This window comes from Anabas testudineus, chromosome 23 (assembly GCF_900324465.2).
Source record: "Anabas testudineus chromosome 23, fAnaTes1.2, whole genome shotgun sequence".
Lineage (NCBI taxonomy): Eukaryota > Metazoa > Chordata > Actinopteri > Anabantiformes > Anabantidae > Anabas > Anabas testudineus.
In genome coordinates, this window is record NC_046631.1 from 9,216,655 (window position 1) to 9,338,439 (window position 121,785).

At 40.3% G+C, this 121,785-nt stretch overlaps 2 protein-coding genes across 7 annotated transcripts; both read left to right on the forward strand.

The window, feature by feature from the left end:
- The first annotated feature begins 968 nt into the window (after window positions 1-968).
- Window positions 969-46,996, forward strand: pcloa (piccolo presynaptic cytomatrix protein a). 4 transcript variants are annotated; one of them, XM_026363472.1, is made up of 26 exons: window positions 969-1,351; window positions 2,664-3,633; window positions 4,717-5,709; window positions 16,748-16,942; window positions 19,786-23,872; window positions 24,200-25,740; window positions 25,945-28,015; window positions 29,135-29,182; window positions 29,773-29,855; window positions 29,953-30,028; window positions 31,167-31,292; window positions 33,285-33,393; window positions 33,793-33,857; window positions 34,354-34,538; window positions 34,692-34,736; window positions 34,900-35,030; window positions 36,448-36,474; window positions 37,607-37,700; window positions 38,127-38,198; window positions 38,286-38,532; window positions 40,495-40,683; window positions 41,771-41,912; window positions 42,049-42,110; window positions 42,720-42,854; window positions 43,510-43,655; window positions 43,923-46,996. In XM_026363472.1, exons 1-26 carry the CDS (start codon window positions 1,140-1,142, stop codon window positions 44,064-44,066), a joined length of 12,195 nt encoding a protein of 4,064 aa, XP_026219257.1. In that variant the 5' UTR covers window positions 969-1,139; the 3' UTR covers window positions 44,067-46,996. The 4 variants fall into 4 exon arrangements, with proteins under 4 accessions (XP_026219257.1, XP_026219259.1, XP_026219258.1 ...); XM_026363474.1 differs by lacking the exon at window positions 40,495-40,683; XM_026363473.1 differs by lacking the exon at window positions 36,448-36,474.
- Window positions 46,997-54,601: 7,605 nt separating this feature from the next.
- Window positions 54,602-121,404, forward strand: cacna2d1a (calcium channel, voltage-dependent, alpha 2/delta subunit 1a). Of its 3 annotated transcripts, XM_026362651.1 has the most exons (40): window positions 54,602-54,946; window positions 68,947-69,028; window positions 70,726-70,842; window positions 81,824-81,892; window positions 84,125-84,160; window positions 84,848-84,971; window positions 92,904-93,035; window positions 93,235-93,304; window positions 94,000-94,050; window positions 95,588-95,687; window positions 99,358-99,519; window positions 99,900-100,001; window positions 100,085-100,163; window positions 100,466-100,515; window positions 100,679-100,768; window positions 101,467-101,529; window positions 102,254-102,337; window positions 102,440-102,514; window positions 102,999-103,070; window positions 103,196-103,267; window positions 103,363-103,424; window positions 103,699-103,775; window positions 105,009-105,017; window positions 106,379-106,387; window positions 106,908-106,968; window positions 107,122-107,228; window positions 109,524-109,608; window positions 109,840-109,902; window positions 110,717-110,832; window positions 110,925-110,996; window positions 111,351-111,418; window positions 111,513-111,551; window positions 111,639-111,710; window positions 113,695-113,844; window positions 114,850-114,902; window positions 115,197-115,252; window positions 116,377-116,503; window positions 117,242-117,354; window positions 118,092-118,174; window positions 120,043-121,404. In XM_026362651.1, the coding sequence occupies exons 1-40, from the start codon at window positions 54,867-54,869 to the stop codon at window positions 120,166-120,168; spliced, it is 3,258 nt and encodes a 1,085-aa protein (XP_026218436.1). In that variant the 5' UTR covers window positions 54,602-54,866; the 3' UTR covers window positions 120,169-121,404. The 3 variants fall into 3 exon arrangements, with proteins under 3 accessions (XP_026218436.1, XP_026218437.1, XP_026218438.1); XM_026362652.1 differs by lacking the exon at window positions 105,009-105,017; XM_026362653.1 differs by lacking the exons at window positions 105,009-105,017; window positions 106,379-106,387.
- The last annotated feature ends 381 nt before the right edge of the window (window positions 121,405-121,785 follow it).

A 121,785-nucleotide genomic window follows, 5' to 3' on the forward strand; every position in this document is an offset into this window, starting at 1 on the left:
TCATGTTGGAGTGTGGTGGCATGTTTTAAAGATGCAGCACAGTGCAAGCTTCTGTGCCCTCTTTGTACTGTATTACACTAAGTTAATCACATGCAGTGTTCTCCATGATAACACCAGTATTCCTTATTCACAAGAGCAGAGAAAAACAAAGAATCCATTGTGATTCATCTGGCTCCAGTCAACCTGATTTCCCACACTGACACATCTGAGGATGTGTAGAGTTTCATATGATATGAGACATCCCCCTACTGCCTTCAGACAACATGCATATGAGCTATTATTCATGTTATGAGGCAGCTGAAGCCCTCAGACACTTATTTGTGCACAGTAGATTTTATATGTAGAGAGGATGGAGTGTGTTTTCATCCAGTATACATGGACCTTTAGTTGAGTGTGTCCCCTTTAAAAACATATTTTCCTCCATGGATGTCTCTGATCACCTGTCAGAGGCGGCGCATGCGCGGTAGTCAAGTGAGCACTGAAGCTGTGGGAGAATCAGTGTAAAGACAACTGGGGTGGACCAGAAAACAGCGGAAGTGATCCGATCTGGGCTCCAGTGTAAAAGGCTGAAGACCTTATACTGGAGCTAAATGAATGGACCCCCAGTGTGACAAAGCAAAGCCAGCAATCATCCAGATACATTAAGTGAAGCCTCTTTTTTACTTATGTGTCACGACCTAGACTATTTAGTTTACTCTGTGTTGAGTTTGATCCACATAAAAAGATTAAGATTCTTAATTCTGCTTTTAATTTCAGTCTTATATATAATATAGGTTGAATGCAGGTATGCAAAAGCAAATACCTGCACTAACATCAGCTAATTAGGATTTTATTTTGTAAGCTCCACCGGAAACCACCTTCTGAGGCTGTGAGCCTGTAGTAAACCAGAGGACCCCCCCCCCACACACACACACACCTCACGGAAAACTGTGGTAACTGTGGTGGACAGCTGCAGAAATGCTCGACACGGAGAAAACGAGGGAAATGTATGGAAAGGAAAACGGCGAGAGAGAGTGAAACATCTGGGATGCTGCAAGACACCGAGGGACTCCGTGTTCACGGCGCAGCTTGGAGATAAAGACGCGAGCAGAGCTCGGATCGCGCATTGATCCGAAGACAGGGAACGGGAGGGGTCCATCATGGGGAACGAAGCGAGTCTGGAAGGAGGCGAAGGGCCGCCGTCTGGGTTACCGGAGGGGCTGGCACCCGACGGGAAGGGCGGCTTTGTCCGGGTCTCCGACGGGACTCCGGTCAACCTGAGTGAACTGAGTGTGGAGCAGAGGAGGCAGCTCGCCGCGGCGGTGTCAAGGGCGCAAGGCAGGCAGCCTGGAGGCGCAGCGGGGGCTCGAAGGCAGGGTTTCATCTTATTTATCAGCATTTCTGTTGCACTTCAAATTACCACAGTAACCAGGGGATGATAGGTGAGAGAGCAACGAGGGGAAGTGTTGTGATGGGGAGCAGCATCAGTGGGAAGGAGGCAGGGAGCCCGTTCACGCCCATTTTAAATCCTCCCAACCGAACCAAGAGATGATTCAGTTGTGAGAGATCAGTCTGCTAAACGACCATGAACCTGAATAAAGAGTCACCCACGGTCCACAGCAGCTGGAGGATCAGCTTGATGAGCTGCTTTAAATGTTGTTTATCAGCCATTTTCACCGCGACACAGCCTCTTTTTAGCTGCTCTGCGCGCGATGAAATGTCTAAAATACGAGGTTTAATTTAGCAGATTGAAGGTGTCGGTGTGTCTGTGGGATCACAGAGTGACAGAGACACACCTCCAGTATCTGTGCGAAAATGTCGAAATGCCTGCTGGGTAAACGAAATCTGTCGTGTCCTGTGTTTGCTTCTGTAAAACACCCAGAAAAAACACAGAATCGCCACCAAATCCACTGTGTATCCGCTCTCTAGCATTTCAGCTGAGTGTTAAATGTGTGTGTGTGTGTGTGTGTGTGTGTGTGTGTACAGTGGCTTCAGATGCAATAGTATAATGTGCGCTGCCTCTAATTGGGGGGGAATTGTTATTTATATGTGAGCTAGAGATGGGGGAGGGGTCCATCGATATTAAGATGACTATAAATAGATGGACAGTGGTGCTGTCATCACTCGGAGACGTCGCTCCTTCTTGGATTTCATGTCGTGGTGTTGATGCATCCATCAGTGTGGAGGAGCGTGTGGTCGCTGTCCGTGGTGCTGAAACAAACGCTGCACCGGACCCGACATTACAGCGCCGCTGTCCATCCTGTTTACCAGGCTCTCACTCCTTAGAGTCATGGTTTACTCGTTGCTTTTTATAAAATGAAATATTTATTTATCACAGCATCAAACTGCATAGACTGGGAAGGTAATGTATCTCTGACAAAGCAGCAGAAGCAGCAGGGCCTTTCAAACAGCAGCCTGAGAAACTAGTGCCTCTACATGCATCCACACGTCATAATGAAAACAATATACAATCAGTCCATTAGTCCACAGCACTTCTTTAAGGATCCTGTTGACGCTTGTGGTCGTGCCTGGCAGCGTGTGCAGGATGTAGTGACATTAGCACAGCTGTTTTCAGAATGCATCAGCAAAAAGAGCAACAGCCTAATTAATAAGAGTGTATAAGTGTGGAGTCTATAGCAGTAACAGTGGAGCTAAGATCAATGTCTCATTCTAATCTTTTGCAGACCTTCAGAATCTGATGCTCAGCAGCGATCCCAGCAGGTAGGGGCCTCCAGGGGCCCACCAGGTCTCAGTAAGAGTCGAACTGTAGACGCCTTCAACCAGGGTCCCCCTGGCAAGCCCACACCGGGACGCAGCCCGTCATCTCTGAGCCTCTTTGAATCCAGATTCCGGCAGGAGCCTAAAGACCCAGAGACCAAATCGTCCATGTTTGGCTCCAGCTTCCTCAGTGGGGCCAACCCCCTCAGTGCCATGTCATCCATGACGTCGTCTGTGTCCTCATCCATATCCTCCATGGGGGATTCTGTCAACATCCCCAAGTTTGGACTGTTTGGAGATGAGGAGGAAGGAGATGCATCCGCAGGACCCGAGTCCAAGCCGGGAGGAAAGCCACCAGGCAAGGGCCCTCAACAAGGGCCTGGTCCGAAGGGACCACAGCAGGGAGGACCCCAGAAACAGGGTCAGGGACCCCCAGGCCAGGGTCCAAAGCCAGGACAAGGACCTCCTGGTCAGGGGCCCAGGCAAGGCCAGGGACCACCAGGCCAGGGGCCCAGATCAGGCCAGGGTCCTCCTGGACAGGGACCTCCTGGTCAGGTTCCTAGACAGGGTCAGGGACCACCTGGCCATGGACCCCAAGGGCAGCAGGCCCCCAAACCAGGTCAAGGACCACCAGGTCCAGGTGCCAAACAGGGTGGCCCTCCCCAGCAAAAAGGTGGCCCCCCACAACAAGGACCTGGAAAGCCTGGACCCAAACAGCAAGGGCCACCAGGCCCAGGAGCTCATCCAGGAGCTCCAGCTAAAAGTGGAGGGCCACCTGGTCAGCAGGGGCCTGGAAAACCTGTAGGTGGACTCTGTCCACTGTGCAAGACCACCCAGCTAAACACTGGGTCTAAGGATCCACCGAATTACAACAACTGCACCGAGTGTAAGAACCAGGTCTGCAGCCTCTGTGGGTTCAGTCCTCCAGACTCAGTGGTAAGAGAGAGACGACTTCCTGTTTACTTTAGTTTAAATGTAAAACATCGTATTGAACTCTGATGTCAAGTGTTTGTGCTTCTGTCAGTTCTCAGTGATAAACACGTGGTCCAGTCCTTTTTCTAATCATACACAAGTCAGTCCATGTAACTGATGGCAGAGGGTGGGAAAGGTCAAATTATTAAATTGTTAGTTTGCTCAATCACTGTAACACATTGAATCCATTTATGACAAATGTCATTTTAATGTAACTACATCAGTAAATTACTGTTATACAGGAGAAGAAGAGAAGATGTCCAATGTGGTCAAACTGATTTGAAAACAAGGGAAATTATTGAATATCAACATGGGTTCATTTTAAATAAAACACAAACCTGCATAAAATTAGACCAAATCATTTGTTAGGGACATGTTTAGATTCTATCTGTAGCCTGTTCGTAGCATATTGCTACTCACTGAGGCTGGCAAAGGAAGATCATATCATAAGAGTGGCACACGATTTGAGGAACAGAGGGACCATATGGACCCAGGGAATGTTGATCAAGGTGACTCATGTCATGGCCACAGGAAGATACTGTGCCAGCCAGTGAGGACATTTATACACACACACGTGGGCCATGAATCCAGCACGGCAGCATCACTGGTTCATTCTGCTTTTTTTGTTACTCTGCTGATCACATTTGGGATCAGTTCAACTGCAGATTAATTCAGTGTGGACATTATACATTATACATTATATTCACCAAAAATACACGTTGTTCTGGTTTTGATTGACTTTAAAAAGTGTCGAAACAAAGAGCAGTTTGGTGCAGCCACACATTTTTGGTGAACAGGTGTTGAGATGTAATGTTTGGTCAGAGCAAAGAGAAGGAAATCAGCTGCAGATCATGATGTAAACATTTACAGTCCCTTGGATAAAAAAATTAATAATGATGCATGAACAATAATGGCTTTTCTACTTACAATCTGAAATTATTTATTAGATATTCATTTTTATTATTATTATTATTTATTAGAAACATTGAACATGATTATGTGATGTTTCTCCCAGTCAGAGCTAATCTATATTGTGTTGATGCACAGGATAAAGAGTGGCTGTGTCTAAACTGCCAGATGCAGCGAGCGATGGGAGGTATGGATCCCCCTGGTATGACCAAACCCAAACAAGGCTCAGCCCCACCCTCACCGCAGAGACAGGCACCTGGAAAACCTGGAAAGCTGCTGATAAAGCAGCAGAGTACCACTGATCAAGGGTTAACACCGCCCACCACCCCTAGGCAGAAATCCCCTGGTCCTACCTCTCCAGGACCAGTTTCACCAGGCTCCTCAGTGGGAGGATCACCCAAAATTGACCCTAAGACAGGTCGTCCCATTCAGCAGAAGTCCAGTCCTCAGCCATCCCCAGCTAAGGCCAAGCAGGAATCCAGCTTCTTTGGGGGGTTAGGGAGCATCAGTTTGGGAGGTCTGACAGATGCAGCTAAACCTTCAGCAGCTACTTCCCAAGCTGCAGAGTCTGTTACAGGAAAACTGTTTGGTGGTTTGATGGACTCATCCAAACCTCAAGCGCAGGCTGCGCCAAAGCAGGAGGAGTCCGTGGCTGGAAAGTTGTTTGGAGGTTTTGGTGGGTTAAAAGAATCAGCAAAGCCTCCTGCCTCTGCTTCTCAGATGTTTAGCTTCGGGTCATCCATCTTGAGTTCAGCCACCAGTCTTGTCACTGGCGAGGACGCGAAGGAAGCGAGTTCTCCACCTGGATCCCCGCCAGACTCCCCTGCTGATTCAGGCCCTGGCTCACCACCTGACTCCCCATTCTCTGCACCTGGTTCACCCCCTGATTCAGACTCTGCTCCTGAAACTCCACCTGCTAAAGCCAAGAAACCACCCAGAACTGTTTCTGTGGATGAGAACGTCTCAGCAGCCAAAGCAGCACCTGCTTCAACAACCAAGGAAAACTGCCCTCTTTGCAACGTGGGACTAAATGTTGGATCAGCAGACACGCCCAACTACAGCCTCTGCACTGAGTGCAAGAAGACAGTGTGCAACCTGTGTGGGTTCAATCCTACTCCCCACTTAGGAGAGGTAAGAAACCTGATTATATTTACAGTTCTTAAGCACCACAGCTTCATGGGCCTGCAACAAACAGCACATAGCATCAATTTTACTATTGTAGCATCTAGGAAAGAACTCTAAAAGGAGGATGGCATGTTATAAGTTGTACTAAATACATTAGTTTACCCCAAATTGACACTGTAATAACATCTGCACATGTTTGACCACTGAATGAATGGATGTGGTCAATTATGCTGCATTTTAAGTGGCAGTCTCATTGCTATCAAGCCTTCTTTAGCAGGGAGGGCAGCTAGAAATGTGAAGATAAATGAGGTTGTTTAAATGGATGTCTCGTCATCAAAGAGCACTTGGAACAATTGACACTTGACTCTGAAACTGAATATCGTGCGTGTAAAGTGTGTGTAAAGTGTGTGCATGCGTATTTGTCCAGCTTTAAAAACACAGTGCACATCTTTCATCCTATGGATGGTATTTTGTATTCTGAAATCACCTGCATGTTATTAGGAAAATATGCAAATGTGCATGCAACTGTTTGCTTGTGTGCATTTGTTCACGTGTTTCCATCCGTCGGCTTTTCTTGCCTAATGATGACATGGACACCAAACACTTTCTGCCTGCTTATCTCTCTCGGTGTGGAGACTGGTTTATTTGTATTATTTGGATGTGTTGTCTCACGTGGAAGTAACATCCCAAGGTTGTGTGAAGACTTCCACAGAACAGATGGTTCTCTACCATCAGTATAAAAAAGGTGCTTACAGTTGAGTGGTGTCTCAGCATGTAGGCAACACATATGCACATATGCTACACCCACCTTTTATTTCATGTAAAGTATCCTAGCTATTATCTTTAGAGTCTATCCCTCAGTAACAGTTTGACACATTCAATTCCAGGAGGATGGTTAATTCCATCCTCTTGACGTGCTCATGTGAATCGTGTGTTGGCCAAGCAGCAGCTCAATCCTGGTTTCACGTGTTAACTACTTTGTTAGCTGGTTATTCTAAATGTGTCTCCAGTGATCTGCTGTGTATTTATAAGAGTCCTCTCTGCAACAACAGGTGGCACTAAGCTGGGATTTAACCTCTGAACTCTTTGTTCCTAAAGACAGTTCTACATTTTCACAGGATATTTACTTTTATTTTGTGAAACAGAGACCCAGTTTCTATGAGTAATATTAGAAAATACTTCCTTTTATTTGCCTTTGGTGTTACTTACATGTGAAGGTGAGAGCATACACATTTTCTATGAGTCAGTATGAAGCTGAACTTTTAAGAGAATAGTTTGACATTTTGGGAAATTAGCTTCTCAGATGAGACAACCTACTATTGTGGCATTGCTAATTTTACTAAAGTAAAGGATTTAAATACTTTCTCCAACATGGATTTTAGGCCTTTCTGTGATAAGACTGACAAAGGACTCGTTTCCCTTCTTGACAAATAGTGAAACAAAAAAAAAAACAAGATGGCTGTCATTTGTTTACAGTAGTGGCATCACCATTAGAGACTCGAGTTCTATGAAGTCTTGGGATTGTTGTGCCTTTCTGCAGCTAATTGCACATGCTTGCTGGGATAATGAGGAGCTGAACTACTGTACACAATCACTTAATTGAGGCCAAGCTTGGGGAAAATGTAATAATGCTGGAGAGATGGGCCTTCAAGCTACTGATGATCTAATTGGATATAGATTAGTGCTTTCAGCACCATCGTGTTTTTTTTTTTTTCTGTTAAACCAGAGTACTCACATCTTTCTTTATTTGAATAATGGATCTAGTAATGCAAGAAGCAATGTTGTGAGAATAATACAGTTAAAAAGTTGAATCTTAAAACAGCAGCACCCTGTGAAATATTCTTTGGTTGAGTCATCTGCCCCCATACATACTGCGCCTCACTTCAGTGTCATTCACTGTCATAATGTCCACTGTCAGCAAGGGATCATCTGCTGACACATGTGAGTGGGTCACAGTGTGTGTACGTGAGTGTGTGTGGTGAAGACTGAACGGTGTGTTGTGTTTGCATGAAGGTTAAATTATGATGATGTAGACTGAGCAGTCTGGGTTACAAAACATCTGTATACACATGAGATTCTGTTTGGTGTTGCTAACGTTCTTTTGTGCATACTGTCAACACGTGTGTATGTGAAATCTTTGTTTCCTAAAAGGATTTAAAGGGCAACAGGAAGCCTGTCATTTCGATCGAGGCTTGATCCTAGACTCAGGTGTCTGCACTAAATCCCCATCAATATCACTTGTGGAAAAAAAGGCACCCCAGAAGGAAAAGCACTCACCTTAATGGTTTAACTCTTTTGCTTCCTTCCTTTCCACCTTTAAATCTACTTTTGTTGAGTTTTACCACCTTTTCTCTTGTTTAAATAAGACATAAGGGAGTCTTGCTTGATGCCTGGTGTTTGGCTGTGCTTCTCCCTGTTTTAAACCTGGTATCTTCTCCATGTCAGACTCTCCTTTAGTGCTACCCCTGTGCTTTTCTCACTGTCACTGCCTTTTTGATGTAGGGGAAGTCTATAAATGTGTGCCTCCATGAATGTGTGTCCACTGAAGCTCAGGCTCCATGTCGTGTTGGCCTTATCAGGAAGGAGTGTGCTCGTCAGAGAAGTGTTACGTAAAATGGGAGAGGCCCCACTTAGCTAACAAGCAGAAATCAAAGAATGCAAGCTAAGGGAGGAGCTGCGAGATACATCATGCATCACCTAGATTAAGAAAAAATAAGTAGATCACGTGTTTTTCTTACCACACTGTGTATGAAACCATATTAAACCACAGATTTTCTTGCCATTTGAAGCTTAATAATAGCCTGGAGCATGAAATTGGTGCAATTGAGGTCACCTTTGAATGTTTACTGTATTAAATACTGTGTTTTTACATGAGTATTTTTATTTAAAATGATTGATTTGACACCTTTTTATTTGTTACATTACTGCATCTATGCAGCAGGTATTTTAGTCACCAGAAGATTGTGTAATATATCAAATGGTCTCTCAGGCCTTAATTATTAAACACTGTAAGGCTGTGGGTAAGAGAGAATCCACTGTAATGCTTTGCTCCAAAACGCCTTCATTATTTTAATTGTTAAAAATTGACTGGACAAACCCAAGATCCTAGATCTTAGGATTTTACCAGCTTTAAAGTAACAGTCTAAGTATTTGGAATATAGGTCATTCTCTGTTTAATGTTAGAAGACCGGCATCGCATCAATCTCAAGCATTTGTCTTTGACTGGGAACAGAAACATGCTAACCAGGCTCAGTTGGAGGTGAACTGTATTTTCTGTATTCCTAAAACAGAGGCAGTCATTGTTGATGATGGGATTTATGTGATGCTGCATGGTCGCGCTGACTGCTGAAAGCAAGTGTAGTGTGACAAATTCAGACTCCTCCATAAACCTTTCATGTGTGTCTGTGTACAATGATCGAGGATCATCGCAGGGGATGGAACTGTTAAAGCAGTCACACTGTGGCCATTTCCAGCCAAACTAGAAAATAAAAATACTTCATATTTAATATGAAGTAGTTTTTTGTTGGTAGACTAACGTCCTGCTCATCCTCACATCTCTAGGCCTGGTGTGTTTAAACACACTCGCCCTGTGTCGGCCTTGCTCATTTTCATTCTGTGGTTGTGCCCACGCCACCTCCCAGATTCTGAATCCTCATGAGTCTGCACAGGAAGATAAATACTTGCTGAATGGTTATACATACAGATACGTATGTACACAAACAGCACGCTTGCAGCCTTCAGCACAGTGAAGGCCCACTTTCAGCCCCAGCATGGGATAATTAGATATTTCTTCTTTATTTCACATGTTTGTGTATACAAGCTAATTCCCGTGTGAATCTGTTGTTTACTGTAGTTTGATCACAGTTTATATTTAACTCTCATAAGTCTATATCTGCTCCATACAGCCCAGTTCCCTCACAGCTCTCCTGAGGCTGAAGTGTACAAAAATAGTCACAGCCACAAGAGAGAGCTACGAAGGAAGAACCCAAGCACTTTCTCTCTCTCTCCCTCTCTCTCTTTCTTTCTTTCTTTTCCTCCTCAGTCTCTTTTTATAGGTCTTTTGTGTTCTCTCTTTCACATTCCCTCCTTTAAAAGGGTCTTTCTGCTGCACCAGGCATCACACAGAGTCCCCCACACAGCTACCTTGGAAGCCTTGAAATAAACAGTATTTATTTTTGCTTTACGGTGTTTTTTATGTGTGTAAGTGTGTGTGCGGTGCTCTGGAAAAGGAAATGCCTCTCTGTTTGAGAGGCAGTTAAGCAAATTTGGCAGTGTAAATACTGGTGCTGTGCATATGTTGTCTCCACGACCTGCTGGTCAAACAGCGGATCAGCTTCAGGACAGGGATGGTACAGGAAGTGATTCCTGCCAACAGCCATTGTCCTGTACAATGACTCTCAGTATACCTGTCTTGACAGAACAGCACAGACTTCCATCTATCTCATCTATATTATATTATTATTTAGGTCAAATTCTTTTGGCCTTGTCTGTCATATATATACATATTTATATGTATAGGTGCAGATGTGGTTTACTAATGTTTCAGAAGTTGATATGATTGAAATGAACTGTCCTCAGGCACTGCAAACTGCCTTTTGTTTTGTTTTTTTATACAGCTGCCTCTCAGTCTCCACTCCAGAAACATTTCCAATTATCCCCTTTCTAATGTAGTGGTGCTTGCATGCTTAGCAAGGGCTCCATTTTTGTCACTGAGCCTGTAGTGCCAAGTAAAGAGGGAAGGAATCCAAGGCATTTTGTGTGCCAGCACTGAGTCCTGGTGAGACAAAAGAGGCACAAAGAGGCAGGCAGGGCCACACAGACTCTTGAAAACACACTTTCTGGCACTGGTCTCATCTAGTTAGCACAGACTTTTATATTTACATCCTGACTGCTGCTGCTCACTCACCCCTGCAACACACACTTCACTACAGTTACAGGAGAGTCTCCGATTTGACTTGAAAAAGCAAGTTGGCTTTGTGGATGGACTCCAGCTTCCTGCTTAAAATGTATATTCAGTAGGTGAGGCCTGCAGCAAAGTGTGGATTAGGGAAGGGTTTCACCTCTAAAAATCATTTTCGTGCATTAAAAAGCCTGAGAGGCAAGTGGATTAGTTTTTTTTCCTCACATTGAAAGTAGTGCCTTTCATCTTTATGGGAAGATGTAGAAAATTGTAACAGTAATGCAGCTGGAAGCCATTGGTTGGACTGACAGACTGTGTGAAACATACACGAGCTCCTAGTCACAAACTGTCCCTTTGTATTCATCTCCAGTGAAATGGGAAGCTGTGAAATGAGCAACTGCACACAGAACAACAGCCAGTGTGATGTATTTATTGTATAATGCTGTAAGAAGAAAAGAAAAACAACAACAAGAGAGATGACTGTGACAGAAAACAGTAGTGGAGTTCATCAGAGGGCGGAAGTGTCACAAAGGATATGGCTGCAACCCCATGCTGCCCTGAGCTGTGCAGACCATGACAACCTGACTTTTGTGGTTTGTTTCAGCTCTTGTGAATCACGCCTGTGAGTCACATTAGAAACACCTATAGGCAGAATGCACTGTCAAGCAGAAACATCTGAAGAAGCAAGAATCCTAACATCACGTAATAGTTTGTGGAAATAGGAAGTAGCCTTGAACTCAACACATTAGCAGCGTATTAGCAATGTTAAGTGTTTGCCTGAAACTGCTGTGGAAATTGTAAAGTAGGCATTACTGTTAGATGTGGATTAAATAAATGCTTGGGTCCATTTTGTTTTACATGATATAGGTAAACTTTATACTGACTGCATTTCAAGATCCTGCTTATATATTATAGTTTGTGTATAATATAACCTGCACTCTTTGTTTTTACACATTATGCATGAATCGTACATTATGATGCATGTGACTATGAAGTAAATGTCAAACATGCACAGTCACACATAACATACATAAAATACTGCATATACAGTGCAGAGTTTTCTCTCATTGTTCCCTCCTTTTTGCCATATGTCCTTTAAGCAAAGTTGTCACTTTATACTCATTGACATAAATAGGGTTAACATGCATTTGAAGCATACTGTACATTTGCACTCAGCCATATACAACAGATAAAACAAGGAGGCATAAAGCTGCAGACTTCACCCTGGCCTCAGGTTACATATAGCTATGTGATTTATTGTTACTATAAAGACAACATTGATTGATGAAACCTTAGACAGAAATTGAAGATTTAGTTTCTATTTTGGCCACCGAGCATGAATATGTACATACTTATATTGCTCTATGGGTCTTCAGATGACTGCACTGGAAGTGACCAGAAGCCTTAGCCATGAGTTTTTGAGTCTTTGAATCCAAATAAATATCACTGCCTCTGAGAGTAGGAAGGAAACTATTTTAAAAATCCTTGAGTGTTCGTCTATTTCAGACGAAGTTGACATATGCAGACAGATTATGAAGTTTGTTGTGGATAAACAAATACAGATGCAGACAGAAAATGGCCTGAAACAAATGTCTCTCTCGTTAATTCCTAAGAGTGTATAAAGGCCCTGTCTCACACCACACATTCACATCATGAAACTTATACTCATGAACACACGACACAGGGGAACTCGCATTAGGAATGTGCATAACTATGTGGTCACCAAGCAGCTCAGGGTTAAAGGTACTTTTCTCTGAGGCTTTTTGACAGCAGCGTTTGATTTATTCAACTTCACTGCCCAGACTTAGCTTCTTATGTTGGGTTTAAAGCCAACAATTGCCTGGTTGAAAGCCCAGATCTCCAACCTTAAGGCTATCACCCCTCACATAACATTCAGTGTCATGTTTTAAACGAGAATCACATCAACACATGCGCGTAGAGTCACAAGTTTGCATACAGCATTGACCCCGTGATGGGAACATCTATAATTGTGTGACATTTATTAGGACAAAGATCTTTTTTGGCTTGCTAAGGAGCTGATTCTGTGATGTTCTGCGTGCAGTCTAGTGCATTATAATTAAGTTGGCCACTCAGCAACACTCATCAATGAGAAAAGGGCAGCAACTTCCCAGCTTTAATTTTAGCAAGAGCTTTAGCAAAGGTGAGTTGAGCAGGGCTGCAGAAAGGACACTAGCCTTTCAGTCTACAGCTTTATTATTAATATAATAAGGATTATACTTTATTTTCCTTGACTCAATTGTCTTCACTTCATTTGGAGCTTAGTGTTGCTAAGTCATGGTGTTCATCTCTGGTTAGATTAAATGAACAAAATGTCAGAATTGAAACACTCTGATTTCAAAGAATATTTTACTGTGGTAAAGTGATTTGGCTCAATTTGTTTTCATGATTTAAATACCCGTATCATACGATCACGTAATTTAGTACCAACGTTATACTCCATGGGAGCTGTAGATGTTCATGCTAACAAAATAATCTGCTTTCTATCTTGGTTAAAATAGCAGAATATTAGAATATTATAATAATATGGCAGTGGCATGTGTCAGCTCATCAAACCCTTGGCTAAAAAGCGAATTAGTGGTTATTTCAGACAGAATGATGTAATAATCCAGCATTAAAAAATAACGCTGGGCATTAAAAATGACTGCAACAAAAGATAACCTAGGAGGGGAACAGGACTTTGTGCCTCTACACGTGATGTCTAACAAATTCTCCGTCTCCTCCGATCATTCCCAACAGTCACCATGAACTGCAGCTTGTCCTGACTTCCCAGCAATTGATTTGCAGATTTACAGGGCGATAATGTTAAGCTTGTTGGCAGGAGCTGGTGTTGAGTCACCTCCAATAACTATTAAGCTCCTTCGCATCCACTGCTTCACCTTATTCCTGACTACATCATGCTCTTTTTCTCCTCCTGTCTTGCTCGCTTATCCTTTTTTCTCCCACATTGTTCTGCCTTTCTCTCGCCTCTACAGACCATTATCACACTTTTTCCTCACATTTCCTCCACCTCTCTCTCAATCCCTCCATCCTTTCATCTGTCTTTATCCATCTGTCACATCCTCCTCTAGATCCTGTACTTGTCCCGCTCTCTTCGCCAGGCTGTGTCTAAATTTAGATGGTTAAAACCCTTGTAGGATACCTTGTCTTAATCAAAGAGCTGCATCGACCTTCAGAACAGTTCAACTCCCAGCTGGCAAAAACCAAACATGGTTAAAATCCATCTCGTCTCAATATCCAGTTACTGTCTGCGGTTTTTAATTTGTCTTCTTTCTATGTCCTTGGAGGAAGTTTGGCGAAGATGGAAAGTTTTTACCACTGTCACTGCGTCTGCCCTTATTCCTTCACTTATGTGCACGCATTTGTTTGAGTTGGCATGTCGAGTAAGTTGTCATTTCCTTCCAAGGTATATCATGCCCTAGAAAAGAAATATATGTCTTCAGCACTGTCACACACTCATCTCTGTGGGTGTCAGCTTTTTGATATCTGAGAGCAAGTGATGCTACAAAACCTCCTTCTAAAATGGTGATGTGAGCGTGTGACTCCCCTGCTTTTATGAATCATCCATGCTGCTGTTTGCAGAACTCATCACAGCAGACAAACACACAGAGGCTTGTATTTACAAGATGCAGTATACAATTGTTGAATCTATAGATGGCAATATATGTCTGGTTAGATGATCCATCTCTTAGAAGTTAGAGGAGAAAGGATAAACCTATGGCAGAGAGTATAGTAGCACTGTAGTAGCACTATCATCTATGTGCAACCGTCCAACAACAGTTCCCCCACGGGGATTGCACAGGAAACAATAATTCACATTTAAAGTTCTTAGTCACAAATGTTTAGAATTTTCTTTGTAATAAAACAATAAATTCATTGACCACTGACAATTATTATTTTGTTGTTTGGTGAACACTTGTTAAAGTGAACCAAGTTGCCTGGGAAGGTAAAGATAGACTCACTGAACACAGACATCTGATATTTATAAGATTCAGAATCTCTATAGTTGTTTATATAGCTTCAAATAGCCAGGATCACGTTAAATGACTCAGTGGCATCTTAAGGTGATTGCCCTACGGCGTTTCAATAGAAATTACATTGGCCACTTAGCCGACTGAATTAAATGGTTACTTAAAGTGAGTTAATAGGGTGTTGATTTAGTAATGCACAGTAGCTATAAGAAACACATTGACCAGAATTTTTGAGAGGGCAGTAAAAGCTTGAAGAGGACCTCTTTTGATGTGCTGATACGTTGGTGATTACTGGCTCTGAAGTGGCACAGGCTTGCTGACTGAGTGGGTTTTCAGCATTTCCTATCAGCAGCCATCTCTCCACCTCTCGGTGCCTACTCTCCCTGGTTTAGCTGATAGAGCTGTCAAGCTGGAGAAACTCCTATCTCAAGTACTGCCGGGAGTAAGGGATCATGTTTAGAGCATAAAGTACACAATCATACACACACACACACACAATTGCACTCGCATCTGTGCTTTATCCATCATCAGGTCTGGTGAATAACTGGATTTCTGTTGAGTTGGGAATGTAACTCACTAATGTCAGTAAACCTCAGCGATGGAAGGAGCACTGGTGACTTGCCTCCTTATCTTCTTCCAGATATTAAAATAATTTATTTCCATTAATATTTAATTCCTTTCAAGGTCATGTTTTCATAATTTACACTATACTTTATAATATGTGCCTTGTCAAATCATGTTTGCTGTCTTTTCATGATGTTTTCATGTGCCACTGAGCTGTGTATTCAGGTATACTATTCTCATCTGAAGACCCATAGAGCAATATAAGTATGTACAAGTGTGAGCTTCCTACTATTTAGGCATGGACTGAAACACAGTGACTCATGCATTATTTACCCTGATTTGCTACTGTGACATTCGCTCGGTCTTCTTCTTCACCCTCCTCCTGTCTCCCTGTTTCGTTCTCTCTTTCTTAGAGAGAGGTAGCTTGTCTGCCGCATGGATTATCAAATTTAGCATAAACCCTGCTGTTAAGCCAGGCAAAGGCTTTCAGAAGAAGGGAGTAACAGAGAAATGTGAGAACACTTGACAAAATGTGGAATGAGGTGTTTACGTCACAGTGGAGGATTGTTGAATACATGCTGACTATTAACTCTTCAGAGAGCCACTGTGTGTGTATGTGTGTGTGAATGAGTATGTCTTTTTCTGTAACACACGTTTGTGTTGGTCTGGTGGTAATATACAGAACAACAAGAATAAGACAGATAACAGGACAAATTTAGCAGAGCTGAGATGACAGATTGGAACAGCTGTGTCCTCAAAGTGTTGCAACAGCAACACTATGGATTTGGATAAGACCTACATCCCAGGTGATTTTAAGGGGTAAATGTGGTCAATTATTATACTTAATGAAGAGCATTCTAAAATTATGTTTTAAGCATGCATGCCTGCACATATAACACCAAGTTATGCAATGCACATTCAAACACAGTCTCTCTGTTAAATCCACTACATGATATTTCTGCACAGGCCACCAAAGCTTTGCTGACATGCTTTAGTAAACCCCTGTCCCATTATAATGCATTATGCAGTGGCCTATCTCTCAAGTTTATGCAAAAGCTTCTCTTGAAATAGAAGAAGTTACACTGGTGCCTTGTCACTGTGACGTTTTAACTATGTAGACACATTAGTGTGTTAGCAATAAATGGTAAATGGCCTGCACTTATATAGCACTCTTTAACATTATCAGTACCAAGCGTACTTTACAATATTCCTTCTCATTCACTGATTCACAGCAGAGCTGCCATGCAAGGCGCTGCTCTGACCCATTGTGAGAAATTTCAGGTTCAGTGTTGTACCCAAGCACACGCCAACACAGGGACAGAAGGAGCTGGGGCTCAAACCACCAATCTAGTAATTGGTACACAGTCTCCCTTCTTTGCCACAGAGAAGACTGCTCAGGTCTACTCTACTCTAACTCTAATAATTAGTGGGAATTTATAGCAGTGCTGCCAAGTTATTTTGCTTCTATCAGCTTCAAATATACTAAAAACATCATCTCTGCCAGTTATTTATGGTAGAACCCATATTGCATTAAAATGTTTTATCTATTCACATGAATCACTAACAATTTCTTCCTTTCTTTGTCTTACAGAAAGAATGGCTTTGCCTAAACTGTCAGACACAAAGGGCCAGGTCAGGCCAACTGGGAGACATGCCACCTCCAGCCATGGCTTCTCCAAAGAAGCAACCTGCTCCTGCACCCTTCTCCACCCCTGCCCCTTCTGCCGTAGATAGAAAGCCTGTAGTTGAAGCAGCAGACCTAACCCCACCAGCTCCTGAACCCAAGGTAGCACATGCAACCTTTCCTAAACCTGACAGTGTAGTAATTCCACCTGATTGTACTGCATCTCATTTTAATAGCATCCCTCCTTCTAGCCCCCCTCAGGAAATTCCACAGTCAACAGAAAACAACCAAACTCTGGCAGCTGAACTAGTATGTCAGCCTGTAATACATGCTCAAGAAAAAGTTCCAATTTTAGAGAGTGCACCTGAAAGTATCCCAGCAGTAGAGCAACAGCAGGACAACACTCAGAAAATAGCAGAGGACTTTCCTCACACTGAGACTGAGTTGACTGATGATGATCAACAAACATGTGTCAGTAAAATTCCAGTTCAGCTACAGGGTAGCTCTGAGAGTACAACAGAGCGACAGGACCTTTCTACCTTTGTAGAAAATGAGATGCAAAATCTCTTGACTACAGATTTAGATAAGACAACAGCCCCTGCTGAGGTAGAAATGGAGCCAAATCCCAAGATTACTCAAAGTGAGGCTGCAGCTCTCCTGACAGATAATGAGAAAGCAGAGCTCACTCCAGACAAGCTTCTCGAAGTGACAACAAATTTGGTTGAACCAAAGTCTGCTTTGATCTCAGAAGTGATAGCACAGGGAACTCCTGTTCAGTCTGATCCAAATACAGATCCATCATCTGCAAATGTGAAAGACGAGAAAACAGTAGAGTTTGGTAAGCAGCCAGAAGAAACCCAGGTAGATGAAACACAATCTACCGAAGCAGGTGAAACTCCATCAGATAGAGTAGACACAGGTTTTAACGTGGAGCAAAAAGACATAATGCCAAAACTGTTGGCTGACAGCGTAGTACCTGATGTCAAGAATGATGCTGCTGGGTTAATAAAGGCAGAACCAGAAGCAATAATAGAGAAGCCAGCATTGGTAGAAGAGGCTTCCCCTAATCCTCAAGTTGAGATTGTGGATAACAGATCTACTGTAGCTGATGGACACACAGAGCTTGCTCCATTTCACACAGGAAATAAGTCACCCCCTGATGCTCCAGCTGAAGTAGAAACCAAAAATCAAGAAAAAGTAAACAAGGAAAACACAATTGAGCATAATGTTTTTGAGAAAGTCCTTATTGAAGGGGAAACAGCTAAGCAGAATGTACCAGAGACGGTTGGTGGAGAAACAATAAAAGGTACTACAGAGAAAACAAATGAGAAGGAGAGAGTTGTCGAAAAAGAGATCATTGAGGAGAAAGCAGGATTTGAGCAAAAATCATCAAATGGCACAGCCTTTGAAGAGGAGGGAGCTCAGAACAGTGCAGCTGCAGATAGTATGATTGAGGTAAAAGCTAGTGATGAGAAAGCTTTTGAAGAAGAGGAGACTGCACAGCAAACAGTTGAGAAAGCAAATGATCGGAAACCTCTGGAGGAGGAGGGTAATAAAGCAGAATCCAGTCCAGCACCATCCTCTACTGAAACAGGCAATGTTTGTCCCGTAATAGAGATGAGGAAATCACAAACAGCAGGAGAGCAAGCTTTGACTGCCACTGAAGAAATCCCAAAGGAAGAGACACAGATATGTAAAGAAACAGGAATGAATGAGTCATCACGTTCAGAAGAAAGCTTTGTCGAGACAGTACAATTACTAGAGAAGTTAGAGGAGAAAGGAAAACCTATGGTAGAGAGTGTAGCACAGAAAAAGGAAGAGCAGACACCTATGGATACAGTGTTAAAAGCAGGGGATAACTCGGAAATAGCAGTAGTTATGTCTGCTCTGCAACCTCCTGATTGTGAAGAGCAAGAAAAGGTTGACGTCAAGGAGCCAGTTCGGAGTGTAGAAAGTGTGCCATCCTCTGTTGTTAGAGAAAGTCTGACTGCAGTCTGTGGGGAGCAAATCTTTCAGGATGAGACACGAGGCGGCTCACGAAATACATACAGTATTGCTGAAGATCAACATAAGGTAGAGAAGGGGATGTTAGATCTGACAGACGGTGATGAGAAACAGCTTGAGAAAAGTGCTGAGCTGCCAGTCAAAGAGAATGAAAAACTTGACAAAAAGGAAGATGAGTCACAACCTGTTGCTGGAAATAGTCAGGAAACTATTTCTGGATCAGAAACAAGCACAACCTGTGACAAAGATGGCACAGCACATTTTGATGTAGGAGAGAATGAAGTATCAAAGACAGACGAAGTATCAAAAACTAGAGGTGTATCTGTGTTAGTTTCAGTCCCTGTAGCAGAGCCTGAAATCCCGGTCTTTGTAGTTGGTGAACAGGCCAAAAGCCCAAGAGAGAAGAACACTAACATGGGGGAAGAAAAGGAGGCTAAAACTTATCCTCTAGGAATGTCCAGTGAGGGTGCAGCAGCTGAGGTGACCATAGTATTGAGCCCAAGTAGTGTTAGATTACATGGTTATTTGCCACACTGAAAATTAATATATGAACACTGCAATATACATTAGGATGTTTTAATTACAGACCATTAGCACTGTGTCACTTTCCTGACACAGGAAGTGTCTCAAATGTATTTATGTAATTATGTAGATTGTTACCTTCTCTAGTTATATAAAAAGCAACTGAAAATGCTTCACATTTTATCTACAGTGCTACTATAAATTCTGTGTACCTACCTATAGAATTTGTGCTTGCATAGTACAAACTGAATTCTATAAATGAAGTAATGAAGTACTTAAGTGCCTGAGTTTTTTATTTTAGCAGAAAACCTCTTATTATAACAATAATAATAATAGAGTTTATTGTTCTTCAGTAATATACTGTATGCACCTACACGTGGTGCCCATGCAACAAACTTAAAACTTTCAGCTTTTATATTTTCATTTTTATTGCAGTATATAGGGGAAATAATCAATTGTGATTTATTCCAATCTAACAGGTGACAACTGTTGAGACACTGAGAAAGCATGGCGAGAAAGAAATGGCCACAAAGGAGGGCAGTCCCACCAGCCCATCAGACCTAGCAAAGTTGGAAAGCACAGTCCTTCCCATTCTTGAAGCCCAGGCAAGCACACAAGCAAAGGATGAAGAGGAGAAACTAAAAGACACCCTAAAGACCAGACGCAAATTAGAGGTGCTTCCTCTCTCACCTTCGTCACCTAGCTCAGAAGATGATAGAGAACTTTCTGAGAAAAATGCCAATGGTACCACAAAGAAAAAGCTCCTTGTGCCCATGGATGTTAGGGCAGATTCCCTAGATGACAGCAGTGAAAGCTTTGGAAAAGAGAGCCCAATGTCAGGGGATGATGAGGACTTTATTCGAAAACAGATAATAGAAATGAGTGAGAATGAGGATGCTTCTCCATCTGATGAGGAAAACCTAGTCAGGCGAAAGATCAGAGACAATGAGAAGAAACAAACAGAACACAAGAAAACAGATGCTATAGAGAAGAGCACCTCAGGAAAATCCAGGCAACTTACAAGGAAAACCACGATAAGTCCAGATGATGAAGAAGATAAGCAACTCCGTGGCTCACTGGATAAACCTGATATAGGCAAAGAGGAGGGAGCAGATCTAAAAGAAGAGCAGCATCAGAGTGGTACCGCAGTTCGCAAATTCCAAACTATGGAGCTAAATGCAACCACCACTCCTATGCATATATTTAGTGATGATGGAGAACCTGAAATAGAAAGCCTTACAGACTCTCCAGATGATCGGTCTAGAGGTGAGGGGTCATCCAGTCTACATGCATCCAGCTTCACTCCTGGGACATCACCAACGTCCCTCTCATCACTGGATGAAGACAGTGACAGTAGTAGTCCGAGCCAGATCCATTCTGGTGAGGGTAAACAACACAGGAAAGCCAAACACAGACAACCTGGTCAAACACTGCCAACTATTGAGGACTCATCTGAGGAAGATGAGTTAAGGGAAGAGGAGGAGCTGCTCAGGGAGCAAGAAAAACAAAGGGGCTCAGGCAAAAAATCTAAGAAAGACAAAGATGAGATTCGAGCCCAGAGGAGGCGAGAGCATCCAAAGACACCACCAAGCAACCTTTCCCCCATTGAAGATGCCTCACCAACTGAAGAACTGAGGCAGGAAGCTGAAATGGAGGAGATCAGACGATCATCCTGCTCTGATTTCTCTCCTACTATTGAATCAGATCCTGAAGGGTTAGAAATCCATGCCTTAAATATTGCAGCAGTCCAGAAAACATATAAACTGCCTACATCAGTGTCTCTTCATTCACCAACAGATGATCAAAATATAGATAAATCACAGAAAAAAGCTCTTAAGTCTGCTGATGAGGCCTACGAGGAAATAATGCTGAGGGCTAAGTCTCCAACAGCTGACAAAGTTGAGACTCAGCCAGGAAAAGAGTCCCTTTATGGAGGCATGCTCATTGAAGACTACGCGTATGCATCCCTTATTGACAATTCAACAGCTGATCTGGGTGAGCCAGAGAAAATTGTTGTTCCTGCGCTGCCCAAGAAATTGAGATCACCAGATGAAGTATACGAAGACATGATAAAGAAGAGGAAGGAATTTATGAAGCTAGAACAGGAATATCAAAATATGCAGCCAAAAAAGGAAAGCACCAACCCAGAAATTGTGTTACAACCTGTTGAGAATGCCTTCTCCAAAAGCAGCACAGTAACATTAGGCAAAGATGGGAAGCCCTTGTTGGATGCTGAAACTGCCTATGAAGAGCTAATGAAGAAAGTGCTGACTCCTGGAACAAGTCCCACTCAGCATGAGCCAGACGTTGAAGCCACTGCTTCTAAAAGGGCACTGCACCCCATCCCAGACTTAAAGGTTACACAGTGCTCTTCTGGAGAGTTGTCCTCTGATGATGAGAGTATAGTTAAAAAGGAAGAAACAGTACCTACAGAGTCAACAGCACCAACTGTGGAAACTGAGCCTGTGTCTTCAGGGTCACCACCATCCATATCAGATCAACCTCATATCATAATTACAGCATCCCAGGCTGATATTGTGGATTTGTCTAATGCACTACCAAGAACATCAGCACCTGTGATTGACAGTGTATCACCCTTGGCCACAGTCCCCCAGTACACACCCACTATTCCCAGTGTAGTATCAACTGCACCACCTGTGCCCCCTAAGCCAAGTGTCCTGCGTAGGGCTAATTCTCAGGAAAAAGCAGATGTACCGGTTGCACCTCCACTGCCTCCTCCCACCCCACCAAAACCTATAGTTTTTCCAAGGAAACCTCCAGTTCCACTTCCACCTCAGGCGACAGCAACTCCAATCAGACCGGAGACAGCGGCTATGACTACAGCCCAAGGACCACCAACAAAACCAACAGTTACACCAACCTACAAACCTCATGTTCCACCTCCTGTTCCCCCAAAGCCATCAATCCCTGCTGGGATTGGTGACGGTCACAGACTAGGACATAGTGTCAAACCACCAATTGCACCAAAGCCCGCTTCACAGCCTTCTTCACCTGCCCATGTTCCACATCCACCAAGACCCACTGTACTTCCCACTGGTCCCACTGACATAGCCCTGAATCTGAGCCCCTCTTCTGAGAGCAAGCCATTCCAACCTTCACCAAAGTCTCCCTCTTCTCCAAGATATGCCAGCAATCTTCGAGACACTTATGTAGTGATCACATTGCCATCTCAGCCCAGCTCCCCAGTAGACACTGTGTCAACTCAAGCTCCATCTAGTCCTGGCCCAGCATCACCTTCACACCAAGCTCAGCCCCAAAGTTATCACCAATCACAGCCTCCACCTCAGTCATATCCACAGCGGCATCCACAATCAGCCCCTCCTCAAACAACCAGGGTGCCTCTGGCCTACACAAGAGTGACAGAATCAATTGAAAGTCAAGAGATTTGTGGCCCAGAAAAACACGTATCTAGTTCTTGTCACATAATTGAAGCTATATCTGCCTCAACTCAACCATCTGTGGTAATGCCTAACATGATCTCTCAACTGGTTACAACAGAGGTCCAAAGGACCACTGTCTCCGTTGTTCATGAAAGGCCAACACCACCAGTGCCAGCACCTAGGGCAAATGGTGTCCCAATCTCAATGGAGAAACCTAAACCCCAACTGCCAGCGCAGAACGGACAAGTCTTTCAACTGTCTGAGGTGGTAGATCTTAGGACTATGAAAGTGGACCCAGAATCAGAAATGAATGGTGTGGATCTGTCTTCTAGCCCAAACTCAAGACGTCAGTCCCTTGCAACTGATGTTAGTCGTCAGAATAGTGCAGTTCAATCAGCTGTGGTTAACCTCAGTGCTGAATCATCCACTGTTTCTATAGTGACTGATAGCATCACCATTGTGACCTGTTCTGCCACAATCCAGCGATGTGACAATGTAGATGGTTCTCATGTATCTTCAGTCCCCATTCAGCTAACAAAAAACAAAGCATTTGAACCTGTTTCTCAAATTATATATAGGCCAATTGATTCCCAGCCCTCCACTCATGCTAGTACAGAGATCCCTATTAACCTCTCAGTTGGATCAAGCACAGGAGGGTCAACGTTCCAAACCACCCCTGTCACTGTTGCACCCGCTGTTGCAAGTTGTGTTGCTAATGGGTTAACTACATGTACAACCACAGTGGTAGGAGCTGTGGACCTTAGCACTACAAAACCATTCAGCACTGTGGTGTCAGTGGATGCGTCTTCTGCAGAGGTGGTCACAGCTGTAATCACTGATGATGATGGCAAACCAGTGGATCTGACTGCAGGAAAAAGAGCTGTCTGCTGTGATGTTGTGTACAAGCTTCCATTTGCAGGAAGCTGCACCACTCAGCAACCTACTACACCCCTTCCTGAAGACCGTTTTGGATATCGTGATGACCACTACCAGTATGACAGATCACCTTATGGCATGAGAGGGTTTGGTGGGATTAAACCATCGATGTCAGACACAAATCTAGCAGAAGCTGGTCTGTTCTTTTACAAAAGTAAGAACAGCTATAATTTCAGTGGCACCACAGAGGGTGCAGTAGACCTTACCTCAGCAAAGATTTCTGATGCAGGTCAGTGCAGTGACATTGCAGACCTGTCACTTAAATGTCACTTTGAGCTGCTTCCACTCATTCATGGCTAATGCAACACTTTTGTTTTGCTTTATTTTGCATGGGGAATTTTTATTTTTCACTTTTAATTTTTGGTCATCGTTGCACGTGCCTGCATGCTGTTACTGGACATCTTGTTTATGCTTGTTGCATTTCTTGCCATTGGATGTTTTTTTTTTCCCTTTTCCACCATTATTTTTTTTCATAATTGGATAGTGCATGGCTTGCTTCAACATTGGAAAAAGTCTGCATTACTTGGACTCATGTGATATTTTTGACTTTTGACAGGTGAAGCTGTTGACTACTCCAAGAAAGGGACTTACACAGGAATGACAATTCCACCATATTCCCAAGCCAGATCCACAAGTGCTGTTAGTACACTTTTTGGTACAAGCAGCGTCTTGCGGTCATCAAATGGAGTGGTATATTCCTCTGTTGCAGCACCAATCCCATCTACATATGCAATTACCACACAACCTGGATCCATCTTCAGTACAACATACAACACCCTGTCAGGTATGCATACCAGTGACACCATGCCGTCACTGTCCAACCTTCAGAACTTGCCACTTACACGGTCCCACAGTTTCCTGTCCACCATCTCCACTACTGCTACAGAAGAACAAGGAGATGCCCCGCTGAATCTGGAGATCTCAAGAGGGGGTGCTACTACAGCTGATGCTGTCACCACAGCAACAACCTCTTTATCTCTTGACTATACCGATGCATCTCTGGAGGCCATAGCTGCTTCACTGGAGGCTTTGTCTTCACCAATGGTTCCTGGGGATGGCCAGTATCAGGCAGAGCGTGAGAGACTAGAAATGGAGAAACTCAAGCAACAGCGTCTGGCTGAGGAATTGGAGTGGGAGCGTCAGGAAATTCAGCGGTTCCGTGAGCAAGAACAACTCCTGGTACAGAAGGAACTGGAGGAGCTACAGGTCATGAAGCAGCAAATCCTGGCACAACAAGAAGAAGAAAGACAGGCTCACCTTATGATGCAGAAAGAAACCTATGCCCAGCAACAGCAACAGCTTGAACAGATTCAGAGACTCCAAGAGCAACTGCGTGTACAGCTGGAAGAACAAAAACTACGTCAAATGTACCCAGGTGGGGACATTCCAGGGCGTGGTTTCCAGGAGGCACTTGTCTTAGGACCTGATGGCACAGTGCTGTCACGGAAGATTACTGATAGTGGGTGCCAGACAGATGAAGAGGATGAAGCCGTCAGCAAGGCTTATACAGCAGGGAGAAAAAAGAGAAGTGCAAAGAAAAGTGTTGACAGTTGTGTACAGACTGATGATGAGGATCAAGAAGAATGGGAAGCTCAGACCAGAAGCCGACAAAGCCGGCCACGCACTTCCAGGGGGGAGAGGAGTGGACAGTCAGAGATGTCTCTTCAAGCTCATACTGAAATTTCTATACAAACAGATACAGAGGGGAACATCAGAATGGACACCAGGATGGAGTTGTCTGACTCTGAAAGGACCTCACCAAAGAAACGACCTACCCCCTTAGAAATAGACCAATCTACTAACCTTAAAGTGGATTCCTCTACACTTCAAGCTCCACCTAAATCTCCCAAAGTGCTCTATTCCCCCATATCCCCTTGTATATCGCCTAGCAAATCCCTTGAATTCGTGTCTTATGAGAAATCACTGGGTGATACAAGTCCACAAAAACTAAGAGGAAGTATGGATCTGTCAAAAACCTCTCCAGCAAGTCCTAGGGGTCCAAAAGCCATGCAGAGATCCATGTCTGACCCTAAGCCCATGAGTCCCACAGGCGAAGAGAGGTCAACATCGGGCACCCAGTGTGGTGATAGTTATACAGTGAGTAGAATAATTATATTACTATTGTTGTATACTCATTATACTGTTCTTAATGTAAATAAATACAAATTTTACACTGTTTAATTAGAAAACACTTTTGAAATCATGCTCAATTTAATGGTTTCTCAAACTCTGTGGACTACATAATAAGCTGACTTGTTAATATAAGGGATTTATTTACTTTAATCCTTATTTTTTCTGCAGGGTAAAGGATCAGGTGGCACACCAACAGGCACTCAAAAAAAGGTTAAGAGAACACTCCCCAATCCACCGTCCGAGGATGAGTCAACAACCAGTGCCCAGACAGCATACAGCACTGGTTCTGCCCGCAGAAGAATGTGCCGCAACTCCAACATGGCACGTGCCAAGATTCTACAAGACATCGATCGTGAGCTAGATCTGGTGGAGCGTGAATCTTCGAAGTTGCGCAAAAGGCAAGCAGAGCTAGATGAAGAGGAGAAAGAGATTGATGCCAAGCTTAGGTATTTGGAAATGGGCATTAATCGTCGTAAGGATGCACTACTGAAAGAGAGAGAGAAGAGAGAAAGGGCCTATTTGCAGAGTGTCGCTGAGGACAGAGACTACATGTCAGACAGTGAGGTCAGTAACATACGGGAAACTAGAGGTGTTCATGGAGATGGTGAAGATGAGGAGATTGAAGATCATGGTCTTGAACGTCCCAGGACAGCTCCTCAGTCAGAACTGGATGATTTTGTCCCACCTCAAACCAAGAATGAGTATGGAAAATACATGCAGTATCAATTTCCTCAAAGCCAATACCAGCAGACTCTCTACCAGGCCCCCCAGTCCTTCCAGTCTCATTCAGTCTACTCCTCTGTCCCGTCCCTCACTAACTCACAGCAGCAGAGTTATCACCAGATGCTCTTGTTGCAGCAGAAAGCTGCCCGACAAGCAGCCCTCCTCTCAGAGCTGGATGCAACTAAATATGATGTCATTAGCCGCCAGCCTGATCCCACATCATCAGCCTACTTGGGAGTCAAATATGACAAATATGGCAACCACCTAGACCTCAGAGCTTTGGAGGTGGGAAGCATACCAGGTAGCCCCATGTCAGCTGTCTCTGATTCTTATTACACAGATGTAGATCACCATACACCTCGGAGTTACATGCTGCTGGAAGATGCTGCAGAACTGGCCAAAAGCTCCACAGGTCTGTCTTCGTCTTACAGTCTGGCTGAGAGGGAGCTGGCCAAGGCGGAGAAGCTGCTAAGAAGGAGTGCTGCAGATCTAGGGTCTACTGACTATCTTGGATCCACCTCCAGACTTCATACTTTTGGAAAGACTCCTGATGAAGAGGACACAATGGTGGAACCCTATGAACTGAAACTCCTGACGCAACAGCTCAAACAAGAGTTTAGGAGAAGTACAGGTGGGACTGAAAACTTAGAACAACTGACAGGTCTCTCCCAGCACTACTATACCCCAAGCACTAGCATCTCTAGCTACTCCCAAAGACACTATCCAAAGTCAGAAAAGTACAGCATCAGTCGACTTACCCTAGAGAAGCAGGCAGCTAAACAACTCCCAGCATCTATGTTGTACCAAAAACACAAGACTCCCCTATTAGATCCTAAAATCTCCTCCAAGTATTCCTCTATTACAGACAGCAGAGGTTTAGAGACGGACTACACCAGCTATTTAGGGTCTACCAGTGCATCCCCAAGATCGAGTCGGCTCATGCAGGATGAGATTACCTTTGGCCTTCGTAAGAATATTGCAGAGCAGCAAAAGTACCTTGGGTCCACCCTGGGTGCCAATTTGGCTGGGTCCCTGAATTTAGGCCACAGCTTAGGTCTGGATTCTGCCTATCCTAGTGGTAGCCGTTCAAGACCCTCATCCAGGCCCACATCTTGCTATGGTCTAGACTTGTCTATCAAAAGGGACCCTTCCAGCTCCTCACTGCGGCTTAAAGGGGATGGTGAAGCATCTGGAGAAGGCCCAACCTATCAAACCCCCTCTGGTCGCACCAAACCTACCAGCCTCCCTATTGTGCAAAGTGGGCGTGGCAGGATACCTATAGTGGCTCAGAACTCAGAGGAAGAGAGTCCACTGAGCCCTGTTGGGCAGCCTATGGGCATGGCCCGTGCATCAGCAGGACCTTTGCCACCCATCTCAGCCGATTCAAGGGACCAGTTTGGTTCCTGCTTATCCTTACAGGACTCCCAGCAGCAGCAACATATCAGGGAAGAACCAACCAGGGGTAGGGGTTATGTGCTGCTGGATGACCTTCAGGGCACCATGTCTGATAGTGAAGGTAATAAACAGGCTAATCACACACACTGGCAGTCACACTTCATTTTACGATTTGATACTTCACCCTTGAGATTGTCTGCTTATGGTTTATCTTGCATGTGTTTATTATTGTTGTGGATAACATTCAGCTGTTGTATATTTATTAAAAGTCTGCATGTGTCTGTTGACATTTTTGTCTTTTCGTCCTCAACTTTAACTTTGAATGTATCTCCATTTTATTTTCTGGTGTTAGTATGTTTGGTTAATTTGTTGAGATCTGGTATGAATGCATGTCTTTGTACATTGTGCTCTATATTTTATAGGTTGGGCTTAAATGTCTCTCTTGCACGTGCTGTATTTCTGCCTGCATTTCAGTTATTATATAACATTTTCAGATATTCAGTCATTGCATGATATATAATGCATGAGATAACTTTCTGTTAGAGGTACAGTAAAAGCTCAAAGATCAAAACATTTCCACAATATAATGACATTATGTTTAAAATAACAATAATAAACTGAACACTTTAACTTGCATGAATACTTGCTTGTATTTATTGTCATTGCATGAGTGACTTTATGTTTCATGAATTACATTTGTGTCTCTTAACCTTTTTAGTTTCTTTATAGAGCATTTCCTAAATATTGCAACCTCACTATATTCATATTGAATACACTCTGTTCTGACTGAAAGCATACTTAACGTGATACTGATCTATCAGTTACGGTAAATTGTGTTTATCATCATTATTATCATCACATATAAAGAGAATTAAATGACTCTGTTTACTAGAATATCTTCTTTTAAAAACATTTGGATAACTTTTGCTCAGCAGTGCCAAAAAAAACCTAACTTATAAATAAACACCACAACATATTTTCAGTGTCTGCTCTTGCAGTTATGACTACAGCATTTTAGTATTTTATGGAACTGGTTAATTGCCAACCTGAGGTCAGTGTTTTCATAAAACGAGATGCAAAATGTGCCAGTTGAACATTTAATAAACCATTGTTTACCTTTCTGATTTAGATGTTTTAAGATCCCAGCTCTGAATTGTCTTCAATGCAGCATATACACATGAGAATAGTTTCAAATGATTCCCATCATTTTGCAATGTAAACCCATTTGCCTTGATTCCAGCCGTAAGTGATTCCCTGATGGCTTTGAACAGAGACGATGCAACCAATGGTAGAGTATTAGTTCAGTTCCTTAGTCATCCATTTGCTAACACATTAACATGCACCACAAGTCAAATGCACAACTCCACAAAATGATGACTAATTGTTGGGGAGGGCTAACACGCTCATATAATGACTAATAAACACTGCTTAGATTTTACATCTCAATAAATGTTACCTAAGATTTCACAAATGTCATGTGATCAGGCACAAAGTAGCATTGGAAGAAATGCATTGCCCTTCCCTACAAGTGGATATTTTACATACCCAACATATAGTCACATAATTCCCACATTACTTACATATAGCCTTCAGTTATGCTAATAGTTGTACTAATACTCATTTAATCACTCTCAAACTGCATTTATTTGCAATACTTGTGAAAATGTGTTGCTTGGCATCTTTTTCTCTTCAGACAATAAAATTAAATAATAAATCAAATACTTTTAGACTTTGTACTCTCATATTTTTATCCCAATTTGTAATTAGTATTGACTTTTTGCAAATACAGTTGTGTTTAAAGGCATGTCATCACTTTAAAATTAAGTGGAACCTATTCTCACATTGGTTCTGAGGTAGTGCTTGTTTTTATCCCTGAAGCGTACCACCTTAGACGAGAAGAGACCGACTGGTTTGACAAGCCTAGAGATGGAAGATCAGAGAGCAGCCAAGAGAAGAGACAGGTTAAACAGGCAAAAACACACACCCACACATTCATGTGCATGCATATATATTCTGTACAGTTTATACATGACATCTCACCATTGTGTATGGACACAGGGAAAAGGCCCATACTACCCCTTCCCTCACCTCAGGGTCAAACTGCAGAGGGATCCCAAAGACCGTAGTGTCTCAGGTAAGGTACCATAGTTCATTAAAAAACAACATCAGCACACATGCTGTGATCGGAAATGCTTTGTATTCAAAGAGGCATGTATTACAAGCTAATGTGTTATTGACTGTGATGCACACATTAGGTTTTATTGATCACATTGTTTACTGACTGCATCAAATATGCACTGTTTACAGCATACCATGGACCATTGTCCTTTTTATTAAATATGAATGACCATAAAACATTTTAAATGATTTTAAAGGAATAAAGACAATAAAATATATACATTAATTTGCATGATAGCATCTCATCAGGCCTACAGAGCATGGCTAGTGTGCTTTGCATGCTTTTATGTGCATGATGTTCATGCCAAGTCTCCACAAACTGGCGAGTCACTTCCCCTGCCATTACGTTCCATCACACCATTCCTCCAGGCTCAAAGCAGGCAGACATTTCATTTCCTGGCTTCCCTTTTGATTTGGCTTTTCTCCACGCTCATCAGTCATCGCCATGCTTAAAATGGCGTATCCCTCACACTCAGGATTATCTTATGCAATTAAACAGCTCACAAAGGAAGCATATTTTGTTTGTGAAGGCCGGGTGCTGAACTGAGTCATTTTGCCTCAGTCGTTTTTGTTCTTGTTACCATAACAATGTTAAAGTGTTTTGTATTATGAAAGCCTTCTCATATACGACCTGTGGACGACTATAATAGATCCATATATGATTTAGTTAGTCACTAGATGGGTTAGCATTTAGCATTTAGACTGTAGAAGTTACAATGACAATTGTAGTTTTCAAGCTGGGAAGGAAATGCTGCAATGGAAGAGTTGTGATGGCTTCATTTTTGCATGTTTCTGCTGATTAAATGTGTACATAGCTGCCACACAACTCGTTTAATACCTGAATAAGTTGGGTAATATAAAGTGCACAAACTAAATGAGTTCTTTCTTCACATTTCTTTAGTAGTTTTTTAAAGAACATTAATTATATGTTAATAATTTGCAGTCCATCCATAGAAATCACATAGGCCACCATTCTATATCATGTCATGTTTATTGCATGTGTGTTGATATACCTAGTAGATGTTTAATGCAAGTGTTGGTGATTTCAGACTAAAATAATAAACTGACTTAACTTTGTCATTGGTCCTGAATAGGAAATGGTTTGGGTATCCGTGTGGTTGGAGGGAAAGAGGTCCCTGGCAGTAATGGAGACATTGGGGCTTATGTTGCGAAAGTCCTACCTGGTGGAGCTGCAGAACAAACAGGAAAGATTCTTGAAGGTAAGCTTTTGCCAAATTAAACTTATACTGTGAAAAACACTTTACAGTATACTTAAATTATAGATACAAAGACAATTAAATAAGCATTTCATGCCTATTGTAATGTAAGTAAGTGACTTACTGATGTTATAAATATGTATATTTGCATTATTGCTGAGAGTTAGAGAAGTCGGTCAGTGCCACCTCCTTATCCATCCACTAGTTAATACCACCAGCAGCTCACTAACTTATCTCAGAATGAACAGTAGAAAGGAGGAAAAATCTGTCTCTGTCCAAGGTCCACAGAATCCAGCTGTCAGCATCATACTGTGGTTTTACTGGGGTACATGGTTGATTATTTCTTGGCTGGGCAGAAATAGCCTGTTCCAGTAATCAGTGAGGTCTGGAGACAGATTTTGTTACCTTCAGACAGAGCCAAGCTAGATGTTTCCTACATCTATCAGCCTTTGTGTTAAGCTACAGTACGTTAAATTGTTGCTGGTGGTACTGTAGCTTCATATTTAATGTTTCCTAATAATTATGACATTATAAAAATATGTCTATGCTTTTACTTACTGTATTATTTGGTGATGTTTTTATTTACATTTTAAAAAAACAAGCAGCAACACTGTTCCATATATGGCAACATCTACAGTAGCTATTTCACTAACTCAGATAAATACTCATAGTCCACTTTAATCTGTGAGTTGAGCCACACCGAGGGTGTCGGACAACTGGTGTTGTCAGCTGTGGCCCGAGCCTTTTTGAAGCTGCCACACTTGTTATCGATGAATGGTGAGACAGGGAGAGAGAAAGCTCTGTTTGGACCTGTATGGTGTGTGCAATCCATCTGTCTGTCCTGTGGATGTGTAGATGTGTTTGAGCGTGGGCAGCTCTTTCCGCACTTTCTGTTCTCGTTTGTGTCTCCTTCCATTTCCTTTTTATTTCTATTGCAGTTTCTTTTCTCTGTTTCTCTCTCTGCTTCTCTACGTACTTAGATACTGCCGTCCCTAGAGCCATACCAAGACTGTGACTAAAAGTACAAATTAGCTTACTCACACTCACTAAATTCTTATCAATATACTCTGTACATCATATCTACCTCTATTCCTTTACTCCCTACTAACTATCCTACTGTCTCATCCAACTCCAACTCTTAAGAGTTTTATTCTAAGCAGAAAATAGTTGGTTAAAGCTGTGTAAAGCTGTTGTTTGCTTCAGTTCAAGAGTTGTATCTGTGGTGTTGTTAGGCGACAACTCAACCATGATAACACCCATAACCCTGTCATCAACACTGAGCAGAACGGCTGCAAAGAACTTTGGTTCTGCCAGCGGGAACACAGCATCTCACTTTCTGTGGTGTGAATGTGCAGAATTTGAACTGAGAATCAACAGGCATGGATGCTTAGTGTCACGGAGGGAAACAAATGCCGTGTGTTAGAATGCATGCTCGTGTGTCTGCTGAAATTCAGCTACAGTTCAGCTTCCCTGTCGCTCACACATGCAGCACGAGATTGTCGTCGCAAACAGAAGACCCTCCTGATGAGCTGTTTCAAGCTGTGTAAGTCCTGCCACTGTGCAGGGTGTGCTTTTGAGGATGCAGTGGATTTGCGGTGCTGTGTGGATTCATATGAGCTTTAAAGTATATAGAAGTGATCACTTGCTTCTCTGACATGTAGGATTTGTCATTACTAGAGTAGCTTGGGAGGAAAACTGGTGTGATTGAATGCTGTTTTCTTTTCAGGTCATGAAAAGTTGCAAATTTTATAGTCAAAACAATATGAGGCCATTTTCAAATGACCTTTTCCCTGTTTGTGCCCGACTGTTCCATGAGCAGCTTTATCACACAGCTGCTACGGTACTTCCATCTCTGGCTTGCGGTCTGATGTGCATGTTTCAGCGCAAGAATCAAAACTCGTTTTCTCTTAAAATACTTCTCTCTGTGAATCGAAGAATGGATTTTAGACTGTGAACTTTATTTTTGTTAAAATAATGTGTGCAAATTCTGTACAGGAATGCAAGTCCTGGAGTGGAATGGAGTTCTTCTGACGGGGAAAACCTACGAAGAGGTACAAGGGCTCGTTGGACAGTCGTGCAATGAGGCAGACGTGTGTGTCAGACTGTGAGTATAACCTCCATCACTTTGTTGCTCTTCTGTGTTGTATTTTTAGCCACAATCATTCTCCTGTTCCATTTTTAATGCACTAACCATTGCAATCAAATTTCTCGTTAAGCCATCTTCCTGTAAATCGGTCATCACTCTTTTCCTGCCTCGTCGTGTCCCCAATGTCTCCCTCTCAATTTCCCCCCTAATCACACATTCAATTCAATCAAACACCCTCCTTAAAAACTGAACCTCATTTCCAGTTTTAATTCCATTTAAACCTCATGAATGTTGCCTTTGCTGTTGTTGATTGACTTTGTGAGTAATCGCTTCTACTTCCTTCAGCTTCACCTGAATTGTTCTTTTGTATAAATCTTGCTTTTTTGTCTTCATATGACACATGATCCTGTCGTTTAGTGATCTCAACATGTTGGATGAGTCCGAAGGTTCCCAGCAACTGGACTTAAAGGAGCACAGCAAAGGTGAGTTACTGTATTTCTGTAACTTCAACCCCCAACCGAGTTTTACTGCTTCTCACCACCCCGCCACCATCCCTGCATCCTCTGTATAATTAACTTTTGCCTCTTGCAATATTCAGACTCTCTTCTCATATTGCTTTCATCTATGATTCTTTCTTTCTCAGGTGCATTACCTGTGGCCTGTTTCCTCCATCTGTCTGTGTTACACTGACATTCTGGGAACATTAGATTATTTTCAAAGGACTGCTATAATGTATTGTCTTAATAATGTTTAAGTGTGTGATGTTTTTTGTTCACGGTTCATGTCGGCCTCATTTTAATTGTAATATTAGAGCAGCAAGTTGATGTTGATGTGTGTGTTCCTGGAACATGTCAAACATGCATAATCATCCTTCCCTTTCATATATATAAGCTAAATATAGTCTTCAGTTTCATGTGTGTGTCTGACTGTCTGCGTACATCAGTACCTATGACTCTATATTATGTATGAACCTTCTAGGTGACAGACCTCCCAGGTCTCCAGGTGTTGACCCTAAGCAGCTGGCAGCCGAGCTGCAGAAAGTTTCACAGCAGCAAGCGCCCACCTCCACCTCTTCTTCTGGCATGCCCACCACCACTTCAGCGACCTCCAGCCCCGGTCAGCCGGGATCGCCCTCCATCAGCAAGAAACGCCACAGCAGCAAGGTAAGTGCACTGGGGATTAGCTGTTGAGCTGAAATTTCAGATGGTCAAAAGTAGACAGCTCACAGAGTGTCGAACCCATCGATCACATGCACAAATATCCACCTGAGTATTTACGCTAGCATGATCTAATTGTGATGCTTTCATCTCTTCCAGACTGCAGAGGGAACCAAGTCCCACCCCGTCTCTGGAGAGATACAGGTCTGTGAAAAGGAAGAATGTGTCTGTTGAATGTGATCACTTTTAGTTTTACTGTGAAATAAATACAACAATGATGTTTGATCTCACTATCAACTTTAATAATTTCCATTTCTCAAATGAAATGCGATCTAATATAATTCAGCGTGTTTCTTTCCTTCTGCAGCTTCAAATCCACTATGACAAGCAGCTTGGCAACTTGATCGTCCATGTCCTGCAGGCCAGAAACCTCGCCCCGCGGGACAACAATGGCTACTCTGACCCATTTGTTAAAGTGTATCTCCTGCCGGGGAGAGGGTGAGTGAAGGGTGTGGAACCTGCGAGCATAACCTTAGCAGTGCAGGACAGGAGCAAGGTCAGCTTATGAGGAATGATAAGAAAAGAGAAAAATGCTGGTGACTAAAATCTGTTGATTTAAAGAGAAGCGTGTAACATGTGGGGGTTTGATCATTTACTATATTGTAGCTGCTTCTACAGAAGGAACATCAGGGATACACATGCTTAGACTGTCTCTTTGTCATCCAAGCTGCACACATAGCTACTTTGCTAAGCTTGAACCAGATTTTCATTCATTTTAGTATCAATTTAAAATTGATTTTGGCTTACCATGACATCTTTCAATGTGTCGCACATGACCTTTCTTTGTCAGTTTCATAGCACCAATGCACCACATGTTAGGTTCATCAAGTGTTATGTTGTATAATGATCCAATGACTTGCTGTTACTGGACTTATCAGTGCCTTATCGCTGCTGAATGACAGATACATAATATAAATAACACAAGGTAGATCATGTTCTGATGTTTCCTCCCTATTGATGGGTGTTCTACTGCAGGTGTGAGTACAGTCAAAATCAATAGCTCTTATATTTATTTGCAATATGATCCACACCCCCTCGTATGTCCAGAGCTCTCTTCTCACTGTGATTGCGCTTTAATGTAATTGATTCTTCCACCTTCTCTGCTGAGATCTCTCGAGAGAGTTTTTTTCCTGGGATTGTTTCAGATAAGAGCAATAATATATTGCTGGGAGCTTTGCAGCCACTCACAGAGACCTTCAATTGGACACATGCACAAATTGCAGCACCACTGTCAATTTTAGACAGGGTTGAGCTTATGCTGTAGTGACTGAACAAGTGTCACCTTGCACAGAGTGGTTAAGGAAACATGTACACCGTAGCCCATGCATGCACATACTTGTGTATATGCCATGTGTATATACAATCGCACAGCTATCAGAACAGCAGCTGCAGTCATACAGAGGCTTTTCAGGTGCATCACAGATGTCCTGGCAAACACATGACTGGCTAACAAACTGTGTGTATTTTCCTATTACAAACAAAATGATCCGAGTCCTAGAGCCAGCAACTTTGAATTCCACTCAGGGAACGTGAAACAGATTCATTAATGCCATCAGAAGATCTCCACTACAGTCGCCAAAGGACATGTTACATCACCTGAAAGGTCTCTTAAACACACACACACACACACACACACACACACACACTGAAACACGCATAATCATAACAGCCCAGTTCTAAACTCTCAACGTCTCTTAAACATCTACTCAGTAAATCACACGCTAAACCTAGAATAATCTGCCCCTTCCCACGTACGCACTTACAGTCCACAGGCACTCTATAACCCCACTCCCTCCCTCTGACTATTGTTTCTATATGTTGTTCTCTACATTTAATGCATGCTGGACCCCCTCAGTCAGGTCATGGTTGTCCAGAATGCCAGGTATGTGACTTGCCCACTTTGGTTCTGTTTTCTCTGAGACTTGGTTGTCAGTTTGGTGAAGGTCACAAAATAAATTACCCAGGTTGCTTCTTAACTAATTGGAAACATGTCGATACAAGTCAATTAGGTCAGTTCCACTTTTTCCCTTCACCCTGAGACAACTGTGCATTTTCTCTTAGTCCTTCTATTGTTATGCTGATCCCTTCATCTCTAGGCTGAGTGTCTTTGCATTGCATTTTGGAGGCGATAAATCCCTCAATATTAACATCCCACCATCTCTTTAACTTAACACATATAAATGTAGAGTCCCCTGTGCTCACAAGTAACCCAAATAACTATTGTTTTCCTCAGTGATGGTCAGATTTTTGTCCTAATCATTGTAATTTGAAACCCTGACACTGAACCTGACACCCTTTAGTTTGTCCCTGTTTTGTGATTAAACTCCCTCAGAAGTGTCCTACATCATGTCCTGACATTGTACTGTACCCCGTGATGCCCTGCCGCATTCAATACACTCACATTATTTTGCTCTCCAGTCCTTACTCATTCCATTGTTTTTCCAATATAAAGTAGATTGTCCTTGTCTCCAAACTAACTTTTGCAGACTTATTCATATCCTACAATCTTAGACTAAACCCTACACACTGCAAAAAACATCCATCTTACCAAGTCATTCATCTGCTTAAGTGACTCTGCTGTCACTATCTAAAATAAATGTTACTTATGCTAATTGACTTCTTTAAGGACTTCTCAAGGATTCGTGATTAATTTTTCCTTCTTTTCAAATCTAGTTATCAGCAGTATTGTTTACCTAATTGATATTGGTACTTTACAAAACAAGAAGTCAACCAGATGCCAAGACTTCATAGTTTTCCATAATTACATGACTTGATGGAGATGAAAGTGGACTTTTTTGCAGCCGATCCTGACATTGTAACCTGCCGTCTATGCACGTAGGCCCATACATTGTTACCGTCACAACAATGTGCATCACATTCATTCTCTCCCCTCTTCTGTCTTATTGTGGCCTATTCCAGTATTTTGTGGTCATTGCATTGTGGTGGTCCACTAACCTGCAGAGCTTCTGTATGTTTAGTGACCAGGTTTATCTTGTTGTGATGTGTTCCCCTAGTGCTGAAAACAAGAGGAGGTCCAAACATGCAGGCAAGAGTCTCAACCCCGAATGGAACCAGACTGTCATCTATAAGAACATCCACCTGGAGCAGGTACTGGATTCAGTCAGAGACACACTGCAGGTACACTCAGACATGCTGGCTCATGTGGGACGTGATGTACTTTCAGAGAAGCAGCACTGAGAGCCAACTCCAGGACCTTAATATGTAATATGAGACATATTAGCTGTAAAGAATCTCACAGCATGCTTATTTTAATCTGTCTGTTTCCATGTTAAACTGATACAGAACACAGCACTAAATATTATCTTTTCTCTGCTGGCACACTGACTGTGGTCACTCGTTCCAGATGCCACTAGGATTTAATTATATCATCTTTAATCCCATTTAAATTTATTGGACCCACATCGGTCACAGCAAATTTGTGGATTTCTGCTGTCTATTTTTTTTTTAACTGCCTTTATTTTTTCTGCTTAAGATTTATTTTGCAATTTTTACCCTTCTCTGTGTGACTTCCAGCTGAGGAAGAAGACCCTGGAGGTCAGCGTGTGGGATTATGATAAGGGTTCATCTAACGATTTCTTAGGAGAGGTAAACCCCGTTTCTATTATTGGTTTTAGCATCTACAGTAAGAACCAGTTTTACACACATTATCCTATTTGCTGTGTTTGTTTCCAGGTACTCATTGACCTGTCCAACACTGCCCAGTTGGACAACATCCCGAGGTGGCTCCCTCTGAAGGAGCAGAGTGAGGGGGACCACCACAGGCGATCTCACTCAGGCCAGAGCCGGCACAGTTCCTCTAAACCCACCTCACAGCACTCCTCCCCTAAAACCACCAGCTCCTCTCACGATAACCAAGATTCACCCAAATCATCTGTCATCAAGAGCCGAAGCCACGGGATCTTTCCAGATCCGGCCAAGGGTAGGACACGATGAATCCCCATCACCTGCTTGACTTTATTACCATCATCCCTTAACAACCTCTGCTGCTTCCCTGCTGTTTCTGTTTTCCCACTTCCTGTGGTTGCTCTTTCTTCTATATTCAGACTTCTCCTACAGTACGTTGTGCTCTCTTCCTGTCACTGCTTCTCTCTTCTGTTGTTTCCACTCGTTTTTCCCTCTGTCTCAGTGTCTTCCTCTGTGCACCAGTTTCTATTTCTGCAGTCCTTTCTTTCTGTGGTATCTGCACCTTCCTCTGCACCATTTTTTCACACCCATTGTAGCTTCAGTTTCATGCTTAATGCTTTTTCATGGTCTGTTTTCTTGGTTGCCATGATGTCACCCTGCTCAGAGGCCTAGCCTTAGCTTCCCTCTATCTTTCTTCTAACACAGAGGGTAACATGGCCGTGGAAGGCTTTGAATGCTCCCCTAATTTAGAAAAAATAACCATAAAATTTAAAGAGGATGATGCTAAAACATTATAGACATAATAATGTAGTTTCCACAAAGGCTACTTTGAGTGTATCTCTAGCCAGTAAATCATTCACCACAGAAGCTTCCCAAAAAGTAACAGCCTCTAGGTTCACTAAAGTAAAGAATAGCCTTTCTGTTAATTCGGTTAATCTGGTTGTTTTAGACATGCAGGTGCCCACTATCGAGAAATCTCACAGTAGCCCTGGCACATCGAAGCCTTCCCCGTCTGAGGGCCAGAGCCAAAGTCACAGCCATGGACACAGCCAACACTCTCGCTCGCACGGTGCTTCACGCTCCAGCAAAAGTGCCGCACGGCAACACCATCAGGACAGCGGCACTGGAAGTGGCGGAGGCACTGCCATAGCAACGGGCGATGCCCCACAGCAGTCACAGCAGCAGCTGCCGCCGCAACGCCTCCAACCAAGTAAACCAAGACGCAAATAAAGCCTACGCAGCATGGCCTCCTTGCACCCATCTGTACTGCCTTCTGTTGAGTTATCGTTCTGTTCTTTTAGTTTCCTTTCTATTCTTGGTTTCCTTCTCCCTTTAACACCTCAGGTCCTCTTCCCCTTTGTATTCACAGTGTTTCAATTTCTCACCGCTTCTCTTCTGTATGTACTCACAGACGTGTAGAGCCAGCACCTCACCTGTAGCGCACTGTCTTTGACCTTCCTGAGTTTGACCTCGTTTTACTGAACCCAAAGAGGCTGCTTGAAAAACTGTTAATCACTAAAACAGAACAAAGACCTTCTAATACTGCTTTAGCATAAAATTAAACTATGTTTGCCTGTGTTCAAAGTAAGTTTCCCTTTTTGAATAGTAATTTAAATACTTGAATAGAGTGAGTAGAAGAAATCTAATTTGAAAAGAAAAAAAAAAGTTGATTTTCTTAAGGGCCACAAACTGACTAACAGACCCCAGTTACAGCTCCAGCTCCCTCAAATGACAAGACCAGCAAATTATAATAATAAGAGAAATAGTTACTGCTCCAGAGAGAGGTTACTGTCACCAGCTAGGATTATTTGATCCAACCTTTAAAACAGAAGAAAGTTGCAACCCCACCTCCCCAAGATATCATTAACCTCATTTTGTATTTTTAGTTTCTTATTTATTTGTTTCCTTTTTGTTAACAATAACCAGCTTTTCTGAAGCTCCTCCACTAAGATGGCTGTGCATGATGTCCACTGCCCCCTGTTTTGTTTTTGTTAACAACTACTGGACCCACAATGCACCTCAGTACATGCTGCACACCCCGTCCCTGAGTGACATGCAGGAGGGATGAATGTGCACCACACACTGTGGCTGCATGTGATTGACAGTCAAGCTGGTTTCCATGATGAAGATATACCACTTTCTGAATCTCCATCTTGCTCCTCCCTCCTTCCATCTTGAATTTCGACCCCATGACCTTTGTTTCCTGACGCTGACCCCTTGACTTCTGACCTGTGACTGGGAAAACAAAAACATCCAGGCCAAAGAGGCCACCTCTCACTGAGGCACCAGAGACACAGCGTTGTGGGCGTGCTCACCATTCAGAGAGCCCAGTCTGATTGGCTGCCTGCCCTGCCATCGCTTGTGTCGACCAAAGGGAGCAGAGCAGGCGCCAGACACCTTACCCTCAGGAAGGCTGTGTCAGAAGAGAGGCCACAGAGCACCGGAGGTGAGAGTTTGCCCAGGAGTCTCCTCTCTGTCATGTGACTGAAGCAGAGATGGAGCAAGGAGAGAATGAGAGAGAGGATGCGATACTACTAACGCACACCTGCAGAAGTAGAGAGGGGAGATTACAAGCTAATGAAAGAGACAGGAAGAAAGTTGCACACAGTCACATCGCCAGAGATTCATGCAGTGAGACACACTTCCTTAACGGCCACCAACACAGCTCACTAATACCAGGAAATTAGTGCCTCAGACTGTGATATGATTCATTGCAAGTTAACACTTTGGCACAGCCACATCTGCTGCATCACGATTCCCCCATTGCTTCATTGAACTGGTTTTAGTGAGCTTTTGCAATGTGTCAGTGGCAAAGTGTTGTGTGGCCTGAAAGAAAACGTGTCGGCATGGATCCTGTTCTGCACCACATCCACGCATCTCATTCATACTCTATCACACTGCCTGATCGGCCGTTTGAGAGCTAAATGTTGGTATGTAACACGTGCATTTCTTGAAATATGTATCTGTCTAATCTAAAATATTTTGCATAAAATCGGTTTATAAAAATTAGGTTCCACAATAAATTTAAAACTGAAACAGAAGGAAAAACATATAAATGCGATTAAAAGATTTTAAACTGAGGTTAAGATGTTAGATTACTGTTAATAGTTCATATAGATGACTAACAATGTCAGTAGGGTCTACGTGCCTCTTGTTTGGTCTGCATAAACATATACAGTATATGTCATATTTTTCTGAATTTGTTTGTTTCTTGTAAAAGCTTTAAATGTGAATTTTTACTGTCTCGTCTTCGTCTGAGTGAAAGATTTTAAGTGAACTGTTTGTCCATATGCTTCTTGCTAGTCCTCAGTGTTTGTGTGCTATTCATTACGATCCGGTCTTGCGTGCTTTAAATGAGCCTCCTCCTTTCACTGACATTAATTAAGTATTAAAATTGATTATGATGGATTTGAGTTGCTGCATTTATTAGTTAATGCTTCTTGGCCCTAGTTTTTACACTCATGGACGTGGCAGAGGTGCAATTTTTCTCCCTGTCTCTTTGTCATGATGGGTGTGGCGGTATCTCTGCACAGCTCGATCGAGCTACAGATCCAGTGATGCCCCGGTCACAGCAGCCTCATTGGACAGCGGCCTGAGTGGCAGCGCCTACAGCCTACTGGACGAAGAAGCAGAGGCAAACGAGGTTGACAGTGCCATCTTCCAGGTGCCTCGATTGTGAGTCAGCTCATCCATCTTAAGTCATCTTGAAAATGTTGCTGCAAACTACACCCAGACACACCTGTTTCATTTCAAAGCAATGAATATAGAGCAATCAATAGATAGTTTATCAGATTTTCTGTCCTTGTTTTAGTGGAAAGATCCCAAATGGCACAGATGTGATGAAATCAACAATGGGACAAACTGACACTGAAGGTAGGATATATTCAGACCTGTGCTGACTCATGGGGTTTCAGTAAGACAGACATTTGTGGCCCTTCAAGGCTGAAAAACTGAGACTGGTTTTAAAAGCCTATCTTTTCTTTCTTTTCTGATTTTCTTTCTTCCTGTAAAGTTGTGAGTCATGCAGTTATAATGAATGCAAAGGTACAAAAGTGACCTGAGGTCTGTGAGAGACTGACGCTCAGCACACACACATAAAGACATTGGCACGTTTAAACGTATCCGCAGTTGCTTTTCATCTCGTTATCTAGTGCTCTCACTCTCTCGGGTGTCTCTCTAATACACACACACACATTTACTTTTGCCACAGTCGTATTGACCCAGCTTTCAATCCACAACTGTCACTTTAATGAAGTTGTCAAGGCAACCAGAGTGCAGGCAGAGCTCCTTATAACTTCTCGTCATCCTTGAAATCAATGGTTTGTGGTCCTTTGCAGGCCATGTTTGAGATTACTCTTCATGTGATTACACTTAGTGTCCAGTAGATGGCAGTCACTGACAACACACAAGAGCACATGGAAGGTAGGAAGGTGTCATTTGACACAGTGGATATTTAATTATTTTGTGCATGTGTGTGTTTAGGTAAATCCCAGGTAATGGGGGAGATCAAAATTGCTCTAAAGAAGGAGGTGAAGACAGAGGGTGAGCACCTGGTCCTTGAGATTCTTCAGTGTCGAAACATCACCTACAAGTTCAAGACTCCAGACCATCTGCCTGGTAACAAATTTAAAGTTCTGGTTATTTTTACATGTATGTAGTATCTGGAGATCATGTTGCATGATATATTTAATTTCCAATAACGGACAGCTGGGAAGCCCACACACGAGCACTCGTTTCAGAAGGACTGGCATCTGACATATCACTATACCTTTGCCAGTTAATAGATGAAGAGCCACATTTGCATTATTGTAATTCATTCCAGCACAAATTAGGCAAGTTTGAAAAGCAGTATTGGAACGTTAACAAGCGTTTATGATTCACACTAAATCTGCAAAGTTACACCAGAAATAACTAATAGTGTTTTTTTATGTTGCTCACATGAACACATGCACATCATCAAAAATAAGCACACTGTGGACCTGTGATGTGCCACTGTGTGGACACTTGAACATAAAGTGCATCTTATTAGACAGATATCAAGAAAATGCCCTGTATGTATGAATATATAATAACAACTATAAATAATAATAAGTGAAATACAGTGACTCATAACGTTACTTTATTGTTGATGGTTTGTAATTTGTAGTTACAGCTCTCTTATAGCCCTAACAACATAACATAAAGTTATGTGTGTGTGTGTGTGTGTGTGTGTGTGTGTGTGTGTGTGTGTGTGTGTGTGTGTGTGTGTGTGTGTGTGTGTGTGTGTGCACAGATCTTTATGTAAAGCTCTACGTGGTGAACATCGCCACCCAGAAAAGGATCATCAAGAAGAAGACCAGAGTGTGTCGTCACGACCGTGAACCATCTTTCAACGAAACCTTCCGCTTCTGTATGAACCCCACCGGACACTCCCTACAGGTAACCCCACGGTCATTTCATTACACGTGGTCAATTCAGCTGAGCGTGAAGACAGGAAATAGGGGAAACCATTAGACTGGATCTGTGCAAAGGTAAAGAAAATGCTAGGCTAAGTCAACTGCCTACTTCAGATTCAGTGTACAAACATGAGATTAGCTTTGATCTTCATCTCTGCAAGACAGAAAAAAACATATTTTTAAGTAACCTGGTGGATTTCTTTAAATTACAGTAATAGAAAACAATATGTTGTTCTCTGGTTTTCTACAGCTTTTCCTGGTGTCCAATGGTGGCAAGTTTGTGAAGAAGACCCTGATCGGGGAGGCCTACGTGTGGTTGGACAAAGTCGACCTTCGCAAGCGAGTGGTCAGCTGGCACAAGCTGCTTGCCAGCACCACCCAGATCCACTCATAGAGGAAGAAGAAGAGGTTTCTGACATCTGGAGACACTTAAGTCTAACATAACACAGATCCACTCTTGTTGGGGAAAGGGTGGTTTGGGTGTGGGACGGGGTAGATTATCTCTTTCTTCGATCTTTGTTTCAGGGCTCGGATTGTTAGAGTTTTCTGTTCCGAAGTGAAGAGTTTCTGTCGTGCAGGTGTAGAGGAAGTAGTGATGCGTTTACAGGAAATGAACACATGTTTACAGGACGTTCGGTGTACAGTAGGGTAGTCCGGGCTGATGGGAACACAGGTGCTGAGATCAGAGTTTAAGCGCGGAATCAACCAGGTATTACATACTTTAATCACACACACATACATGAACACAGTTATTAATTACATTCACATTCATTCACACAGAAGAGACACTTTCATTCTAATAGATACAGGGAATGGACGCTTGATTCTTATTTATTTAGATGTTTCATTCATAAAAGATTTTCCTCCTTGCGTTGATATGATCCACAGAGTTTTATTCATTTACAAAGCATTCTGGAAATAAAAAGTTGAAGACTCCTCTATGGAGAACTCATATTTATTTTTGTATTAAGATATTAGCATAGAGTTCTATCATTTGTCTTCTCCTCAATTATTTACATATTTAAAAATCTATCCCAGGAAGCAAGCATAGTATATTTTCTAACACACTGCTTATCATTCCAGTTCAGGAGAGAAGCATGTTTTTGAATTTATTATCAAAAAACTACTAATTATTCTCCATCTTTTGTCACTTTAATTGTAAACAGTCATATCAAATAATTATAATCAAATGATTATTGTTTGATAAATGATTAATAGTAGTCTATATCAAATTGGACATTATATATTGTGCGCATGAGTCTATCTCTTTGGTATGCAGTACCACATGTTCTGCACAAAAAAAATCTCTTTTAAGGTTCACTCTGTATATAGTGAAGTGTCATAACTGGAAATTAATTATAACATATATAGATAAATATATAGATATCTTTATCACAGACAATCAAGTCTCAATGATTGTGACATAGAGGTTTTATTTATCCATGACGCCCCTTAGAATGTGACACATTTACCAGTTTCTTGTTTTTCTTTGTAAGGTATAGCAGTCCGGCTCTGTTCTCGACTCAACGACGCACGCTTTTGTGGTATTTTGCACTTTTCCCGCTTAGAATGTAAAACTGACAGCATCATCCTGCTACAAGAGCGACATAGGCGAGGGCGTGGACAGGTAAAGAAAAGGGATTACAACATCAGGAGATATTGTAGCGAACAAAAAAACAAAAACAACAAAAAAAAAAAAACACACACATGTGCTGGACACTATACACGGAACAGGATGTATCACCATTCTAAGACGCGACGATGCTATTGCAGTAGCATGCTGATGTGTTGTCCCGGTCTTTTTATGTCATATCTGTGTTGTCTTGGTATCACCACCTACACTCCAAATCATTATTGTTGTGTCTTTAAAAGTCGACCATGACCGTTTTGTACCGAGAAAGGTTTAGGTCAAGAAGCAGGACAGCTGGTTCATTCAACATGTTCAGTCAAACTTAGCAGTGAAGCTACACTTAATATCCAATTATAGTGATTTCTATGCAACATCTACTGTGTAAAGGTAGTCTCTGCATCTTGACTTGCCGGACACTTTGTGGGAGAGGAAACGTTTGTATCGATGTTGATTTTGCGCTGCTGTGTTTTCATGTCCTCCACGAAATGGTTACCGCTTTAACGTGATCCTATTATTTTTAATGCTATATGGCTTTTTGTTTAATGCCTGTGAGACTCTTTCATATGTTGTATTATATTTGTTTACAGTACATATCAGGTGTACAGAAAAGAAATTTTGTTTTTATACACAATGTAGTGCTTGTTTACAGAGGTTAGAGGAAACTCAGAGAACCAACTTTTTTGCCCTCGTGCACGAAGACACACTCACACGTTAGAACAAACATGCACCGATTCCAAATCCCATGTAGATATGATTCAAGTTAAAAGGTCATCCCTAGTCAAACGAGTCCCATCTTTTTATGCACCCCCCCTGTTCCAACCGTTTCATTTGCCAGTATGTTTATGAGAATTGACCAAAAAAAGACAACACCGCTATCAGTGGATGTTATTCCTGTGTTTTTATTTCGTTTTACATTTATTTACATATTTTTATACCCTGTACTTGTGTGTATAGCATCTTCATAACAAGTCCATGCATGCCACTGGCCCAAATGCATATCTCTTCTTTTAAATGTTGTCTGTCTAAAAATAAAGTCTCTCATAAACACGCCAACAACGACACACGTTCACACACAGATACATGCAGACGCCACCTCTCTATTTCCAGCCTTGTATATACACAGCTTTTTTATACTTAGGGTTTGGGGAGCAATAGGTATTTAAGCAGGCAAATAAAAAAGGAGTATGATCATAGAAGTAACAGTTGTTTTGCTCTCGATCAATGTACAGTGGATAGACTGAGAAATGGCCTGTCGTGTGTGTCTATAGGGACCCAGATTTACCCGACCCTACACTAAAGGTTTACCAGAGTCCAACTACACAGACGTCTATCTTAACAACTCAAGTAGTTGCAGGAGAATCTAAATGTGCTCACACTGGATGTTGCATGTTTCGTTGGTGGTTCATACTATTTTTTGTGTCCAGATATTAATAAAGAAAAAAAAAGAGAGAGATAGAGAAAGATATAAGAACAAAACGTCATAGAGGGGAATATTTATGAGGAAAACGTAGAAGTTATTGATGATGTATGCTGATTGTACAAAGATATGCTTGTAAAACCTGTCTGGTTTTTCACTTGTAAGTAAATAGAAAAACATTCTACTGTCATGGTTTTGTGATTGTATACAGGAGGTATTGATAAATTATGCAAATTGTGCTGTAAAAATGGCTGTTGCCCGATGTCTAAATATTAAATATCAGTACAAATGAAGCGTTTTGTGTGCCTGTGAAATTTACTGCCTAATGCATTCTTTAATATTTATTGTCAATTTATTTTTACCTCTCCTACCTGGTTTGCAGCTGATGATGCAAAGTAGCTTAATATAACCACAGGATGGCGCCACATGCTTAAAGTTTGTAAGGATGATGCGCACAGTAATGAGCTTATGGGACACAGCTGTGATGGGCTGATAAAAGTGTTTTCACCACTGGTTGATTTAGACCTCTTGTCTCAACTGTGTGGTGTTAGGAAGGGGACTCTGTCTTTTTTAAGTTGAACTTTACTTTTTAAGCTAACTTCTGCACAGAGACCCTGTCGCTTTCCTGGCCTCTACAGCATCGCCTGCTCCAGCAAGCATCACCGACGTGTTCCCACTTTGATTTATAGTTAAGGAAATTTTAAATAAATGACGATGACATGAAGTCCAGCTCAGCTCTTTCTGTCTTCACCTGTCTCTTTATCATTCCCTGGTTTTCCCCCCATTTCTAATCCTGTTTTATCCTCATCGTCATCCCTCACAATTAGTACTTCTTCTACCTGTTTTCCTCATTTCCTCATCTGATCCCCTGTGGTTTTGTCCTTCTCTGTCTCCCTTGTCTCCTCTCCTTTTTACAGTACTTGTCCAGTCTTCTCCTTTTTCCTGCTGAGGAAACTAGAAATATTTCTGAAATTATGCACAAAAACACTCGATTGATACTGTATTGGCGCCAAGCTAAAACTAAAACCCTACTACCACAGTTCTACAATAAATTCTGCTTAATGAAGGTGATCAGGTTCAGTCTTTGTTTGTTGATCACAACTTGTGTGGTCTGTCTCTTCCTTGTCTTCATTTCTGTTGCACTAGGTTATCACAATAGCTGCACAGTTCTTCAAACCTCTAGAAATCAAGCTGCTGTCTGTGAAGCTTTGGACTCAGCGAGAGTATAAATTTACATCTCTTAATGTTACTGGATGTAAAAGACATTTCAGTAGTCCAGTGGTGTTTTTTTGTTTTAAAAACGTTTGATTTAGGTTAAGTTATCTTTAGGGTTTTTAGTTAGTAATGATACTGAGTTTTGGCACCAGCTTAACAGAGTGAAACTGAGACAAGACAAGCTCACAGAAGAGCCGAGTAGTTTACAGAAACGAGCAGCTGTGTAAAGTCCTTTCCCCTGTTCACATCCTACGTTTGTTTTTGTATGTTATAATTAACCAGCTTCCATAGGCTAGAAGAGGACATGAAAGACAAACAAAGGAGCTGTAGATGCCGACTCGCAGTCTGATCAGGGATTTATCAGAGATTCAATCACAGCCATTTTACAATTTCCAAGTTCTGATGACTTGAAGATTGTGTTTATAGCCAGAATACGTGCTGGAATACAATGATGATGATTAAAAGGAATTAATTGTCCCTTGAGTTGCAGCCAATGGCTTTGAACACTGGACATGTGTTGTTTATTTCCTGCGTGTGTCATCTGTTTAAAGGAAGCGTTTTCAGGCTGTTTTCGTGTCTGCTGATGATCTACAGGCATAAAATGATGTCATTCTGTGACTGGCACAAATGTTACACACAGAAAAAAGACACACACGTTGCACATAGATTATAGGGATGCACTTTTTCGAGGGTGGCTCTTCGATTTGTCTGCCAGCATTTGTCTAACTCTGTCTGCAGGGGGAGTAAGACGCCTGTTTTGGCTTCCAAAAGGTCTCTTTCTACTGTGTGTGTGTGTGTGTGTGTGTGTGTGTGTGTGTGTGTGTGTGTGTGTGTGTGTGTGTGAATGTGTGTGTGTGTGTGTGTGTGTGTGTGTGTGTGTGGATTACATGTGTCATCACCTGCAGCTGCAGATACAAACCACCTGCTTGAAAATTGAAAATGTGTTTTTTCTTTAAACTTGCAACATATTTTTCCTCGCAGACACATTCAGTTCGATCATATTAAGATGCCTCAGTAAAAGAAGAAAGAGCTAGAAGAGAAGAGAATTGATCACAGTAACAAAAACAGCAGTACGGAGAGACAGAAATAAAATGTTTTATAGGTCACAAACTGACCTTAGAAAGGTGATAAATCAGATTAGATTAGATTAGATTAGATTAGATTAGATTAGATTAGATTAGATTAGATTAGATTAGATTTCACACTTTAAAACCGTATTGATTCCAGAGGGGGTCACTCACGTGCTACAACAGCAGAATAAAAATGAAATTCAAAAGGTAAAAATACACCGTTTGGAAACCTTTTTTTTTTCTCCATCTCCACTGATGTATGAACAATTAGTTTCAATTAGTAGAAATCAAACTCAAAAGTTAGTTAGCAGCATTTCACTTCCCCCACTGATCCACAGTCTTCCTCTTAAATGGTGATCAGCAAACCATTCTCTGTCATGATGATCACTAATGTAGAGACCCTTCACTGTAGCTGGTGTTGTGGTGTAATTATAATCTTTGCATGATGACACAATAGGGAGCAAATTTTCCATTATTTTATTTAATTTAGAACTAGTAGTATACTATAGTCTAAATAAAATACTATATTAGATTTTAACGTTTTTGCATCATGTTTATTTCCAGAACTGTTAGACAAGCATGTAAATGGTTGACTTCTCGTGTGTTTCTTGCTGAAAACGCTCACCATCTGATCAAAGGATCCCAGGCTGGTTGCCAGATTCCACTCTGTTGTCTACATTGTACCCTTTCTGTGTCCCCCTCTCGTTTTATGTTTCCCGTCTTTCATTTTCAACCTCTCTATCCATCTTCTCAAAAACTCCCCCTCTGTTCTCTCTCTCTCTCTCTCTCTCTGTGCTGTCCCTGATGGATCCCTCAGATCCTTCGCTTCTAAAGACGCGTTTGTTCCCTTCTCTTGCCTTCAAAGACGTGGCTCGCGTCAGACAGGGGCCTGGAAATACGTTGCTGTCGCCCCGCGTCTGTGATTCACTGAGCGGTGAGGCTGATCAAAATGACAGAGATCTGGTGAGGCCACATCAGACGAAGTTACCGGATGCATCAGCTTATCGAAGGTCAGGCGGGGATCACATATCCATCAAACATGACTTGTCACAAATCATGTCCCAGGCCTGTTTATTTTGGCCACTTCCCTCTGTCTCTTGCCATAATCTATCCAGATGCACTCCAACTTTCTCCAGTCACCTGGGCCTCCCTTCCCATGTATACACATTTAGTCATTTGGCAGAATGAAGGCAGGACACAGATGGGATTCAAACCCTGGTGTCCTGCATGGAGGGCAGCGATGTTATCTGCTATCTGTTCCCAGTTTCCAGGTATGTTTTCTTTTTTAGTTGACACCTGTTCACCAGACATGCTGTGATCTTTTGTTCTTTCCACCTTGTCCACTACCTGTGTTTTACTTCCTGTTTCCTATCTTCCCACCTGTAAGCATAAAATCCTCTCAGCCTGGGCTCCGTACACCAGCCGTGACAGCTTGATCTCTAAAGAGGAGCTGTCATTGTTGAATTGATGAGTCAACTCTAACATCGTGGTTCTATCAATCAGTCCACTACTACGGTCCAGAATCAGATATCTCAACAAATATTTGATGCATTGCCAGTAAAATCTGTACAGACATTCAAGTGCTTATAACATTCATCAAGTTCGTGGTTACATATGAGGCAGAAGGAAATTTAAGTCCTGTCACATACAGTAGCTGACTCTTTCCTACTGTTTACTACTGTAAACATGGTCCAACCAAGGGTCATATTTAGAATATTATCAACATCCATTAAGACATAAATCATCTATCAAATGACAGCGCTGACAAGTACAGAAGCAAAAACTTAATTTTGTAGGAAGGAAACAAGATTTTATAAGTAAAGAAATTGAATGGGACAGCTAAGACCCCTCATGCCCAATCACTTCAGATCCCCCCTGAAGCCAGTGTCCTGTCACTGGATGCCTTTTTCACCCTGAGGACCTCCTTTGCCAGGCCATAATATCTCCTCCTGACAGAATAGCTTTCACTAATAGTAATGTGATCAGTCAGTGCACAGAGGGGACTGAGGCTGCCCCTGTCCCAAGTCAGGCATCATATCACACATACTCACCATCACGTCTCTTTCACTGAGTCAACAAGGCACAACCATGCCGACCATCACCATGGAGGAGACTGCATTGCAAGAAAACAGATGTGTATTTTTGTTTATTTATTTATTTTGGCAGTGACCTAAAAAACCCGTGTCATTACTGATGATGCCGTCAAAGATAAGGATGTGTAACAGCTACTATGAAGGACACAGATGTAAATAGTAAAGAGAAACGTAGCCTAAATCCGTCTTAAAGGAATAAAACCCATTTTGGAAAATTTGCTTATTTGCTGATAAAAGAAAAAGCAAAAGCCTTTTCAATCTTTTCCATCTTCCATCATGTTTCATCTTTCCTCACCAACAGCTGGATCTGACAATGAAGAATACATCTGTGTCAGCTTATGTGGAGATAAAACACATGTCCCATCATCTTTGCCAAGAAGCCACTGTGCGGGGGAGATGCTGATTAAACTTTAAACCTGGAAATCATTTGTTGCCAGGGTAACACCCTCGCCCAGAAAAATTAATAAATGAATTGTGCTTGGCAGCCTGTGGGGGAGGAAGAGGAAGGAAGTTATATTTTTTAGCAGGAATTACTGAATCTTTATTTTATTATGTTATTTATTTAGTGAAGGTTCAGCATCTACATGCATCTTTACATTTGTCTTAAACTTCTGAAAAGTCTGAGGGGCTGTGACAGTTCCATTTTAACTTTTCAGAAAGGATTCATCATATTGTGGCATATCATGCAGCTTGGATTTGTCTCTGAACGCTTACAACTTGCACTTTTTCACCGACGTCAGCATTGAGAAAAGCAGCAATTAAAAAAAAAGATGATTACAAATGCAAGAGCCGGCTAAAAGAAAACAGTGTGTGTCTTCTTTCCTTGACTTTCAAGTGTAATTTGATGTGGAAAAATGGCCATGGGTGCATTTCAAATGTTATTTGAATAAAATGCAAAGGCTTTTGCCCTGCAAATGTATTTTAATGAGCTGCTACATTTTTAGAAAATTAAACCTTATTGTTAGGCAGTACTTCCTCATCTCTGCTCTCGTATTGATGAAGAGTGATGACGAAAGTGTAACACGGGATGAGTTATTATTGTTGCTTACTAATAACTGTGCTCAACTCCTGCTATTTGCTCGTCTTCCTCGTTCTGAATCTTTATCTCTTGTGTTCTGCCCTCTCTGTGCTGCTCCCAGCATTAGCACACATGGATGATAAGCACTCGCTGGTTGGGAAAACAACAGCCTTGTGGCTCGATTGTGAGGAGCCGGCGTGGAGACAGTGAATGGGGTTGCTAGGCGACGGCAGACGGGCAATTCCCAGGACAGGTGGGTGGGGTCGCGAGCTGGTGATAGAGGCCACACCTGCTCCCTGCCGAGCACATTCACCTAAACACACACATTCCTTATCCACTCAGAAACATAACCTTTGCAGCAACCCCCTGTCACACACAGACTTGCATTTTTGATTTTCCCTCTTCAATGAAGGGCAGAGGTCTAGTCCAGAGCATATTATTTACACTTGATGAGAACAGTGGGTCATGAAACCAAAACAATGAGCGGAAAGACACCAAAACGCCAATTCAGGTGAAAATAATTCGAGTTTTTTGTCATCACTAGAGCCCCTTTCACGTTACACATGGTCTATTCATCTATTATTGACAGAAAACTAATGATACTGCCACATTAAACATCGCTGTGTGACAGTAAACCCATCATTTATGGGAATGGGATCTGTTTAGTCAAACTGAATTTGCTGTTTTTGAGAAGCTTTTGTAAAACAGAACTAATCCCTGTCAAAATCCCATATAATCCTATTTAAAAAGAGTGTTGCATTTGCTCGTCTGGTTCCAAAACAGAAGATACATGACGGATTGGTGTTGGATTCTTTTTTGTACGTGGTAACACATGGTGCATTTTGCTTTTTCTCCAGAATTCTGGATAATTTCAAAACAGATTGGTCCCTTTTTATTATTTATTAACTCACAATATCTTCAAGTGTGTTAATTTGTTTCTTCTTACTACAAATGTACAACCCATGTCATCTCTTTCTGTCTGACTGACTCTCTGGCCTGCCCCACCTCTTCACTGTTGCTCTGTAAATCTGTAACACTCCTCTCCCCCACCTCTGAGCCCTGCCCTGCAAGAGGTCCCAGAGGAGCAGCTTTTATATGAGTAATAGTGCAACCTGAGTGGGGGAACATCAGCGGCTATTTGCACAGTAAACCTATTTGTGTGATTCATATAATAGCAGGCGAGCAACACTTTGCCTTGTTTCTCTGCTGTGGCCCTGTGGCAAACAGAATGAACTCGAGTGCATGTACGTATACACACAGACGGGAAGACAAAAATTAAAGTCAGAAATAATAACTTTGGGGTTCCACGATAACTGCAGAGCTGTGGGGAAATAAGTTAGAGATTAGTTTGGTATCTGACAAGGGGCTTTGGAGACAAACTCATTAGAAAGTGCAGTATATTCTTCTGGTGTTTACCTTCCTGATTGTCCCAGCAAAGGGAAATGTCACTTCATATTAGGTTTGCCACAGCCCTTGGAGCTAGGTGGAATTTATTATCACATTTCTGCATAAGCGGATGCACTTCATTGTTGCAAATTAAATGAAGGCTTATAATAACATACATAGGAAAACAGAGAACTTTGACTTTAAATTGGGAGATGTGAGTTTCTTCTCGTGATGGTGTGCTGCTACAGTCAGCAGTCACTTGGAGAACCTGAAAGAAAACACTTCATTACTATGCGACCACATGCAGTTTAATTTGGGGAATTTGTTACGCAGACAAACATTACAATTTATAGTAAATAAATAGAACATTTGCACACGCAAAAAACATTCCTGTTTATTTAGTTTGTTTGTTTTGTAACAATCATCAGCTGGAGGTTGAGAAAGGGAGCTCATTAATGTGAGTGAGAAGAGTAGATAACAGACGGGGAGGTGGCAGCGCGGGGTTGAGGCAGTGTTGAGGCTGTGTGTGGGTGCTTAGGGCTTCTCCTAACCCCAAAAGTAAGAAAGCCATAAATGCTACTGGTGGTGGGCAGAGAGGACGCCAGGAAACCCATGTGTGCGTCAGGAACACAACACACACTGTAAGAAATGTCCTTCACAGAAGTGTCCTAACTGAGCCATCAGTCATCATTAGGAGTCATTTAACTTTTCTTAGAAAGTAAAAACTGACAAGTGGATTTAGTTGGATCCACTTATTTCTTTCTTTCTTTCCATCTTTTTTTTTTTTGTCAGTATTTATTAGTAATGTTTGTGAACTAAATCTCTTGACATGAAGCGCAATGCAGCAGCGTGTGACGCACATGTACAGAGCAATAAGACGTGTTAATAAATAAAAAAAATCTATAGTTGGATTAAACTACATTAAAGTGCATGTACTGTGAACAGAGAAAGTCCCACAGTGGCACACAGCAACACCCTCCCGCCTAACCTGCTCAGGACTTCTTGCAGTGTGCCGAGTGGCACCGCTCCGCCGGCCGAGCCGCAGCTCCAGCAGCGCCCTCCCCCTATTTCCTTTTGGTTTTTGACACACGCTGTAGATTTGCTCTAATAGCCTGTCGCAGATTGAGATACACACGTAGCACTCACACACACACACACTTGCCCAACCAAAAAAAAAAAAGCACACTCCTCAACTCCACCGGTGGGGGGGACATAGATAGCAGATGAGATTTGTTTCCAAACGCGCACCTACGGCGCTGTGAGGCGTTTGGATGCGAAGGACGCACCGCGCCGCGGCTTTCAGGAGCTCTTTTTCTGTGCATTTCCTCGTTCCTCGGATCCTTCTCTAGGGGAATAAACAAAGCTATGGATTACTCAATTTGTCTACTTTTACTCCTGTCATCCATGTCGACTGTGTCGACCGGACTTTTCCCATCACCGCAGATGTGAGTACAGCTTCAAAACAGCCTGTTGGCTTTTGAAAGTCTTGGAGAAATTGTTATTTTCTGGTAGTCGGACATATAATAATATATTTTAAGTAGCCCACTAGTCATTTCCCTGCCAAGTGATGATGCTTGCACATTACTTGGGATGGAGCTTAACCTTGTGAAACCTGAAATTTAAACCTGCTGCCCATTTGCTGCCAGTTTACAGCGTGTGACATGTGGCCGTCACATCAATCACATCAGGAAGACAGACCGAGGGCTGAATTTGGTTCTGATGTGCTCAAACTTTTTCTTCAGCATCCGCACTAATTAATTTTACAGTAAATATTACACGTTATAGCAGAACAGAAATGTCCTGTCAAAATAAAAGACGACAACTTGAGCTCTGTTGTCACCCACTGTAGATGAATCCATCACCTGTATGATTTTTATTTTCAACATCCAGACAAGATCAGCATTTTAGTGCCAGTATTTTGCCCTCTGTCCGCTACTGAAAACTACTTGTACCTGCAGTAGTTGGTCTATGAAGTTTAGTGACAGAGAGGAGATGAGCACTGTTACCATATCACTGCCTCAGTCTAAATTTGACTCCCAGCTTCAAGCTCTATATTTACAGTGCAACCTTAATAGATGTAACAGATGATTTCTTCACGGTCACAGAAATGCAATTCTCCAAATTAAACAAGCGTGTAGGTGTATTAGCCCTGTCCAGATGCCACGCTGCACACTTTATCAACAGGTTTGAGATGTTCCAGATGGTTCTAATACAGTCAGGACACCAGCATTTGGTTTTGAATGCAGCCCAAGTACGGTCCCCCCTCCTAGGAAGGTGGTGTGGCCATGATGGCACTCAGCCTAATGGCCGAGGGTATGATGTCAGACTAGGAGAGTGGCCTACTCCCTATATTTCATGGGCACTAAGTGGATTGATCTGTGGGTTGTGTACATGATATTCACACAGGTTTGCAGAGCTGCAGAGCCTCTTTCACTGACACAGTTGACTTGCTGAGTGGAACTGGCAACCTGGCAGGAAAAGGAGTATTAAAAACCACAATAAGATTGGTGCGAGCTCTTCATTTACATCAGGAAAACTAAATTTGAGTGTCACAATAAAACTGTAATAGTCTGTGGTGTGACAACAGCATCTTATAATATAATAATACAGCTTTCTTCAAAGTTCTGCAGAGCTACTCAAATAATTCCTGTCGTCCTCACCGTGTCCCTTTCTTTAACTACAGCCAGGGTTAGTCTTGGTGTACTCCTGGTGATGGTGATTTTGAGTGACAAGCTTCATGTCGAGTCCTCAAGGTGAAAGTCAGAGAGAAGCAGAGACACTAGAAGAGCACGGATGGAGAAGCTGACCCAGTGTGTTTTGCTCCGGGAAATTCAAAAACGTGAATAGGCAAGGTCTCAAGGAGCTCACTGCTTTGTGACTAAAAACTTTCTTTGCCTTTCTGTCACCTCCGTGTCTCATGGCTTTGAGTGTGACTGCATCTCTTGGCTCCATCTCTAACTGCACATGCCAGCATCTGTCTACTTCAGATCTTTCTCTCAGCCCTCCCTCCGCTCCTTCTCACTCTCTCTATGGCTCTCCCTAACCATCTCGTTCATTCCCTGTCCAGATTCTTTCTATCCAGCTCCCTATGTCTCTTTAGCTTTCTCTCCTCTCCTCTTGTCTTTGTTGCCTGAAGGCAGGTGATTAACATCATCGAATCTGAAATGCAAAGTCTGATGTCATAGACTGTGCCCCAGAGATCTCGGTGCCAGCTAACACACAGAGACCAAGAGGGATAAAAGCACAAGATAGAGAGAAAAAGACACAAAGAAGAAAATCCAGACTTGGCCTTGTTGATCCCAGTCTATATGCACAAGGTGCTGTGTGTAGTCTGTGTATATTTTGTGCAACTTCACAGCCAATCTCAGAAGACATGTCCAAATCTTTGTGCCACACCGCGCTCATGCATTGTGCTGAATTCAGCCATTCAGTCCACGGCTTGATCGTCTTTCTTGCTTTTGCCTTAGTCACCAAAAGACATATTATATCTCCATCCTGCTGTGTTTTTTCCACAGTTTATGTCACTCTCTTCTCTCTCACTTGCTTTATTTATTTATTTATTTTTAAAGCTAACTAGATTTCATGCTCAACCAGTTAAACAGCCATGTTTCTTGTGTTTGCGGCCTTGTCTCTGGCGATCAGTGGGCATAATGTGAGGAGGCACTACATCTGAACGTAGAGCAGCACAGGCTCAGCGTAAAGATATATTCAAATACACAGCAGGTTCCTGAGGTATGAATTCTAAACAAAAACAAAGATGCACATAGTAAAGTAGTAACTGTGTGCCAATGAGATCTGTATTTGACAATGTTCTTCAACAAACTGTACTTTAATTGGAAGTAATTGAGTTATTTGGTCTTGTACAGTATATTTATGTCTGTCTGGACACTTGCTTCATCCCAGTGGCCTGACACTGACAGTGGCCTTTAGTGATTATGGCTTAATTCCCACATGAATGCACCCATATGCATGAACTAACTTCCAGTGCATCCATGGTGCCTTAATTGCTACTAAACAGTTTAGTCATAGAATAAAAATATTACAATAATTAAAAAAAACCCTCAAACATAAAGATATAGACAGAGATAGATAGATCTTTAACTTTATTCAGCTTTGCTGTGATCAACCACTGTCATCATTTCAAAGCTGGCTGGCAGGAAAAAATTAAACTTGCTAGTGTTTTACGTCATTGTGGCGTCAGAAGATTTGAACCAGAAAATCTGCATATATCCCTGAAAAATCGTGCTAACTACATTTACAGTTGTCATTTATTATTATTTTTACAGTTTCTGTTTTATTTTTATCAATGGAACAGGCTGCAGCTCCGGGCTTCATTTCTTGATTAAATCACTGATCCCTAGACTCATGTTTCTTGCTTTGAGGGAGGCAGAGATTAAAAGTCGCATCTAATATTATCAAGGAAAGAAAAAAGTTTTTTTTTTTAAGTTTGATAAATAAGATTTGTCCCTTTTATTTCAGTGTCAAATCTAACTTGGAGTATGACGCTGATGCTTTGGGGAAGTTTGAAGTGGGTGGGTCAAATGTAATAAGCAGATGGAAATGACCAGCTCAGGGCTGTCTAGGGTTTCCTTGGCTGTGATTAGCACCTCATAGCCACAAGGGAGTTAGTCCTGGCAGGTATATTTCAGGAGGCATGCTCTTGCTTCCAGTCAAGCAGCTGGAAGGCTATATCTGTTACACATTCAACGCTGCAACATTAATTCTCATGAATAATGTTTGCTCTCTACTCTCACTTTTTCTTTCTCCCTCTCTCACGGGTTAAACTGTGGTCTTCTTTCACATATTTCCCATTTTCATTCTTACTTTACTTCATTCTCTCTCCCCCTCTTTCTTTCCCATTCACCCCCTCTGCCCTCAATTGCAACTATGGCTAAATTTAGGCAAGCTTCTGTCTTTGGGGAAGGAGTGTTGAGTGTCCTGACTCAGTTAAAGGTAAAAATACAGGAGAGGGGGGTATAGAGTGACTGCTTGCTTATGTGTGGCCTTTTTTTATCTGTGGGATTCTCATCCCAAGAATCCTTTCCAAAATGAGAAACGCATTTCCTCACTCCCATGTGTGTAAGAAGAAACTTGTGGAGTAAAGAAGCCCACAATCCTTTGCAACATGGAAATTCCCTTGAATTTTCCATTGCAGCGTTGCCCGGGGAACCTCGGGAATAGCTAACAGCTGTTTGGAAAGGGGGCTGTGTCCGCTACAGGAAGCACATCTGTATGTCATAATAGGTAATAAGTATGGGAAGTGTAGTTTTTCAGGCTGTATCGTAAGTGAAGCGTGTGTCACTCCTTTATTATGAGGTTTATTTAAGCTATTTTAAGCAAAGAAGTGGAAAAAAGTGAAACAAAGCGAATCCTGTGACTTACCTCATGTGTTCTTGCATGATGTCTGTCGTTAATGAAATACTGCCACTGTTGTGGCTCGTAAAAAACTTGTAATAGCTTCCCGATAGAGAAGACATACATTGAAATGTATTGTTAAGCTGAAAACAAAGCTGACTGAGTTGAATAATGTAAGCATTTAATAATAGCCTTGTTTAAAAATATGCAATTTTGGTCTGCATAAGCTACAATATGCTTATATATAAGCTACAATATGCTTATGCATAACTTAAGCTACTGTAGCATGAGACTCAAAATCAATCCACTCTGCTCCGCCGAGCTCTCCCTCTCCCCACTGTGCACTTCAGGTAGCTGTTATATTACAAAGGATCAGATCGCTCCAAAACCTACTAGTCAGGCAGAAATAATTAAAACTCTCTGACAGGCTAGAAGGGCACATAAAGCTCACTAGGTTGCAAAGTAGCAGCAATGACTGAAACAATGAAAGTGAAATGAGTGTTCTCTATTAATATCTTGAAATGCTCTTGTGGAGTTTGCTAACTAACCCAACTTGTCCTAATCACACACTAGAGGTGTCAAGTGCTTAAAATAGCTCTAGTGAAGCACTACAAGCAAAACAAGTCAATGGCCTGTGATGGCTTCTCTTGAGCCCTTTAATGGAGTCGCATTGCTGCATAAAAGCTGTTAATGCCAGTGTTCAGACTACACTGGACAGTGTGTAGCCATCAGGGAGACTAGTACTCAGTAATGTAGACTCCTTGTGTAGGCGTCTAGATTGATGTTAATTGGACATTTTGGCCAGGGGGTGTCTGTAATCTCTCTATTTTTACACATCGACCGAGATTGTGTGTGTGCTGAGGCAGAAGGGCGAGGTTGATGTATGGATGGATGGGTAGAGAGTTTGCTCAGAAAGTGTGAAGGTGACAAGGATGTGGAGGTTTAGTCATTTGAGCAGAGTTCAAAATGACATGTAGCTAAGAGAACGGCAGCTCGAGGGGCGAGGAAGCAAAAACACAGTCACATATAAACATTCAGTTTTACTGATGTGTTAATAATTTATCTAAAAGAATATATATGTTTTTTATTTAATCCATTAGTTATTCAAAGGAAAAGAAAATCTGCAAATACAAATCAAGATCTAGTCATGGTGTGTGTGCAAACATGTATTAATTTAGCGTCTGTTTCCACCACTATTGTGCTGGGCTCTCTCCAGCGGGTGGGATTGCTCTGTAGCGAGTTCAAACACTTGCAAGTGTCACAACAATTCTGTTTATTTCCGAGTCAATGTGTCCAGACACCTGTGAGGAGAGGTGAGACAATGGGAGCTGTTAGTTCTGTCACGATGTATATGGCTTTTGACATGGAGGGTGTGGATGAAGCAGACTAGATGCTAGGGGGACGGCTAGTCGTGGTCCAGAGTGTGAGGTCAAACGTGGCCAAGGGTAGGAGGAGTCTGACCCCTGGCCCTCTGTAGCAGTCTCATAAGCAGCGCTCAGATGTTCGAATGGCATTTGTTAATGTATTTTATTTTTAAATCTGCAAACTTGGTGTTGCTGTTCTTCCTCCTCTCATGAAGAAATACACTTTGCTATCTTCTGTATCTCACCTCCCTAATGATTATATTTTATTATTTGCTGCATCCAAAAATTCAACCTACTACTTATTTACACAAGGAGGAAGCCGTGCATGATTTTTTTGGCAGAAATGCTTTTGAGTTCTCTGGGTGTGAGCTCATATCAGATAAACTGAAAGACATTGGAAACATCCAGACTGTCACTAAATATGAGAACGTCAGTAGTAACTTTTATTGATTGCTTTGTTTGATTAAATTGATTTTTGTGTCTTTGTTGGTGGTGTAGTGCTGAAGTTTAACGGAGCATAACAAGTCAGTATGAGGCTGTTTGTCTTTGCCCAAATGTCTGCTGTTAAATTAATCTAGTGGAAGGAACTTCCCGTAATCCACACCTGCTGTTTCAGTGCCTGATTGTCAACAAGCACCGATCTCTTGATAATGATCTCATACAATGTCTAGTCAGCTCTTACACATGTAATACACCCAGACCGAAGTGCTTAACAGAGCACAGCAAACACAGTTGTCAAGTCTTTACTTAAACACGGCTCTCCAGGTCCAGGCAGGGGGTGGTGGTAAAATGGTCTCACTAACTTGCTAAGAGGAAAATAGTAGAAGAGAGGCAGAAACATCAATAACGTCTCCCCATATAATGAGGCTGTGAGACATTTATAAAGCCTGCAATTATGGTGCTATTGACCTCAATAAAGGAGACAATATCATCACTTGTGTCGTTTTTTTTTTTTGAGGTGGGGGAACAGGAGGAGGACAAAGGAAGGACATTGCTCACATTGTTGATTTAGAGAGAAAACAGAAAGAACGAGGTAACAACTAACATTGCAAAACGTGGAGTTTATAAAATAACAATGTATGCTTTCAAAGCAGACAAGCTTTTAGATCATTACACATAATACACAGAGCAGACGTGAGGAAGGTGAGAAAGTAAGCATACATTAGGCATGACGAATTTCAGAGCCCAGGCAATGGAGGGAAACAGAAATAAGCTAAGCATAGGTGATATGTTTACACAAGAAGTGTGAGACAAGTAGGGAAGAGGCAGAAAGCAACTGTCTTCTACAATGATCTGTCCGGCTTGCTGCTTATTAGATGCCTTACTTCATAGCCAGAGCTCTTATTAACTATCCCCCAGTGGCTCAATTACATTTGCGCTGCCATCCTCAAACATCCCTATCTTTTTTGTGGATCTCCTCTGCTTCCCATAATAGTCTCAGCCTCGTGTCTGTCGGAGAATAGATTAGCAGTCCAAATTACTGCTATTAGAGAAAGATTTAAGGTTTCAAACTGTCTCCCCAGTGCTGGAAACCACGACTCCACAACATGATGAGACGGGGTTGCAACAAAAAAGTGTTTCCTGCTGTTTGCTTCCTCAGTGACGATTCGCTGGTATCAAGAGATCAAATGTGGATCCACAGACCTGGTTTTGAGTATAAAACATGAGGATGTTTACGAGACGAGAGGGCACTGGAGTGGAAACTCAGAGATTGGATGTTGATCCCTGGATTCTTGCAGCTGCTGGCACACGGGCATGACAGAGCTGGCGTGAGGCCAGCTTTTCTGTAATTCAGTTGGAGTGATGGAGCACCCAGCATTGCTGGATCAATATTCTGGACTTCCACTTGGCCCAGGGTGTTTACATGGTGTCATGTTTATCCCTTGGTAAAAACAAAGGAAACAGAACACACTCTAGCTATAAAACTGGATATAATAGAGGTGCACTTGAAAGCTTCTGCTGAATGACAATGTAAGGTCATGGTGAGGAGAAAAGCTATATCTATACCACCCTAAAGGTACTGCTTTCTCTTTCCTTAGATAGGGCATGCACACTGCATGAAATTAGACTATGAATACTACAAGTTTCAGTCAAGATGAGCGTTTGTTAAATGACAAACTGTTTCCATGCTGTGCCAGCCCAAAGCATAAGAATACAGTCTGCATGGTATTTATTTAAAGTTCCCTTGCTGCTTTTCTTCTAGAAAGAACAAAGACCAAAGTTTGGTATTAAAGTCAAACAGAACTTTGCAGAGAAAAAGAAGCTTGAAGGTAAACCCTCCCAATCTCCAGCCCATGAACTCCGTCTGGGAACCTTTTTTAAAGTTGAATTACAAACTCTTCATGAAGGAGTTTTTGATCTAAACCTGGAATGGAGGTATCTGCGTTTGCAGAAGCAAACATTAGTCAAAGACAGTTTGAGGGCAATTTAGATTGGAGACCTGAGTTTTAATGACTTATACTCTAGTGTTGTCTCAGATTTTACAGTAAATATGATAAAATTGTACTAAATAAACCTGCAAACCTGCTAACATTGTTACTAAGAAGGGTGCAGTGAGCCGTCGAGGTGATCCAGGTTGTGAACCAGGCAGATTTTAGTTTCGCCAGATTATTTCAAGCACATTATTCTGGGTGAATTACAAATATAGTTAATATTGAACTGCAGAAAATAGATTCAGACGGTTGGTAAGTAAGGCAGATGAATTAAAGCAAGAAGTCAGTCTGTGAACTGTGATGTGTGAAGCCGTGATGTGCTGTGATTTTTACAGAAGGCATCTTGACAAGAACCATCTGAACACAAGCTGCATTAAGTAGTTTGTCCAAAGCTTTTGGTGATGTCATGCAATCTTCTTTAGCAGTTGGATACTAGTATATTGTTGACCTTGGAGACAGCAGTTGACAAAAACGGTGTCAGAACCAATGTCTAATAAACGTGTGATGAGATTGGTTTTGTTCTTGACAACTACTGTTGTTGAAGTTAAGAATGAACTGCAGCGTAATCATTGAAGTGTTAGTCTGTTTCTCCTGCCCCCTCTGATGCTGTGTCAGAGGCATTACGGTCTAGTGCAAAGTGTAGGTTTGATGCATTTCACAGACCAATACACAATCATTGCATGTGTGCGTGAAGAGCAAGTGATATGAAACAGGAGAGCCAGTGTCGATAGATGGATCGATTAAAATAGTGTTACCTGTTGCATGACATGTTCTTTGGCTCAAAAACACACTTTAGTTAAAGATACAGTGTGACTTCTTCAGTGAAGTAACAGGCCCCAAACAACAAAAGATCCAAGTTGTAATACTGTTGAATTATCCTTAAATAATCTCATTCAAAATGTGGCAGCCAGAGGCTGTGGTTTTAAAGTGTAGAAACAGAGAGGACACACAAATGGCCTCCCCCACAGTCACACACAGCTCAGCCAGAGGGGTTAATATGGTCAGAAGTAAGACAGCAGTGTTCCCATGCTGAGTCATGTTCTCTATTCTGGGAGTGCGTTCACTTCTTGGACTGGACAGTCTGCTTCTAACTGGCAGAGCAAGGTTATTTGTTTTTCTTCTAGGTTTTAATAACGAGTCCTTGTTTTACCTGTAATTCAGTTTTTTTAATTTGGTAATGTTTTTTTTCCCCCACCTGTTAGGATTTTTACTACTTTACTAACCTCAAAATAATGTGATCTGTTAAAATTCTCCCACAGATCTAAATTATACAGGTGATACTGAACTTTTATTAATGCAAAATAAGTAATAATAAAAAAATATTTAACAAAAGACAAATATTAACTATTTTGCCTCATGTTAGAGTGAAATATCTTTTTAGCTAAATGCTAAATTCTACAACTATGTACACTAAGTATTTGTTGTTTGGGGCTAGTTTTGATCATAAAACAGTTGGATGAGAACAGAAAAAACAATATGTGTATTTTTGAGACACTCCAGTGAAGACACTGGACAAATGATGACTAACATCCATTTGATCCATTGTTAATATAAAAAAGTTCATAAGTGCAGTTTTATTTTTAAAATCGTAGCTCCTACACTGCTGCTTCAGTTTTCTCATATCCACTTCATTACATTAACAGCTTTTCCAGAAGTGCAACACCTGTCCTGGTGAGACTTTGACACTTGGCAACCCCCTGCTGTCCCCTGAATGACCCAGTGTTCTGGTTACATACCAACACACACAGACACACACACACACACACACACACACACACACACACACACATACATGACAGCTGGCCTAAAGGAGGCGGCTGCTCTTGCAGTCATTAGAGTGATGAAGGCAAAAACAAGAGGAGGAGGGGCTACTTAGTCTAAACAACAGTACTCGACAAAGTGGGGGTCAAACACAAATAAAGACACGTTTATCAGTTTGGTCAAAGAATGAGCAAAAGTAATTGTGAGAAAGTCTCACGTGCTAATTGACTTGTAGATGGTGTTTTTACTTGTGCATCTGTTTTTCTGAATTGGTCAGAGTGTAGAGCAGAGATGTGGTGCGGTAATATTGTCAGTGCTCACCAGCACCTCATCTAATTCACACCATTTAACTAAATGGCACATTTGTGCCTGTGACCTAGGACATTGAAAAAACATGATTAAATGTTAATGTAATCTCTTCAGTGTTGGAGGCCTCATATGAGATGATGTCTGTACAAGCTCCAACCAAGTGTGCCTCCAACTCTCGATGATCTGTACTGCATACACCTTGAGTCACATTTCACTAGACACATGCTGAGTGAGGCAGGTCTCACAGCTTCTCATCTCAAGTCTAATAAATAAGAATCTGCTCCAAAATGTGACTCATTTTCAGCTTGGTACAGTAAAGTCTATGTGGTTTTAGCATTAGGTAGAGTGAGCTTATAGTAGATTTTATTGTTTTTTAGCTGCTTGTAAGGAGAAAACTAATCACTAATCAATGAGCACAGAAGGTGCAATACAGCAGTTTGGCCACTATTCACAGCTCAGCGCTGTACCTGGTGACTCGGTGACCACAGCTGGATAAAACACAGCTGGATAAAAAGAACAAAGAAGACGTTTAGAATAAAAAAAGGCGCTTCAACAATTGCCTGTCAGAAAAAAACACATTCTTCATAAGTGGGTGATATGAATGAGTCACGGAGACGTGTGAGAGGAAAGAGACTTGTTATGCCAGCAGGTCTCACACTTGGTTGAGTTTTTCTCATGGCTTTTCTCATTTCCACTCCTGCAATCTGCAATCACTGTAGCCCAGTAGCTCTACATGGCTCACCAGCCATTTTGGAGGCCTCTGATTTCCCCAGGGAGCTGCAGAGAAAGCATCAGAGGGGGCCGAGCATGGGAGGGGGATAATGATGATCTTATTTTTCCATGTCCTGTTCCAAGTTTGTATCCTTTGATAAAAATGTTTTTTCTCCATAATGCTTTGTTAAAACACCACTTTCTAACAGTGTACTTACTCTACTACTTAAGTTGTTTAGGAAACATACAATGACCTCTGTCTTCACTTATGAGGAAGCCACACAGCCTCATGTTATGCAGGGAATGAATGCGTTTGACTGATAAGAGCAAGATAATTATATGTGGAAGTGGCTAATCAGAACATTGCTTAGCCTTTCAGCCCCACACCCCGCCCCCTGAGGTTTTATAAAATATGGTAAATGTGATTCTTATAAAATATGAATTATTAATAGAATGTGGCATTGAATATTTGATTTCCCTCAGTTGTATCAGCACTTGGACAGACGCTGGACAGATAATAAACCTCAGTACTTCTTTGATGGAGCATAACCACACACCCACACACACTCACCATGTTGCTGTTAGACACCTGTTATAAAACCTATTCTTCTTGCTTACGGCGAGCTGGAGCCGTTTGGAAAAGACACATGCATAATATCTCTCATAACCTTAACCTTATCTTAACACTGGTGCTTCCTGTGCTTTAGTCAGCAGACATAACAACTATTACAATAACATATACACTACACCTCAGAAGGTTGGGATCACTGTTATATTTTATTGCTTTCCAAGGAAACACACATGAAACACATGTTATTTTTGATAGTTTTCTTTCCTCAAGGTCCTTTTATTCTGTTCAAATCTTCTATTTACCACCTCCATAGCCCCCTCAGACCAACACGCTGCCTCCAGCATGCTTGACTAAAAGTATTAAGCACTGTTCTATCACCTTTTCATTTGTTCTGCATCTCACAAATGTCTGTGCTCTTTTGCACATCTCACTATTTTGTTTTTATCGGCCAGTCTGAGGTATGTCTTTTTCTTGGAAAGCCTTGTTTGACGTGTACTATTTAGTACAGCTGCCAGTTAAGGAACTGTGAGGCGGCTTTTTCTTAAACTACACACGCTCTGATATTTGTCTTTATGCACAGTTGTGAATGAAGTCCATGTGTCTGTCCCTCTTAGAGCCAGTTTGTGCTGCTCTCTGAAGGGATTAGATAACAGCATGATAAGAATTGTTAAGTTTCCTCTAAATATCTTGCCTCCTTTCTAAGGACAATAATAGACTGACGGGTCTCTAATGAAAGTTCTTTCTTCCTGACTGTTGGTACATATTGGAACCTGTAAACAAACAACTGCTGATGTTCACATACTAAACTCACCTGAAGAAAGCCATGCTCCTTGTTTGCTCCATTAGTACAACTGTTCTCATCTGTGCAATACGATTGCAAAAGGGCTTTCTCATAATCAATTAGCCTATGAAATGATTAACTTGAATTAGCAGCCATACCAGGAGATTGAATTGAATTGCTGTTAATAGGTGATTTTCAAAGAACGAAGTACATTTTTGATTTTTTTTATTCAAATTGTTTGTGAATTGCATGAAAATGTAAAGAAATTTACAAGTGATCCCAAATTCTTAAGTGTATATATATGTATGTATATATAATACACCAACATTTAAGTTATTTGTAAGAGTTAATATAGTTTCCCATATATGATAATGTGTATGTGTGATTATGATTGTGACATGGGAGAAAGCTATGTGCCCACAGACAGTAAGCACATCCTATATTTGCCCTCAGACGCTGGCACATGGGCCTGCTGTACCGCACATTTCCAGTGTGAGTTAACCCTCCTCACATTACACTGTATTTGTTATAAATAAATAAGAACAACAGCATCAACAGGCTTCATATGTCAGATGCCCATCAGCGATGTGAGGAAGATAAAGATGAATTGACAGTATGGACAAAGAGAGAGAGAGACAGTAATCTCCTGTCTAGTTCATGGGTTTTTTATGCTGTTGTAAAGAAGCTAGGAGTGTTTGCACTGAAATTGTGCTTAAAGCATGTTGTTTTTATAGGTTTTGTTTGTTTTGCTGCAGGATGTTGGCTGAAAAACCTTCATCCCATAGTTTTTATGCACATTTTCTGTGAAAAGGCTCAGCCCGTTCTTATCCACATGGTTTAAAGAAATCCCACATTATGCTGTTATAAAAACTAATCTGTTATTTGTAGTAATAGGTGAGATTTTGATTTTATGTTTGTTTTCAAAAAGAATAATAATTAAAAAAAATAAATAAATAAAATCAACACCTATTCCATCTGGTTGTTTCTGGTTGTTCCACAGCAGGACGCCATTTTGGGGCATGTTGCTCTGCTGTCCAATGACCCTGCTAGCTGTCATTTCTATTATCCTGCATGGACGTCAATTGTCCCTCGTATATGTGCTTTAGCAGCATAAATAAGGTTTAGCAAGCCCAAACAAAACAAGCGGCGCTCAGAAGAGGATAGAATCAGACAACAAGCTGAGTATTTTTGTTCAACTGACGAAATCTTGCTAATGCTAGCAAGGTGGACGTGCAACAGGATGCTAACGTTAGCTTATTAGCTCATCTATTAGCTCACCTCATGGCCGTCTGACATTACGGTTGTATGTGAAGCTGACGAAGTCGTGTCGTGTTGGTGTTTAAGGAGCTGCATGGGACGAGACAGACTATGTAATGTGTGCACTTTTAATAGAAAACACCAGATGCGGGATTTTGGATTTGAGCCTTGTTGCTAATGGCTTTTCTGAGCTCAGTGCTCATCGGATGGGTAAGAACAGGTGCAGCCATCCAGTCACATTGTACAATTACCATATTATGAATTGCTGGTTTGAGCCATAAAAACAAAAAGTAGGATCTGTTGTGATATAAGGTGATCTTCTTGGCTGGTTACTGGCAGCAGTTTGTCACTTTGGATCTGGCACATAACCCCCAGTAACACCATGACACAATGTGTAGTTTTCCCATTGGACTTTTGTATTGATTACACAACCACAATATAGTATTTAAATTAGGATATTTTGTTAAGTGCCTGTCATGTCAGTGTGTCTCACATGGTATCTTTACTGTTTTACTGTCTTTCCTCTTTCTCATCAGAAGAATACATTAACCAGCATCTCTCATGGTGACAGTGATGATGTGGATCTGTGATGCTGACAACTATCAATTGCTTTTGCTTTAATGCTCTGCTCTTAAAGTAGTAGAGCAAATAATTCACTTGACTAAACATTATTATTTCATTAAATTATTTCATGTACCCCATCACAGAGTCTAAACAGCTTTGTTAGCATATTGTTATAGTAAGTAATAACAATCAGCGAAGGTCATGGGGTCACATTGGCTCTATTTTAAACGCAATGAGATTGAAGCAGCTCAACTAATTTGATTAGACTGTGCAGGTTAATTGGAATAGTTACATTAAATGGGGGTTGGTTGGCTAATTCATGTTGTGTGTGTATTTTCAGGATAAAGGAATGGGTGGACCAGATGCAAGAACAGCTGGTCACTTTAATAGACAAAGCCAGTGGCATGCAAAACTTAATACAGGTAAGTATTTCTTTCTATCTCACACACACTGCAACTGTTGCAGCAAAGCACAAGACATTTCCTCTATTTTTATGTAAGAAAATGTACTAGACTGCAGCTAGCAGATAGTGCAGCTATTGTAAAGATTTTGGGCAAAACAGCATCAAAGGTTCAGGCCTCATGGTGTTTTCTTAAGGAGCAGTTAACTGCCATCGCTACTGCAAAAAGTCAATAAATAAATAAATAAATACAACAACATTTTTTCAAGTAAGTGTGTAAATCAATATACAGCAAGTCTATACACTATGTACATAATGTTTTCTTAGCATAATGAATTTATTCCAATGAACCCATTACACAAATTCAGTAGTAACAAGAATTATTCTGGAACTATGACTCTCATTAACTCTTTTAACAAAAAACTCAACTTGACATACTGATGCTTAATTTCATTCTGCCAGCCTAATGTACACACATAGATAAAATCTGGCTATACTGGATTGCACACAGTGTTTGTAGACTCACACACCCAAGCTGACAAAAGAGAAGAAGCTTTTTAGATCATATTGATTGACATAATGCATCCGGTGCTTTTGTTCTCTGTTCCTATATAGAATTTAATCAGTCGTCCTTAAAGCAGCACTGAAATCATCGTAAAACGTGTTTTTATTTGTTGATTGGTGGCACGGCCCCTCACCAGAAATAAAAATTGAACATATCTGGCAAAATTAATTGTTACTGAATCTACTTAAACTGTCCATATTTTATTCACAATAGAACACAGAAAAAATGAAAAAAACAAGAAAATGCACCATTTTAAGAAAAAAAAAAAAGTAATTTTAAAATTGATGGAAACAACATGTCTCCAAAAAGTTGGGACAAAGGAAATAAAAGGCTGTAATAGTAAGTGGTACTAACAAGGAAGAGCTGGAAGTTCTTTCTTTTTTTCAACAGGTCAGTAACATTAGGTATAAAAAGGGTGTCAAGAGAGTCAGAGTTTTGCACATGTAGTGGCATCCAGATTGCTTGTTTATTTTATGACCCTGTAAAGTGCAACTGGATACAGTCGGATATGCACGCAGCCTTTTATAACTCTGAATTATATTAGTTTTCAGCTAGCACACCAGGCCAAAACCATAGCATGGCATCACAGAGAAATCTTTCAGTTCTTACAAGCAGATTAGATATAGAGATGACAAGAGAATCATCATAATAACATAATCTGAGTATTACCCCTCAGTTATGCTCTTGTACTAAAGCAAAAATCCGTCAGATGCCTGCAGGATGAAGACAAATACATGCACGCGCCTCAGTTCTGTGGTTTGAATGTTGGACATTGAAATCCCTCTAGGCTGCTAAATAATTGGCTGTTTGGCATTTGTGTTTCTTATTTATTTTGCTGGAACATATTCTGTACCACAATAAATGGTCCTCTTACATAACCTGACATTGCAATTTAATCAGTGGACTTGTAACTTCTTTTTTTAATCGTTGTACTGCGGTCAAAAAGGTCCAGTGGGGAAGAGATGATGATCACTGATACAGATTAAAGGTGGGGACACAGATGAAGACTAGCTAAGACCCTCAGAGACTGACACCTAAAGACTGTTTCCTACACAAAGATCTATTAGTGAATCTTCTCTAAATGAATAAAGGTTAATATAAAAAATACATAAACAATGTCTCTTTCCCAATCTTTTCATTTCTAATTGTCTCAGATATACGAAGCACACAAAGCTCACTTCAGTATAGAGTCCAACAATGCGAGGGAACTTGTGGCAACAGCTGCTGGAAACATAGAGAGACTGCTGGCAAACCGTTCTAAAGCACTAAAGGTAAGTGTGACCTCCCTACATGACATGATGTTATGGCAGCCCTGTTCTTCTACTTAATCTGTTTAGTGGAATATTATTATTAAATAGGAAATAATTGAATTGTGTAACTAAAACTCTGGAGCAGCAGAGTATTCTGGACAGAAATAATTGTTTGGTAATCTGGAAATATCTCAGCATTTTAGAGATTAACATGGTGGTTGAATGTTTTATTTAGTGCCACTATCAGTTACATATTTTGGTTCAACCATCATCTTTCAAACATTCCCATTGATCTTAGCTGTACTTGTATTCCTGCTAAGCATTGGCATGCTGCCAGTTTTAAATTTTATTGTGATAACTCTATCATGCTGGTGTTAGCAGCGTAACTAAAGCCCACAGAACTATGATTGTGGCTTCCATTCGTCTTGTTTGCACGTGCAGTACCTAGAAACACAGCAAACAAAACTGGTCCACGCAACCTTTCACTGCTCTATAGTTTGAACAACAGTATCTGTATTCTAAATGAGTATCTCCGGGCACTCCTGGTTTCTATCAATCTGGCTACAAGAGCCAGAAATATCCAATTAAATCTTGACAGCCCGTTGCCATGGTTACACTGTCATTGATTACCCCATCAATCCAGCCAAGCATTTTGTTTTTCTTGCATCCCAATAATTGCAAGAGGATGGGGGACAATTAGTTTTTGGTATTGTTGTGTCGCACCTGGGGAGAAAGCACAACTGCTCAGTGAATCCAAAGAAGCAGAATAAAGTTGTTAAACTACAGGCTCTCTTTTCTTACATTGCATCTGCACCATCTGTTGTGTTTTTCACCTCCATCAGTCAATGGCAGTTGTTCAGCCCTTTGCTGGAATTGTGAACACAGCAAAAGAGGCAGAGATGATGTAACTTTTTTTTTTTTGCCAAACACCATATGTCTCTGTTCCTCTCAGAAAGTATATTTACTTGTCACTGCATAAACATTGAAGAGTGGGTGGCCCACTGTAGCCTGGTAGCTACTGTAAATGCTGTCCTGTATAATGAAGTGGAAATGCGCCAGGTTTATGGGGCTCAATTTATGTAAGAGATGTAATAGTCACAGTGTCCATTTAGCTGAATCATGAATTGAAATAAAAGTGCACTGTGGCAATGAATAGCACCTTTAGCATCCTCCACTGATCGTTTCTTCCTCCTCTGTCCTTCACGTCTTCTTCTTCTCTCCTTGTGTGTCTCTTATTCCATTTAGAAAAGGCTGATTACACAGTATGAAACGATCTTGTAAGAGAGCGATTGTGAGAGAGCTTATAGCCTTCAGTCTGGGAGAAAAGAGAAATTGAATGTCCTGATGTATATTAGAGATATGATGAGTGGAAATGAGGGAGAGTGGTAGGACGTCTATGAGTGCACTAAGACACACCACCCATGAGGCAGCCTACTAAAGACCAGAAGCCAATTGGAGACCTGACATCCATTAAGATCAAGGCCTTTTAGTACACAATTCAACAGGCAGCACTCTCTTCTTGTTCACACAACACTTCTTGAATTTTAAAACCATAATTGGACTCACTGCCGCATTAGAAACTAGCACACACACAGAAATGAATGATAAAAATACGCAGGTGCATATGAAAAGTTTCTATTAATCCTAGTTATTTTGTTATTTGTGATTTATGTTACTTTGCGTAATTTCCCCCCTTATTGACTTTATATATGTGTAAATATGTAAACAACACTGCACATCTTCAATTTAAACTAAACTCATGACAGTGTAGCACTCTGTTTGTCAATTGTTGTGCAATTGGTAAATGATTTGGTTAAAATTCAGATACACTCAACTCCAACTTTTGTTTTTGATGTTGTTGTTTCGCATGTTAGGAGGAATGATGTAACATTAGGTAACAACACCACAAAAAAAATGTTTAAAAGCAGGATGTTCCTTAAAGTTGAATACTATATACTGTAAAAAACTACAAGACATAGTGCCAGAGCTCTTTGAAAAATCATCTGTATTTTAGGCTGTACTGTTTTCAAAATAAGCAGGATCGATGCACAATCTCTGACTGTCTTTACACTAGGGTAACTTGTCTCCTCTGGGTTTCTTCTTTGCAAGTATTTGTATATGTATTTGTTTGTGTTTGTTTTCCCCGGTGTATGTGTGTGCTAGCAATTGTCAATGAACACAATGCAATTAGAATGATGGCTGCTGTCATTAACTTAATCAGGGGCCTTCTTGGATTTGCTGTCTGTCAATCTGACATCTGCCCGTCCTGTCACCTCAATTCAATTGCTGCATTTGATGCCCGTGCTCCCTTGACATGCAATCTTTCAAATGTTGGCAGCTGTGGCCACTTAGAGGGAGACAGTTTTTTCATCACAACCAACAATTTATGGTGCAGATCGTGTCGATGTCTGTCATGTGCTATGTAGAAGATAAAAATCACAATTCCCAGGACTGTCTTTCCGCTGGTTGATGCACAGCACCTGCAAATGCAACTGTTAATAAAGATTGCACTGGTATCACCACAGCAGCCTTGGCGTACATCAGTCAACCAACTACAGCAGCTTCATACATTAAAATCAGATTTTTCCTCCCCAATCTTTTCACTTACTGCCTTAAAAATGCCTCCTGGGTGCTGCCTCTACCATCTCCTCTCCATTATAGACATCTGAGGAACATGCTGATTTGTCTGTCCCTGCATCTGTTTCTGAGATTGAATCTACACTTAATGTTATAATTACAGTATATTGGTCCTTTTTTTTTCTTTTCCTCAACACAAGTCTTGTTGTCACCTGTGATCTACTGTAGATGATTATTTAGGTTTTTTTACAGGGTGATATTGTGTGCCAGACTGAGAGTTGTCTCCCAGATCTCTTTGATATTTCAGAAGATGAGTCAGATTCTTTAGGCAGCCACTGTCACAGCTTAGTTTCACTGCTCTGACAACTCTGGAGATTACAGTCCCTGAACCTTTACAGACACACAGGCAGACTCCACTTATATTCTAACTATAGCTCTATATGCTCAACCACAAGTGCAACCATCTTTTCTACCTTTGTTTTTATCTTTTCTCGCCTAAAATCATTTCTTCATTTGATTATCTATTCTACACACATATGATGTTTTGTTTCTCCTGTTCTGTATTTTTTTTTGTTCATTCCTGCCTCCAACTGTGCCTTTCCATCCATATTGCTTGTAACTGCCTCTTAACTTCTTTTCCCATAACTTCACCCTGATTCTCTGTCACTTTTCATTCCTATATTCCCATTTTTGCCTTGCCTTGTGTTCCTCATTTCTCCTTTTTCTGTCCTTTCTTATTTCTTCCCTTTTTTGAGGCATGCGTGTGTGCGTGTGTGTGTGTGTGCATGCATCTGTGTGTGGCACAGTTTGAATATAGATGATAAGTCCTTCTGAAAGTAAGGAATTGTTTCATATTAAAATGTTTCTCCATGCCCTGCCTGTCTTCTCTCTTTCTTCTTGCGGCCAGTCAATCCAGTTAAGCTTTACTTTCATTTCATTGTGTCGTGTTTTGTGCCTATATCATAAAATTGCTTTATGAGCTTTATGTGTTATTGGCAGTGTTTTTTTGTTTGTTTTTTTTTTAAATCAATTAGTTTATTACATTGATGCAAGATCTTTTTTTAGCAATAGATCACCTCTCTCTGATGTCCAGGCTCTCTCATTCCTCTGACTCTGTCCTCATCTATTATTGAATCGTTTTACTTAACCGATGCTCTGTCATGCGGATTGTGGTTAACTTCCCTGGGTGGAATAGGTCATTTTTCTTGCCACAGCAACAGATATATATATATCACAGAAGTGACAAGAATTGTGTGGTGATTAGAAAAACAGAATTGCATAACAGCTGTTAGAGAAGGTAAATGCAATGCAGAAAATTAATCTAAGTAATCCAGAAGTAAAATTGAAGTTTAAAAGCTTGACGCATTTCATTGGCATGTCGATGTTAAATTGAACGTCATTACAAGTGCCAGTACTTCAGTTCTTCATGTACAATTTTCAATCATTTTGTTCATATTGTTTTGTTGCATCAATCACTGAACTTGATAGAGGTAATTGACTGAAGGATAACTTCCGACATATGACTTTACATCTGAAAAGCTGAAGTGGTTTACTTAAAATAACAGCAAAGGTAGTGACTCATCCTTGGAATATATCTGCTGAAATGTAAAATACTTACAGTCTTCACTTTTGACATTAAAAGGCCAAGATAATGACAGTGGCCTGAATTTTAAAGCTGATGCCTGGTCTCAAGTGGTCCTAAAACTGCAAAGAGTACTCACTTGTGGGGTGTTGTTGGGAGTATTCTGTGTGAGTGCCTTCAAGGAGCTCCTTTTGATGTTTTGCACCCACCTTGAGGAATGCTTGTTGACAAAAGCACCTGCTTAGGGGGCCACGGCAGCCTGCCAAGACCTCCCCCAGATAGACTGCCATCACATAAGAGAGCAGACTGACCTGCAGAGAGGATCTGATGATTAAAATCAAAGGGAGAAAGATTAAAAAAAGAACAAATGAGGAATGTGAAAGAAAGAGATTTTTCTCAAGGGAAGTTGAAGAAAAAGACAAAGGAAGTAACAACACAGGAGAGAAGTGAAAAGCATAAGAGCAAGAGATGGTGCAGGATACAGAACAGACAGATAAGGACTATGCTATTTGAATATTGATTAATGAGGGTTATTTCAGGCCTGGGATTGCATTAGCACTTTGGCAGCACATCCAGAAGGCTTTGGCAGCTCACCAGAGTCTGAGCCACAATAGGTGGCCATTTTGGAAACACAAACTGTTGTTTTCCATCCATGGCCTCTTGTTGGTTTAACTCACTTTCAATGTGGCTTTCCATCGACAGAAAACCACATTTTCTTAGTAGTGAGTGGGCTGTTGGTGTTGGCATTGAGAGACAGGTTGGAGTCGAGTCTTAATTGACGACGAGAAAGATGGCCTGCACTACAATAGGAAGATAATTAACAAAATGTTTGGGGTCTCTTGTGTTGCCATCACTTGGGAGCTTTACGCTCTCCACAGTGCATGATCCACAGATGCAGCAGGTTACCATGACACCCTGGTCGCTAAGCAACATAAGCATCATAAACAGATTCCTCATTCCCAAAATGAATTGCTTTTTCTCTCTCTCTCACCCTATTTTACATTTGGCACGGGGCAGACAGAATGAGAGAACTTTAATTTAAGTACCTTCATCCTCCGTAATCTACAATATGCATGCATTAAACTCATAATTGCCTTTCGAGTAGCATTAACGTTCATTAAATTGTCTAAGTAGGATGAGAGCAGGAGCACTTGAATAGAGCTCTTTTAAGCGTTGTGTTATGTAGTGGTGCGTAATTATAGAGGAGTCACTGATCTCTAGTGTCTGGAAGTGCGTTATTAAACCGACACTGGATGACATGTTGTGAGTCATTAGATACTGCTGTTAAAGCCCTAATCACAGAATAGGCACAGACACACACTTACACATGCTTGTTAGGTTCCTCACTCCTACGTTATTTTATTAGGTTGTGCAATAAAGATAACATGGTTTCCTTTTATTTTGTATAGTTTCCCATAAATGGATATCCACATGTGCTCAAAGATCATGCTACAGAATGCAATAATGACTTATATTCTATTTGGAATAGCATCCTAAAGGATGCCCATCACATAATCTGTCCCTTTAGATAACGATGGATTTTCTAATTGTTTCTTTTAATGATGTGTAGTGAAATTTATTGTCTCAAAATTGCTGATTAAGCAATATACATTTTCTACTCATGTCACATGCAATGCAATTGTTACATTATTTATGTTGATAGTATCCCAGGTTAAAGTGGGCCTTCCAGCTTAATGCAAGAGAAATGTTTAATAATGTGAGTGTGAGAGTGAGTAATGTGTCCTTCAGTCACAGTCAAATTGAATTTTTAAGGGTGAGATTGTATAGTATAATACAGTATAGTATTGTATAGTACAGTACAGTACAGCACAGTATATCATAGTATAGTACAGGACAGTATAGTATAGTGCGTTTTGTTACCAACTAATCAATTATTTTCTAAAATTACTAAGTAGTAGTTTGGTTGATGAACAACCAATTTTGGAAATCAAGATGATAACTTCTTATTTTGTCATTTCGATACTACAACACATATGCAGATACATATATATATATACATATATATATATATATATATATATATATATATATATATATATATATATATATATATATATATATATATATATATACATATATATATATTTAATTTATGTATATATTATATATATTTACTATGATATAAAATGAGGGAAAATGAAAACGCTGGAACCATAAAATGTTTGGTTGGGAAAAAAAAGCAACATGTTCAAATTAATGCATGTATGTATGTTGATTTACTAAAATCATTTCAGCTTACGGTATATTGGACCAGTAGTGATTGATTAGTGTAGTGCTGAGAGCTAAAATAGCTTTACTCTTTAGCTGCTTTGTGATTATTCCTTCTATAGCTTTTTTTCTATATGATATGACCACAATTCACAATCTTCATAGATTATAGATCCATTATTGTACTTCCTGTGCCTTGAGCCAAAGTAGCTGCTTTCCTGTTTGATATTTACTTGCTAGAAGAGTATGAAACATATTGCAAAACGACAACCGTAGCCAACAATGTATATGTAGTGAGGGGGTGGCGCACAGAAGCTAAAACCAGATGGTCTGGCAAATCCACAAAACTACTGCTAAGCATATTGCAAATTTTACTACTTCACAAAAACTTTTAAATGAAATAAAAAGAAATTGTAATATACTATTGGTACAATGCATTTTTTAAAAATACACAATCAACTGTTTTACACCTATGTGAATACAGGAATTGTAAGGTAGAACACATTTCTGTCCCTCCAACCAAAAACGATTAATGTTTGATATATTGTGTATAATGTGGTTACTAGAGACCCTGTCCTGGAATGTGTTTGTATGCCCATGTATTTGCATGTATAGCTCCATGTGTGTCTCCACCATGACAGTTTTACAGTATGTTTGGCATGTGTTTACATGAAACATATCAGTCAGTATATGCATACAAAGGTGTGTTAGTATGACTCACTCATTATTGCTGTCTATCTCCCTGCCATAGCCAAGCATAGACTGCAACAGCTGTGCTGTGGAATAGATGTCTTTGATGCACACGATAGGTGGCATTGTTTTGTCTGCAGAATTAAGATTTTTTTTATTGGCAGCTTGATACATCAAGCACAACTTGGTGTGATGAGCACTGACACTGAAATTGGAGGCTGAAATAATTCCTGACAATAAATCCACTTCAAATTATAATTGCCAAAACACTGTCTCAGCTTTATTACACTCAAAGTGGGAGCTAATGGAAGCACCATCCAGCTAATTATTCTTCACATCAAAGAGCGATTAAAAAAAACAGCCAAATCCAGGTGGCTTAAATTGTGACATTTCTTTGAGACATGCTGTAAATCTGTCTTTGGGTATATGTCCTGTAGGTGAGGTGTTTGTGCACATGCAGAACCATGATGTCAGCATTGCAGCTGGGTACAGCTGTAATTGGGAGTTGTTTGCAGCCAGCTGGCACACAGAGAGGGTGCTCGACTGGAAGGGTTTGCTGCAGGAGAAATGAGCTGTCAAACCACTCCACAGTAGTGGATAGCAAAACTAGTGCCAGTCTCTAACAAGTCAATTCCTGCGAAGTTGGTATTTTGGAGAGAGCTAAAAGACCATAGTTGTAGTGAATGTTTAACTTATCAACTTGCACAGACAGCAGTACAGTTGTTCCCTTTCTTGTGACTGTATGTATCTCTCACTGTTTTTTTTTTTTTTTCTTTTTCTCACCACTTTTCTCTTCGCTCCCTACGGACTGAGCAGGATAGATCTGACTAAAGTGCTGCCAGTCACAACAGCAGATGCTCATGTTTCCTCTGCTCTCCCGTGCCTCCCTACACATCAGTGAGATGGCAGGTGTGTGTGTGTGTGTGTGTGTGTGTGTGTGTGTGTGTGTGTGTGTGTGTTCTGTACTGGCAGGACTAGATGCTCTAATCAGACTTCCTGGAACATGCATCAGAAAAGCAAACTTGCATGTTTACACAGTACATCTCTGTGTGTTGCGTACAAAATGCTAAATCAGAGGGGTTTTGAAGTCATATTTTAAATCAGTAATCCAGTGTTCTTAGATCGCAAACTTGAAACATGCTGAGAGACTCTTGTGTACTACTAATAATTAGAGAATGAGTGAACGAGTTTACCTACATTAATCAATTTTCCCTTATACAGTGCGTTATCAGTAACTGAAAGCTGGTATTGATCACTGGAGCCTAATCTCCAACTTTCCAACTTCACCCTATGTATGCAGTTACCAACTTTAGAGAGAATACACCTCAAAACACTATTTGTGGTTGTGGTGTAGACAAATGCAAAGATCATACATTGTGTGTCTTTTTTATGATATTAACTTATTGGTTTAAAAAAAAAAAGTCTGTAGTGCTTTTTTTTTAGCATAAATTATTCCATTTGGATCTTCATGTTATGACATCAGTAGGAGATTTGGGGCATTACAATGGACATGATTCAGTTTCTCCAAACAGAAAACAAGCACACAGTCTGTCAGCATACAGTGGATTTATCAGGGATCAGCTAAACATTGTCCATTTCCCACATTGTGACATTCATTAATACAGCTCCTTTTCTCTGTAATTTCTCTGGGCAGTATACAGTATTTTTATAGTTCTAGTAGATGTACCAGTATACATACCTCACAGGTCAAATCTCTTCAGGTCAACACACATTTATTGTATTTGACAACAAGGAAACAAAAGATTTTGTATACTAACACAGTACAAGTAACTGTATTCTCTGCAGTACAGATACATTACATCCCTTTCGCCTATAGTACAACTGGAACCACTGACTGATTCTTAACTCTTTGACATCAAGCTCTACAGCACAACCCCGGCATAGATCCTCTTCATTATCTGTGCTGTACCTTAGCAGTATGCTTTAATTAGTCATTCTGTAGCGGCCTGCTGATGCCATCTTATTCCAGCTCATTAGCAAGTCCATATTTTTACCATAATTATTTATTCTCCTTATTTACTGCACATAATAATAGGTGCTATTTTTATTTAATTCTCTATTTCCTGACTGTTATCTTACATATGTTCACATGGTACTTCAACTTGAGAAAACTATATTCCGACAATGCTTATAGATGTGGCAAGACCATGCTGTCAAATGCCAGGTTCCTTTGTGCCGTGTGTGCGCAGACATCTATGTGTTTTTGCAGCTGCTGGCAATTCGTCTTGACAGCTGTAACTTTTTGCTGAGAGGTTTTACCTGCAAAGAAATTGCTTTAGAAATTGCTTTATATAAATGAGTAAGCAGAATAAAAAAAACAACTTTCCACAATGTGTTACTGTAGTGTGACCACATAGACACATGCCCATTAACAGAAGAGTTAATTGGACACGATTAGACACAGATGCATAAACATACATATTTAGAAATGATTAAACTACTTAAAACAAAATTACTAAACTTCCTATTTGAATGTAGAGATTGATTTTGTGTGGACACATAAACCTCTTAGTGTTTTATCACATATGATGCTGTTGATGATACTTTGAGCCTTCCAGAATACATCTACACTGATCAGTTTTCACCTCAGGGTCAGATACTGTACATACTACTGTATGTAGTTTATTAGATTGAAGAACACACCCCAGTGTTTCTTTGCACCAATAATGACCTGACTGGAAACCATAGTATATTCACATTAAGCTGATGTGGCTCGGTGACCACAGGCAACTGGAAACTAAATTTGCAAAGGCATTTCTTTGTAGATGTCCAGTAAACCTGCTTCAAGATTTCCACCGTAATAAGACATAATTGGAGAGTCTTATCGAGGTAAACCACAAGAGAGTGTTAGCCCTCAGATTGTATTATGGAAAGGCATGGGGTTACAGGCATGACAAGTGATATCAAGACATATTTTCTGGAAGAGGGTTTCATTAACACAATGTTGCCTCAGTTGTTGTCGTCCTTTTAAAAGCCATATAGAGCACTGTAGAAACAAGAAGACAGAACTGTTCCAATGTTATGGATTTCTCACTAACTTTAGCTTTCTAGTAAACTTTGTCTGATGTCTAAGAAAGTGACCTACTGTAGTGTTGTTCTAGGTTGTGTGAGTGAAGATTTGTTGCATTTCATTTACCTCCCAACCATCAACCATTAGACTGTTGTCTCTCTGGACAGATTAGTTTTGCAGACCTGATATTAGGATATAATATTTTACTTAACTGGTGTAAATTGTTTGTGATTTGGGATGAGTAAAGTAAATGCACAGTTTGCAAATCAGACAGTCAGACTTCTTTCTACGTCTCTGTTTTTTTTTTCAACTGTCCTGTTTAATTTCCCAGCAGCGTTAATTCAAACATTCATTGTTACAACCACGCCTCCTCTCATTTCATAAATTAATTTACTACTTTGCTCTCATCAGCTCGCCTCTCTCTCTGTGTGATTTGATCACGTTGTGCCATGCAGGAAGAGCTGGATTTCATATTTCCCATGGGAAATTAATAGTACAGTGCATTTCTGGACCAGGTACAGATTAAAAGCTGGGCCCATTATAAACTCATTAACCTGGTCATTAGGACCAGATCTGGGAAAAGATGGAATAGGTGTGTGCCTAATTATAGCCCAACACTGTGTCACAGCTAGTCCTAGTTCCTAACCGTGATTACTGAGAGGATGGAAAATATCTTCCACAGAAACCACTGTTTGTGTGTCAGCTGCCATAGACATCTTTGATATTCAATTAGCAATGTTTTAGTGGACACTTTGTGGATACTTGGGTCCAATAATGTTATGATGATGACAGACCTTAGAGACAGAAATAAATTTTAAATTCCAATATTTTATGTCAGTAGTAATAACAGGCTAACTTGCTGTATTCCTCTCTGCTTCTCCTTTCTCTCTCAGAGACTGGCAGCACATGCAGAAAAGCTTCAGATGGACCACGTGTGGAAAGTGTTTAAGGACGACACTGAGGTGAGTGAGTGGATGGGGTCCAGTCTGTTATGTCTCACTTACATAAAGATCAAGTAATGCCATGAACTCCATTAAAGGATTGGGCTGGTAGAGTGGGGTGGGCATGTTATTCATAATACAATATGCTTGTGATAATTAGACAACAAATCTCATTATATTCACAATCTTGCTAAAATGACTCTATACTATATTGAATTTCATTATTTTGTCTAATAGGCAGAAACAATCAGGCATACCTGAATTTATACACACACTTACACACACACCAATATTGTTCATTAATCATACTTTTAAGAATATTACAAGAGATTGTAAAGCAAATAATATGAACGCTCTATTATTTTTCTCATTCAGATTTCATTCAAATTCAATTACTTTGCCAGATTGCTGGAGCCCCATTCCCTAGTGCAATAGGGCTCATTGAGAATCATAGTTTAGTTCTCCTTGCAGTTCATTGCCCATGATGCTCTGTTTTAGCTCTTACCTTTTTTCATAATAAATGGAGATCCAGGTTCCAGCTGCTTACAGTTTCTCAGATTTACATGAACCTGTCGATATACTGCACACAAATCATGCACACTTTGTGTTTCTAACTTGGTATGATACTTACATTACAGTACAGATAAATATCTAAAATAACATAGAATGTGGGTGTCCTGTTTGGCACTTTATATTGTCTGTAATGTGAAACATATGTAGTGTAATCGCACACATAAATACACATCCTCTCTTGCTGTCCTTTACACACACCGACTGTACTGTGTGCCTTGTTAGAAAACCATAGACTGACGTCATAACTTAAAATACAGTTAGTTGCAGATGGCAAGTGTTGGTGCCGAACCTTTTAAGAGTGGTCTTAGGAGCTAGCTAAACCTCATAGAACTTTGTTTTACGGAGAATTGTGTTTCTATTGTCCGTAAGTGTGTTTATCAGAGAATGGAGAATGAATTCTTGTATTTTGCTGTGGATGTGCCAAATGTTTTTGAACGGTTTCCATCCGACCAGATATGTTCTGTCAGCAGCCTATATTCTGAAAGCGAACAAAATACTTACTTTACTTGTGATGTGTTACCCACATAACAGAACTTATACACAATCAGCAGCAGTGGTAAGTATAATGCCTGAATACACATTTCCAACCTATTCACAACACATTTTCAGCCACTTACACATTTTACAGGTCTACAAGAAATATACTTTACCAGACTGCTAAGATTTCCCATGAGTCCTTGGAGCCAGGCCCACCAGAACAAAAATATTAATATGAGTTCTTGTTATCTGTTATCTTATCTGTTATAAGCCCTTTTATGTGTACTTTTTAAGTCAAACTTGCACATTACCCTGTATTACTGGTAAAACAGGCACAGTTTACTTGGGTGTAATATCTTTTCCTGTGTTAATAACAAAGTGCTAGGCTTACGTCTGCAGTGGCAGGAAGAAGTACCTTCCTTTTGGCTTGCATCTGCAGAGGTGGTAGGCAGGTGGTGGGAGGCTCTGAACCAGCTCTGTGGCTCCAGGGCATCCTTATGTCAGCAACTAGGCTAGCTTGTTAGCACTCTGTTAGCCTGTGTACTGACAGATAGCCCAGCAGCTTGAGAGCAAAGCAACACCACTTTATTCATTGATTCTCAGTGTCAACCAAACTACTGCACAGTGTGCAGCTACAACATCTTGTAAGCTTCAAATGAAATTGAAAAGATTAAGTCTGTGTCTGTTTGCCCTTTGGTTGTTTCTGGTCTTTGACAGTATATCTCCATAATTATTTAGTTTGAGGTAATGCTACTGTATTTCTGCATATACATTACAGTACTTGAGTTTTGCACCTTTAGTCCAGTGTCACAATAGACTTCTTCATGTAGACACATGGAAAGAAGTAGCAAGAGAAATTAAGTAGAGGAGACACAAGATTGCTAGGTGGCAATTGATCCTTGATAAGAGTTAATGCACCTTGGCACCCATCTGGGGACTTGTACATTTAGTTGTGCATTTAAAGGGCCATATCTTGCTCCAGTGACATAAATGCAGTCTGTATGCAGCCACATCACTATTTGTTGGTTACAGGTGCAACAAAGCACCAACAACAGCTGCTGTTGTTGAACATACATTAGCAATAGTAGAAGAAATTAAATGCCGTTTTGCAGTCTGGTTTCAAGATATTCTTCAAAGATGTGCATTTCCTCTAATGTGTCTTTAATTGTTCATCCTGCCCTGTTTCTCTGTCATTCCTCGCAGGACAACAACATTGTTTACTACAATGCCAAAGATGATGTAAGTACAACTTGATTCCACTGTTCAGATGATCTCTGTTATTAAAGACTGCACAGAAACATGGCTGATATAAAATTTGACTGATAATCTGTAAGGGTAAGATATATTTTTGATTTAACTTTGATTTGGCCCTGTCTACGAAGATAACATTCACTAACACACACGTTAATAGTCAATAAATTTGAGCATATGTAGGTTGCACAAGTAGGAAGTTGTTCTTATATCCAATCGTTTGTTTCATGCATTTGAACATGGTTTGGGCCACTCAATCAGACATGAGCATGTGTAAAATATTAGATGCATCCCCTGACCTCTGATATTATCTGTCTGCTCTGTGGAACAGGGATCAGCATCTAATTCCTTTCCACTGTCTCTGTGGAAAAGAACCACACACCCTTAGCACACTAATGTCACGCTGTGTTTGCCTCTACGGCCCTCTCTCTTCTTTCTGTTTCTCTACGTGTGCCTAGACGAGTTTCACTGCCTAAAATTTAAATTCATTTTGTCTCTATCTGTCTATAGTGACATTTCAGTGAAAATTGATTATGTTTACAGTCCCAGGGTGGATGTATATTCACACACTCTTCAAAAGTAACAGTAGTACAAATAAAGTGAGGAAGTTATTTGTTAAACTGTTGTTTTTTGTTTGTTTTGTTTTCTCTTTTCTTTTCTTGGTCTTTTATGCAGGGTAATCAGACATACAAAAAGAACCGATATATTCCAGATGATTTCCACATAGATCCTGACTTCAAACGACTTGTCTCCTACAACACCACTGCCGTCCATATCCCTACGGATATATACGAAAACTGTAAGTGGAAACAAACACACACAAGCTTTGTAGCAAAATTCATAATCTCATAATGTCTACACATCCCTTTATTATAAATAGTGATACACCACTTGCCATCATGTTCACTGTCACAATATCCCTATCATCACTCCGTCCAGTAACTACAGTACATTTGCACGATGTGGAATGCAGCAGTGCACTGTAGACATATCCACAGCAAGGCTAGTTCATTCTAGTCTATATTTAACCAAGATACCACACATGGCCAACACCCTCCACCCTACTCTTTACCCTGGTCAACAGCTGCTCCTTTCTCTTCTATTCATTGCTAACCCGTCTCAACTGTCGGGACACTTGCACAAAATGCAAACGTCAAAGCTTTTGCCAATGATAGGTTCATTTGTGAGTTCCTTGTACTTATGTTCAGAGTTGATTTTAAATTCCATGTAATTTTGTGAGATTCATGGTCCCCCAGAGATGAAGACTGATGCCATTATAAAAATAATAATACTACTAGTGATAACTTGACTCCCAGACTTTTCAACCTTTAAGTAGATTCTTTAGTAGCTATTGATTTTTTTCTATGAAATGTTTTATACACATTCATGCTCCCAGTAGGATGAATTGTAACAACTTCTTTGACCCCGTCACTCTTGTTTCATCCATCATGAAGTCAAAATGCTTACAACTCCTCTGTGTAATAAGAAATGTTCAATATGTGTGAATGTTTATCATGCTCTCTGTGTTTTCCTATACTTTTTTTGACCTTATATATAGTGTCTACCTCGACTTTGTTGTACAGTGTAATTTTACTTCCTAAAGGGAATTATTGTCCATCCCACCCTCCTGGAGCCTCTACCAGCGAATATTGGACAAAAAGTAGGAAAGCATAATGGGCAGGCCGCCAGTCAAACTACATTTGGTTTACAGTAATTAAATCCGGTATAATAAAGAGTGCTGTTACTGTTACTGTTAGATACATTTGAGTCATTAAGAGAAACATAATTGGACTTTTCCTTTATGACCTAACCGTGTTAAATGTAAACCAGGCATAACTGTAAAATCATTGTTATATCAGGGTAATGGCTTTTTCATGAGTATCTTAAGTGAGTGAATGAGTTTAGTCTGGGACTTGGAACAGCAATGTCTAAATGGGATATATAGTGGTTTGTTTTCTGTGAAGTAATATATTACAATTGATTGTTTTGTCTATAAGATATGTAAAATATAACTTGTACTTACAGTACAAATAATCAATTTATTGTCTTCCACTTATCCAAAGTCGAGTAGCAGCAGGTTCACCAAGGTAGTTTAGGTGTCTATCTATTGCTCCTTTTGAGTGAAGGAGCAGTGGTTTAATCCAAATGTCCAAATTTGGACCTGACAATCTTATAAAAGAAGCTAATTTTATCACATATCGGCGATCTTCAGTCATTACCTAAAACTTGCAACCGTAGTTGAGGACTGTAATGTAGACTAATTCAGAGCTTTGCCTTCTGGTTCAGGACCCTCCTTACCACAGTGGTTTGTACAATGTCTGCATTACTCCTGACACTACACAGCATCAATTTGCCCGTCAAACTTACCCTAGATGTTACTGTCACTTGTGAATAAGACCCCAGGATGCTGAACTCCTTCAAACAGCTCACTCCCTGGCAGAGAACCATAACCTCAGACTCTGTGGTGCTAACTCTCCTCCCAGCACTTTTTATGCTGTTATGTAAATGATAACTGTATGTTGCACTTGTTGACTGGAGGAAATGGTCAACATGATGGGAAATTTCAGACTTAGTTCAAGTGTCTGTTGTTGTTGAAAAACAAGTGGTTCAGCCCTTGAGCACTGGAATTGCCCTCCCTTGGTTAATGTGTGTTTTTGTGTGCAAAGCACCCCCTGCTGGTGGGTCCAGCTATTGCATAATTGGGGCTTAAATGGGTGCAGTTACTGTACAGTGTGGACACCCCCTCTCAGGAGCAGTGGGTGGAAGGTGCCTGGGAACTGACTGGAATCTGCCTGGGAACTGGCTGGCAGCCGACTGGGAGAACTGAGCTGAGATGAGCTGCTGCATCTGTACAGCTGCATCTGTACAGTACACCAAGAGAGCAGAACAGAGTGTGTGCCCACTCACATGCACACACGCCAACATATCCTCTGGGTGATTAGCTTTATTCTAGGGCGCTGAAGATTACAGTACAAGGACAGGCTGACATACACACACACATACTAACATCTCGATGCACACTTGCATGCCATAACATGCAGTACAAGTCATGTCCTTCCTTTTAGACACACTCATCTAAAGGCTTAGTACAGTGGAAAGAAAATCAGGACAACACAAAGGAAAGCTTTAAAGAGACGAAAAATGAGAAAAAGAATCTGTATATGAAAGGAACTGTGAGTTACTGTTACAATTTCATATGACATTAATGTCACACATTAAAAATGCACAAATTCTAAATATTACATACTTGAATGCGCACATCACAACAGTTATAATAATATAATAATTTTATTATATTACAGTCAGACATCATAGCTGCTTTGGCATTGATTGCACGTTCACTATCAATTTTAGTAATGCCTGTAACAGTGGTTCTGCTAAACTCAGACTCAGTCACATGACAGTAATGCCCTTATGCAGCGAGTCCTTTCACATAAGTTGCACTATAAATGTGCAGCGTGACGGGCCTCTAAGGCCTCTGACTGTGCCGACATATTTGTCATTGCCAAATGGCCAAATGCACTCAGTTATTTTTACAAGCAGCAGTTATAATGATGAAAGGACAGGGGTGGAATGGAGTGTTGGAGGAGGGGGTTGTTTCTACTGTGATTCATCAGTCTGGCTTTTGCTCTTGTTCAGTAACTATACTGTATGCCCTCTCTCAGAATATTCTCAACCATGTGTTTAAAAAAATTGTAAACATGGTCACTCAATGTCAAACCATAGAGTGCAATTAGTAGTCATGTCTACGCTAACACATTAAATGTAGTTATTTATTTAGGAAATACCTTTCTTAATAACACATAATCGATAATGTTATGTTACAGTTTCATAAAGTTAGCTCAACTTAGGTCATGCTTCTTCTAATAATTGAGCTTTAGTGGTGCTGGTAGACATATTTTAGAACTTTATAGAGCTCCTGGCTGTGTCCAGTCTTGTTTATGCTTAGCTGAACTGAACTAGTTGCATCCGAATATTTTAATGAGTTACACACAGGAAGAACATTTTGGTGTCTCCAATTGTATATGAGATCTCAGGGCCTAGATGCTAGTTGTTCTGTACTGTAAATGTATGTGAGAGAGTGTGATCTTTTCCAGCTTTCAGGCATGTGGTGGTAGGTGGGGTCGGAGTGGGGCTCTAGTCAGCATAGTAGTGAAGCTGGGCACGAGTTGGTCCGGTCTCGTTTCTTCTCTCTTTCTCTCCATCTCTCTGTCTCCAAGTATGAGTTACCACACTGATGCAAGTCCAGCTGGCCAGCACTGTCAGTGTTGCCATGGCAATGTGTATGCGAGTATGTGTGTGTTAATGTGTGTGTAGGAGGAGACACACACTTAGACACGCCCTGGTGTTCTGTCTTGTTGCTTGGAGGAATAACTGGTAACTTGATTAGGGGACTTTGTCTAGACAAGGCTGGCGTCCTTGTGGCTTTTACTGATGCTGAAGGAGAGATGTGTCATCCACTTCTTGGTCTTTAATTGTGGTAGACTTTATCGATAGCCCTTACGCCTTGTCATGCCTTCACCCCCCTTCCTGCTTTGTTTTTCAGTCTTACCTATATCTTCCTTACGTCTTAATTTGTGATGTTTGCTCTTTTTATTACTTTTTACCTTGTTCAGTTCTCTTCTTTCTTTCTGCTGTTCCTCTGCACCTCTACCTTTTTACCCGACTCTGCATCACTCCATCCTTTTCTCCCCTGATCTATCACTCTATTCTATTAAGCATGGTAATAGTAAGGTGTATGGAAATGAATGCGCCACTTTTTTGCCCCCCCACATTAGTCTAATTGGTAGATTCTATTCTCCCTACTGATCAAGTGTGGGTGGTCAGACTGGGATTCATAATGATATTTATGTGTGCCTACATGCACACTGGAGATGTATCAGGGTTTCTCCTTGTGTGAGCGTGTTTGAGAGAGAGGAAGAAACACTTGTGCTGTGAGAGTCAGCATGTGTGTGTCACATTGCATGCACCTAGTCTACAGTACATGGATCCCATCGTATGCGTTTCTTTTCACTCATTAAGCACATTGGTGTGGATGCAATGAGATGAGATCGGGGAGAGCGTCACAGCCTTGGCAGGAGATATGAGGCTCATCTGATGCCTGTTTGCATCAACGCTGTGTGGCACCTGTCAGCTTGAGACATGCACACACTGTGATGTGCTGAGATACTTTGACACTGTGTGTGTGAGCAAGTTTGTGTTGAAGTCATGGTCCCTGTGGCAGAGCTCCCAGCATACAAATTGATTTTTTTCCTTCTTTTTGCACTCTTGTGCCACTTGATACACATCCTATTTCATTTACTACGGCTGCCAAGCTCAGAGGTTTCTCCGTCTTTGTCCTTCTCATCCTTCTTTTTTTTTTTCCCCTCCTCCTCACTGCCATTACTCCTGCAACCTATGTCCTTGTGAAAACTTGGATGCCTTGCCAGGATGTTCTAAGTAGCTCATTAGGATTCATATAGGAATCCCATTTCATGCCAGAAAGTTCCCAGCGAAAGGTTCTCCGAGTTTCATCTATCCTATTCAAAATAAAATAGATTTTTGCAATGTCATGTGCTGTATTGTAGATTTCTTTCTTGCCCACTATTAGGTAATAGAAACCTCAAGGTTCTTGTGAGGCTTAAACATATTCAACTGTCAAAATATATTTATGCTTGTGTCCGTACCTCTTTTTCTTAGTGTAGTCTTGAGCAAGTCAAAGTCACCATTGTATGAATGCCTGCAAAAGCATGTTTTCGTGCTCACGTCACAGTCAGCAGTGAGTGGTAAGCCTCATCGAGTAGAGGACCCCTTCTGATAAAATGATTGCATGTTCTCACCACTTCAGCCCCCAACATGTAATTAGTTTCAAATCCACAGGCAGTTTCAGCCACCAGCTAACTGATGACAGGGAGCACCACAGGGCATAGCTTGGCATGGCACTGTGCATCTTTCCCTCCTCTCTCTCACCTCCTCCCACTGCTGTCACCCTCATCAGTCACTGCCAGAATCCAGTTTGATTTGTTTTTGAAAGCATCTACATGCCTCACAGGGAATATTTAGAATCTCCTTTTCCATATTCAGCTCCCATGTCTTCTCGACACATGAATCATTCATTTATTTGTTTTTTTTTTTTTTTTTTTGTAAATCTCATGTCTTCACTTGTTAACTACGTGAAATTTGACTTCTCTGATTTATGAGGTTACCATGGTTGTTGTCAGGGCATCATTTCTGAATTCACTATCATCTCAAACAATTATTCTGCATTATTTTAAATGATATAGCCATTTATACCAGTCACAATAACCTAGATGGTGGCATGCAAATACAAACTAATTCAAACCTCATATGGGTCCAACACATATAGGACACATGCAGGTTTGCAAGTTTAGACTCAGGAACACACAACTGAAACCATCTTATTATTGTAGTAATCTGTTATATGCCATCAACTAGCATGTAGTCCATGCGGCCATACATCACAAGCATCACCTATTTTGCATAGATGCATAGAGGAATTTTGTTGTGCCACTTTTTAGTGTGATCTGGCCATAACAGAAAGGAAAACATTTAACATTTAATATAATGCTTATTATTTATTTTTCTGTTCTCATTTTCTCTCATCTTGGTGACCTCAAGCAAGAAACATACACATTGCCAGAGAGATTAATCTGTTTACACTGAAATTGTTTCAGGTTAGAGGACGTTACCTCGCCACACCTTTGATATTATTGCTAAGGGCTTATCAGTGGTGCCTGGCCTGCCCATTTATGGGTTTTTTTTGTGTGTCTGCATCTGAATTCCTCTGGAAGACTTTAATAGGTTTGTCTATTTTACAAGGAAACACACACAGTGAGAAAAGATACGGGCCACCCTAGTCATTTATTCTGCCTCTCTTCTTCATTATTTTTAGCCAAACACAAAGCATCTAACAAAATGGTCACTACGTTGACTTCCTGCAATGACAACTCAGGGATAAATTAAATACTGTATGCTCTCTTTCCTTGTTAGTTCACTCATCAGTATCAGCTGTCTGGGGAGAAAAATAGCAGTGCTTCCTGTGTAAGGTCTCGTTACCCTGCGACTTTGTGTTACTGATGTCACGGAAACCAGCAGGACTAATCCATTAAGGACCATCCACTGGGAACAGAGAGATCAGACCTGAGCAAATTGTCACTACTTATCATTAGACACACTTTGCTCTACAATACCACAGAGAGCCGTTTAAGGCTTGGCCTAAACTCAGTCTTTATTTTACAGAGCAGAAATAGAGCCTTGGTAAGGGAGGAACTAGTGAGGAGGGGTGGGAGCAAGGGGCCAGAAGGAGCATGAGAGCTGCAGGACACTGAGCAGAGAAAAAAAAGGAGGAGCTTGCAATGCCAGACATAAAATATTTTTTTAAGGTCTTATGGCAGGGCATTGCTTATTTACTTTGTTAAAAGACTAAACTGTCTTTCCATTGGTGGCGCATTTATCCAAACTGTAGTTTTTGTTGTTTTTTTCTCTGCTACTTTTGCTGGGTTGTCGTTTTGTCGTTTGTCGTTTACAGCAAGTGGAGCTACGCAATTTTAAAAACGTTTGTTATATAATGTCAAATTGAATATAATGTTTTCAACATATAGCGCATATCTAACACACATATGGCATTAAGGGAATAAGCCAGGCATCTAATAAACCCTTTCCAATAAATCAATCTCACAAATGTGTTAAGATTTAGACACGTTATTAATTTATTATGTGTCCTGTAGTTTGGATTTAAACTCGTGCAGAAGTATTGACATAATGTTAAGTGCCAATATCAGCATGTTTACACATTAAGATAGCAAACACCGTACCTGTGTGCTAAACTGCACATTGTTAATGTCATTGTAAGGTTGTAACCCTAAACCACTGTACAATCTGTGAGGTTGTATTTAGTCACAAAATGAATGGTTTTCTATCACTGCAGCGAAATCTTTAGGTTTACTCTCTGACAATTCCTTTCTAATTACACTGTTTGTTTTACACTGTAAACGCGTATATGCAGACAAAATTACCTGGGCTATTTATTGAACAAAGGTAAAATCTACAAAATCTTGACAACAGGCTTTATACACCCAGTGTCACCCAGTGTGGTACCACACAGCTACTTACTTTTATCTAGTTTCTTTCATAAAACCATACATGTAAACACACAGAGATGGGGAATCTACACACACACACAAGTATGAGTCATGCACAGCATCAGTTTGACATGCAGCCTACTCTTCCAGGCAGAGCCATGCCTTTTTGGATCAAACTAGATTGTTGGAGCATTAAGTCGGTAAGAGCTCCTGCAGACAAACAGGTAAACAAAACGTTTACTGTATGTTTGTCCCCTGAGTATCCAGAAGATGATTTTGTCTTATTTCAGAAATATCAGATTGAATCACTCTGTCTCTCATCTGTCCCCTTTCGCCCCTCTTGTTCTTACTTGCTCACCACTGTAGATTTTGGTGTGTGCTCTGGGAGCATAAAAGCGTAACTAAACCTAAACCTAACTGTTGGATAGGTTTTCAATGATCAATTTTTGAATTTAGATATTAGATATTAGTTTTTTTTTGTGTGTGTGTGTATGTGTGTTAAGCTTTAAAGCATGGTTTCTCCTTCAAGAGTGAGAGTGAGGTAGAGAGAATAGTTTTTGAAAAATCTACATTTTGTGCTATTGTCTTTTTTTTTTTTTTTTTGTCTGTACAAATATGGCTCATTTAATTTTTCTTTGTGTGTGTTCCAGCTACCATCATTTTGAATGAGCTAAATTGGACTGAGACCTTGGAGGATGTTTTCCGGAAAAACAAGGAGGAAGATCCCTCAATCCTCTGGCAGGTGTTTGGTTCTGCCACTGGACTGGCTCGATACTACCCAGGTGAGCAGCCCAGCGGTTAGTGGAGTATCTCCATTAGCTTGATAACCTTAGAAGATAAAATTGATCATCACTCTTGATATATAGTACTGTTAAAGACAGGAGAAAATTACATATTGACATATTCAGGTGCCTCAAATCCAACCATAATGTGAAGTAAACATATTTTCCTTGCCCAATTGTTCACTCTGTTATATACCAGCATCACCTTGGATTGACTCGAGCAATTCAGCCAATAAGATTGACCTCTACGATGTGCGAAGGCGACCGTGGTGAGTGCACGTTTCCTATCGGATGTGCAGTTTTTGTTTCTGTGTCTCCAAGCATGTCCTTGTCTGTCATTATTGCAGTTTGTCAAGAATAAATGTTAATTACTCATATTACCTGTTTGATAATAATATTAAATATTAATTAGCAAAACACTTGAAAATTGTAAATTGAATCAACTAATTACACATGAGCATCTATACACATGCACAGTTTAAACAATCAAAACCAGGTCTCTGACCAAAACCAAACAAGCACATCAGTGCAATATGATGATTAAGTCCCTGCAGATCAAAGGGTAACAATAAAAAAACTAAATTAGTCACCTTAATACGATTATATATTACAATTGGCCAGAAGCCAGTAATATTGTTTGAACCATGGTATTAAGTTTCATTAGAACACTGAATAAAGGCAAACAGCCTTTCAAAGAAAAGGGAGAAGAAGAGATTAATGGTCTGAGTGGTTCCACATGACACGTGATAGAAAGTGATATGTTTATTTGCTCAAAGAATGATCAGAGTAATGAGGCTGCAGAATTTACAATCTCAAAACTCAAATTTGAGATATGACTTTGTGTTTTCTCCAAAATAGTTCTCAAAAAGCATTTCTCCATTTAATCATGATCTGTGTTCTCCTCCTTGGTGTGTACATCTCTTTATGTGCTTAACAAATGTATATGTCTGTTATTACTCACCAGGTACATTCAGGGGGCGGCGTCACCCAAGGACATGCTGATCGTAGTGGATGCGTGAGTGACAATCTTATGATTCATCCATTACAGTCGGGTTTTCTTTTCTTTTGTGCGCCAGAAGGCCCTGATGCTCTCTCTGATTGGCTGTGCCCCCTTGGGTGCTGCTACATTGTGCTCACGGCTGCCTCAAAGCTTATGTGACACTGACAAACTGAAATAAAAGTAGTCAGTGTGTAAGGCAGCCTCTTCTTTTATAGTCCAGTTATTTCAGTCTGTCATAAAAATGTAGGGTTACAAGAGATCTTATGCATAGAGAAATCTGGAGCAACAACGGCTATTCCTGGGCTATATTACATATACTACATATATGGATTATATTTGAGAAACTCACAATTTAAATGTCTTCATTTCATATTAGTACTTAAGACTGGGAAAGCTGAAGTTATTTTGTGTATTTACCAAATTAATGTGGTGTTTGCCTCTTATGAAGTAGCGTTAAATTGTAGTTATGAATTACAGACTTTGAGGTTAGTAGGGCTGCAGTTGTAAAATATGAATCACAAGTTATTGCTGATTGTTGATAACCAGTCCGAGAGGTTTTTTCCATACCTGACCCCAGTACTGCAGACCTGTCATTTGCTGACTAGCTTAGAGAGAAAACAATAGCACTTTAATGCAGTAGATCTCCCCGCTAGGACAAACAAGGTAGAATTGTTGCCATTTAAGAGTGAGACAGTCCTCAGAATTGAGATTGTGATCTAGAAACATTTAATTGAACAGCTCAAAATACAGCTCTGTATTTTTACTATTGTCAATGCAATTAAAAATGGTATGGTAATGGTAAAGGAAAATGCCTGCTGCATATAAGAACATAGGATGGTGTTGTGTAATCATGTATTTATAATAGAATCAAAGTGATTTCCACTCAGATGAGGTTTCATTGTAAGTGACAGTCATGGCACAGCACCAGGGCTAAATTACATTGCAGTATGATGAATATGAAACTAAATTTGGCCACTTGCAGCTCTTAACACAGCTCTTACTAATTGGCTCACAGAGGATTGATGAGTGGTTAGCAGACATTAAAAGCTCCACCATCATGCTTGGAACTCCACTCCTCATTTTTCTGTCCCTCTCTGTTCTTTTACCTTCCAGAACCAATTAAGTGCTATACTCACAAACCCATCTGTACAAGAGCAGTACAGTATGGAATATTATTAAAGGGGTGTCGTCTTAATTGACTAAACTCTATATTATTGATTTTCATGTTGCCATTCACAATGTAATTTTGTAATTTATGTAATGTAATTTTGTGTGTGTACATCATTAGCTGAGGCAAGGTGACAAGGCACTAAGCTCATGTCGAAAAACATTTAGTCATGAGGTCTGATAGTGTATCTCTGACCCATCTTCCAACAACCTGAGTTAGTCTTTACCTTAGTGCGAGCTTTGTGAGGTTATACTTCAAAATGAGACACTCCTACGGTTTATGTTAGCGCTCAATTAAACTAGTGAATCAGTTTTTGTTTTTTCATTTATTTTTATCTGTAATATTATTTTGTAAAATACAGACCATGTCTTTTTTAAACTTCAGGAGTGGCAGTGTTTCGGGTCTTACACTCAAACTCATCCGAACATCCGTTAACAAGATGCTGGAAACCCTGTCTGACGATGACTACGTGAACGTGGTTTTTGTGAGTAACACAGCCAATACTTAGCAGTAAAATAATAATAATACATTTATATTGATTTATGTGTATTTATACGTTGATATTTACTTTAGAAATATTTTTTTAACATTTACTTCTGCAACTGTGTGTGTGTATTGAATTTCCAGGTGCACAAAGTGCTGAATATTAATGTGGACATATTTGTGGCTTGACTGTTTGAGTGGCTTTACTCCTGTGGTGTGAGTCATTGGTTTACACATGCCGGTGACTCTTGAGCAACCTTTTCAATGTACCTCACGTAGAAGGATCTTAAGGATCTGGAAGCCATACTTAGATGCATGTGTGCATGTCTGTCTCAATCTATCTGTGTATGTGTATGTTGTGTGTGCATGCGTGTTTATTTAGGGGTATGCATGAGAGAAGTGTCTCAAGAGCATCAGATCAAATTCAAGTATGTGTGCCTAATAGAGCAAACGCATGACACAGGTTGAATAAACCCTGAATTGTCACAAGATAAGTTTGACAAATGAATGTGTGCTGCTTCATCACCCCCTTAAATGATTTGCTGACATGAGGATCGAGGAAATAGTCATCCATCATGATTTAAAGCTCCATACAGTCGTTGTTTGAGCCGGATTGTCGCTTCTTAGCAACATTGGTTGAGGAAAGAAGTAGTTTTGAGTGGGTGCAATGGTTATTTGCTGTTGGACGAATTTGTACTGTAAGTACTTGAAGTATCATTTTGGTGGCAGTCACACTATATATTATTAAGACGAAATGTTGAACAGCACTGCTCTAACTTGATTTTTGAGCCTTTAGAGACGGTGCTAATATGTACATTATTTTATGTTGTTTCTGGACAACTATCAAACCCTGCTGTTTGTATTTAAAGAGTGCAGCTGAGGTTAGTTTTGTGCAACAATGCAAGGTGAATTAATAACTTTACATTGTCCTTTCAGGTCTTGCTTGTGTTAAATGCGGCAAAAGAAAAACAGGAAGGTTGTCTGCTGTTGTTTGTGGTTGCACAAATGTATACCAATTTAAATAAAGGTGGTTTTTGCAGCCGAAATGTAATTGAATGTTTCACACTCTTAGTTGTATACATAAGACATGGCAGTGGTATCAAATTATCTTTTTTTTCTTTGCTCTTACCAAGAAAGTGTATAAATGTATGTGCCAGAATGTTTCAGCGTCCTTCTTTCTCTTCTTTTGTCCCTTAATGGGTAGCGTGCATAAAAACCCCTAAATGCCACATGACAAGTTAGCATTTTTTAATGTACAAAGTGGGCATGAATCATCAGTGAATTTCCTTATTAGAAGGCATTTGTATAACTACCTAAAGCAAACAGGTGGCCTCTCTGGCTGCAAACTCCACGGCTCAATGTATCACTCCAGTTACTTTCATTTTTGGCACAGGGTGCGTCATATACTTGGATGTGACTGTGCTCTGTCCAAAATCAGCTTTATCCTTCGTTGCCTTATGTTTGTCATACTTCCACTCTGTCCTAATAGCGGTGAATATACATTACTTTTTTTCAGTGTACTTTCCAAATGAAACTTTAATTACATTTTCTTTCACTTCCTTTAATAAAGCGGGAGGTTTGTGTTTTGTTTGGAGCTTTCAAATCAGCTGAGTGAAAGTGCTTTTGAAGTTAATGAAATCAGGCAACAGTCTAATAAGTATATTGATGGCATCCAGTTCAATTTTTAGACCTCTTAACATTTTGAAGCTTTTTGAAAGTACAATCGTCTATAGCCTTTAGTAAAAGTGTAGTTTAAAAGTATAGCTGTGTTTCAGATTGAGCCTACTTAGCTGGAAAATGCTTTATCATCTATTTCTCTATACTAGCATGTTAATGTACACACCTTGAGGTATCACATCACAAACACACTTTTAACCAGAGAAACAAACTACAGCAACTCCAAAGCCTAACAGTATGTTGCTGTCAAATCTATTATTACCTCAACTTTTATACTGTACTAAACACAGGATGCTTCATTTTATGGGTTGCATCGTCTCCTTCTAGATTCTTGGGATCTAGTATGAGATGTGGCTGAATGAGTTTCCCTTTAATGTAAATTGTTGTTTCGATTTATAAAGTGCTTCCTAAGAACCTTCTTAAAATCTTCTTAACATTCTTAAAAAAGATACTTTCTAGGATTTTAAACCCCGTGGCATGTAAATAATGTTCTACCAACTGTAAATAGTCTACTATATTTATTTATGCATGCATGCATTCGTGTGTGTGTGTGTGTGTGTGTTTTAGTACTTCTGCAGTGACATAGTTGGTGGCAATGAACAATTAAAGTTTTACCCACATATAGTAGTGTATGCTGTCCTGCTGAGCTTTTATTACTGTGTCTGTGATATTTTAAGATGTGTTTTAAAAGTTAGATGAAGTTTTAGTTAACTGTGGTTTATATTAGCGCATGTAGGCGGATGTCTGTTTAAAGGACGGAAGTCTTGGCAGCATTTCCTTAGAAACTTCCCCCAATAGTTGGAAACAGACACTGCAAACTGGAACATCCTTTTGTATTCTAAAAACATAAACCCAAGTAGACAGGAAGAAATAGCAAAGAGGTGATAGATGGAAACAAGTAGTGTTGGGATTATGTAAATATAATTTTTCTATAAGTGCAGCAATATGACCTCAGTAGATTAGTAATGTCATTAGTTCCTTTTAAAATTCTGCAGTATGTGCAGTCACTAAAGTGGATAATGGGAACAAGTAATGTTACTTTAATGCATATTAGACTACATGGGGACACTATGAGAGTAACACAGACGTAGCTAAAGTAAGTAGCTAACCTAAGACGTTTCCTGCTTATAAGAACTCTCTTGTGAATTCTTCTGACACCCTGGTTTTCCGTGTGTCTTTCATGAACATACATGTATTACTTCAGTCCTATTTAGTAGTCTGAACTTTCTGCTCTGTGTATGTTGCTGAAAAGTTCTTGTGTGTTTTGAACAGGATCATGATTAGAGGGGTGTATTCAAGGCCAAAACAGATGTTAGGTGCTAATGAGCCATGTCCCTGTCCCTCCTCCATAGATGTTGTGTTGTGTGTGTGTGTGTGTGTGTGTGTGTGTGTGTGTGTGTGTGTGTGTGTGTGTGTGTGTGTGTGTGTGTGTGTGTTGCATGAATTGATTGGGTTTCATCTGTTCCTCCACATTAACTATTCACCAGTATTAATCTGAAGATGCTTTATATGTAGACCTGTGTAAATGTACTTTAACCAGTTAGAGTAATGTCTGTCTCATTGGTATGATCCCTGCATAATCAAGCTCTTTGGTTCTTTTTTTTGTACCTCCTTATGCCACTGTTTACAAACCCCTTCCTGCTCTCCTGCCAATCTTTCCTTCTGCTCCCATAGCTCCCTTCGGTCTGTGCAGATTTAATTAAAACATTAATTTCATTTCACACGTATCAAATTTTTACAAAAGCAATGCCAAGTAGTAAAATTATTAGCAGAGATCAGTAGATCTATTTAGTCCATCACATAATATTTTTAGTATATTGATATTTTTTTATCTACATCAATTAAGTATATTTTTAAAATACCTTATTTAAAGTCTGTCCAATATGTTTAAGGGACACTGCAACGAAGGGAAAACAGGCCACATATTTAAAAGAAAATATGTGAAAGTGCCTTCCCTCCACTTCCCATCATTCCTCCTTCCCTTTTCCCTGCAGTTCAATGAAAAGGCCTTCAATGCAGTGAAGTGCTTTCAGAACCTTGTGCAGGCCAACGTTCGCAATAAGAGGGTCCTCAAAGATGGAGTGAAGAACATCACTGCGAAGGGTATCACCAACTACACAGCCGGCTTCGAGCTGGCTTTCGAGCAACTTGCACAGGTAACATATCACTGTGTTTGACTAACTTAAAGACATAGGAGTTTGTGTAGTTGGAATATAGGGATAAGGATGTTATGGTTAATCTGTTGAATTTAAGTTATTATTTTATTAAATTTTTAATTTTCATTAAATTTTGAGGAAGTTTGGGACATAAGATACAATGACAACTCAATCCAAGTGGTCTTTGCAGGAAGAGTAAGTATTTGTCGACCTCATCTGGTTGTTTTGGGCATTGCAGTTTCGTGTATTATTGCAGGAGCTCAGGTTTAATCATCCTCTGCAATGTGTAGTGTAAGGAGGCATTAGCTCTGATTTCTTTTTTCAACCATCAGATTGTGTGAATGAATATTTTCACTTCCCCTTGCCTCTGTATCCTCTAGAATGTGTCAAGAGCCAACTGTAACAAGATCATCATGCTCTTCACTGACGGAGGAGAGGAGCGGGCAGAGGAGTTCTTCAAAAAATACAACCCAAAGCAAGCGGTAGGACTGCAGACACACAGTCACAGATTAGAATATGTTGCTTTTCGTCGTGTTCAGTTTTTGACACTTCCTTTCTCACACAGGTGCGCATCTTCACATTTTCAGTAGGTCAACATAACTACGACAAAGAGCCAATAAAGTCGATGGCCTGCAATAATAAAGGTACAAGCTTCAGTTAGATTCCCATCTGTGCTTTGTTGTTCTGTTGGATAAAGTCAAAACCAAAGAACTGAACTGAGATTCAGGTTCTGCATAAATGGGTGCTATCAGTAATATATATCAGTAACACACGCGGAAAACAGCCAGGTTTTGAATAATAAGCCTGTTAAACACAAAATGGATCTTTATATTTTTGGTTGACTTTTTTTTAATACCATATAACATTATTGACTTTTAGACCACATTAGAATACTGGATCAAAATTAATGTCACCACTTGCTAATATGCCTATTTTTCTATTTAAGGCTATTACTATGAGATCCCATCTATAGGTGCCATTAGGCTAAACACCCAGGTATGTACATGTTCACTCTTAAGGATACAATTGTGTGTCTTTCGCATTAGCTGTGTCCTTGTGCTACTTAACTATTTGTGTATTGTGCCCCCTTGTGGTTCAGTGTTAGATGTTCAGGTTGCAAACTAAAACTCAAATCCTCTCATCCTCTTTTCTTATGTAGGAGTACCTGGATGTTTTGGGTAGACCTATGGTTAAAGCTGACCAAATGGCCAAAAATGTTCAGTGGACAAACGTCTACCTAGATGCTCTGGTATGTTTTATGCATTCTGTCACACAATACATGATTGCACATTTCAAGTTAAAGTGAAGACAGTGGGTCTCTTTACGACAAGTGTGGGAAAGACGGAGGTGGCGATGGCCTTCATAGAAGGTAGAGCTTTCCAAGAATTAGATTGTTTTGAAATTGTTCTGTTTTCTGTCAGATGAAATTTTCAGATAAGTCCTGCAAAATATTTAAACATTTGCTGTTATCCTGGTAAACTCAGCTTCAACTCTGCTCCAATTTTGCATGTCAAGTGGAAGATAAATTTGGTTTTTAAAAGAATTCTGCATTAATCAATTTTTGTGATGCAGAAGCTTCTATCAGGATTTACTTTTAGGCAACTGTGCAGATAAGAAATCAGTCTGGAAAACTGAGCCAAATGGTTTGGATGTAATCGTCAGTTCACTGATAAGAAGCTGTCAACTTTTTTGACTATATTGACCTCATTATTACCAGAAACGTCTCTGCCTTAAGTTACATAAAACAGCTTATTTTTAAGCTGTGGCTGTTGTTTTCACACTGGCCTAGTGATTGTGACAGTGGCAGTGTTTTACCGAACTTTACTGATGTTGTATTGTACAGAAATAGATAAAGTATTTTGTGAATCAATACCACTAACAACAGCATGACTGGATTGCTTAAATACTTAATGTATATTCAATATGTTGTATGTTTTTGCCTTGCAGGAGCTAGGCCTGGTGATCACTGGAACTCTGCCTGTCTTCAACAAGACAAAGTCAGGACCAGAGGTAGGCAAAAAAAAAAAAAACATTTGTGGATTCCTACTCATCTAATTGAAATCCTAATTAACTCATTTATGTTATTTCCATAGTTATTGTACATGGTTAATCTCAGTTTCTTCTTGATCTATTTGTTCACTGTGTCTTGTTAGTCATTTATAGTTGACTTACTGACGAAATTTAGTGTATGTTTGACACTTTGACCCCATGGGAAATTTTGAAGTCTGTGGTTTTAGGACACGTCATAATGTGTACCAGACTATAAAATAAACAATACTCTTAATTATCGTTTCATCCTTTACTTTAATCCTCTGCTTTCTTGTGGCTCTTTCTTATGTCCTCCTATGCTGAGGTCCCTCAAAGCTCTCCCATGTGCCTCCAGAGGAAGAGAATCTAGGATGTCATAAAGCAGAAATCAAAAAGAGATCAATCCTGCAGATCAGAGAGACAAATGATCCGGTAGCTAAGTGCTTCAAGATGAGTTTACATGTCTACCTCGCAGGGTTCGGGGTTACCTCGACTATGACTGAAAACAAGGCTGGAAATGCCTTGTCAGTGAGTCATGACGGCCTGTAAAGCTTTTGGGAATGAGACTGTCCAGATTTCTATTGCACTCCATTTCCTTGAAATCATTCAGAATACACGGAGGGACTTGACTCATCCAGACAGAACAGCAGGACTCATAAGTGGATCTTAGAGTGACTCTTTCTGTCCCTGATTTTATTTTCCTCAGAAATCTCAGAACCAGCTCATCTTGGGCGTAATGGCTATTGATGTGTCGCTGGAAGATATCAAGAGACTCACACCTCGGTTTACTGTAAGATCACACACTACATAAATAAACCTATACAGGAAACAAACCAGCTTTTATGTACAGTACTAGTCATATTTGATACCTGTGTTCCTCTGTTTCTTGTAGTTTGGACCAAATGGCTATTACTTTGCCATTGACCCCAATGGATATGTGCTGCTGCACCCTAATCTCCAGCCACTGGTAGGCCAAATTGTGTTACAAAATGCACCTTCACAAAAAGATTCTGTATATTTATTATTCTATCATTAAGTTTCCTTTGGTCTGCCGGAGCATCTCTGCTGCAGATGTTCATCTGAATTACTACACTGACTGTGTTTGTATCATTTGGCTAGCAGTTCAGTTCCTATTTTTGTTAAAAAATATCTCCAGCACATGGCTCCAGGATGGTGTTTGTTGAAACATGGCAACATGTTTCTCTGACCTTTGAGATACGCACTCCTCTTTTAAATTATGCATGCACGCATTGGTCACAGATGATTACAACAATCAAAACCCAAAGTTAACAAACACATAAATCCACAGTTTGTTACTTTTTCAAAATATTAGAAGCTGTTTTTGGAAACGTTTAATCACTGGTGCTCATTTTCCATTGTACTGAAATTCATTATTTACAATTATAAATTCTAGTATTTAATACTGACTAATTGTCTGCATTTCCATGTAGACTGCCAAGTTTCATGAACCTGTAACACTGGACTTCCTGGATGCAGAAATAGAGAATGAGATCAAAGTGGAGGTTTGGAAAACTGATTATTCCAATTTTTATAATTCCATGAGCTCATGTCAGAAAGAGCTGCATTGTAATTTGTCAGTATCATATGACTGATTATTTTTTTAGATTTTTCTCAATTCTGTCAACAGATCAGAAAAAAAATGATTGATGGACAAACAGGAAATTACACAATTTCTACACTTGTGAAATCCCAAGATGAGGTAATGTTATATTGCATGTTCATGTAGTTCGTGACAATAATAAATCAATCTTCTTGAATTTCACATGTGCACTGACCAAACTCTTGCCCTCAAAGCGCTACATTGACCAAGAGAAGAGGACATATACTTTTGCACCAGTAAAGGGGACAGATTACAGGTGACTTTTATATAATGTATAGATAACGTGACATGGTGTTAAGTGTGTAATTACTTTTTTAAAGCACAGTTCAGAAATCCAGCTGGCCTCCACTGATACACTTGTTTATCATAACTGCCTAAAATGTAATTGCTGTGATTGGGACTGCGTTTGGACTGCAGTCTTAAGTTCAAGATAAAGCCCAGGCAATTTGGAATCATGAGGCCCATCTCAGGGCAGTTTTCACAGCTTGAATGTACTCTTCTCCTAAAAATCCTTTTATGTCCTCTCTCAGCCTGGCCCTGGTACTTCCAGAGTACAGTATGCATTACATCCGAGCCACAATTGGTGACACAATCACCCAGGCAAAATGTAAGTGTCATTTTCAATTCTCTCTCCTGTTTCTACTGTAGTTTTGGTAAATTTACAGATACATTTCTATGACTAATAATATGACATTATGCTCTATATAAGGCAGAGAAACACACATCTATATACATTTACACTACCCCTGCATGCCTTCGGCTCTTTTGTCACTATAGCCACACACAATCAATTGTGATGCTGTTCAGCTTTTTTGTTGCCAGACAGTGGGACGAGTGGCTCCAGTGTCCCCTTTCACACATACAGTATTCATTAATTCATTTAAAGCTAAATGTCTCACTCTGTGTGTATCTCCAAGTGTGTATCTGTGTGCGTGCTCAGGCCTATTGAATAGTATATGTTGGATCAAAGGCTCCATATGTGTGGTACTGTTCTATCATGTCTCTTTGGAACCATGTCTCTTCTCACTATTAATAAATGTCATTGGCTTATAGTGCAATGTTCACAGGACAGTTTTATCGCATGTGTGTTCACTGCATAATTACTTATGCTTTTTTTTTGTATTATATAAACTTTATATTATTGGCAACCATTTCTGAAAGATGTACCTACTTTTAGGCAGCTATTCTGTACTTTTTATATCAGAATGCTATGAAATAATTAACTGGCAGAAAGCTAAAGGTTAATTTACCACCTTCATTTTTTCTTGTTGTGAGTTGTTAGCAGGACGCACTCTGTCTGGTTGTGCTCTTAAAGTTGTTCCAACAACTCAGAGAGATATGTTGTGAAATAACATAACTTAACGTGTATGTTGACTCTCAAACAAGTTTTATGTTCCTCCTAGTTAAATTAATGAGAGCAATCAAAGCGCTGCCTGAATGGTTGGTACTCAGTTTAAAGTGCATACATGCTTTTGAGATTTTAGTAAAATTTACTGTTTACTTCCCTGGAGCACTACTCTGATCGTAACCACAACCACTAGAATGTAATGTATAAAAACATCTAACTTTAGCCTAAAACCCCAAATCAGTCCACATAATCAGTGTAAACATTCGCTCATTATAAACACTCATCTCACCCTAAATTACCTAGAACACCTCTTGTATTTTCCATTGGCTGCTTACTTGAGGTTTAAGTCAAAGTAAGCAACCCTTTTTTCCTTTCCTTCTCTTTTTTTTCCAACTCCCTCTTTCCTCTCCTCACCTCTTTAACCTCCTCCGTCCTCCTGTTCTCCTGCCCTCCTCAATTCTTGACCATTCCTGGTGTGTTGGACCTCTTCAGCATTTTTAGGCAAGTATTACCCTCCTGTGCTTTACCTCTTAACCCCTGTCTGTTCTTCATACTCTCACACTACCAGCAGACTTTGGATGTAACTTCACTTCTAACCTGGTTCATCAAATGTGGTGTTACTCACAAACACCAGAGTAGTAGTTAGTAGCTTCTGATAAATCATAATTGTTGTACTGAATCAAGCCAGCTTCAGCTTCGCATGCAATGCGCACCCACACAGCATGTTGCAGACAATGTGTATGTGTGTGTGTGTGTATGTGTGTCTGTGCATGTATTTATTTAACCCCCACCTGTTTCAGTGGCCCTCAGATGTGGTTTTGGCACTAACCCACTATGGACAGGATTTTTGCATTATTTAAAGGTGAAGCCATAAAGGGAAAAGCTGTGAGTTTGCACTCAAAACATGAGTCGCTGCTTTTTCTTAGTTTTCCCTTTTTGACTCACTTGGAGTTTTACAGCCTTGTTAAATAACTACTAGTAAAAGACAGGGTTCCTCTTAATATACTGACCTTCATCTCCTCTGGACATCCTGTGTGCTTTATCATGTCCTAATTCTTTTTGTCAGGCATTTGTTAAGGATTTACAGGTCCTTATCTTGTACATGTATGTGTCTGTGGGATTAGTTTATGATGAAATCCATTTACATTGGATGGGTTATAGGTGTGAATCTTACATATTTTACCAATTCAGGCATGTGAGAGTGCAGAAAATATATGCAGACAGCACTCCCCAAATCTCCCTGTGCTCCATCAGTACTAGATACTTTGTTGGATTAGTACGTGGTGACGGAATATCAAAGAAAAAACACATGGGTGCAATTATTACCCAATCATGACCACCAAAGAGGACAAGGGGTAGCCCATGTCGTCATGAGAAATTTTGCTGTACAGTATAATCAACTGTCGACACCATGTGCTTTGGAGAATGTCAAAGGAAAGTCAAGGTTATGAGCTGCGGTTAATATCACTCAGTTCATTCTGATGTGCAATATTGCAATGCAAATACATCACTGAAAAGCAGTAAGCCCTCAGATTTACTCCGTCACCAAAAGAATGCTAATATTAATGCTAAAACACATTTAAATCATAACTTTAAAGATTTCTGACCACATTTTAAGTCTCTCTTTGTGTTCTCCATCAGCACTGTCTCCATTTACATCCAAAGGCCTAAAACCCTTTGTTCACAATGCAATATTTCTATTCAGGACTCGCTCTGTGAATAAAATATTGTGTCACCTTTGACCTCTGTGGTTTTACCCTGTCTTTTTTTCCCTTTCTTTTCCCTCTCGTCTTGTCTCCCTCCCTGGGGGATGATTCTCTCATTCGCTCACTTTCTCTCTGCTGGGATTTTTTCCACTCCAGGGAAAAATGGCAAGTATTTTTTTTTTCTTTACTTTCATCTCTCTCCTCCTGTTCTTGAGCCTTGTCAGTCCTTTACCCAATATGTTTAAGTCCTACTTATTTATACTTGATTTTGTATATTTCTTGGTGTTACTTATATGTGCAATGTAACTGTCCACAACCTTTCCTTCAGTTTACCCAGTTTTATAAATGATGCAAATGAATAAATGCACCCTCTGCTTTTATTTTATTTTTTATCATTATCTCTTTGTTATTACCAACAAAGAGATAATGTTATTTCTTAGCCCAGCAGTAAAGTCTGACTTTAAAATGTTGGATCTTAAGAATAACATGTTTTAGATGGAAAATCAGGACTCGATTCTCATTTCAGTTTTTGCTTAAAATAGGAATTCTCTCTTAATGGTGAACTGTTTAGTATATAACCTGCAGTACAGTGCCCAGTGGAGCACCATCTGTACACAGTGATACTTTCAGATTACTAATAAACCCTGTGGGAGAGAATCTCATAATACTTTATATCTTTTAATAGTTTCTGAAAGTCTGCTGGCGGACAAGTTTGATGAGTATGGCTACACATTTATTGCACCAAGGTAAGATGGTATGAAATTGTGTATGAATCTGTGGATTACAATGTTTTTCACTTCTAGCACGGAAAGCGTGACTCTATATACAGGCTAATTTCAATCAGCTTAATCAGCTTTTATCTTCTCTACATCATTATAAAGTTCCTTTGTTTCCCACAGGATGTACTGTAAGGACTTGAAGCCCCCTGACAAGAACAAAAACAACACAGAGTTCCTCATGGAGTTCAACAATTATATAGACACCAAGACTCCAAACGACCCCATGTGTAAGTTATAAAAAAATAAAGAAATGTTTTCTGAAATATCTCTTTCCACTTTACGATCTCCTGATATCATCACTTATGCCTTTGTCTTTAAGAATCAAAGCTTTTATAGTGGATATTATTGTAGTTTGGAACACACTCGAATCTTGTTCTCACTAGAAATTCCTATCTGCATCTTAAACAGCTGCTACACTGGTTTTGCTACAGTGCTATGTATATGTGAATACATTTCAGCCATTTTGCTTGGCATTAATGTGCGCATTGCACATTTAATGAAGGAGGAACAAAAAAAACCAAAACCTATCCCCAGAGATCTCTCTCTCCAGTGAAATACAGGTCTGACAGGATGGTTTGGTGTGCATGACCAGGCAGTGCTTTGTAATGTGGAACCCCTGTGTTCGTGTTACCCATTTGATGCTAACTCTAAAAGTCTGACCATCACACGGCTGAGTGCACATGTGTGAGGCTTGTCTGCTTAGATGTGACACACACGCTTGCACACACACAATATTTATCAGTAATATGCCTTCCACACCCCACCTATAGCCGCTCGACCTCATCCAATTACTGTGTGTTTGTGAGAAAGAGCAGGACACGTCAAGCCAAGAGCGTGAGCAGAGCAATAAAACACGAAGCAGGGGCCAGTGGACCTTCACCCAAACATCTGACCAATGCATTAACATCCTTACTATTTCGTACATGGACTCATTAATATGCATCACTCTCTTTCTTCACTAGTTGACTAAAACAAAAAGTTTCCCTGGATATGTATAAAAGTTTTTAATTGTGTTGTATAGTATATTTGGATGGTTTGCATTAAAGAACTCATTTCAAACATTTTAACATGATCAATCCAATAAAACTTTTCACCCAATTGAAATATTACTTTCACCATTATTAGCTGCTAGTTTAATGGAGTCCATAGGGAGCTCAGAAAAAGAGAGAGAGGAGTAAGGCCGATGTGGACTATTGGTGGTTTGAGTATCGTTACACGGTTTGCTTGGTTAAGCCACTGCAGTGGCGAAGAAGTTGAAGTACATTAGAAATTCCTGGGCTGCCTCCAATAAAAGATCTCTAATGAAAACCACTGCACAAGAAGAGAAGGTGGGGTAGTCGGGAAATAAAGTGTTATACCAGCTGTTTTCTCTGATGTGTGTGGTGTGTCATAAAGGTTGGAAGAGGTGGTGGGGGTGTATCGACGAGTCTCGACGTTAATGGACTGAAACGGGTCGTCAGAGGGTTCAAAGAGACGGGCACGGCTGAAAAATGGGCGACCAGCTTTTATCGCCTGTTATGTTAATCATGTGGTCTTGTTAGATGTCTCAGAAAATAATTTGTTTAACCTACACCTACACTATATACTGCGAGGTTGGCTACAACACCTACACCTTAACAACAATGGGGGATATTAATAGATTTTTGTGAGCTTAAATACTTCCTCCAGTCCCTCAGCTTCATTCTAAGATTATGTAAGTTTTGAGATATTTGAGATATTTTAGAAATTCTGAAATGAGAAGTGTTTCTCTTTGATTATGTGAATGTGTGTATCATTAAGATGACCAACACATGTAACAGTCCCAGATGGTCTGCTCAAAAATGGTACAAAGAAGCCGTAACTTCCCACTACCCAGCATGTTAATCTAGTTTAAGGCAGCCCGCACTGGTTCATCGGCGTTGGCTTAGTTTTAAAAATTCCTGGAGTGAAATGTATGCAGGTGAAGACTTTTTAGCAACTTGTTTAGCAATATGCACTAAGGTCTAATGACGTGAACAAGAACTTGTGTAGTTTGGAGTGGGGACATCCTGCAGATGGACAGGCGCCTGGTCTCCACTTTGTTGGAGATGATTTTCCCGGCCAAGAGGGTGGAGAAGTTCAGAAATTATGATACGAAGTAGCATCAACAGCAAACCGACGGAGTTGTTTCTCCATCGTTCGCTGTCAATGTTTGATGTGTCACGACCTAACACAGATAGATACACAACAGCTGTGTGTGCAGAACATTTTTACTAACTTCTTTTTAAACAAAAAGATCCCAATTTATCAGATTGGTTCTAATTTGTTATGTAAATTTAAACACGTTGAGTATACTTCTTTTGCTTTTTGTCTGTTTGTGTCGTATCATATTGATCGTAAATGACATCCACTCTGTGGATCCTACCTTATTTGTCTTCTTTATCCTGCACATGACATGTTAAAAACAAGACTTTTCATCTGACAAAGACTAGACAGACATTCTGATAAATCAACAGACACGTGAATGGTACTCAGAGTTCAGGTGATACTGTTTTGTTGTTTAGGTAACGTGGAGCTGGTGAACAGGTTGCTCCTGGATGCTGGCATTACTTCAGACCTGATCAAGATTTGGAAAGAGACCAAGTTGCAGTAAGGGAAGCACCTTTGTTTAGCATTTTTTATCAGTTTTTGTGATCGAGCAAAACAAACTGAAATGTGGCATCAATTATCTTATTATTTGGTAATGAATTTCCAAGTGGAAAAATTCAATACAGATGGTTCAAGCTTTTGAGTATCACCAGTAAATGTCATGCAGGCATAAAGCACATTCCAGATTTTTGTAACTATATGTTTTATAGCTTTATCTTCTCTGCTTGTCAGGCAAGGTGTCTTGGCCAGATTTGTTGCCACTGATGGAGGGATCACACGGGTCTACCCCAAGAGGTACTTGTCAAATGATGGGAGCAGGGAGCTGATTTAGGAGCATGGGAAGGAGTAAATAATATGTTTGAGATTATCTGAGTAATAATGTGGTCTGCTAAAAACCTGCTGCTTGCATATGAAGTGCTTAATGCTGAATAAGTAATGGCATAAAAACGTTTAAATTTTGAACAATTATTTGATAATTCACTACTGCTTGTCAGGGTCTAGGTCATGGGGCTATAGACTAAGTAAAGCATCCCATAGAGCATGATCCTTATTGCTCTAGCTACTTTTTCCAGCTCTTCTTGGGAGATCTCTTGGGCCAAAACTGACTCAAACATAACATTTAAATTATTGCTAGTTATAGCCATATGCCAAGTTAAAATTAATTCATTATGATGGTAATGGATCGTCTTTACATCTCCACCTCTTGAGAGACTAATACTTTTTTCAGCTGAAAGCCTATATATGCAAAGCACATTAAACCCAATACAAGTCACTGAATTATCTACGGAGGACAGATTACAGTATGAGTCAGAGATAGCATGATTGTAAAATTACTTACATATACAAAGAAACATGGTTTCAAAGGGATTTTAAAGAATACCAGTAAACTGGCTTGTTAACACTTAGTGTGCAGACTTTCAAGGCAAAGAAGATGACTAAGAGGTTAAGCTGCATTAAATATAAATGAAAGGAAATGATGAAACAGAGTCCGTTGAGTTGCTATAGGTATTCAGAATGTGTCTTGTGTGTTTTCTCAGATTTAATAATGCTATGTGTACATGTGTGTGTTGTTTTTCTTGTTTTTTTTTTTTTTTTATGTGTTTGACAGTGCTGGACTGTACTGGAAAGAAGAAGCTGAGACATATGAGTCAAGTTTCTATAAACGGAGTCTGGACAATGATCTGTACATCTTCACTCCGACACCCTACCTCGCCAAAGAGAACGGTAAATAACAGCCACTGTGTTGTCTACATGTGCATATATACACATATATAACTATAAACAAATGCATATATCCTTTGTTCAATGTCTTCCAGCAAGTGACGACTCAGTGCTGGTGAGCAGAGCAATAAACGTCAATATTAATGGGATCACACTTAAGCCAGCTGGTAAGGATAAAGACAGAGTGTGTATTCATACATTTACACTGCTCATTTATCTAATTTACTGTCTTACTCTTAACTTTGTGTCTTATTTGCACATCTACGTTTGTAACTATTTAGCGTTAAACCTGCTCATTCCTTCTTTTTCCCTGACACACTTGTAGGCTCTTATTTAAAAACTGCTTCTCGACTGTTTATCTGTGTCCCCTTCTCCCTCTGACAAATACACACAAACCACACATCAAGTTGTCTAGTCTCCTGTGATCCTTGGCCAAATTTGCGTTTTCTAAGTTCAGAGAGTAAAGTTTACACAGAGGTCCAACATGATCTAGGATGTCTGGCTTTTGTGTTTTATCCTAGTTGTCGGTGTGAAGTTGGACATCAGTGCATGGATGGCGAGCTTTATCAACACCATGCAGAGGGCAAATGTGAGTAGATTCTATCTGCATGACACATACACGTGGACACACACTTGATCCAGACTTTGAGTTTCACCACTGGTCTACTCTGCTGTGGTTTCAGTGCAGTGATGAAATCTGTGGCTGCCAGAGAAACCACGAGGTAAGAAGTTTAATTCGATGTTTTTATTTTATAGAGAAGAATCATAAGAACGCAGCACTAGTTTTAATCGTCTCTTTGTGATTCTAGTATGTGGACTGTTTCCTTGTGGATGACGGAGGCTTCCTGGTGATGTCCAATAAAGATGAATATATTGATAAGGTGGGTCACTGGGTTTTGCTCCTAATCACAAAACTAGTTCCAACATTGTCCTTGTGTTTTGGTCATCAGGTATGTAGGTGTGTTCATGTAAAGAAATAGTTTGGTTAATTTTGCAGTCATTTTCTAAGAATTAGTACAAAGAATTGTGCAAAGTAAGATTACGCAACCAAAGGGTTCTGTATGTCAGACCTATAACTAATGCTGTTACTATCAAGTGGGCCTATATTTATTTTAGGGTTGTATTTTATTTAATACAGAGAGGAGGCCCTAATCATTTGAAATTATGGGTAATTTGTGCTTTATGTGAGAGAAAATAACCATTTTACAGTTCTCGTATTCATATTTTAGGACAATAAAATTGTATAAATCACTTCAGTATACAGTTGGTATATTTATTTGTACCTGGCCCCAATTCTCCGATGTTAAACAATAAGAGCGGGCTCATGCCGTCGACTGAGTAAATGTTTTTTCATGTGGCCCCGGCTCCTTCCTAATCAGGGCTGGGTGTGCGCTGGATAAATCAGTTCCCCTCTGAAGTTTGGCAGCAGCACTAAAACCCAGGGACCTGAGGCCTTGTTTGGAAAAGGCTGTGTGCCCTCAATCATATTTCCTAAAGGAGCAAATTTTCTCTCTCTGTGTAAGCTTCTCGCATTCTCTCCATCTTTATGTCTTTCTCCCTCTAGGTCTTTCATTTTCTTTGTCAAAAAACTCTCAGAGAGTCTGCAGCCAGTGGGGTTGGGACTGTTAATTCATTATTGATGTTATTACACAAGAGAAGGACAGGAGGCCCCATTTTACCTTATAGATTGTAAGATTTATATGTCCTTTGTTAGACGAAAGAAAAGAGGCACGGATATGTAGAAAACAAAGAAAGAAAGAAAAGGATAGTTTGCATTTTGTCATCCACACACACACACACCTTCATGTACATGCACAACTTCACATCTCTCAGCACACGCGCATACACATAGATCAATATTACTAACTGTACAGAATTCCTCCTGGAAACAAAACTACTTAAACACATGCACACAGTCATTTCACACCTCTGAGATGCCAAGACAAACTACTTCCTATACGTAGAAATTTATGGTTGCCTGGTGGACTGTGTTAATCAGATTAAAGTGAAGGCCATCATCCTGTATTGAGGGGGATTTACTGCTTGTGTGTATGTGTTGCCCTTTAGGCATGTGCTTTACTTAGATGCATAGATTTAGATATGGCAAAAGTAAGATTAAAGTAGATACTGTATGTACATTTTAGTGTTTTCTGCTCGTACAGATGATGTACCCTGAACTAATCTCCACATGAAGTTGTGAGGTCACATAGATATAGTCTGATATAATAAATGATTGGGTTGGTGTACACTCACATGTGTTTCAAATGAACTGTGTGTGTTAATAAAGAGTATCTGTGTAGTGAATTTAGAATGCATTTGAAGAATGAGAGATATATACAGTGGTTTACAACAGGTAGTTTCTTCTTTTATTGTGGGTCAGCTTGTAAATTTAGTCCTCTGTATTTGAGTTTAGAGGTCATTAAACCATTTTAGCTGCTTGTGAGCATTTTTGCAGATGGAAACTTAAGGTTGCGATTGCCTGGTTACCACGAAAAGCTCCGAAAGCCCCCCAGTTTCACAATGTTTTAACTGGTTTGTAGTACAAGGTCTTTGGATGGGCTCTAGAAATGCATGCATATAGTAAAGACTTTGATCAGCATACAGGCAGTATACATTTGCCGGAACACTGTTATTTTAGAGATATTTTACTGACAGTTATACTTAAGCAAATCTGGAACAATAACACTGTATGTCAGGTCATATTAGTCCTCTTTTTTTCCTCTGGCCTTCAAAGCACGTTATACAGGCGTTATGGGAAGGTCCTTTGTGAATGTGGCATTTGCCTGAACAATACTGAACAATACAACAAAGGTGCTGTAAAATATGTTTTTGTGAACATTTTCTTCTCCTTCCTCTTAAAATTAGATTGGGAGTTTCTTTGGAGTTATCGACCCCTTCCTAATGAGAAATTTGAATGACTCCCTGTTCACCCTTAAGAAGACCTATGACTACCAGTCACTGTGTGACCCTAAGAAGGAGAGCAAGGCAGCTGCAGGCCTGCGATCCGTCTATGTGGTGAGTTACATAAGCCAGAAACCATACACACAAAGCCTACCACACACACACTTAGGAAGCCACATGTGCACACCCCCACTTACATGTTCACACATTTTGATCTCCATGCATATACATATAGTCATTTCCCTGTATTGGCACACAGGTGGATGTAAGTATACATGCAGTACTTTTACTCATTCCTCTTTCCATCCTCTCTTTGCGTCCAAATGGTCACACTTATGCACACACACAAACTGTCACTCACTGGGGAGCCATAAATCTGAATAGAGCAGATGAGAAGGGGAGCAGAGGGTATGGTGAAAGCGTTAAAGTTGGAGTTGCAGAAAGAGTAACAGGATTAGGTGCTCTAGCGTGCTTTGTTAACACAGCAGCTGATGTAAAAAGGGGGCACTGTTTGTCATCACTTAAGATGTAGAGCTCAGAGAGAATGATGCAGATTGTTAGACGTTACACCATTGAATACTGGGGATTTTCAACCTAGTGAGACAGGCTGTGCAAAGTAATTCACATGGAAAAACTCGATTGGAACTATGTAATTTCCCGACTTGGATCATAAATGTGTACAAAACGCTTCAGTGACCAAGGTGAGATGAAAGATACAGATATCTTCTGATCAAAGACACTGTCAGCAGCCAATGATGCGTCTAACACAGTTAGTTAAAACTCCTTGATGATTCATCTACTGAAGAGAAAGGATACAGCACTGATTCACCAAAACAAGGCCTTTGCATGCTAAGCATAATTGAAGCAACATGTTGGGCCTTTTATTTAAAATGTGCGCTACGTGTTCTCTCACTGGCTCTTTGTTTACATATTTATGTTCGCATCTGTTGGGGAGGACTGTGTTCTAATTGCCTCTAAGAGGAAAGAAAATAAAATGTTTGGGACTTTGGGTCCCTGTGCCTGCTTAAACTGGATTTAATGCAGCCACTGTAAACTCATCCAGCTAATTTATCATTGTCCTTTTCTGATATTAATTCTTGTTTTGTTTCTCCCTTTCAGCCCACAATAGCAGATATTTTAAATTTAGGGTGGTGGATGACAGCTGCAGCCTGGTGAGTCTTTTTTTGTGGTTGTTTTTGAACCGTTTCTAATATGGTTAGTGTCGTCCTGTTCCCAAGAACATTCCACAAGATCTTGTCTCAGTTAATACTCACTGTCTTGATGTCATTAACAACTTGTTTTATAATGTATTAATAAAAGTTTTTTGTTCTTTGTGTCACCAGAATGTTGTCTTTTTACCTTTTTTTACGTTATTTAAATTAGCATTCACTTATGCCATTTGCTGTAAATTATGTTCCACTGATTCTAGACGTTTTTCATGCTTTGGGGTTATTATATGTGTACAGGTCCATGCTGCAGCAGCTACTGGTCAGCATCACATTCCCCAGTGTCCTGGATGCAGGTGAGTTCCTATTAACTTAACAGAAAAAGAATAGTGCTTTGAGTGTTTTTTGTTTTGTTTTCCAAGTCTGGACGACCAAGATGACTTCATTATAGAATGAAATTGATATTAGGCTTTGGTTTTGATAAATCCTCTAGTTTAGTCAGTACATGCCAAGAATTAGTAGTGAATAACAATATTGTTCACAGGAAAGCAAGATGTTTGGATTTTAGCTTTTTACTTGTGGGATTTTGTGTGAAAACTACAGCTGCTGTTAGAAAATACGGGTTACAGATCCAAAACAAAATGACGTCTCTTTGTGTTTATATCATACCGTAATGAAGAAGACTTATTAATGGGATTTTTCAGCCAGATCATTTCAGAAGTTGAAGAAAAGTGTGTTTACGTCGTGTCCGTGAGTTGACCCTTAATCATCTGGGAAGAATGACTCAGTAAAAGCCAGGTTCTGAGTGTTTATTAGTTTGTTCATCAGCTCATTCTTTTATTTGTTCGTGTTATTTGTTCATTTCACTTTTTTTGTACAAATTTTTGTTATGATTCAAATTTACATCTTGTGAATATGCTACACAACTCATTGTGCAGGCTCTTACCATCCTGCGTCCTGACTGCTGCATGTCTCTTTTTGCAACTTCCACTCAATTAAGATGAATTCAAATAAAATCAAGCAAATATAATAATAATAAATAATATTTCTCTTTTATCTGGAAACGAAACAAGCACTTCTCCTTATGACACTATGGATAGAGGCATTGTGAGGAGCCAAATGACTAAATGTAAATGTAAAGGGGAAACCACTGATTACCAAGAGCCTGCAAAAGACAAATCCATTGTCGTCAAACAGAGCTAAAAGAGAAGTGAATGTTGACCTTTGTAGATTGGCCAGAAAGACAGCTCTAGATAAATGATAATTTGGAAATATTTCTGCTGCAGCCATTTTTTCTGCTTAACAATTGTATCAGCATTGTCTGTGTTTTGTGTAGAACTTGTGCCAAGTGACAAAAAGTCAGTTAATACAGCTTTAAGTTGAGCCAAGCCAATTTGTCCTCAAAGCAGAAGAAGATGTCGTCCAGCACTGTTGTACTTTAATGTTTTAATTTTAGTTGTAACTGTGATTCCTCCTACAGCTGAAATGGATGATGAAGTGTCAGATGCCATGCTTAAAGAGGTCTGCATCACGGAGCAAACCCAAATCTACTTTTTGAACAACAACCTGTCTTTCAGCCGCACAGTCGACTGTGGAAACTGCTCGAGGTAAAAGCTTCAAACCAGGCACCAGGTCCACCCTCAGATTAGATCAAGGTGGGAACACCTTCCCTGACCCATAGTGATATGTTTGCATCCATGAGACACAAACGAAATCTCTGGACATCGAGCTCACAGAGGGCTGTAAAAATTCACATGCCATGAAGGTGAAGTCAAGTGAAATGTATGGACCACCGTCTTGGCATGTTCATGTGTGTGTCTATGCACATGTGTGTACACGTACTCCGTTTTAAGGCCCCCTTGTGCCGGCTAATGGAGTGCCTGCCCGCATGCCGTGCAGTGTTCCTGCACATTAGCCGCACACACGTTTCTTTTTAACAACGACCATAAAAAAGCAGAGAAAATCATTTGTGCCCCAGCGACATGTGGGTTTCACTAAAGGTCTTGAGGACAGTGAAGTGGCACGGCAGTTTTGTGTCCCCCTAGGAATTAAAGCAGTTAGGGAACCTGATTGAGCAATCCTCACTGTGAGTTCCATTGTGTTTATAAGGGAGTTTCAGGAGAATTGCTTAGTATCTAAAGAGTGTGTATGTTAACAGCTTGTATAATATTAAGCAACAGACCAAAATCTGAATCTTCCACCCATTGATTTCTGCTTAAATAGTCACCTTCCTACATCTCTTGTGAGCGTGTTTCAGTGATTTTTTTTTTCCTCCATCTTTCCTGGACTCAAGCCCATGTGTCAGCAACTTCTCTTGTGTCTCTTGTGCATCTGCTCCTCTCCAGGACCTACCATGCTGAAAAGCTGCCCAAGACAAACCTGGTCTTTATCATCGCTGATGCAAAAATCACCTGCTTGTCATGTGAAGCCAAGGAGTTTAAACAGGAGGAAGAGCCATGTATCCTTTTACCTAACACAGCTTTCATCAGGCAGAGAACATTTACCACTGATTCTGTGAACAGATGTTTGAGAGGTTTTGTGTTTTTGACAGAATAATTATGAATAGATACCAAGTATTAGCTGTTTGTTTCTACTGTTGAGAGGCAACTTGCAATAAACAATAGAATCTTTCTTCAAGCGTCTGTAAAAGGATTGTATTTCTTGATCTATAATTCTAATTGCTCCCCATTTCCCTACTATGCATCTTCTAAATCCCATATTTCTAATAATGACTGAGCATTTCCACAGTAAGTCACATTTACAATCTGGCCCAGATTTCAGAATGTGTCTGCACTGGGCTCCTCGTGTCTGTACAACAGATGATAGTTTCGGATACATCTGATAAATAGCTTAAAAATAAATCTATGATGGTCTCTCAAGTACACAGGGCTGTGGTTGATTGTAGAATAAGCCTCTTGGAAAATGCAATGCTCAAAAATGTCTTCCACATCGCTGAGGTATTGAGCAATGTGCTTCAAATCCAAACAGAATTAAGTTCCTCCAAGTTTTAATAGTCCTCTGATAATAAAACTAAATCTGTTTGATTTGGACAATAATGTAATGCATCCTATTGATTTTCCAAATATTATATAGTAATCAGAGTTAAGTGTTCACATTAAAACATTATTTGTTGCTTCCACTGCTAACACAGAATCTCCTCCAAACTGGGTTGTGTTCCTGACTTTTTGCCTCCAGCTGATGGCCCCAATCCCTGTGAACTTGCTGTCAATCCCCGCTACAGGAAACAATCGCAATTCTGTTTCGACAACAACGCGCACGTAAGTTGTTTTCATCAGATTGTGGCTGCTTCGAGTAGAGAACTACTACTAGAATTCTTAAAATGCTCATCCACTATGAATACTGTATCATCACTAATATCTTTACATGGTGCATGTCATTTCTTTTTCTTTTTTTTTTTTACTGAATCCCTTGAAAGCTGTATGTGCACAGATTTCCCACGCAAAGTCAAACGCTTGATTGTTACCCTACTTATGAATAACTAAGCTAAACAAACATTTTTCATGAGTAGCTCAGAATCTCTGCGTGTGAAACCTCTGTGCTCGAATGCTCTGTTTGTTTTCACTCTATAGTCTTTTTCCAATGTCAAAGTTTGTCCGTCTTATGAATTAACTCTTATGCTTGCACCGTCTTGCTCAGTGAAATGCTCACATGCAAACACTCACGCACACACTTTCATGTTTTCTCACAGGAGCGAATGCATCTGCCTTGTACTACGATTTGTCTACTAAACTAAACTACCTGAACTAATTCTTCTGCCTGTGTTTCTCATATTTTCTTTGTTCTGGCTAACTGTCTGGACCTTCTGCTGCATGATTCTCTTACTCTGTTTTCTTTGTTTCCTGCTCTGTGATTGACTGTTGATGGTTAGGATGAGGCCATGTGTCGCAGGAGCGCAGGCTCCCCATTGGTTTCCTCTCTGCTCATGTTTCTGCTGCCACTGTTCATGTGCTGTCTCGGGTCAGTCCCATAAGGCTAGCTCTTTCTCTCTCATTAACATTTTATCATTATCTTATATTTGATCTAACAGCCTTTGGCTTTTACCTCTTGCTCTGGTTCCCCTGAGATTTTAATTATGTTTGTTTTTCTCACCTTATCGCCCCTGTTATTTTTATATCTGCATTGTTCCACCACTTCATGTCTTTTTCCTTATTTTCTTACCCTCATTCTTGAATGTCACTCTCTTATGAACTTATATTTTATAACCATCTGTCTTCGCCTCTTTACCCCCTTGTCTGTCTGTCTCTCGCCTACATTTTGTCCTTCTCACCCGACTTTGAACCTCAAGCCATGTTCTTTGTATTTTTCCCCATCTATCATTATCCGTCTCAGCCAACAGACTCTAGTGTCTATCTCTGCTGACATCTGATTACCACTGTATCCAGACACTAGCTAAAACAGACCACTCACTTCTGATATGCATCCAGACATTTATTCTAATGATTCTCACCTCTTTTTTCTTTTCTAAAAGCTTATCAGGTCAGATTTTAGGCAGGACATGTTTTCCTTCATACCTCTGTAGGTTCTAAGCATATCCTAAAGGGTATCAGTTACAGTCATACATAAATGTTGTTTATATATTTTCTGAACTCCTATTTGATGCCCGCAGCAATTTAATTGACCATCTGCCCAGTCCCATCGCACTTAGTTGCTAGTTTGCTTCACCTGTCAAGCTTTAATAGTGGCACATTTACTACACAATATTCCTAATAATTGTTGAAAACACTCCTTGAAGTGGAAAAAATAAGTTGTTTTGTTACCTGCTTCTTCTCAAAACTAATGTAGCTAGTTAGTCCTTGGCCTTGTAAAGTAGAATTTGGTTATTGCTGTTGATGGTAAACCTGTAATAATAGTAATGATCACACTCTACTATACATTACAGCAAACAACAACTACAACAACAACTAATTCATTCCTTTGTCACTTGTTTGCCTCTGTCTTGTTGATTTTGGAAATGCTGAATGTTCATAACTCCTACTATGTCCCATGAACATTCTTTAGTATGTGAAGAAAGCCAAAGCTTGACAGGCTGATTGTTCCTAGTTACAGTTGTTTAGTTATTTAAGTGTTTGTCTATGTGTTTTAACAAACAGTAACTTCTCTTCTTTTGTTCCCCGTTCGGCACCAGGAGACCAATAAGACTGACTGTGGAGCGGCATCCAGCCTGAGTCCCTCGCTTTGGCTAATGATGGCCCTCCAGCTGGTGTTTCTCTGGATTCTGACTGGCTCCAGACACCACGCCGTCCCATCATGACCCCATACAAACTGGTCACACCCTCTGTCTCCCTCCCTCCTTATCTCCAACATGGCAACCAGCATGTAAAGCTGCCAGTGAAACGATGAACGCTCAACACGAAGCGCTAGTAACAAACTAACAAACATCCGTGAGTCCCACATTCTGCCAGTTTCTTCTTTTGATACCTTAATTTTCAGGGGTTTCTCAAAGCGATGTCACCAGGTGCAAGGGTAAAAGTGACCGAAGACCTGTATCAGAAGATATCAGTTTGTAACTACAAGCCTTTGACCTACAGCATCCGTTCAGTGGTCCCTGCCAAGTGAGATTAGAGGAATCCAGAGATTGATTTGATTGGCGATTTCGTAACTTTCTCTGGCTAATGTCACTGATGAAGGACATCAGACAGCCTTATAGTATGAGAGGGATTCAAATTACGATAGGGGTGACTCGCTGTTTAACATGTTGAGCAGTTTTAGTCACCGCTGCCACAAACTGCGCTGCCCTTCACAAGCTTCATTTTGAATCTATTTGCAGTGGCTAGTTGTTAGGTATTTGTTGATTTGCGGTGAAGAATTCAGCTACGAAGATATGCCAAATTGTCACATCAAAAAGCTTTTACCCTTCATTTGCCTTAGTGGGGTTGCTAATAATAATAAAGTTGTCTCTATCTGATTTTTAGATGGCACCACCCAGAACATTTTCACAGTTTCTCTTAGTACACTGCCTTCACATTCACCCCGGTGTTCTTTCAAGTATGTAATGTATCTGCAGTGTAGAAATCATGTTCACTCTTATTTTTACTGTATTTGCAGTCAGGAAATCACATTCAACGTTATGGTTATGCACAGAAACAATTCTTCGGCAGACGAGCGCCTGCTTGTGAGAGTTTTCACTTTGTAGCCGGTTATCTAACCGTCGGCCCTGATTAGGAGGGGTAAATGGATCTGGATCTGGTGTTGGATTGAAAACTTTGTTGCCATAGCGTGCATCAACCAATGAGGATGAACCTGGCTGGTGTCATTTGCATGCTCATTGGACAAAAACTCTAGTGCCATGTGTGACTGTGTGACTCAGACGAGCCCTTTACCTTTTAACCGAATGGAAACAAGTGTATTATTTATTTATTTCACTATTTATTAGTTATTTGAATGAAGTGTCACGACAGCATGCTACTGCTTGTTTTACTGTCAGCACTACAGAAAATAAATGAAGGGGGGATATGAGAATTTGTACTTGACATTTTGGTCTCCAGAAGAAAAAAAAAAGAAAGAAAGAGAGAGAGAGAATGGTACATTCACTGCTGTCACTTTTGAAATTAAATGACTACTATCTGCACTGCAATTCAAAGTGCAGCTGTTACTTATCTTAACAGTTTGATCTTCTGACTGCAGAACAGCCTCTATCTCTGCGTAGTAGTGAAATTCACTCACGCAGTTTATTATTCTGTGGCATGGTATCTCCAAATGGAATCACTATTCATGCTCACGATCCTCTATATTGCCCTGTTTCATTTTCTCTAATATAAGTTCATCTGGTTTCATTTTTATCTTTAATTAATAATTAATAAAATTTTTTTTTACATATAGAAACGATTGCAAATGATTTACTCTAGATGATAAATCCACCAAAACAACC

Excerpts from the sequence above, each read along its gene's own strand:
- pcloa (XM_026363472.1), top strand. The coding sequence starts at position 1,140 with ATGGGGAACGAAGCGAGTCTGGAAGGAGGCGAAGGGCCGCCGTCTGGG. Across the intron at positions 1,352-2,663 it reads GGCGCAGCGGGGGCTCGAAG|ACCTTCAGAATCTGATGCTC; the intron begins GCAGGGTTTCAT and ends AATCTTTTGCAG. Across the intron at positions 29,183-29,772 it reads CAGAGACGATGCAACCAATG|CGTACCACCTTAGACGAGAA; the intron begins GTAGAGTATTAG and ends TTATCCCTGAAG.
- cacna2d1a (XM_026362651.1), top strand. The coding sequence starts at position 54,867 with ATGGATTACTCAATTTGTCTACTTTTACTCCTGTCATCCATGTCGACT. Across the intron at positions 95,688-99,357 it reads ACTACGTGAACGTGGTTTTT|TTCAATGAAAAGGCCTTCAA; the intron begins GTGAGTAACACA and ends TTTTCCCTGCAG. Across the intron at positions 100,769-101,466 it reads ACGTCTACCTAGATGCTCTG|GAGCTAGGCCTGGTGATCAC; the intron begins GTATGTTTTATG and ends TTTGCCTTGCAG.